Source organism: Hyperoodon ampullatus (assembly GCF_949752795.1).
Source record: "Hyperoodon ampullatus genome assembly, chromosome: 7".
Taxonomy (NCBI): domain Eukaryota; kingdom Metazoa; phylum Chordata; class Mammalia; order Artiodactyla; family Ziphiidae; genus Hyperoodon; species Hyperoodon ampullatus.
The window spans coordinates 11,160,383-11,282,278 of NC_136920.1; the positions used below are offsets into that span (position 1 = coordinate 11,160,383).

General features: G+C 43.8%; 3 protein-coding genes and 1 pseudogene across 11 annotated transcripts in view; 1 reads left to right on the forward strand and 3 right to left on the reverse strand.

The window, feature by feature from the left end:
• SPINDOC (spindlin interactor and repressor of chromatin binding) overlaps nt 1-2,099 on the reverse strand; it is a gene marked incomplete at its 5' end in the record, with an annotated part of 12,146 nt that extends 10,047 nt beyond the window's left edge. Inside the window, 2 exons of the mRNA XM_079707309.1 lie at nt 1,637-1,726; nt 1,973-2,099. Of these exons, the coding sequence (XP_079563435.1) occupies nt 1,637-1,726; nt 1,973-2,099 (217 nt within the window). The remainder of the gene's footprint in view (nt 1-1,636; nt 1,727-1,972) is intronic.
• Nucleotides 2,100-16,829: 14,730 nt separating this feature from the next.
• Nucleotides 16,830-46,549, reverse strand: LOC307055493 (large ribosomal subunit protein mL40-like; annotated as a pseudogene). The gene is made up of 2 exons: nt 46,538-46,549; nt 16,830-17,401 (listed from the first exon to the last, which is right to left on the reverse strand). The product of its transcript is annotated as a large ribosomal subunit protein mL40-like (transcript).
• Nucleotides 46,550-54,292: 7,743 nt separating this feature from the next.
• Nucleotides 54,293-59,647, forward strand: ZFTA (zinc finger translocation associated; the record flags this gene model as incomplete). Of its 2 annotated transcripts, XM_079707298.1 has the most annotated exons (5): nt 54,293-54,431; nt 56,581-57,078; nt 57,620-58,006; nt 58,470-59,021; nt 59,184-59,647. In XM_079707298.1, 5 exons carry the CDS (start codon nt 54,293-54,295, stop codon nt 59,645-59,647), a joined length of 2,040 nt encoding a protein of 679 aa, XP_079563424.1. The 2 variants fall into 2 exon arrangements, with proteins under 2 accessions (XP_079563424.1, XP_079563425.1); XM_079707299.1 differs by lacking the exons at nt 57,620-58,006; nt 58,470-59,021.
• Nucleotides 59,648-65,088: 5,441 nt separating this feature from the next.
• Nucleotides 65,089-121,561, reverse strand: RTN3 (reticulon 3; the record flags this gene model as incomplete). Of its 7 annotated transcripts, XM_079707280.1 has the most annotated exons (9): nt 65,189-65,234; nt 67,086-67,144; nt 68,443-68,489; nt 68,970-69,039; nt 69,477-69,615; nt 71,539-71,746; nt 93,478-95,820; nt 106,320-106,370; nt 121,417-121,561. In XM_079707280.1, 9 exons carry the CDS (start codon nt 121,559-121,561, stop codon nt 65,189-65,191), a joined length of 3,108 nt encoding a protein of 1,035 aa, XP_079563406.1. The 7 variants fall into 7 exon arrangements, with proteins under 7 accessions (XP_079563412.1, XP_079563409.1, XP_079563406.1 ...); XM_079707282.1 differs by lacking the exon at nt 106,320-106,370 and having other exon boundaries at nt 93,478-95,541; XM_079707281.1 differs by lacking the exon at nt 106,320-106,370.
• Nucleotides 121,562-121,896: the final 335 nt, after the last annotated feature.

Below are 121,896 nucleotides of genomic sequence, written 5' to 3' on the forward strand. Positions count from 1 at the left end.
GAGCATTCCACAACCGTCCTGGGACCCCATCTTTATCTACCTCCTTCCTCTGATGGTCTCAGCCCAGTGCCTGCCTGCTGACAACTCCCATGTCTATACCTCTAACCAGACTCTCCCAGGAAATTTAGATTTACATGCCTTACTTACCATCTGACATCTGTGCTTGAATGTGTCATAAACTTCTCAAACTTGCCATGTTCAAACCTTAACTCCCCGTCTCCCGCAGGCCTGCACTCCAGTCTTCCCATCTCGGCATATGGGAAGTCCATCCTTCCAGTCGCTCAAGCCAAAAACCTTGAATTCGTCTGTTTTTCTTTCCCACCCCAAATCTTTCAAGAAGCTTCTGCTTCAGGACCTTTGTACTTGCTATTCTCTCTGCTGAAAATTCTTAACCTCCAATTATCTACAGGGTTCTCTCCCTCGCTTCCTTTGGTCTGTGTTCAAAATTCACCTTATTAGAGAAGGCTTTCCCGACCACTTGATATTCCAAATGAAACACCCTCACTCTTTTCTCCTTACTTTGATTTCCTGTTCTCTGAACCACCTGACATGCTATACATTTATTTATCTTCATTTATCTCTGGTCATTAGTATCTACATATATGTTTCAGAAGAGCAGAGTTTCGACTTTCTTTATAGCGATTAGCATGCCCAGCCTAAAACAGTGCCTGACATATAAGAGGTGCCCCCAAACACTTGTTGAATGAATTCACTTCTCTGGGGAAGGAGGATGCTCTCGCAGGGTTGTTGAGAGGGTTAACTGAGACAGCCTGGCACTGAGCACTCGAGAAATGTTAGCAGAAGTACAGAAAGAACCTCTCTTTTGGATCGAAAGCTCTGAGAAGGGTAGTGGCCTTTATTTCCCTCATTTTATAGCACTCTTGATTCCAAAAAGGAGGGAGACATCACCATGTCCTGCTGAGGCTAAATGAACGGCCTTGCTCTTAACCTTTTGGGTACTGTCCCCCTGAGGGACGGGGTATCTAGGAATGAAAAGATTTTGCATTTTCATGAATAGTGTGTCTTCCACTAAGGTGGCTCTTTGTTTTCTAACGGTTTGCAAGATCCTGAGGACTGTTGAAATCGGTGAGGGAGGAGGGGAAAGCGAGTGCTCCCAGACTGCTCCTCAAACCCCTTCCCGAGGCCAATCCCCTTCTAGAGTGGCTGAGGGCGCCCGTAGCAAGCACTCCTTTTCCAAAACTAGGTGTCCTATGCAACCCCCTTCACCCTTGCAGCGCTAGAATCTGACACCTGTGGCTTATGCAAGTGCAAGGCCCGGGGATGGTGAGGGGGGCGTAGGAAAGCTTTCTGCACGGAGCGCCCTTAAAATCCACCTTTTGGCGGGCTGCAGCGGCGCCTGCCTCCACCCACCGAATAGCTCCGGACACCAAGGTGCGGGGCCGCTAGCTCCGGCGTGAAGGCCCTGCCGCCCCTCGGCCCTCGGCCCTCGGCCGAGAACACGGCCTGGCCCCTGGGCCTGCCTCTGCCTCTGCCTCCGCGGTGGGGGGGGGGGGAGAGAGGGGGGAGGGGAGGGGGAGGGGAGGGAGAGGGGAGGGAGAGGGGGGAGAGAGGGGGGAGGGGGAGAGGGGGGGGAGGGGAGGGAGAGGGGGGAGGGGGTGGGACCCGCCAGCGTCACCTCGAAGCCGTCGTGCTGGGCCCGGGCGAGGGGGCGCTCGGGCACCGGAAGATCCGGAGCTCGCGGGGCGTGGATCGAAGGCTCCAGACCCTGGGCGGGGGAGGGGGAATTCGGGGAGGCCTGAGATTCCAAACCCCGCTGGGGGTGGAACAAGAGGGCGCCAGTACCTCAGACAAGGGGGAAGGGGGCGCCCGGGCACCAGGCCGGAGTGGAGTGGGGGCGCTTGAGCCCCAGACTGGAGGTGCGGGAGGGGGTACCCAGACCCCCGACTGGTGTGAGGGGGAAGCCCGAGCCCCGGACCGTGACGCGGAAGTGGGATTCCCCTCCCATTCTCACCTCTGAGCATCGGCTCGGGCCGCGGGATTACGGCCACCACCATGGCCTCCTCGTCGTCCTCCCCTTCCTCGCATTTGAGGGTCACCTCGAAGCAGTCGAGCGCGGCGCCCTCGGCCTTCAGGGCCATGGCGCGGCCGGGGGGGCTCTGAGTGACCGGACGCCGGAGGACTGGCGCGCAGGCCTGAGCGCAAGCCGGCGGCCGCCTCCCGCCCCGTGCAGCCCCCTCCCCGCCGCCCGCCGCTCGCCGGCCCGGCCTGCGACGGGCGCGTCTGGGCCTCCCCGATACCTAGAGCGTCGGGACCCCGGGGGGGAGGGCTCAATCCTGGTCTCTAGACCCCCGCCGCTCCCTTTTATGGAGGCTCATTGTCGGCGCCCTCCCGGCCGGCCCGCTGCGGGCCCGCCCCCAACTCCGAGCGGCCAATCGCGCGTGGCCCCGCCCCGGGCACGCGGCTCCGTTAGAAACCCCGCGACCCGCAGGGGGCGGGCAGGGCAGCTTGCTTCCGGCTGTCCCCCGGCGCGCAGGTGGGGGTCTTGGGCCCGCGGGAGAGGACCCTGAGCTCCCCCGAGCCGGGAGCGTCCTGAGCCGGCCGGCCGAGCCTGGCGGGTCCGCCCTTCATTGAGACGCCAGTCGGGCACGTTGGCTGGCACGAAGAGCGCTACCAAGTGCCCCAGGATTTTGAGCGGGGCCTCTCTTGCCTTTCCCTGAACAAGCCTTCCTCCGCCAGAGGATGTCTGGGGCGCGAAAAGAACCGGTGGGGGAGCGGAAAGCGCCTTGGCGTGGGAAGAGTAGAGAATGAATTCCTTCCGATTCGCTAGCTCTGTGATCTTGGGTACGTTATCTGTTTTCTTAGACAATTTCATCCTTTATTTCAAAAAACATTGTGGAGCCTTCTGGACAAGGGAATGAAAAGATGAAGAGCCAAGTGGAGTGTTGTGGGCGCGCGTAAACCACCCCGAGGGTTGTGATTTACATTTTTTAAAAGTGAGTCCAGAGATTGTGACCCTCCCCACAGGTCACGCAGAAGTCCTTGAGAGCTCCAGCTCCACGCTGGTCCAGTTGCCATGACGCTGCTGCACCATAATTCTATTGTGGCTGAGCTTTGACCTCTGTGACATAGAATGGGCATCTCCCTCTGCTGTAGAAGCCCTCATGAAATTTCAGTGGAGAACATGCCTGACACTGAAAATCCGTCTTAAAATGCCACGGTATTAGACCAGACACAGTAGTAATCAGAATAATGTAGTAGGTTGGGGTGGGAGGGGAGATGTTAACTAGTTTATGTGGACTACAGTATGGTTTTAAGTGAATGATTTTGTTACTTTCACATGTATCCAGTACTTTAAAGGTTTTACAAATAAAGGTATTACCAAGCCTGTTTAACCTATTTCTATCTAATGGTTGTTCTCTACCCTTTTGCTACAGATCCCTTCCTTGCGCTTCTGCTCTGCTCTGTATTGCCTTGCAGGGTGCAGTTTCTCACGCTTCCAGGACAGCTGCCTTTCAGGCTTGGGTTTGGCCAATGGGAGACAGTGGCAGGAGACTGGAAGTTAGGAGGTATGAAAAAGCCAGGTTACTTCTTCTCTTTCTCTCTCTTCCTCGGGCTCTGGCAGGTCTCCAGCAGCAGGCGAGGCTCCCCTGTGGTACCACCTCCTACTGGATTAGGCTGCTGTGGTTCCAACTTCCGATGGTGGTCCTCCCCGCCAGGCTCCACTAATTCCATCTCCTCTATTTGTCCCTCCAGTTAAGGAGTGTGGGCAGCTTCTGGTTTTTGCTAATCTCTGGGTTGCCTCCTTGTCTGCTGTTGGGTTTCTCAGCCCTTCCATCACCCGTGTCACCAATCCCCTGCATTAAATTCTCTGTTTTTACATTCTTAGAGTGGTTCCTGTTTGTGTGGTTGGACCCTGAGCGATACAGCCAGTATTATACCAGGCACTTTGTAGACATTATTTCTTAGACCTCACAAGTCTTATGTAGTAGACTGTGTTGTTCCCATTTTACAGAGCAGGAAGTTGAGCCTTAAAGGGTTAAATTACTTGCCCAGGGTAATACAGCACGAATCCTATTTCATCAAATCTAGCATGAGCATTTTTCCCTACATGTTAACATCTTTGAAATGGGGATGCTTTTTTCTCTAATGGACATCAATGTGAAGTTTTAAGACTATCAAAAAAGTGTAAGATGGGGACTTCCCTGGAGGTCCAGTGGTTAGGGCTCCGTGCTTCCACTGCAGGGGGCATGGGTTGGATCCCTGGTCCGGAACTAAGAAACTGTAAGATGGCCCTTCTGATATTCAGATAGTGATGATACCAGCAGAACATAAACCATGCTGTTAAAAAAGAAGAAGAAGAAACAACAGGCCCCAGAACAGAGTCATTTGCCCCCATGACAGCAAACCAAGACTTAATTGCATTTTCAACCTCTCCCAGGAATGTGACCTATAAACAGATAATCTGAAATTTCCTGATCAGCACTAGTGAGGTAATCTGCATAAAGACCCCTTCCGTTCCCTTCCCCCAAAAAAGAATATGACCTGGCCTGAAACAGTTCTTTCCTTTTGCTAATAACTTCCCTACCCATCCGTCCTTCCTTCTGTAAAACCCTTCCATTTTGTACAATTCCGCGGAGCACTTTTCTGTTTACTGGATAGGATGCTGAATCATTAAATAAAGCCAATTAAATCTTCAGATTTATTCAGTTGAATTTTGTTATTTATCAGTGCTTAGAATGAGACATGCTTAGATGCTCAGATGGGGCCACTTTGTGACCACAAAAATGACTTGGCCTTTCTCTGAGTGACTGGGTCCTTTTTTTGTGTGTGTGTGTGGTATGTAGGCCTCTCACTGCTGTGGCCTCTCCCGTTGCGGAGCACAGGCTCCGGACGCGCAGGCTCAGCGGCCATGGCTCACGGGCCCAGCCGCTCCGCGGCATGTGGGATCGTCTTGGACCGGGGCACGAACCCGTGTCCCCTGCATCGGCAGGTGGACTCTCAACGACTGCACCACCAGGGAAGCCCGGTCCTTTTTATTTTTTATTTTTTGGCCACACCACGCGGCTTGTGGGATGTTCCCTGACCAGGAATTGAACCTGGGCCCCCCCCCGGAATCCTAACCACTAGGCCACCAGGGAATTCCCGATTGGTCCTTCTTTACCAAAGATACAACTCTAGCCCCCTGTGAATCCTCCTGCCTCCTAGGTAAGCATTATAAAGATACCCAGTCTGAATTGCCTCTTCTTCTTGACACCATTTAATCCAGAACTGGTCCCTACTTCCCTAATCCCTCTGCAGAACCGTGGAACAAAAGCCCAGGAGATACACACAAGGGTGTCCCCAGGATGCACTCTCCTTACTGCTTCAAGTTAAATAAACCTGACTTTTTTTGACTATGAGTGTGTTTCTGGTGGTCTTTGGTCAAGGGCTTTGACAACCTTAGCCAATTTATTTTGCTTACATTTTCTATTTTTAGATATATGAAGAATGATATATGATAAAAATCTACCTCAAGATATCAGTAAGTCTAAAGACCTTTTAATAACTATAAAATACAATTCCAAGAGATAAGAAATCATTGTGTCAGAACTTGGCAGCATTTTTTGTTAGGGTTGCCTAACATAATGGTTCATGTTGCATCTTTCCCTAGATTGAATGAAATCCAATCAGTTGCAAAAGCAGGACTCAACTCTGCTTCTGCCAGTTCCCTGGCCTTGCTCTTTCCACTACAGCACCACCACGCTGCCTCACAGTGAGCTTTAAATAGTTGTTAAATGAATAAAAGAGTAGATATTATTAGTTTTTATACACACACACACACACACATACACACACACACACAAACTGAATCCAAGAGAAGTCATTTGAGATCAAATGACTTGCAAGTCACAGAGCGATTCTGACTGCAGAGCTTCAGCTCTTTTCCATCATGCCTGCTGCTGAGGGAGCCCTCTCTGCACCAAGCATCGGAGGGGAAACTCTGGACCATCTCAGATGGAGTTGTTACCAGTTCCCATCCCAGCTACGTAGTCTGTGCTGAGTCCTTTTTGAAGGAATTGGAATTTTAATTGCTGAGCTAGCCCCGTGTGGAGGAGAGAGGGTAGAGATTTACTAGACAGGTATGTCTGCAACTTGTGAATTTGGCCTTGGATTATGAGATTCCTAAAACATGGGAAGGACAGACTGGAGATAGGAGAGTTGAAAACAATGGCCTCTGTTCCAGTAATAAGCTGCTCCAGCCCATCATCTCCTGGGTTGGAGGCCCAAGCTGGGATGAAGCATTGCCTTTTTTTTTTTTTTTTTTAACATTTAAAAAAAAAATTGTAGTTAATTTACAATGTTGTTAGCTTCAGGTGTCAGCAAAGTGATTCAAACTTTCAAATTTTATTGTTCAGTATATATATATATATTTTCAGTATATATTTTTTAAAATGGGTATTGTTGTGACTTTTATATATTTATTTTTTTAAATAAATTTATTTTATTTTATTTTTGGCTGTGTTGGGTCTTCGTTGCTGCACGTGGGCTTTCTCTAGTTGCGGTGATTGGGGGCTACTCTTCGTTGCCGTGTGCGAACTTCTCTTTGCGGTGGCTTCTCTTGTTGCTGAGCACAGGCTGTAGGTGTGTGGGCTTCAGTAGTTGTGGCGCACGGGCTTAGTTGCTCCGTGGCATGTGGGATCTTCCCAGATCAGGGCTTGAACCCGTGTCCCCTGTGTTGGCATGTGTCACCAGGGAAGCCCCTATATATATACATTTATATACTTTTCCATGATAGGTTGTTACCAGATGTGGAATGGAGGCATTTCCTTTTGATACAGCTCTTACTGTTGGCATTGGGGGCCTTGGTGATGAGACGGGGCGAGGCGGGTGGGCTGCTGTGGGAAATGAAGCTAGATGATGAGAGGGCTGTTTGAAGGCTAAGAGGAGGGGTGTAGCTTCACTCCTAACTTCCTTGGCATTTTGTAGCTGTCTACAAAAGCCATAATAAATATATGTCCATGCTCTTTAGCTCAATAATCCTATTACCATAGGTTACCTTAAAGTCATCTGAAAGCAGAAAAATGATAACCTAACAAAGACGTCATAGTAGCGGTCACTGCTTGAACTATTCATTCCCTAAAACTTAGACTGTCACTCCTTGCTGAAATCTTATTCAGTTCTTGCATGAGGCTCGGGGTCCCCTTCTCTTGGTTCCTGAGTCAGTTTCAACACCTCTACTGTGTAACTCGTGCTATAATCACTTGTCAGCATCTCCCAGTCCCTCAGTCTGTGGGTTCCCAGAGGGCAAGTTTATTTCTCGTGTACCTTTCTAGTTCCAGCACTGTTCCGGGAGCTATGGTGTTAGCACCAGCTCGGTGTCTACACTGCAAAGATCTTGTTCAAACAAAATGGATTTATTGGCTCATGAATTCAGGGAAGGGCTGAATGCCTGAACATGGGGGAGGGCAGGGAGACAGGCAGGATGCAAACGCCACCAGTACGATCTTCCCATCTTAGTCTCTGCCTCTTTCTGTGCATCAGCCTTATTCTCTCCTTGTTAGATGTTTTTTTTTTCCCCATTTAGCAGGAGATTTCCCACCATTTCCCATCCACTAGCTTCTAGCTCAGTACATTTCAAACCTTGTTTCTCCTCCACTGCCCACATGGGCCTCGGGTGCCAGGCGCTGTAGACCACACTCCTATCACCAGATGACTTCTGGCCTTGCACTTTGGTGTCACAAACTGACCTGAGTCAGCTTAGTGGGCACTAGGAGAATTTCTGGAAGCCATCCCTACTCAGGACAGTTATCAGTAACTGTATAGGGAAGTGGCTACGAACGATACACATCTATACCAGTAAGCTCCTGCTACCAAACTACTACACCGCTACTGAACTCAACAGTTGGGAACTGCCAATGGCCATCCCTCCTCCACTTGACACGAGGGGAAGAATGGTGGAAAAGAAGGGAGAAAAAGCCAATCGAATGCAACAGGAATTTTTGGAATGAATTAATATAATAGTAAAATACTAGAAATAACCACAACGCCCAATAATAGGAATTGGCTAATTAAATGATGGTGTGATAGCACCACAAAGAACAAATTTCCAGATTGTCACAACATGGAAGATCATTTATGGAATAATGTTAAGTGTGCAAACCCACAAACGTACACAGATCCTCCTCGATTTACATCCCCATAAACCCATCTTAAGTTTGAAATGGTGCAACTCAGATTTGGACTTGAACCCACGGTCTTTTAATTGAGATCACACAGCTGGCCTTAGGACTTAATGAAGCTCAGGTTTTTTATGTCTCATCACAGAAAGAATTCAGTGAGAGACAAAGCGATTATTAAGAAGTGGACTTATTTAGAGAGATACACATTCCATAGACGAACGCATTCTGTCTCAAAAGGTGAGAAGGGCCTTGGGAGAAACACACTTCACAGACAGAGTGTGGGCCATCTCAGAAGGCGAGAGGCCCCGAAATATTTAGGCTGTGGTTAGTTTTTATGGGCTGGGTAATTTCATAGGCTAACGAGTGGGAGGATTATTCCAACTATTTTGGGGAAGGGGCAGAGATTTCCAGGGATTGGGACACCGCCCACTTTTTGACCTTTTATTGTTAGCCTTAGAACTGCCATGGCACTGGTGGGTGTGTCATTTAGTATATGCTAATGTATTACAATGAGCACATAATGAGGCTCAAGGTCTACTGGAAGTCGAATCTTCTGCCATCTTGGACCTAGTTGGTTCTAACCAGTTTTTGTTATGTCCTTTGGCTATGTCATTCTTTTTTTTTTTTTTTTTTTTTGCGGTACCGGGGCCTCCCACTGTCGCGGCCTCTCTCGTTGCGGAGCACAGGCTCCGGACGCGCAGGCTCAGCGGCCATGGCTCACGGGCCCAGCCGCTCCACGGCATGTGATATCTTCCTGGACCGGGGCACGAACCCCTGTCCCCTGCATCGGCAGGCGGACTCTCAACCACTACGCCTCCAGGGAAGCCCTATGTCATTCTTTTAAAGATCGTGCCCTGCCCCCTTCCTTCCTGTTTCAAGTTGAAAGTATTGTAAGTAGAAAATGCATTTAATACACCTAACCTACTGATCATCGTAGCCTAGCCTAGCCTTTCTTAAACATTAGCCTACAGTTGGGCAAAATCATTTAACACAAAGCCTATTTAATAATAAAATGTTGAATATCTCATGTTTTATTGAATACTCTCCTGAAAGTGAAAAGCAGAATGGTTGTTTACCCTTGTGATTATGTGGCTGACTGGGAGCTGTGGCTACCGCTGCCCAGCATCATGAGAGAGGCTGCATATTGCTAGCCTGGGAAAGGATCAAAATTCAAAATTAAAAGTATGGTTTCTACTGAATGTATATAATTTTCTGCCCATCATAAAGTCGAAAATCATAAATCAAACCATAGTGAGCCAGGGACCACCTGTACACTATGATTATGTTGAAGCAAAAAATTGAATAACATTGCTACAGATTGGAAGTAAACATGAGAAATGGAAATAAGTCTGTTATGATGGCAGAATTATTGGTGAAAAAATACAAACATTAAAAATAGCGATGAGGGCTTCCCTGGTGGTGCAGTGGTTAAGAATCCACCTGCCAATGCAGGAGACACGGGTTTGAGCCCTGGTCCGGGAAGATCCCACATGCTGTGGAGCAACTGAGCCTGTGCGCCACAACTACAGAGCCCGTGTGCCTAGAGCCCATGCTCTGCAACAAGAGAAGCCACTGCAGTGAGAAGCCTGCATGCTGCAACGAAGAATAGCCCCTGCTCGCTGCAACTAGAGAAAGCCCCCACGCAGCAACGAACACCCAATGTAGCCATAAATAAATAAATAAATTTATTTTTTAAATTGCAATGACATATTTTTATATAGAAAGATATTCATAAAATTTTAACTGACAATAGAGATTACAAAACGGTATGTATATCGTAATCCTAATTATGTTAAAAATAACATCAGTGTGATTATATATATGTAAGAAATTGTATAACATTAAACACTAAGCTGTTAACGTTGGTTAGCCCTGAATGGTGGGATTATAGCTTTTACATTTTAAAGTTTTCTGTACTGTCTGATTTTTTTACTTTTACAATCAGAATTTAATATACAGTCGTTTCTATTAAAGAAAAAAGGCTCCCAATGCAGCAGACATTAGACAAATGTCTCATAGTGCAGGAATGGCAAGTATTTGGCCCATTGGCTGCGGTAGGTTGGCTTATTTCCAACTATTCCACTCCCCCCATAATAAGATTACAGGCCCAGCCCCGCTGCCTTGAGACTTTTTAGTGCCTCTCATTAGGCAATGAATATTTATCCATCCCACTGACTTTGGGCTTGGCAGACTTGCCTTGTCCAATGGAGTGTAAGCGGGCATGAGGTAAGCTATACCCTAGCTGAGGCTTCATGAATGTTTGTGTGACATGCCTTGGCCTTTCCTGCTTGTGCCACCCACCGTGAGAAGAGCATGCCCCAGGGAAATGCTTTTTCTTCAGCCTGGGTCCTAGAATGGGAGACACCCAAGTCCAGCTGGCCCAGTAGAGGCACAGTTGACCTACAGACCTGTGAGCAAGAAATAAATGTTTGCTTTTCTTTTTTTTTTTTTGGCTGCACCACGCAGCATGCGGGATCACAGTTCTCCAGCCAGGGATCAAACCCGAGCCCTCTGCAGTGGAAGCGCAGAGTCTTAACCACTGGTCTGCCAGGGAAGTCCCCAGTGTTTGCTTTTCTAAACAACTGCATTTTGGGGTTGTTTGTTACACAGCCTTGACACAGCAAGAAGCTGAATAACACTCCAGACCCTGCATTTTCTCCCCAATCCCCTTGTTCTTTTTTGAAAAAAATTTTATATGGCCGAGGGTGGCATTAGGGGGACAAACCTTGGTTTGCCTGAGTGATTGAGGGGTTTCCTAGGACATGGGACTTGCAGGTTTTTAAAAATAGCTTTATTGGGCTTCCCTGGTGGCACAGTGGTTAAGAATCCGCCTGCCAATGCAGGGGACACGGGTTCGTGCCCCGGGCCGGGAAGATCCCACATGCCGTGGAGTGGCTAGGCCCATGAGCCAGAACTACTGAGCCTGCGCATCTGGAGCCTGTGCTCCACAACGAGAGAGGCTGCGACAGTTAGAGGCCTGTGCACCATGATGAAGAGTGGCCCCTGCTTGCCGCAGCTGGAGAAAGCCCTTGCACAGAAACGAAGACCCAACACAGCCAAAAATAAATATAAAATAAATAAATAAATAAATAAATTTCAAAAAAAAATCAACCGTCAAAATGCATTAAAAAATAGCTTTATTGAGATATAATTTACATTCCATACAATTCACTCATTTACAGTGTACAATTCAATGTTTTTTTAGTATAGTCACAGAGTTGTACAACCGTCACAACAATTTAATCTTAGAACATTTTTGTCCCTCCTAAAAGAAGCTCCAGACTCATCAGCAGTCACTAGCCATTGTCCCCACCCCCCATCCCACAGCAACCACTAATCTACATCCTGTCTATAAATTTGCATATTTTGGACATTTCATATAAATGGAATCATACAGTATGGCCTTTTGTGGCTCATTTCTTTTAATTAGCATGTTTCCTAGGTTCATCCTTGTTGTAACATGTATCAGTGCTCCATTTCTTTTATTGCTGGACAATATTCAGTTGTATATATAGACCACATTTTACTCATCCCTTCATCAGTAGTGGACATTTGGGTTGTTTCCACTTTTGGGCTACTGTGAATAGTGCTGCTATGAACATTTATGTACAAGTCTTTGTTTGCACATCTGTTTTCAGTTCTTTTGGGTGTATGCCTAGGAGTGGAATTGCTGAGTGATACGGTAATTCTATGTTTAACTTATTGAGGAGCTGCCAAACTGTTTCCCACAGCTGCTGCACGGTACATTCCTACCAGCAGTGTAAGAGGAATCCAATTTCTCCACATCCTTGCCAACACTTGTTATTGTCCATCTTTTATATTACAGCCATCCTAGTGGGTGCACAGTGGTATATCATAGTGGTTTTGATTTGCATTTCCCTAATGACTAATTATGTTGAACATCTTTTCATGTACTCTTTCCCCATTTGTGTATCTTCTTTGGAAAAATGTCTATTCAAATTCTTTGCTTGTTTTTAAATTAGGTTATTACTCTTTGTATGGTTGAGTTGTAAGGGTTCATTATACAGTCTGGAACCTAGACCCTTCTCTGATATATGATTTGTAAATATTTTCTATTCTGTGGAGTGTCTTTTTACTCTCTTAATTTGCAGCACAAAGGTTTTAAATTTTGATGTAGTCCAATTTATTTTTCTTTGGTCACTTTTGCTTTTGGTGGTGTGTCTACCAGCCTCCTTGTTCGTGGCCGACATCCCAAAGCAGTTATGGCATTTTTTTCTCACTGAAACTGGATGCCACCTACCTTGAAACTTTCCTCAACACTGTGCTATAGGCATTGTAGTGGTTAAAAGCCCAAGCTCTGGAGACAAACTGTGTAGGTTCAGATCCCCACTAGTGCTACCACTTAATGGTGGTGTTTTCTTCACCTGAGGGTCACTTGCCAGGTAAGCACAATGCTGGGTGTAGGCGAGAGAAATCAAGAATGGGTATAGACCAGTAGGATAATTAATATAGCTTATCTTGTATATGCTCTTGTAATGGATTGGACTTAATGGAGGGCCTGAACAGATCTGAGAGTTCAGGATGTGGACCATACAGGAAACTCTGGTGCATTACTTCACATCTTCTCAGGCACACACCTCTTTACCAGCCACTGTTGCCAACTTCGCACAGGTACAGCCCGACTGCATCTTGCCCATACTTTGCACCTCTCACTTCTTGCTCTGGGGCTTCTCTGACCCCTCAGTGTGGGATGCTTGGAGACCCACTCAGCACTAATATATGCGCACCCTAGAAGAGGGTGGAATGAATGCCCCTGGGGCCATCGTTGCCCAAAAGGGATGGGAGCTCATGAATAAGTGCTTACACATTTGTCCTTCACTTTGTTTCCCCAAGGATACCAAAAGAAGGGGTGAAGGATGCTGAACAGGTATAAACAACAGCTACCCACTTTTTCTACTAAAAAAGAATCTATAGAAGGATCCCAGGAATCTATACGTGTAACAAGCCCTATGGGTGACTCCTATGCACACTAAACAAGTTTGCAAAACACTGAATTAGGGCGTTTTCTGAAGGAATTTACATTATAAGAGGAGCAGAGATTACAGCCCTGGCACACTTGAACATTCCCTTGCATCACACAGAAAAGCACTATATAACTGTCTGTCTCCATCTCCATCTTCATGGATGCTTTTCCTCTTCTGACTTGGCATTCCCGTCCTCAGATGCACCAAGCATGTGTACATGAACTTCCTTCTTAGTCTCTATGTAAGATGACTTCTCTCCTCCTAAGGAAGGCTCCAGCCCTCTTCCACAGGAGGAGGTTTTCCTTCTGGGTTCCTTCCTGCATCCTGTTGTCTAAAGAGAGCAGGGTCCTGGGCTTCAGCCGGAAGGGCACTGATGTTCGCTTCCTGCCAGCCCAGCAAGCTATGGGTGATGAATGGCCTCTAGGACCCAGAGCAAGGATGCCTACAGTGGAGCCACCAATTTTATTAGCTCAGTTGGAAGAGTGAAAGCTGCAGGGCCTGCTGGTTCCCTTATTAGATTTTATTCCTAGGTAAGCACATCTTTCAAAGACCCCCAAAAAGTTTCTGGAAGCAGTAAGGATAAATGTCTAAAAAAATTTTTTCCCCATTTGCATGGCTCTCTCAGAAAGTATTCCTTCCTGTACTGCTTGGGTTTGGGGGCATCATTAATCCATACCCACTTTTATTTATTTGTTTGTTTGTTTATGGCCACTCTGCACAGTCTGTGGGATCTTAGTTCCCTGACCAGGGATCGAACCCACACCCCCTGCAGTGGAAATGTGGCGTCCCAACCACTGGACTGCCAGGGAAGTCTCAATCCATACCCACTTTCAATGGCTGCTTGACTTATGACCCAGGGAGTAGTTTTCATTAAGTTCTTTTGATTTAGAGTCTCCCTCTGATAAAGTTGATAGTGGTGGGGTTGGGGGATTTGGTAATTCTTCCTGATTTAAACAGTATAACATATGGCCGATCTGACTTTGGCTTATTCTAGGGCAGAGGGAAGGACTCCCCAGTTTCCACAATGGGGACCATGTCTCATATATCTGGTCATGTCTTTTCCTTACTTAAAATTCATCCATGGTTCCCAGTTACTCAAGGATAAAGTCCAAAATCATTAGCCTCACTTTCAAGCCTTTGCCCATATATATGAAAAGTCCTGAGCTACACTGGCTTCAGGCACAGCTGGATTCAGAAGCACACATATTTTGGGGAATCTCATTTCTCTCTATCTCCAGGCTCTGTCCTCTGTATTGGCTTCATTTTCAGGGAGAATCCACTATGTGGTGGCAGAGATGAACACATAGGGACTTCAGGTTTATAATCTGGTAGTTTATCAAACTCAGCGGGGAGTGAATGCAACTTGTCTAGTAAATTCTAGGAAAGTTCAGAGGATGCCTATTATTAGTCAGGCTAGGTCATATACCCATCCTTGACCATGCTTTTGGTTTATTGTCCACTTCTGATGCTTTGGGGGTGGGATCACCCCAAATGAACGACTTTTTTGAGAGTGATGTTTGGGTGTTTCCAAAGGGTATTTGAGATGATATTATTTTAAGAGGAGGATGTGGCATACACCATCGCCTAAGAAATAGCTGTGTTCCTCTTTTTTAAAAATTAATTAATTTTTTTAGCTGCATTGGCTCTTCATTGTTGGGTCTTCGTTGCTGCACACGGACTTTCTCTAGTTGTGGAGAGCGGGGGCTACTCTTCCTTGCGGTGCACAGGCTTCTCATTGTGACGGCTTCTCTTGTTTCAGAGCTCGGGCTCTAAGCGTGTGGGCTTCAGTAGTTGTGGTTTGCAGGCTTTAGAGCGCAGGCTCAGTAGTTGTGGCGCACGGGCTTAGTTGCTCCAGGGCATGTGGGATCTTCCCGACGCAGGGCTCGAATCTCCGTCCCCTGCAGTTGCAGGCGGATTCTCAACCACTGTGCCACCAGGGAAGTGGCGGCTGTGTTTCTCTTCTTCCTTGCTAACAGAGTCCAAATTTTTTTAAGGCAGCAAGATGCTAAGGGAAGGAGAGCCCCTCCCTCAGCCTCGGGCTGAATCATAATTGGTTTAACCCAAGGCCTGGAATCCCATTCCTATTACAGTGATTGGTTTGTGGGTCTGCATGTGACCTGGCTCTAGCCAATGAGAATCTAAGGGGCAGGCTGCTGGAGGGCTCCTGGGAAATATTTTCCTCCCTGAGAAAATAAGTGAGGACATCAAGGAGAAGCCTCTGCCTACCTTCTTTGGATATTGTCATGGGAAGATGAGAAGCTTAAAGCTGTGGCAGCCATCTTGAAACCATGAAGAGAAAGTGAGATTCACAGAGAAGCCAATGCATCAATCGGCCTTTGTTGAGAAGCTGAATTATCTAAACTTAGTACCTTCTCTTGACTTAAAAAAAAAATTGTGCTAAAATACACAAAACATCAAATTCACCATATTAACCAATTTATTTTATTTATTTGTTTTTGTTTGTTTGTTTTTACTGTATGATATTCACCCATATGTGGAATCTAAAACAAACAAACTGGTGAACACAAAAAAGAAACAGACTCACAGATATAGAGAACAAACCGATGGCTACCAGTGGGGAAGGGCAACACAGAGGCAGGGGATCAAGAGGTACAAACCATTACGTATAAAATAAGCTACAAGGTTTGTTTTCTATGTTTGTGAGTCTGTTTCTGTTTTGTAAATAAGTTCATTGGTATCATTTTTTTAGATTACACATATAAGTGATATCATATGATATTGGTCTTTGTCAGACTTACTTCACATAGCATGATAATCTTTAGGTCCATCCATGTTGCTGCAAATGACATTATTTCATTCTTTTTTATGGCTGAGTAATATTCCATTATATATATATATATATATATATATATATATATATATATATATATATATCACATTTTCTTTATCCATTCATCTGTCGGTGGACACTTAGGTTGCTTTCATGTCTTGGTTACTAAAGGGGAAAGGGGACAGGAGGGGTAAATTAGGAGTTTGGGATTAGCAGATACACACTACTATATATAAAATAGATTAGAAAACAAGATTCTACTGTATAGCACAGGGAACTATATTCAATATCTTGTAATAAACTATAATGGAAAAGAATCTGAAAAAGAATATGTATATATGTGTGTGTGTGTATATGTATATAATATACGTATATAACTGAATCACTTTGCTGTACACCAGAAACTAAGACAACATTGTAAATCAACTATACTTCAATTTAAAAAAATAGATGAAGGGAATTCTCTGGCAGTCCAGTAGTTAGGATGTAGCTCTTTCACTACCGAGGGCTCGGGTTCAATTCCTGGATGGGGACCTAAGACCCCACAACTCACATGGTGCGGCCAAAAAAAGAAAGCCACAGGATATACTGTACAAGACAGGGAGTATGGCCAGTATTCTACAACTATAAATGGTGCGCAGCCTCTAAAAATTGTGAATCAGTATACTGTACACCTGCAACCCATGCAATATGGTACATCAACTACACCTCAATTAAAAAAACAACAAAAACTGCATGCATCTTACCACGCTTCCAGTGTACTAGACATTTCTTGCTCATCCTGTGCAATCAGAATGACTCCCTCTATAATAGATCAATATGTTCTGAGATGTCCAGGTGGCCCAAGTCAAGCATTGAGCCCTGGTCATTCCGGCTTTCTGGGCCAGTGTGTTCTGTGGACAGCTGCCTGCAGCTCTAACTCTTGAACTCCACCTATGTGTACACCTTGGTGATGTCATGGTACCTGCCTTCCAGGGGCTGGTAGTTGGAGATCGGCGGCGTGTACTCTAGCCCCTGTCTCTCAAAGGGGAACAGACTGGGGTCCCGCTCGGTGGCTGCCTCATGGCGTCCGGGGATGTGAGCCGCAGCTCCTGCAGACTCCATGCCGGGCCTCAAGCATGGACCTGACGGCGTCCTTCTCCAACTCCATGTTGTAGAGCGACCACTTCTTCAGAAGCAGAGCTCTCTGCTTGCTCTCCTCCAAGGGGAGCTGCACTGCAGGCCGGTGTCTCACTTTCTCTGGGAACTTCACAGGCGTGATAAAATCCTTAAGGGGAATTAGCTCGTGGCTGGCCTTTTCCTGTCGTGGCATCCTCTTTTTCAAGCGGTCCTTTGCAGCTTGGCCTTTTGTTTGGATTTTTCTTCTCCTTCTTCCTCCTCTTCCTCTTTCTCCTGCTTCTCCTACTGTTCCTCAGGGGCTCTGCTCTCTTGGGAACAAGTCCCCAGAGGCACAACAATGAAGCTCTGGTGGTGTCTCTCATCTGTGTCTGCCAAGCTCCCAGAAGCTGGTTCGAGGGGCACAGGGGCACTCCAGAAGGGACCTTCTAACCACTTTAAAGTGTATAACTCAGTGGTATTTGGTATGTTCACCATGTATGAAACCATTACCACCATCTAGTTCCAGAATATTTTCATCACTCCAAAAGGAAATCCCAATTCTCCTTGCCCCAGCCTCTGGCCACCCCTGCTCTATTTTCTGCATTTGCCTATTCTGAATATTTCAAATAAATAGAATCATTATACAGTATGTGGCTTTTTGTATCTGGCTTCTTAGCATAATGTTTTCAAGGTTCATCTATGTTGCAACCTGTATCAGTACTTCATTTCTTTTTGAGGCTGAATAATATTCCACTGTATGCATATACCACATTTTATTTACCCATTCATCAGCGATGGACATTTGGGTTGTTTCCACCTTTTGGCTATTGTGGATAATACTGCTATGAACATTCATGTACGAGTTTTCATTTGAACACCTGTTTTCACTTTTGAGTATATGCCTAGGAGTGGAACGATGTGGTACTTCTGTGTTTAACTTACTGAGGAATTGCCGAAGTGTTTTCCACAGTGGCTGCACCATTTTATATCCCCACCAGCAATGTAGAACGGTTTTAATTTCTTTGCATCCTAGCCAACACTTGGCTATTTTCTGCATTTATGATTATAGTCATTCTAGAGGATGTGAAGTGGTATCTTATTGTGGTTTTTTTTTTTTTTTTTTGCGGTACGCGGGCCTCTCACTGTTGTGGCCTCTCCCGTTGCGGAGCACAGGCTCCGGACGCGCAGGCTCAGCGGCCATGGCTCACGGGCCTAGCCGCTCCGCGGCATGTGGGATCTTCCCAGACCGGGGCACGAACCCGTGTCCCCTGCATCGGCAGGCGGACTCTCAACCACTGCGCCACCAGGGAAGCCCTTACTGTGGTTTTGATTTGCATTTACCTACTTACCAATGACAATGAACATTTTGTTCATGTGCTTTTTGGCCATTTGTATATCTTTTTTGGAGAAATGTCTATTCAAGTCCTTTGCCCATTTGTTAATTGAGTATTTTCTTTTTGTTGGTTAGTTGTAAGAATTCTTTAAACAGTATGGATACTAGACCTATCAGAGGTATGATTTGCAAACATTTTCTCCTCTTCTGTGGGTTGTCTTTTCACTGTCTTCATAGTGTTCTTTGATATACAAAAGTTTTAAATTTTGAAGTCCAATTTGTCTATTTTTTTCTTTTGTTTCCTGTGCCTTTGGTTTTATATCTAAGAAACCACTGCCAAATGCAAAGTCATGATGATTTACCCACGGTTTTTTTTGTGTGGTTTTTTTTTTTTTTTTTTGCGGTACGCGGGCCTCTCACTGCTGTGGCCTCTCCCATTGTGGAGCACAGGCTCCGGACGCGCAGGCCCAGCGGCCATGGCTCATGGGCCCAGCCGCTCCGCGGCATGTGGGATCTTCCCGGACCGGGGCACGAACCCATGTCCCCTGCATTGGCAGGCGGACTCTCAACCACTGCGTCACCAGGGAAGCCCTACCCACATGTTTTATTCTGGGTTAAATTTTGCATATGGTGTGAAGTGAGGGTCCAACTTCATTCTTTTGCATGTGGATATATCCAGCTGCCCCAGCACCGTTTCTTGAAGAGACTATTTTTTCCCCTACTGAATGTTCTTGGCACCCTCGTCAAAAATCAGTTGACCATAGATATATGTTATTTTTTAATGGACTCTCAATTCTATTCCATTGATCTGTATGTCTATCTTTATGCCAATACCATGCTGTTTTGATTACTGTGGGTTTATAGTAAGCTTTGAAATTGGGAAGTATAAGTCCTAGAACTTTGGGGTTTTTTTGTTTTTTGCTTTTGTGTGTTTGTTTTTTCAGTATTGTTTAGGCTGGGCTTCCCTGGTGGCACAGTGGTTAAGAATCCGCCCGCCAATGCAGGGGACATGGGTTCGAGCCCTGGTCCAGGAAGATCCCACATGCTGTGGATCAACAAAGCCTGTGCGCCACAACTACTGAGCCCGTGTGCCACAACTACTGAAGCCTGCACGCCTAGAGCCCGTGCTCTGCAACGAAGAGAGTAGCCCCCACTTGCCACAACTAGAGAAAGCCCATGCACAGCAACGAAGACCCAATGCAGCCAAAAATAAATAAATAAATAAATAAAATTTAAAAAATATATTGTTTTGGCTATTTGGAGCTCTTTGAGATTCTATTTGGATTTTAGGATGAGTGTATGTATCCATGATCAGACCCCTGATGTTCAGTGTGAACCTTTCCTTCTCTTCTGCTGGAGGTCACTGACATGGTCATGATAGTAAGTGTGGCAGCAGGCATCCTAGGAGTGGGCCTGGCTGCCATAGGCATCACTGGGATCCAGCTGGACAGAAGCAAGTGGGAAAAGCAATAAAGCCAAGGAATTGCCCTGACAGCAACCAGTTAGTATGGAGAAGTCTTGCTTAGCCAGCAGGCCGTGAAATTTGGTTTACTGATTTCATTCTTTGTGCTCCTTTAGGCTTATTTTAATAGAGCTAAAAAAAGCACAGGAAGAATTTTATTGGGGGAAATGCAGCCTAAGTGAATCTATTAAAGACACAGTTGGGCTCTGTTATGGACTGAATGTGTCCTCACAAAATTCATGTTGAAGCCCTAACCCCTAATATGATGGGATTTGGTGGTGGAGCCTTTGGGAGGTAATCAGGTTTAGATGATGTCATGGGGGTGGAGCCTTCATGATGGGATTAGTGTACTTACTAGAGGAAGAAGAGAGATCAGGTTTCCCTCTCCTCCTTGTGAGGACACAGTGAAAAGGCAGCCATCTGCAAGCCAGGAAGAGGGTTTTCACAGGAACTGAATCTGTGAGCACCTTGATCTTGAACTTCTCAGCTTCCAGAACTGTGAGAAATAATTGTCTGTTGTTTAAGCCACCCAGTCTCTATCATTTTGTTATGGCAGCCTGGGTTGACTAAGACACTCCTGATTTCCAGGCGAATAATTCTAATGTTTTTCTTTTTAGGATGATGCTTTCTGTAAGGTTTTAATTTTTAAAATTGAGGCTAAAATGTGTGCAATAAAGTGCACATTTTTTTTTTTTTTTTTTTTTTTGGCTGTGTAGCATGGCTGACGGGATCTTAATTCTCCCACCAGGGATTGAAACTGGGCCCTGGCAGTGAAAGTGCCGAGTCCTAACCACTGGACCACCAGGGAATTCCCTGGAATGTCCTCTTTTTTGATGAACTTGTTCAAGCCTTTTGCCCATTTTAGTGGGCTGTTTGACTTCTCAGTGAGCATTCACACAGAGCAAAATATCTTCACATTCTGTGCCACTTCAGAGAGGTCCAGTCACCTATTTCTTTCCTAGACCTCCTTGCTACCAATTTTCCAATCACATCTCTCCCAAGTCCCTGGCCATCCAATTAAATCATGGTTATCTCTTCATGAATCAGTGTAGGTCTGTACCTTTAGCTATCTCTCTTTCTAGAAAAAGTGAGCCACAACGTGTGCTTCTCAAGTTTCTGTCTCCCGGGAGTATTTCCCTTCACCAGTGTCTTTCAGGACCAGCCCTCAGTGGGGCTGTAGTGCTGCAGCCGTGTAAGTTCAAACAGTGCCAACATGCTATGCCAAACCGCTTGTAAACCAGGCCCAAAGTTTTTCTTCCTTGGTTAGCTGCTCATAGAAATACCCTATCAGGCTATAGGGAGAGAGAAGAGGCCATGTATTAGAGTAGGCACCATAGCAATCTGGGAAGTCAGGCACATCAGCTGCCAGTCTTGGACCAGAAAGTATAGCTGGTACAGATATCTAGGGAAGGCTGTTGCCTCTGCATCTGGTGCTGGGCTGGATGTTGCTGTTGGGTAGCAGGGCCAGCGGTTGGAAAGAAGGGCTGGACAGTCTGGGATCCACTGGCATCTTTAACCAAAGTGCAAGGGCTGCTTCATTACTTCTGCTTCCTCAGACTCTCACAATTGTCTCTTTGGGCCAACTCTGACCCAGGACCACAAAAGAAAGGGGGGTTTTGGGATATGTATTTCCATCTTAGCCAAAAATACAACATAAAGCTACTATGTCCATCCAATGAGTTCTTAATTTCAGGAATTATATTTGTTCATTGGAATTTTTCTGGTAATAGATTCTCATTCTCTAGGGAAATTCTGCTACATCTCTTCAGCCATTTTCTCTTCTTCTTTTGTATTTTCTTTAACATATTATTGATAAAGTCTGTCTACTTATTGCAATTTCTGAATTATCTGTGACTCTGCTTCTAATTTCTGTTCTTTTTTTTTTCTTTTGAATATTGGTCCTATTTTCCTGCCTCTTTGCATGTCTAGTAAATATTGATTGTGTGTTGGATATTTTGTACAAAAGAACAATTATTTTTAAAAAAATAGACTATAGGGACTTCCCTGGTGGTGCAGTGGATAAGACTCCATGCTCCCAGTGAAGGGGGCCTGGGTTTGATCCCTGGTCAGGGCACTAGATCCCACATGCATGCTGCAACTAAGAGTTCACATGCCACAACTAAGGAGCCCTGGAGCCACAACTAAGGAGCCTGCCTGCTGCAACTAAGGAGCATGCCTGCCACAACTAAGACCCAGTCCAACCAAAAAAAAAAAAAATAGACTTCATTTTTGGGAGCGGTTTTAGGTTCATAGGAAAACTGAGAGAAAGTTACCATGATTTCCCATTTACCTCCTGTCCCCACACATGCATAGCCTTCCTCATTATCAACATCATCCAGCAGAGTGGTACATTTGTTACAACTGATTAACTACATTGACACATCATTATCATCCAAAGACCATAATTTACATTAGAGTTCCCACCTACATGTGCTGTACAAATATATAATAACATGCACCCACCATTATAGTACCATACAGAGTAATTTCACTGTCCTAAAAATCCTCTGTGCTTGACCTACTCATCCCCCTCTCTCTTCTCACTAACCTCTGACAACCATTGATCTTTTTATTGTCTCCATAGTTTTGACTATTCCAGAATGTCATATAGTTAGACTCCTACAGTATGTAACCTTTTTAGATTCACTTAGTAATGTGCATTTCAGGTTCCACCATGTCTTTTCATGGCTTGCTAGCTAATTTCTTTTTAGTGCTAAATAATATTCCATTGTATGGATGCACCACAGTTTTTATCTGTTCATCTGAAGGATATCTTGGTTACTTCTAAGTTTTGGCAATTGTGATACAAGGTACTATAAACATCCCTCTGCAGGTATTTGTCTGGACATATGTTTACAGTTCCTTTGGATAAGTACCAAGGAGTGCAATTACTGGATCATATGGTAAGAGTATATTTAGATCTGTACAAAACTGCCAAAGTGGCTGTACCATTTTGCATTCTCACCAGCAGTGAATAAGAGTTCCTGTTGCTCCACATCCTTGCCAGTATTTGGTGTTATCAGTGTTCTGAATTTTCACCGTTTTAATGGATGTGTAGTGTTATCTAATTGTCGTTTTAATTTACATTTCCCTGATGACAAGTGATGCAGATCATCCTTTACTGTGTTTATTTGCCATCTTTATATCTCCTCTGGTGAGGTGTCTGTTAAAGTCTTTGGCCCTGCTGTAGACCGGATGTTTGCAAACCCTCAAAATTCATATGTTGAAATCCTACCCTCCAATGTGATGGCATTAGGAGGCGGGGGCCTTTGGATACGATTAGGTCATGAGGGCTCTGCCTCCATGAATGGTATTAGTGCCATTATAAAGAAGACCCAGGGCTTCCCTGGTGGCGCAGTGGTTGAGAGTCCGCCTGCTGATGCAGGGAACATGGGTTCGTGCCCCGGTCCGGGAAGATCCCACATGCCGCGGAACGGCTGGGCCCGTGAGCCACGGCCGCTGAGCCTGCGCGTCCGGAGCCTGTGCTCCGCAACGGGAGAGGCCACAGCAGTGAGAGGGCCGCGTACCACTAAATAAATAAATAAATAAAAATAAAGAAGACCCAGAGAGCTCCATCTCCCTTTCCACCATGTGAGGTTCCAGTGAGAAGATGGTTATATATGAACCAGGAATCAGGTCCTTACCAGAACCTGACCATAGTCACATCCTGATCTTGGACTTCCAGCCTCCAGAACTGTGAGAAATAAATTTCTGTTGTTTATAGACCACCCAATATATGATATGCTATAGCAGCCAAAGTGGACTAAGACAGGACTGTATTTTAATCATGTTGTTTGTTTTCTTATTGTTGAATTTTTTAAAAAATAAATTTATTATTTATTTTATTTATTTTATTTTTGGCTGCATTGGGTATTTGTTGCCGCACGTGGGCTTTCTCTAGTTGCGGTGAGGGGGGGTTACTCTTCCTTACGGTGTGTGGGCTTCTCATTGCGGCGGCTTCTCTTGCTGCAGAGCATGGGCTCTAGGCGCGCGGACTTCAGTAGTTGTGGCTTGCGGGCTCTAGAGAGCAGGCTCAGTAGTTGTGGTGCATGGGCTTTGTTGCTCCACGGCATGTGGGATCTTCCTGGACCAGGGCTTGAACCCATGTTCCCTGCAGTGGCCGGTGGATTCTTAACCACTGTGCCACCAGGGAAGTCCGTCATGGTTTTAACTGAGCATTTTATATGATTCCACTTTCTCTCCTTTCTTAGCATATCAGCTATACTTCTTTTTTTAGTTTTTTTAGTAGTTGCCCTAGAGTTTGTAATATACATTTACAAGTAATCCAGATCCACTTTCAAATAACAGTATACTACCTCGTGGGTAATGAGTTTCTTACAATAGCAAAATAATCATAACTCTTCCCTCCTGTCCGTTTGCTCTCAATCATGTCACTTATATATAAATATACATTATATATGTATACATTGTTACTATTATTAATTTGAACAAACTGTTATCTATTAGATCAATTAAGAATAAGAAAACTGGGGGACTTCCTGGTGGTCCAGTGGTAAATAATCCGCCTTCCAATGCAGGGGACGGGGGTTCAATCCCTGGTCAGGGAACTAAGATCCCACATGCCATGGGGCAACTAAGCCCGCGTGCCACAACTACTGAGCCTACGTGCCTCAACTAGAGAGCCCACATGCCACAAACTATAGAGCCCACATGCTCTGGAGCCTGTGTACCACAACTAGAGAGAGAAAACCCACGTTCCGCAACTAGAGAGAAGCCCACGCACCACAACGAATATCCTGAGTGCCACAACTAAGACCCAACACAGCCAAATATAATAAATAAATAAATAAATAGAATAGAATAGAATAGCATTTTTTAAAAAAGAATAAGAAAACTGAAAGTTTTACCTTCACTTATTCTTTCTTCGATATTCTTCCTTTCTTTATGTAGATCCAAGTTTCTGACCTATATTATTTTCCTTTTCTCTGAAGAACTTCTTTTAACATTTTTAAAAAGAAATGGCAGGTGTACTGGCAAAAAGTTCTCTCAGTTTTTGTCTGAGGAAGTCTTTATTTCTCTTACACTATTGAAGGATAATTTTACACAGTACAGAATTCTAAGTTGTTTTTTTTTTTTTTCTCTCAGCACTTTAAATATTTCACTCTACTTTCTTCTATTGCTTGCATGGTTCCTGAGAAGTCAGATATAATTCTTATCTTTGTTTCTCTATAGGTATTTTTTTCCTTTCTGGCTTAGGATCTCTAGTATTTTTCTTTATCTTTAATTTTCTGTAGTATGAAAATGATATGCCTGTGTATAGTTTTATTTTATTTATTTATTTTTTTGGATTTATCCTGCTTGATGTTCTCTGAAATTCCTGGATCTGTGGTTTGGTATCTGACATTCATTTGGGAAAAGTCATTATAGTTTCAAATATTTCTTCTGTTCCTTTCTCTTTCTCCTTTTCCTGTTATTCCCATTATGTGTATGTTATACCTTTTGTGGTTGTCCAATGGTCCTTGGATAATTTGTTTTGTTATTTTCCATCTTTGTTCTTTTTGCTTTTTCAGTTTTGGAGGTCTCCTTGATGTCTCCTGAACCCCAGAGATTCTTTCCTCAGCTGTGTCATGTCTACTAATAAGCCTGTTCATTTACATTACAGTGTTTTTGAGCTCTAACATTTCTTTTGCTTCTTTCTTAGGATTTCCTTCTCTCTGATTATTGCCCATCTGTTCTTTTTTTTTTTTTTTTCTTTGGCTGTACGCGGGCCTCTCACTGTTGTGGCCTCTCCCGTTGTGGAGCACAGGCTCTGGACGCGCAGGCTCAGCGGCCATGGGTCACGGGCCTAGCCGCTCCGCGGCATGTGGGATCTTCCCGGACCGGGTCACGAACCCGTGTCCCCTGCATTGGCAGGTGGACTCTCAACCACTGCACCAGGGAAGCCCTGCCCATCTGTTCTTGCATGCTGTCTACTTTATCCCTTAGAGCCCTTTTGGACATCATATTAGCTTATTAATCATAGTTGTTTCAAATTCCTGGTCTGATCTTTCCAACATCCCTGCCAAGGTTGGTTCTGAAGCTTGCTCTGTCTCTTCAAACTGTAGTGGGGTTTTTTCGTTTGTTTTGTTTTTGTTTTTTCCTTTTAGCATGTCTTGTCATTTTTTCTTGATAGGCAGGCATAATGTACTAGGTAAAAGGAACTGCTGTAAATCAGCCTTTAGTAATGTGGTGATAAAGTGTGGGAGGCGGGGAAGCATTCTATAGTCCCATGATTAGGTCTCACTCTTTTAGTGAGCCTGTGCCTCTGGACTGTGAACTCACATGTGTTTCTTCATTTTTTACCCCTCTAGGGTGTGACAGGATGACTAGAATTGTCTGGAGTTGGGTACTTCCCTTCCTCAAGGTCAGTTAGGTTCTGATAAAACCCCAGCAGGTTAGGCTCTGGTTCAACATTTTCTCCTGAAGGCAGACCTTGTTAAGAACAGAATATTTGGCATATTTCAGAATGGTTCCTTTTCCCCTCCCCTTGACAGAGCATGAGGGTTTCTTCTCTGATATTCACTGTGAGAACCAGGTAGAGCCCTTGGAAGTAAATCTCCCATAAGTGGATCCTCCTATGACAGGGTCCCCCTAGAGATTTTAACTCGGAGTGTCCACTCTGAGCTGCAAGCAATTCATCAACTATAATTCAGGTTTCCCTACCCAGCACTGGTGCCCATGGACGTTTCAGCTTGTGGGTTTCTGCTTGAGTAGATCTGAATCTCCGTATTTGCCTGTCTCTCCAATTTGGGGCATGGCAGTTTGCTGCCCTCACTTCTGTGACCTCACTGTCACAGGTCCCTGGCTCTCTGTGACTTCTGTCACTTGGGACCTCACTTCTCTTACACATTGAGAAGAGTTGCTGATTTTTCAGTTTGTTCACCTTTTTATTTGCTGTTAGGACAGACTAGCAACTTCCAAGCTTCTTATGTGCTGCACCCAAAGGACCATTATCTTTTATCCAGATGACTTTAATCTTTCACCAGAGGATGTTCTACATTTGGGCTCCTGCACTAAGAAATTGATCACGTCAAGTTAGGGATTGAGCTGGATTGGGGATAAGTTCCAGTTTTATGAATACGCTATCTACCTTTGTTTCATCCTCATTTCTCAGGCATGAGCCTTCTGGGCTTTTGAATGAGAGCCTAGACATTCTCTGTCTCAGCCTGTGGGCTGTGGGAGGTTTTATTCTGTCTTTTGGAGGTTTTGAGTTTAACTCTCCCACCTCCCGCCCCACATATCTTCAAAATCTGGCCCCTTTGTTTCATGCAGGCCCTCTTTCTGTAATTGGACTTTGTCTCCTAAACACCACGCGACTGCAGATTTTGCTCCCTCCACCTTTTAGGGGCCTCCAGGAGCCTCCAGCTCCTCATGACCACCAAAATCTTTGCTGGTTTCTCTTTCTCCCAGTAATGTTCCTTTGCCTGAGCTAAGCTTTTGTGTCCAGAATTGGCAAATGCCTCCAGAGAAAAATATTTGACCAGTGATCCTCAGCTTATTCAGGAATGAAGGCTCTTCTCTCTGGAATTTTAGTTCCTCTCATTCAGTCATAACTCTCTGCTGACTTTAAAAAGACAATTCTTGCAATTTTTTGTTTTTCTTCTAACTTCTGCAGTGGGAGCATTGGTCTGCTGAAAACCTCTATATCCTGGTTGGAAACAGAAGTCTTTTGATCTTTTCTTAAATTCTGTATAATTTACTTTCATTATTTCTTCAAATATTTTCTCCTCTCCAACTTTTTTTCTCTTTCTGAAGTCTTATTATCTGGATATTTTTACTTCTACTTTAATACTCTGTAACTTATATTATTTCTTTTATATTTTCTAATTTTTTTTGAATCTTCCTTCTGGGAAAGTTATTCAATTTGGTCTTCCAGTTCACTAATATTTTCTTCAGCTGTATTCATTTTATTTATCCCATCTACCTGGACTGATCAGCACTTCTGGTTCTGAAGGGCTGCTAAGAATTTATCAGACTGTTATATTCATTCATTCACGTATTCATCAAATATTCATTGAATGCCTAACTTATGCCAGACTGGGTTCTAGGCATGGGAAATTCAATCACCAACTATACAAAGGTGGCTTACTAATTTAAACCTCTAGCTCAAATTCACACATGCAACAGCCTACTTGACATCAGAGGCATCTCAAACTCAACGTGTCCAAAATTGAACCAGGGATCTTCCCCTAATCAGTATTCCCTTGGTGGCAAGTGGCAGAACTCCAAGTCAAACTGGTTTAAGCCGTAAAGCAAAATTATTGGCTTAGTTAACTGAAAAGTCCAGGGGTAGGATGACTTCAGGCCTGGCTGATTGATATTAGAGGCTCAATGATATTGACAAGACACAGTATCTGTTTTTCCATCTCTTGCTTCTGCTTTTTTCTCTGTGGACTTACCTTGTGGGATCTTGTTTCCCCCGCCAGGGATTAAACCCAGGCCCTCGGCAGTGAAAGCATGGAGTCCTAACCATGGGACTGGCAGGGAATTCCCTCTGCTGACTTAACTTCTAGGCTTACGCTCCTCACATTAGGGTGAGATGGTCACCAGCACCAACAGGCTTACATGCTTCCAGCTCAGTGACTCCAGCAGACAGAGATTCTGTTTTCCCAATAATTCCATCATCAGCTCCAGGCTCAAGTCTTGCTGACTTTGCTTGGGTTTTATGCCTTGCTATGAACCAATCATTGTAATCTGGAGAAGGAATCTTTGGATGAGCCAGATCTAGGTCTTAGGCTGACTCCTGCAGCTGAAGTTATGTTCTGCTAGATTTGCAACCCAGTGAAATAAAAAAGCCTCTTTCCTGAGCGCTCCATCAAATGTTTGAAGGGGGTTCTCATCTGCCTGGCTTAGGACTCATGGCCTTTTCCAAACCAATGTCTGTGTCCTATTGGTAGGCCTGGATCTGGAGTTGCCAGATTTCATAAATAAAAATATGAGACATTCAGGGCTTCCCTGGTGGCGCAGTGGTTGAGAGTCCGCCTGCCGATGCAGGGGACATGGGTTCGTGCACCGGTCCGGGAAGATCCCACATGCCGCGGAGCGGCTGGGCCCATGAGCCATGGCCGCTGGGCCTGCGCGTCCGGAGCCTGTGCTCTGCAATGGGAGAGGCCACAACGGTGAGAGGCCCGTGTACCACAAAAAAAAAAAAAAAAAAAAAAAAAAAAAGAGACATTCAGTTACATCTGAATTTCAGATAAATAATGAATAAAATGTGAAGATCCATATGTCCCAAGTAGGCATCCTGTACTTTATCTGGCAACATTACCTGGGTCATACACCAGTCCCACAATGTGGGGGATGAGATCAGCCACACCCAAACCACTTGATTTAAGTGTGAGAAGCACAATTCCAAAAGGAAAAATGGAGTTGCTGTTTCCAGAAAGAAGCATGGATGTGGACTGCACAAATGATAGTTGACCTTGATACTCTCTGTGCACACCCAGTTCATTGCAACCCATTAGCCCTTCCCCATCTCCTTTATCCCTGCTGAGAGATCCCCATTTGGTACAGGAAGTAGATAGCACTCCCTTGATTTTAGGAATATAGGCTCTGCCCTCAGCCTCGGGGGATAAATTATGATTACTCTAAACTACCAGTGATAATCCTTTTCTTTTTTGCCAAATGACTGGTGTTAAAGAGAAAATTATTCAGGACAATTGTTGACGATGATCAGGTAGACTTTACAATGAGGGTTTGTATTAGGGGAGGGAGATCTGGATCAACTTCGAACACAATAAGGAAAAGTGGGGATTTATAGCCAAGGAGCAGGGTGGGGGTCAGTGGATGGAAAATTACTAAATGGAAACCTCAGGGGTGAGGGCGGGATTGTGGCTAAACCGACCTAACAGAGTCTTGCTAAAACTGAATGATGCAGAGATGAATACAGAAGCCCAAAAGTCAGGGCATAGTTGAGAATAGAGTTCAAAGGAGCCTGACTGGAGTTTGTCAAGGAAGAATCTTTGTCACTGATACAAATCTGCCTAGCTTCCTTTGTGTCCAGGTATGGTCATGCAGCCAGTTCTGGCCCATGAGAGGCAAGGGGAAATTTGCTGGGGAGTTTCTGGAGAGGATTTTGCTTCCCAGATAAAAAGACAGAGCCCCTGAAGGGAAGGACCTTGTGCCCCTGCACCCTACTTTTTACTTGGAATGCTGGTGTGAGCACATGATATATGGAGCTATATCTGTCATGAGACAACAAACATAGGAGTAAAAAGCCATCATGCAAAAAATGACGGGGCCGAAGAGTGGAAAGAGTCTGAGAAAACTCTGGAAACTCCAACCTCCGGGCTTCATCTGTAAACAATAAACAGCCTTATAGTTTAGCCTCTGCCTTCTGGTACTTGCAGCCACATGCTCCCCAGCTCATCTGCCCCCTCCCCTGAGCCTGCTTTTCTCCCAATGTCGCACAGCTCAATAAATAGCACCATCAACATAGGCAGAACACTCTATGACATACATCACAGCAAGATCCTTTTGGACCCACCTCCTAGAGAAATGGAAATAAAAACAAAAATAAACACATGGGACCTAATGAAACTTCAAAGCTTTTGCACAGCAAAGGAAACCATAAACAAGACCAAAAGACAACCCTCAGAATGGGAGAAAATGTTTGCAGATGAAGCAACTGACAAAGGATTAATCTCCAAAATTTATAAGCAGCTCATGCAGCTCAATAACAAAAAAACAAACAATGCAATCCAAAAATGGGCAGAAGACCTAAATAGACATTTCTCCAAAGAAGATATACAGATTGCCAACAAACACATGAAAGAATGCTCAACATCATTAATCATTAGAGAAATGCAAATCAAAACTACAATGAGATACCATCTCACACCAGTCAGAATGGCTATCATCAAAAAATCTAGAAACAATAAATGCTGGAGAGGGTGTGGAGGAAAAGGAACACTCTTGCACTGCTGGTGGGAATGTGAATTGGTACAGCCACTATGGAGAACAGTATGGAGGTTCCTTAAAAAACTACAAGTAGAACTACCATATGACCCAGCAATCCCACTACTGGGCATATACCCTGAGAAAACCATAATTCAAAGAGAGTCATGTACCAAAATGTTCATTGCAGCTCTATTTACAATAGCCCAGAGATAGAAACAACCTAAGTGTCCATCATCGGATGAATGGATAAAGAAGATGTGGCACATATATACAATGGAATATTACTCAGCCATAAAAAGAAACGAAATTGAGCTATTTGTAATGAGGTGGATAGACCTAGAGTCTGTCATACAGAGTGAAGTAAGTCAGAAAGAGAAATTTAAGAATTTAAGGAATTTAAGAATAAACTTTTTAAGGATAAAATTTAAGAATAAAATTTTTAATTTAAGAATAAAATAATTTAAGGAATTTAAGAATTAAAAAAAATGTCATGAAGAACCTAGGGGTAAGACAGGAATAAAGACACAGACGTAGAGAATGGACTTGAGGATAAAGGGAGGGGGAAGGGTAAGATGGGGCAAAGTGAGAGAGTGGCTTGGACATATATACACTACCAAATGTAAGGTAGATAGCTAGTGGGAAGCAGCCGCATAGCACAGGGAGATCAGCTCGGTGCTTTGTGACCGCCTGGAAGGGTGGGATAGGGAGGGTGGGAGGGAGGGAGATGCAAGAGGGAAGAGATATGGGAACATATGTATATGTATAACTGATTCACTTTGTTATAAAGCAGAAAGTAACACACCATTGTAAAGCAATTATACTCCAATAAAGATGTAAAAAAATAAAATAACACCATCACCTTTCCTTTCATGCAAATCAAAACTTCAACGTCATCACTGGAGCCTCCCTCTCCTCCCACTGTCCCTCACCCATTTCTGTTGAACTTCCTCAGTGACTCTGGAATCTGCCTGCATTCTACATTTCCACGTCCACTGTCATATTCCTAGCAGCTCCTCTTTTTTCTCCTGGTCCAGTTCAAAGGCTTTCTATCCATCTCCTGCCTCTACTCTTTGTTCCCCTGCAATATCTTTCCACAGTTATCTTTTCAAAATATAAATCTGATAATGTCAACCTCCCTCACAATGTTTAAACACCCTTCGGTTACCTCCTCTTACTCTTAGAAAAAAGACCAAAATCCTTAACAAAGCCTTTAAAATCCTGCATGCTTGGCTCTGCCTCAAGCCATATCTCATCCATGCCACTTTCCTCTTTATATGAGTCTGTTTCCTTCCACCACAGGACCTTTGCACATGCTGGAATGCCTAGAATAATCTTCCCCACCTCCACTCCCCTGACACACTCTTGCTCTGCCTTCAGATCTTTCCTTTACCCTGGCTTTCTCAGGTGAGCCTTTTCCTGTCCACAGAGACCCTCTCCATTGCTCTCAAGACCTAGGAGATGTCCACAGGTATCTCTTCCCTGCCTCCCCTGGAATCCTGCCAGGATTACCTTCAATTGCTGAGATCCTTCCCCTCTGGAACAATCCAGCTGCTTTGCTTCTGTGAACCCAGGCTTTCAGATCAACGACCTGCTAATTCTTCCACAGCAGTGAGAACAGAAGACTAATTAACATTTCAGTACATTATTTTGACATACAAATAAGAAGGTAATTACATTCTTGTGTTTTCCTGACTGGGTTTTGCAGCAGACCACCATAGGTCCTTGAAATGCCTACAGGAAACCTAAAGTATGAGGACAATTGAACCAGGAGCAGGGGGAGAAATGCATTCCAGGTGCGGTATGTGTACAGCCTCCTCCTTGAGGGGTCCTGGAGTGCTAGTAGTTAGAGATGAGGATAAGGGGTAATCTGGGCTGTGAAGGAATGGATTCTGATTCTGAGGGCAATGAGAAGCCAGAGGGCTTTAAGCAAGGGAGGTACTGCACCAGATTTGCTTTAGAAAGATCATTCTAGTGCTGTGTGGAGAATGGATTGCAGGGGACAAGACTGGGGCAGGGAGATAGAGGAGAAGGCTGATGCAGTGGTGCAGGAGACATGATGGTGTGAAATTAATTAAGCAAGGAGGCCATTAGCCTGAGGGGGCTCTAATGCTACATCACCTATGGAAGCAAACCAAAATCTAAGCCTGCGAATATCTCAAGGTTATGAAAGCAAAACCTAAAGACAAACAACCACAAAGAGCCAACTAGGATTTAAGTTATAGCCAATCAATACTTTCCTTACTTCCAGTTTTTCCATATAAAAGTTTTCTTCAGCTCCCATCAACAGAGCACTTCTAACCACTTTCAGTTTGGCACTGCCTTATTTGAATTGATTTTTGCTCAAATAAATTCCCTAAAAATTTAGTATGCCTCAGTTTATCTTTTAACTGTTCTGGTGTCAGAAGTGGGATCCAAAGGAGATGCCAAATGGCCCACAGGAGCAACAAGCAACCAGGCAGAAGTACCCGCTGAGCCCATTGAGCTCACTGCTTTCTTGCTACATCTGAAAGATGGGTAAGTTCCTTTCATGTCTGAGGTTTGCAGGTTTTGTGTTTGAAAAAGCTCCCTGAATTTATTCAAGCATTTCTTTCTCTGGTCTGGGTCTGGGGGACAGCTGACTTAAAAGAAACTGGACTGGGTCCAGGGTCAGATTAGGTCTGACTTAAGCTGGACTGGGTCTGTTAGGGGAAATACTGACTGAAACTGCCAGCCCTGGCCAGGCAACATAGTAACCACTTACATGAGTTATTTTAAACAGGAGGTCCTGGTAAGGAACACAGAACTAACAAGCTACCACCAACTGGAAGAATTCAGGAAAGGTCAAAAGGAGAGAGGACATGCCAGTCCATTTCTCCTTCCAACCTCCCAGAATCCTTCTCACTGGAATCCATCTTGGCTGAGTGATGCACGTACCACCAGGAAGGACCCTGAGTCAGAACAATTGGCCAGAGACAACCCGGAAACTAACCCCATTCCCATAAAACCCGAGACTGCAAGCCACGTGGCAAAGCTGTCCTCCTGGATTCCCTTACCCTCCTGCTGTCCACCCGGGTACCCCTTCCCAATAAAGTCTCCTGCTTTGTCAGCACGTGATTAAATTTTTTTTTTTTGCAGTACACGGGCCTCACTGTTGTGGCCTCTCCCGTTGCGGAGCACAGGCTCTGGGTGCGCAGGCTCAGCAGCCATGGCTCACAGGCCTAGCCGCTCCACGGCATGAGGGATCTTCTCGGACCAGGGCACGAACCCGCGTCCCCTTCATCGGCAGGCGGACTCTCAACCACTGCGCCACCAGGGAAGCCCTCAATTGCCTTTTAAAGTGAGGCCCTCTGCTGAGCCTTGAATACTAAATGTAACCATCTTTTCTCATGGTCAAAGGCTGAATTAGGGCCATCATAAAAGGTTCTCCAAATCCTCAAGAGAATCCTCAAAATTTTTATGAGGAATTTAGAATTCTAATTGCAGCCTATGATATGGGCTCCCAGATCGCTGCCAGTTTATTCATATGACATTAGGACCTAGCAATACCCAAAAATAAATGACTGAAGCCCAGTGGGAAGACCCTAAGAGTGATATTAAAGACCCACATGCAAACTGCTCTGCCAGGGATGGCCCAAAAGGCTCCAGAAAAATAGCCCTAGACCTAAGTGAAAAAAATTTTTTTTAATTAATTAATTTATTTGTGGCTGTGTTGGGTCTTTGCTGCTGCGCGCAGGCTTTTTCTAGTTGCGGCGACAGCAGGAGCTACTCTTTGTTGAGGTGCGCAGGCTTCTCATTGCGGTGGCGTCTCACGTTGCAGAGCATGGGCTCTAGGTATGCAGGCTCAGTAGTTGTGGCTCACAGGATCTAGAGCGCAGGCTCAGTAGTTGTGACACACAGGCTTAGTTGCTCCACGGCATGTGGGATCTTTCCGGACCAGGGCTCGAACCTGTGTCCACTGCATTGGCAGGCGGATTCTTAACCACTGAGCCACCAGATAAGTGCCTATTTGAAAGAATTGATAAGGTATTTCCTCAAAAGACTGACTGGTCTATCAGTCAATCTTGCAAACAACAAAAAAAGAATAAATCAGTCTCAGATCATAAGACAAAATTGGAAACCCTGTTTGTGAAATTCCGGGCTTTCTTTATTAAACGAAGGCTCAGAAAACACCTTCACTTCCTTATTCATTAGCAAGCTCTGGCTGAACTAAGTAGCCTAATAAAGAGACACAAGCTGTGCTGGGAAGCCACCTTTCCTGCTGAATTAATAGCCCTAGCTAAGCATTTTGAAAAAACCCTGGAGCAAGCTGAAATTCAAAAGCCAACCAATTTACGACCCTGAAGTTACAATAGTTCCAAGGGCCAAGGGGACCTCCATGAGCACATTAAAAGCCAGAACCTAGAGGTTCTTCACTCAGGAATACTGTGCCCTGAAGTGTGTGCCTTTGCTGTAAACGAGTCAGGCACTGAAAAAAGCAATGCCCCCTGCTGAACCCATCGTTTAAGAGACCTCCACCTATTAGTCTAGACTGCCTTTCCATTGGGGGAAGTCAAAAAATTTGATTACTGAAATAATAAGCATTGATGGGGCTTTGAGGGATCCTTTGGTAAGTTGCTCCCCAGGATTCCTCTAAATGAGAAAAGGGAAACTAAGATAAACAGTGCAGAATACGGCACAGTATGGGGGTTTACCATTGCCACTTTATCTGTATTAAAACCCACTTTCACAAAACAGCAAATCCCTTGGAGTAAAGTATTCCCATACTGAGGGTTTCTAGCCAAAGGCAAAGGGTATTTGTGTCTAAACTAAACTAGCCCAGGTGACACTAGGGCCATTTTTGGGAAACCATAGTTGCCTTCTGTGTGACGTGGCCCCAGTAAGCCTGTTAGGATGAGATTTGCATTCTAAAATAAAGAGTTACATAAAATTTAACTCAGAAGGAATTTCCTGACCCTCCTGAACCTGAGGTGTTCTGCTCTCCGCAAGCAGGAATTGATGAAATTGAGACTCTAAAGTATGAAAGCCCTTAACTCTCAGAAGTGCGTGAATGCTGGACTTCCCTGGTGGCGCAGTGGATGAGAATTCACCTGCCAGTGCAAGGGACATGGGTTCAAGCCCTGGTCCAGGAAGATCCCACGTGCCGCAGAGCATCTAAGCCCATGTGCCACAACTACTGAACCTGCACTCCAGAGCCCGCGAACCACAACTACTGAAGCCCGCGTGCCTAGAGCCTGTGCTCCACAACAAGAGAAGCCACTGCAATGAGAAGCCTGTGCACTTCAACGAAGAGTAGGCCCCAACTCGCCACAACTAGAGAAAGCCCACGCACAGCAACAAAGACCCAACGCAGCCAAAAAAAAAAAAAAAAAATTGCTTTGACCATTCGGGGTCTTTTGTGTTTCCGTACAAATCGTAAAATTTTTTGTTCTAATTCTGTGAAAAATGCCATTGGTAATATGCTAGGGATTGCATTGAATCTGTAGATTGCTTTGGGTAGTATAGTCATTTTCACAATACTGATTCTTTTTTTAAAAAATATTTATTTATTTATTTATTTGGTTGCACCAGGTCTTAGTTGCAGTAGGTGGGCTCCTTAGTTGCGGCTCCAGGGCTCCTTAGTTGCAGCTCATTGACTCCTTAGTTGCAGCATGTGGGCTCCTTAGTTGTGGCAGGAGGGCTCCATAGTTGTGGCATGCAAACTCTTAGTTGCAGCACGCAAGTGGGATCTAGTTCCATCACCAGGGATCAAACCTGGCCCCCCTGCATTGGGAGCGTGGAGTCTTATCCACTGGACCACCTGGGAAGTCCCACAGAATACTGATTCTTCCAATCCAAGAACATGGTATATCTCTCCAACTGTTTGTGTCATTTTTGATTTCTTTCATCAGTATCTTATAGTTTTCTGAGTACAGGTCTTTTGCCTCCTTAGGTAGGTTTATTCCTAGGTATTTTATTCTTTTTGTTGCAATGGTAAATGGGACTATTTCCTTAATTTCTCTTGCTGATTTTTCATTGTTAGTGTATAGGAATGCAAGAGATTTCTGTGCATTAATCTTACATCCTCCAACTTTACCAAATTCATTGACTAGCTCTAGTAGTTTTCTGGTGGCATCTTTAGGATTCTCTATGTATAGTATCATGTCATCTGCAAGCAGTGACAGTTTTACTTCTTCTTTTCCAATTTGGATTCCTTCTATTTCTTTTTCTTCTCTAATTGCCATGGCTAGGACTTCCAAAACTATGCTGAATAATAGTGGCAAGAGCAGACATCCTTGTCTTGTTCCGATCTTAGAGGAAATGCTCTCAGTTTTTCACCATTGAGAATGATGTTTGCTGTGAGTTTGTTGTATATGGCCTTTATTATGTTGAGGTTAGTTCCCTCTATGTCCACTTTCTGCAGTTTTTTTTTTTAAATCATATATGGGTGTTGAATTTTGTCAAAAGCTTTTTCTACATCTATTGAGATGATCATATGGTTTTTATTCTTCAGTTTGTTAATATGGTGTATCACATTGATTGATTTGCGTATATTGAAGAATCCTTGCATCCCTGGGATAAACCCCACTTGATCATGGTGTATGACCCTTTTAATGTGTTGTTGGATTGTTTGCTAGTATTTTGTTGAGGATTTTTGCTTCTATGTTCATCAGTGATATTGGTCTGTAATTTTCTTTTTTTGTGATATCTTTGTCTGGTTTTGGTATCAGGGTGATGGTGGCCTCATAGACTGAGCTTGGGAGTGTTCCTCCCTTTGTAATTTTTTGGAACAGTTTGAGAAGGATGGGTGTTAGCTCTTGTCTAAATGTTTGCTAGAATTTGCCTGTGAAGCCATCTGGTTCTGAACTTTTGTTTGTTGGAAGGTTTTTTTTTTTTTTTTTTTTTGTGGTACGCGGGCCTCTCACTGTTGTGGCCTCTCCCGTTGCGGAGCACAGGCTCCGGATGCGCAGGCTCAGCAGCCATGGCTCACGGGCCCAGCCGCTCCGCGGCATATGGGATCCTCCCAGACCGGGGCACGAACCCGTATCCCCTGCATCGGCAGGCGGACTCTCAACCACTGCGCCACCAGGGAGGCCCGGAAGGTTTTTTTTTTTTTTTTTTTTTTTTTTTTTTTTTTTTGGCTGCGTTGGGTCTTCATTGCTGCACAAGGGCTTTCTCTGGTTGCAGCGAGTGGGGGCTACTCTTCTTTGTGGTTCATGGGCTTCTCATTGTGGTGGCTTCTCTTGTTGCAAAGCACAGGCTCTAGGCGCATGGGCTTTAGTAGTTGTAGCACGTGGGTTCAGTAGCTGTGGTGCATGGGCTTAGTTGCTCCACGGCATGTGGGATCTTTCTGGACCAGGGCTCAAACCTGTGTCCACTGCATTGGCAGGTGGATTCCTAACTGCTGTGCCACCAGGGAAGTCCTTGTTGGAAGACTTTTAATCACAGTTTCAATTGCGTTACTTGTGATTAGTCTGTTCATATTTTCTATTTCTTCCTGGTTCGGTCTTGGAAGGTTGTACTTTTCTAAGAATTTGTCCATTTCATATTAGGATATGACTTATACTTATACCTCATGCTGTTGAGAGTCTATTAAACTCCCATCATACTCAACATTTTTCAGCAAGCCGACTAACATGAGATCCTTCTCCTTTCACTTTTTTTTTTTTTTTTGGCCTAGCTGCGCGGCATGTGGGATTTTAGTTCCCTGACCAGGGATCAAACCCATCCCCTCTGAAGTGGAAGCGCAGAGTCTTAAGCACTGGGTCGCCAGGGAAGTCCCTCCTTTCACTTTCTAACCTCCATCTTTTTTTTTTTTCATTTTATAGTTTTATTTCATTCCCATATATGTGTGTGTATATATATATACATATTTTTTAACATCTTTATTGGAGTATAATTGCTTTACAATGTTGTGTTAGTTTCCACTGTACAACAAAGTGAATCAGCTGTATGTATACATATATCCCCATATCCCCTCCCTCTTTTGTCTCCCTCCCACCCTCCCTATCCCACCCCTCTATATCGTCACAAAGCATCAAGCTGTTCTCCCTGTGCTATATACATCTAAGCTTCTTCTTGAGCGCTGCAACTTTCTCAACACTGCTGCCCTTGCAGACAATGGTACAGATCACTGTAACTGTGTAGACATGGTGTCATGGTTATTGACCCCTTGCATTGACTTACAGGACACATCGTTAGAAAACCAAGATTTGATACTCTTTGTCGCTGGGTCCTATGCTAAGAATGCGGAAGGGAAAAATCAATCAGGATATGCTATGACAGCTCAATAGGAATTATTGGAAAGGTGAAGCCTTCCCCAATTTAACTTTGCTCAACCAGCAGAACAATAAAATATGCTCTCACTCGGAGTTGTCAGCTATTCAAAGGAAAATCAGTAAACCTTTATACAGATAGTAAATATGCGTTTGGGGTGGTCCATGACTTTGGTATATTATGGAAACAGAGAGGTTCCTCACTGCTGGTGGAAGGCTGATCAAAAATGGGCCCCAGGGCTTTGCTGGTGGTGCAGTGGTTAAGAATCCGCCTGCCGGGCTTCCCTGGTGGCGCAGTGGTTGGGAGTCTGCCTGCCGATGCAGGGGACACGGGTTCGTTCCCCGGTCCGGGAAGATCCCACATGCCACGGAGCGGCTGGGCCTGTGAGCCATGGCCGCTGAGCCTGCGCATCCGGAGCCTGTGCTCCGCAACGGGAGAGGCCACAACAGTGAGAGGCCCACGTACCGCAAAAAAAACAAAAAAACCAAAAAAACCAAGAATCCGCCTGCCAATTCAGGGGACACAGGTTCGAGCCCTGGTCCGGGAAGATCCCACATGCCACGGAGCAACTAAGCCCGTGTGCCACAACTACTGAGCCTGCGCTCTAGAGCCCGTGAGCCACAACTACTGAGCCTGTGTGCCACAATTACTGAAGCCTGCACGCCTAGAGCCCGTGCTCTGCAACAAGAGAAGCCACAGCAGTAAGAAGCCCGTGCACTGCAACGAATAGCAGCCCCCGCTCGCCGCAACTAGAGAAAGCCCGCGCGCAGCAACAAAGACCCAACCCCGCCAAAAATAAATAAATAAAATAAAAATCTTAAAAAAAAAAAATGGGCCCCATGTAGCACTCCCCCAGTGGTCCAGTAGTTAGGGCTCTGTGCTTCCATTGCAGGGGGTGCAGGTTCTATCCCTGGTCGGGGAATTTCCACATGCTGCTCAGGGTGGCCAAAAAAAAAGAGAAAAAAACAAACCACGGCCCCAAGTAAATGAACAGCTCTCTGTCATTCTATTGTCTAACTGAATTGCAGTTATTAAAACTGAAGCTCATACTAGAAAGACAGAACCTGAGTATCAGGGAAATGCTCTAGCAGACTTCCATGCTAAATCAGCCATCACTAAAATTGTATCAATATGCAACTTGAATGAACTCCATAAGATTGATTCTAACCAAATTATTTATGATAATTTATATAAAAGACAAAATCAGGCATCTGAGCTGGAGCAACAATGTTGGGACCAACAAGGGTGCAAATTTCATATTAAACAATTCACTGAGGGCCAGGATAGTCGCCTGGTTCTTCCTGAATCCTTGAAAATGCCATTAGTAAAAGCTCTACATTCTGCAACTCATCATGGCACAGATAAAATGATCCAAATTATGAAGAAGTATTGGTGGAATGACTACTCCAAGGTCACAAATTTGGTTTACCACCAATACCTGATTTGTCAAACCCATAACCCTGGAAAGACTATTAAGGTATTAGATGGAGCATTCTCACCACCTACTGGGCAGGCCGTTTGAACACTTACAGATGGATTTCATTCACTTGCCTCCCTCAGTGGGTTACTGATATGTTCTTGTAATTGCTTGTATGTTCTCAGGATTGATTGAAGCCTTCCTATGCAGAAAGGCTGATGCCGCAACTGTGGCTGAGAAACTTTTAGAAAATATATTTCCTTCCTGGTGCTTCCCCAGAGAAATCTTCAATGATAGGGGAACTCATTTCACCAGACAAAAAATTAAACAAGTAAAGCACTGCTGACTCAATGGCATTATCGTTGTCCTTAGTCAGCTGGTGAAGTAGAACAGACAAATGGTAACTTAAAACTAAAGCTAGCTAAATTAACAGAATCAACTGGACTGCCCTGGCCTAAAGTTCTACTATTCATTTTAATGGTGATTAGATCAACACCTATGGGAAAGGATAAAGTAATACCTTATGAAATAGTGACAGGAAAACCTGTGCCCTTGGTGATAGAAGCACATCTGTCTCCTGTACTCAAATTCTGATATGATTCAATATTGTAAAGCTTTAACGTATTATGCTAAAATGTATTTCCACCAGGTAAAAGAAGCTTTTCATGACCCTCCTACAGATTGTCGAGGTTTCTACAGCTTAGAACCTGGGGAGTGGGTCTTCTTCTCAGGAAACGACACCTGAGAAAGACTGCCCTTGAACCTCGTTAGAAGGGACCATTCAGGTTCTCCTCACTGCCCAGATGGCAGCCAAACTTCAGAGACTTGAACCTTGGGTCCACATCTCCCAGTTGTAAAGGGCTCCTCCAAACTCTTGGAACTGCATACTAGCCGGAAATCTAAAGTTAAAATTGGGAGATTCCTCCCCAGAAACAAATGACATCTTGAGGTGGACAGCTCGCTGGAGATCACAGATCAAGATCTTTATCTCCAATATGAAATCTTTATCCCTTTCACCTACTTGCTCTCTGCTTTTTCTCTTCATTAATGCATGGAAAGATAACACTATAATTAGGATTTCACAAACAATAGCTACTGCAGGAAACTTAACTAACTGCTGGATTTGTCATGCTAAACCAAAATCAGTACATGAAGGGAGAGACCCTTTAGTTTACCCTACAAGTAATTTCACTGAAATCCCAAATGCCACTGTGTGCCTAAATTGTTCGGCAGCTCCCTTTTATAAAGGTAAAAATACTAAATCTACATATCCCCATTCCTCGCTTCAATTTAATCCAACCCTGGGATGGGAAAATGAGATTCACTCTATATATATATATATATATATATATATATATATATATATAAAACACTGCAGAGCAGCCAATGTAAATCAGACCATTTATAGGCTTGCTGACAGGCCCATATATTTAGGTGGTCTTTCAGTATGTTGGGTCTTGGTAGGATGATGCTAACACCTCTGTACCAACCAATGAGCCTACAGATGCTAATACTTATGAGGGAGCCCTATGTGCACTTCCTGGCTATGGCTTTATATGTGGAAGTTTTGGTATTGGCCTCTATGCTTGAGCAACTCATTGTCTTGACAGCTGGAGGATGAAAGGGCACTGTGCTCTTTTTTTTATTTATTTTTATTTTTGGCTGCGTCAGGTCTTAGTTGCAGCATGCGGGATCTTTTGTTGGGGCGCACAGGCTTCTCTCTAGTTGTGGCATGTGGGTTTTCTAGTTGTGGCGCATGGGCTTAGCTGCCCCGCGGCATGTGGGATCTTAGTTCCCTGACCAGGGATCAAACCTGTGTCCCCTGCATTAGAAGGCGTATTCTTTACCAATGGACCATCAGGGAAGTCCCAGGGCACTGTGCTCTTGCTGCATTTAGTGTTCCATTGTCCCTTCATAATACCTCAGAAACTCAACGTTGGCCACTCCCTTGAATTTATACTATGGAGCAAAAAGAAGTTTGTCAGCAGATGTTAACACCTCTGGATGGGCATCATTTGGATGGTCCCTACTTCCTTGGCTTGGAGTTAGTATAAACAAACATATGTTTAGAAACTTTTTCTTAACTCTGGCAACCATAGCTGAGTCTACTGCTAAGGCCTTGGCTGCACAACAAAAGTACCTAGGCTCTCTAGCTAAGGTGGTTTTAGATAGTAAAATTGCTTTAGATTATTTGTTGGTTGAACAAGGGGTCTGTGCCATAGCTAACACCTCCTGCTGTACCTGAATTAGCACCTCTGGTGTTGTAAAAACTCAAATACAAGAAATTAACAAACAAGCTACTTGGCTAAAACAGATTGGTACCACATCAGGTACATTCTTTGATTTACTTGATACCAACTGTTTTGGTTTATGGGGGCCCTGCCTGGCTAAGGAGTGTACTTCAGTCTTTTGGTATTATCCCCCAGGAGTCATCATTGCAGTCTCCCTGGTGGGCTGTGTTGCCTCAAAGATCTCAAATGCATGTTTGCAGCCATCAGCAGCAAATCAGATGGTCTCACTGTGCTTGGAGAAACAGAAACAAGATGTACAATGGGATAAACAGCAAAAGCAATTCTTCTATGGATCTGACATCATAACCTGATAAGAGCAATTTAACTCTCATAGTGACTGAGAATGGGGCTAATACTAAACTTTTGTTCATCCTCCAGATGATCAAAAGGGAGAATTGTTAAATTAAACAAAGAGACCATTAGACTGAGGTGGCTCTAGTGCCTCCGCACCTACGTAAGCAAACCAAAATGTTAACCTGTAAATACCTCGAGGTTATGAAAGCAAAACCTAACAACCAATCATTAACAGCCAAATAGCGTTGAAGCTATAGTCAATCAGTAATTTCCTTACTTTGCTTCCACATTTTCTCTATAAAAGATTTTCCTCAGCTCCCATCTGCGGAGTGCTAACCACTTCCCATTTGATGATGACCAATTTGGATGGATTCTTTTTTTTTTTTTTTTTTGCGGTACGCGGGCCTCTCACTGTTGTGGCCTCTCCCGTTGCGGAGCACAGGCTCCGGACGCGCAGGCTCAGCGGCCATGGCTCACGGGCCCAGCTGCTCCGCGGCATGTGGGATCTTCCCGGACCGGGGCACGAACCCGTATTCCCTGCATCGGCAGGCGGACTCTCAACTACCGTGCCACCAGGGAAGCCCTGGATGGATTCTTTCTCAAATAAATTCCTAAAATTTTAATGTGCCTCAGTATCTTTTTTTTTTAAATTTTTATTCATTCATTTATTTATTTTTGGCTGCATTGGGTCTTCGTTGCCGCGTGTGGGCTTTCTCTAGTCACGGCGAGCGAGGGCTACTCTTCGTTGCTGTGCGGGGGCTTCTCTTGTTGCAGAGCACGGGCTCTAGGTGTGTGGCTTCAGTAGTTGTGGCACGTGGGCTCAGTAGTTGTGATTCGTGGGCTCTAGAGTGCAGGCTCAGTAGTTGTGGCGCATGGGCTTAGCTGCTCCACAGCATGTGGGTTCTTACCGGACCAGGGCTCAAACCCGTGTCCCCTGCACTGGCAGGCAGATTCTTAACCGCTGCGCCACGAGGGAAGTCCGCCTCAATACCTTTTAACAACAGGCTCTGAAAGTTCGGTCAGCAGGGGAGAGACACTCAGGAGTTAGAATATAAAGGCATTTGTGTGATTGGACATGGAATGTTGGGGACCATTCACATTCCCCAACATTATAAAACCGATAGGACCCCCCAAAGGATGTAAATGTCCCAATAGTTCAGGCAGCAGCTTCTATTATCCCTGCACTGCTGCCAGCTTTGCACACTGGGCAAGTCCTTGATTATAGAGAACATGACATTTCAGGGCTGCTGTTTCATAGAACTTCCTGAAGGCCACATACAAGAAATAGTAATTGTGTATATATTGCGTGAATAAGTGGGAAGATAATCAAAAAAGTGCTTGTCTTTCCCTAAGAATTGGGCAAATATAACCTAATGAAATACAATGACTGTTTTTAGTGAACAGTTAAGGGGAAGAAAGAAGACAGAGAAACAGGAAGGAGGAGACATGTCCAAGGGGCAGTGGGCACCAAGTGGCCAACGGGGCAGAGGTGTCCACCCACCTGAAAGCCCCAGCAGCCTCCAAGCTGCTCCATCACCCCGCAACTCTTCCTCTTTTTCTCATGATAGTATTTTATTGAATAACTTAAATCCTTCTGCATCTTACTTTCATCACTTTAATACACATAGCTCTACCTCATTCTTTTTTACTGCCATATAGTATTTATAGCATGAACATTCTCTGGCTTATTCAGCTCTTTTCCTACTGAAGGACAGTTAGGTAATTCCTGGATTGTCATTACCTGACATGCAAGGAACACCCTTTATCCATATCTTCTTGTACATGTACGTTTCTCCAGTGTAGAATCGCTGGATCAGAGGGTATGTGCATTTTGCAAATAAACTTTTTAAAATTTTGGAATAAACTTAGATTTATAGAAAAGTTGCAAAGAGTACTGAGAGCTCCCATATTTCCCTCATCCAGTTTCCTCTAACGTTATCATCTTACATTATCACGGTACATTTGTCAAGACTAAGAAACCAACTTTTGCATATTACTGTGAACTAAACTCTAGACTTTATTTGGATTTCATTAGTTGTATTAGTCTTCTCAGGCTGCTATAATAGAATATCACAGACTGGGTGACTTAAACAACATAAATTTATTTTCTCACAGTTCTGAAGGCTCGAAGTTCAAGATCAAGGTGCCAACAGGGTTGTCTTATGAGGCCTCTCTCTTTGGCTTGCAGATGGTCACCTTCTCCCTGTGTCCTCACATGGCTTTTCTTCTGTGCATACCTGCATGGAGAGAGAGAGAGAGGTCTTTGGTGTCTCCTCCTCTTAGAAGGACACTAGTGTTATGGAATTAGGACCCCGTCCTTATGATCTCATTTAACCTAATTACCACTCTAAAGGCCGTCTCCAAATACAGTCACATTGGGGGTTAAGTCTTCAACATATGAATTTAGGAGGGGACACAATTCAGTCCATAACACTAGCTTTTCCACTAATGTCCTTTATCTGTTTCAGGATCCAATCCAGGATACCACATTGCCTTTAGGAGTCTGTGCATTTTTAGATTTCAATAGATTTGGTTAAATTGCTTTCCGAAGTGGCCCTAGTGGGGCTTCCCTGGTGGCACAGTGGTTAAGAATCCGCTTGCCAGTGCAGGTGACGTGGGTTCGAGCCCTGGTCCGGGAAGATCCCACATGCCGCGGAGCAACTAAGCCGGTGCACCACAGCTACTGAGCCTGCCCTCTAGAGCATGCGAGCCACAACTATTGACCCGCGTGCCACAACTGAAGCCCGCACGCCTAGAGCCTGTGCTCTGCAACAGAGTAGCCCCCGCTTGCCACAACTAGAGAAATCCCACACCCGCGCGCAGCAGTGAAGACCCAGTGCAGCCATAAATAAATAAATAAATAAATAAATTTAAAAAACAAAAACAAATTGGCCCTAGTAGTTGACACATTCTCAGCTGTGTGTCCCCCTTTCCTCATGCCCTCCCCATTCCTGATAGTTTCAAACTTTAAAATCTTTGCCAATCAATTGGGTGACTAACAATATCTTGCTGTTTAATCAGCACTTTCCTGAATACAAGTAAAGTTGAGCTACTTTGCTGGCCACCTGTCGTTCCTGGACTGTGAACTGCCTATTTTTAGCCTTTGACCTTTTTTTTTTTTTTTTAAGTGTATGATGAGTTTTTCTTTTTTTTTTTCCTTTTTTTTTTTTTTTTTTTTGCGGTATGTGGGCCTCTCACTGTTGTGGCCTCTCCCGTTGCGGAGCACAGGCGCCGGACACGCAGGCTTAACGGCCATGGCTCATGGGCCAAGCCGCTCCGCGGCATGTGGGATCCTTCCAGACCGGGGCACGAACCCGTGTCCCCGGCATCGGCAGGCGGACTCTGAACCACTGCGCCACCAGGGAAGCCCGATGAGTTTTTCTTATTGAATTATAAGACCCTGTAACTTTGTGAGGGGAAGGGCTATGTCTTATAGTCACTGCTGGCTCATAGTAGGAGCTTTTTGTTGCAAGAATCAGAGATTAATTTAAGGAAATGAAAAAGGGGATGTATCCCAGGGGACCCAGGTATGCGTGTAATGAGGCCTCTTCAGGGCTTGGAAGCAGGAAGGGCAGGCAGCACCTTTTCCCCTTTCCACAGTCTGGGTCTCCTCACTCTGTTCCGCATAGTGCGAGAGGCCTGGTCCTGATCGATGCAGCTTCAGCCACCCACCCTCAGACATCATCTAGCTGTCTGTGAAATCCCGAAAAGTGTCAGGAGAGAGGATCTGATTGGCTTTGCATGGATCAGGGTGACACTTCCACTGGACAGTCACCTCTAGGCCCTTAAGCTGGAATGTATGGAGGAAAGATGGCTGCTGGGGGCTCCCACTCTGGGTGGGGAGGGGTGAGCTGGGCAGAGAGCCAGAGGACAGCCAGCTCCTGCAGGATTGTGACGGATAGAATAGGAGAGATGACCCCCCAAATGTGCCTTGCCCCTGTATTACTAGTGTTTTGTTAGTAGCTGGAATGACAATATATTCTCAACATGAGTGACTAGACATCTTGTTTCTGCCATTCAGCATCCCTTCTTTTGTTAACTTCATATGGTTTTTCCTTATACCATCCACCCTTCTCAGTCCACATGCTGACTCCTCCCGGAAAGGGCATCTGACCCCAGGTACAGGGAGGTGGCACATCCCATGTGTTTGGTCACAGTGATGGGTTGAGGGATAAACATGTGATTAAGCATGTGATCCAATTCAGGCCAATGAGAGTTAGACCTGGGATTTTGTTCACGTTGCTGGAGAAAGGAAGATGTTTCTTTTCTGAGGGCCTTGAAATGGCGAAGTAACAGGTCTGGAACTGCTAGGGGCCATCATTTGAAAGACTTGTCCGAAAGGGAACCAGGGAAGCAGGGTAAAAACAAAGAGAGAGGGACTTCTCTGGTGGTCCAGTGGTTAAGACTCTGTGCTCCCAATGCAGGGGGCCCAGGTTCAATCCCTGGTCAGGGAACTAGATTCCACATGCCACAACTAAGAACTCGCATGCCGCAATGAAGATCCTGCATGCTGCAACTAAGACCCGGTGCAGCCAAATAAATAAATAAATGTTTAAAAAAAAATAAAAAAATAAAAACAAAGAGAGGGAGAGACAGAGAGACACTAAGATCATGGTGACTCTACTGAGCCTTGGGTCAAGTCACGTCTGAAGACAGCTCTTCTGTAGTTTTCAGTCCCATGAACAAATACACCCTCTCCCCACCTTAAAAAAAATACTGAACCAATTTAAGTTGTGTTTTCCATCATTTACCAATAAAAGTGTGCTGACTCATACTGAGACAGGATTAATGAAACATTAAGTAACCACTGGAATGTTCTGTGTTGGATGACAGGTTATAGAAAAGGGACAAAGAAATCCCACATGTCTGATGTTTGTTTTTTATAAAGAAGCATTTTATAAAGCAAATATTTATTTATTTTTGGCTGCGTCGGGTCTTAGTTGCGGCACATGGGATCTTTCATTGTGGTGAGGGGGGCTCTTCACTGTAACGCGCAGGCTTCTCTCTAGTCGTGGCACGTGGGCTCAGTAGTTGTGGCGGGCTTAGTTGCCCTGCGGCATGTGGGATCTTAGTTCCCTGACCAGGGATCGAACCTGCATCCCCTGTATTGGAAGGCAGATTCTTAGCCACTGGACCACCAGGGAAGTTTCCCACATGTCTGGTTTTGACACATTTAAAGAGGGACAGGGATGAAGGCCTTGCTGGTCAGTTACTTCTTTTTTTTTTTTTTTTTTTTTTTAGTTTTTGGCTGCGTCCGGTCTTCGTTGCTGCACGTGGACTTTCTTCAGTTGCGGCGAGCAGGGGCTACTCCTTGTGGCAGCGTGTGGGCTTCCCATTGCTGTGGCTTCTCTTTGTTGCGGGGCACAGGCTCTAGGCACGTGGGCTGCCGTACTTGTGGCTCGCGGTCTCTAGAGCTCAGGCTCAGTAGTTATGGTGCACGGGCTTAGTTGCTCTGCGGCATGTGGGATCTTCCCCGACCCGGGCTTGAACCCGTGTCCCCTGCCTTGGCAGGCGGATTCTTAACCACTGTGCCACCAGAGAAGTCCCTCAGTTACTTCTTGTTCCCTGTTTCTGCTCAGGGCCGGGTCAGGGAGTTGGACCATTATGAGACTTGTCTCTCCTTAGTGGGGTGAAGTAGAGGGAAGGCTAACATCCTCAAATGTTTATAAGCCAGATCAGGAGGGTAGGACACTGAGACCATCTTGAAGACATCCCCACAATGAGGAGCTGGGGACCCAGCAGCAGGCCAGCATCTGAGGCTGGTTCTGAGGACCTTCTGAGGCATCTATGGTTTTCTGCACTAGTGGTAACTCAAGCCACTTGAGCCATGGTCCTTAGAGTTATTCTTCCTTCGGCACCAACAGGTAAGAACACGAATGCTATCCTGTATTTTCTGAGTGATCACGTCACCCCAATAAATAATTATACAGCCTGGGCATTAAGAATGTTTCACTGGGGGTGGGGGGAGTGGGAGGTACAAACTATTGGGTGTAAGACAGGCTCAAGGATGTATTGTATAACACAGGGAACATAGCCAATATTTTGTAATAACTATACATGGAAAGTAACCTTTAAACACTGTATAAAAATAAGAAATTTTTAAACTTAAAAACAAACAAATAAAAGAATGTTTCGTTGGACCAGCTCCTCCAGAATCAGAATCAGAAATCAGAATGTGAGACCTAGGGTTTTCATCTGTGAGTCAACCTCAGTGGTGAGATCTGTAACAAACATTCAATAAACAAGAGTTGAAAGAAAGAATGAATGAATAAATGAATGTGTTTGAGAATAAACTGTGTAGTGTGGGTAAGTGCAAGAAACTTTGAAAGTTCCAGAATGATAGGTATGGAGTAATTCTACTTAGTTAAAGCTTAAAAACATGTAAGTCATTGATTTATACTGTTTATGAATACGTGGGCAGTGAAAGTACTGCAACTTGTATGGGAGGGACAAGCACCAGCTTCAGGAAGGGTGAACTTGGGCAGGGAGGAAGGAGGTGGAGCAGGAAGGCTTGCCTCGGAGCTTCAACTGTCTCTGTGATATTTTCTTTCTTAAAAAATGCTATGTAGCAGATACATCAAAATGTTTACAGTTGTTAAAGCTGGGAGGTATGAGAATATGTACATAGGTACTTATATATTTTTTTCTGTATGTTTGAAATATTTTATAATTTAAAAAAGTGTTTTTAAGTGTCAGGGCTTTAGAGACCGGGAGGCTGGAGTTTAAGTCTTCTTTTCACCAATTACTAGCTGTGTTTTGGACAAGTTACTTCCTTTCTCACCTGTGACCCTCCCTCTTGGGATATGTCACATCCTCTTCACCTGCAATGAACACTCGACTAAGCAACATTGGGAAACAGCTTTTGCCAGTTTTCTCTTCTCTAAAAACAGAGACATCATTGGCTGTTTTATTTGCAAATTTGAGTGCCTGGGGTTGAAATTCCTTCCCCCCTCTCCCCTCAACACGCACATATAAAGTCTGCAGTTTACCTTACACCTGGAGATAATCTTTAGGCTTGAAATTCCTTTGGAGTTTTACAAGGGATGATTTAATGTACAGTCTACGTGGAAAGTCCCTTTGACATTCATAGGCTGTATGACCCATTGACTTTTGTTCTTTGAAAGGGTTTAGGTCTGCCCTCTAGAGAACACTGAAAACCCACTTTTCTGAACCCGTTTTATAGTTCTGAGACATTTCGAAAAGTAGAATCTAGAATTTGTGGCAAATTTGGGTCTAGTGAGGTGGATGTTATTTACGGCCTGAAAAACTTCCTTTAGGAACGCTCTTCACAGTACCCCCTTCTAGTCACTAGGGAGGCCCTTCCTTCAACGGGACTCCAGAGGAGCCACTGAGGCCCTGGAAAGACAGTCCGATTCTGCCCCGAGAGACTGTGGCTCTTGCAGGCTGGGACCAGCCACCCTAAGGAGCCTGCGGTGCTGCCGGCTGAGGACCACAGATGGTGGCCTAAGCATGTGTGTCAGAGAATGGAGGGGAAGTGGCCTGGTGCAAAAACGAGGAGTTCTGGCTTCCATACAGGCTCCAAGGTCTCCACCTGTGACCTCATTCTGTCTCCGCCCCCAAATCTGTCTTTCTTTTTCTATCCCTGCCCTTCCAGTGCAGACGCTGGGCGCTGGGCGTTAGCTAGGCTTTTCTCTTGCCATCACATTCCATCAGTCACCACGTCCTGTAGGTTCTACCCTCGTAATATAGCTCAATCTAGGACCACTGCTGGCACCTACAGGGCCTTTGTTAGAAATTAGTTAAAAGGGCCCTCTCTGGGGACTTCCCTGGTGGTCCAGTGGGTAAGACTCCACGCTCCCAATGCAGGGGGCTCGGGTTCCATCCCTGGTCGGGGAACTAGATCCCGCACGCATGCTGCAACTAAGAAGCCCACATGCCACAACTAAAGATCCCACATGCCGCCACGAAGGATCCTTCATGCCACAACGAAGATCCCGCGTGCCGCGACTAAGACCCAGCGCAGCCAAAATAAATAATACAATAAATAAATATTTTTTAAAATCACATTCATTTTAAAAAGGGTGGGGTGCTTCTCTGTGCTAGTGAAATAGGAAAAGATGCTCGCTCTAGGTGGAGGCAGCTTTCAGGTACACGCTTGGCTAACAAATAGCTTGTGGGTGAGAAGAGGTGCACCTTCCTTCTGGCACAGCTGGGGGCACAGGTGGCATTTCACACCCCCCTCCAGTGTCTCTGTGTGCAGTGAAGATGGCACCACAATGTGCTGGGACCCTGCTCAAATCTTTGGCTTCCTCTCCATCCACCCTGTAGCTGCTGCCTTACAGCCTTTCTGTGGCTGGCGTGGATGGCTCCAACTGTGTTCAGTCTTTCTCTCTCTTCTCGCCCTCCTCCCTTGTGTTCTCAGGGCTGCCTGCTGACTGCCCTGCACACTGGCTCCAGGCACTCCCCGGGCCTCTGGGACAAACATGGACTCTCAGCAAAGGCACCCGAGACTCTTGTCCCTGCTCTTTCCATTTCCTTTTCTGCCTCTCCCACCGGAAATCTTCCTTCACCCCAGAGCTTCCCTGCCTCTATTTCTCATCCTGGTAATACCTCCTGGCCTTTGAAGACTTGGCTCAAGCCATACCTTCCCTAAGAAGTCTTCCCCAGTTGGTTGGGTAGCCTCTCCCCTGGCACTTGTCACCCTGTATTGCAATCAAGGCTGGCTAGACATTGGGCCCCGGGAGCACAGTGCCTAGAGCCCTTGATAATCTTAGGGGCTCATGAAAATATTTTAACTTATTTAAAAATCAGAAGAAAAAAAGAACTTTAAGGGTCAAAGAAAATGTGTTATTTTTTCTCACATCAGAAAAAAAAATTGTAGGGCCCAAAAAAATCCATTAAATCATTTTTCTTTTCCTTTTTCCTTTTTCTTTCTTTTTTTTTTAGAGGAAGATGCCCATGGAGGCAAAAGTACCTAGGACCCATGAAAAGTCTTAATGTGACCCTGGCTGCCATTGTCCACCCAGCAGACTGAGAGTTCCTAGGAAGTGGGGAATGGGACCTCCCAGGGCTGTGCTATATAATCTTTAAACCTCTGTATCCCCAGCCCAGTGCTACATACTCAGGACTGGCTCAGTCAATGCTTTCTGAATAAGTGGATAAGTAAATGAATGAATGGACTTGAGTGAGACTCTTGACTCTGAGTCTCCGTTTCTTCATCTGCAAAGCAAAGCTTCATCTTTGTAGGGTGGCTGTGAGGATCAGATGATGAGTGGAAGATGCCTTGGACCTGTGGAGCTTGGAGCGGGTCCTGAATCTACGCAGGATGTGAGCAAGGAGAGGAGCCAGAGGTTGTTAAAAATGGCTCTAGGTGGTGTCGATACCTTTTTGTTGGTAACAAGCAAAATTATCCTATTTATACACAGAGAAAAAGAACCAGAAGGACATTTACCAAAAGTGTCTCAGTGGCCAGCTCTGAACATGGGTTGTCTTTGTAATTGTTTAAAAAACATACTTAGGAACATGTGAAGGCCAGGTCTGTGTCTTATTTTCCTTTTGTGTCCCTGGCCGGGCATAGGTGAAGGACATATGAATAAGGGAATCCCCCATCTCATGGTCCCATCTGGCACCACATCAGCACCAGGGCCCCTGGTGGGCACCCAAGTGGGTGGAGTGCAGCAAGGCCAGTAGTGGAGACAGCAGAGCTGTATGACGGAGACTCTGTTTACCCAGGGTGATGTCTCTCGCAGGCCCTCATGGGGACTGAGGAAGTGATGGGACAACATCTCCAATGGGACAGACACCTTTAGACACTTCAAAAACTTTAGTTCCTGGTCCCTCTTCACGAACACTTAGGAAGCAGGCTTCCTGTGTCCCAAGTAATTTAATATTTCCCATGGCTCCCCAAGGACTGGAATCGTTTCCTTTTTATAAGCTGTGGGTGCTAAGTCAGAAACAGTATCAGACTTGCGCATCTTGCTCACTGCTGTCTGCCCAGCGCCTGGGAGCATGCTGGCACACAATAGGTGTAGAGTGAGCAAATGAATGTGTCAAGAGTGACTTCTTTAACGGGTTGCTGGGCACCTCCCCGAAGAAGAGAATAAAACCCACCTCTAAATAATGAGACCCTGTATGGCCTCCCGCACCCTGTAATTTGGATCTCTAGGAATCGCCTTTGTTGTGGGTGACCAACCACAGGCACAGAAAGCACCTGCTTCTCCAGCCGGTCCTCGAGGAAGGACCCCAGGCTGCCGTGCCCCTAGCTGCTTCTCCAGGTTCCTTCTCTCCGCTTCTTGGGACCTGGGGCTTCCGAGGCATCCCGGGGCTCACAACCAGGGTCCGCCCCAGAGCTTCCCAGCCGTGGTGGCGCGGGTCCCCAGGTGCCCGACTCCCCGCCCGGGGACAGCGTTCTTCCCTTCCTCGTGCGGGGCAGAGGGTCCAGGACCGCGTCTAGGACCTCGTGTCGCACCCCCAGGCCTGCGGGGGCAGAAGCCTGAGTCACGGCGGCGCACGCCCTCCTCTCTCGGCTTCCATCCTGGGGCCACCTCCGCCCGGCAGCGTCGGGCCCCGGCGCAGCCCGCTCTCCGCGGTCTACTGCGCGCCCCCTCTCCTCGGCCTGAGTCTCCGCGGCCGCGGTCCCCGCCCCGGCCAGCTCCGGGGGAGCTTGGCCCGTCCGCCCTCCAATGCTGAAGCCCGAGCTCCCAGCGCTCCCGGGCGGCTCCCGCGGGAGGGGGCGCGGCCGCCCCCGCGGCTCCACCCTCTCTGCGGGGACGCGGCCATCTGGGGCCCCTGCCAGTCGTGTCCGCTCTGGGGCCCGCGCCTAGCTCGCGCGGGAGGAGGCAGTCCCTGGCAGGGACCGGGGCCTCCCCACCGGGCGACCCCCTTGCCAACGCCGGTGCGGGGAGCCGGGCGCTTAGATGCCCCGAGGGGGCAGTGGCTGCGAGCCGAGCTTGGGTGGAAGCGCGTCGCAACGGACGCGGCGCCCCTGGCCGCCTCGGTGACCCTTCAGGAGCCGGGACCCGAGCCCCGGAGGCGGCGGCGCGGGCCCGCGAGGACGGCGAGGTCCGTGCTCCTAACGTCCGCGGCAGGCGAAGGTTGCGGAGCCTTGGTCGGGCTGGTCGCCTCATGCCTCTCCCCCCAGCCCCCCGCGAGCTGGCAGGAGGAAATAGCGCGCGGCCCCTTTAAATTTACCCAGGAGCCCTTAAAGGAGCCCCAGGGGCCCCAGACAGGAATCCCCACCCCGGTCCAGCCCGCGCCGCCGAGCTAGCAGTCAGCCGTCCGTGCGGCCGGCCGCCCAGTGCATGCGCCCCGCGCTCCGGGGCCCCGCGCACCGAGCGCCGCGCGCGGGCCGCCGCCGGCCCCGCGGCCCCGCGCCCTGCCGCCCCGGGGCCCCGCTCCGCAGCGCAGCGCATGGAGCCTGGCGGGGACCACCGGAGCCGGAGCGGCGGCGGCAGGGGCGGCCCCGGGCCAGCAGCGGCCTCGGCACGGGGCCGACGGCTGCCGCCCGCCGGATCGAGCGGCGGCGCGGAGCCCGAGGAGGACGACGGCGGTAAGAGTTGGCTGGGGCCGGCGGCTCGGGCGGGGGCCCCGGCATGGGGGAGGGGAGGGCTGCGGCTCCGGGCTCCGGGCCCCTCTCCTCCGCCGAACAAAGGGGGGGACGCGGGCAGGGCGGCCGGGGGCGCCACCTGGCGGGCGCGGATGGCGACTGCAGGGCCAGCGGAGGAGCCCCCCGCCCAGCTCCCGGGGTTGGCCCGCGGGGCTCGGGCGGATCCCCTCCCCCTTAAAGGGCCCCGCGGCCCCCGCCTTGGAGGCCAAGCTGGAGGGGCCCCAGAGGGCCTGGCCAGGCGCCGCGGGGCTCGCGCTCTAGGCTCTTGGACTTGCGGCCCCCGCCCCTTTCTCTTTCAGACTCCCAGGTGGTCTCCCTTATCCGGCTGTCTCTTAAAAGTCTGCCCAGACCTTTGGTCCCTTTCCGGGCTTCCCACCAGAGGAACTGAGCTGGGACTCCGCTGCTTTAAGTTGGGCTGCCCTCTCCTCTGTGGCCTTGCCTAGAGAAAGGAACCCTTTTTCTTTTTCCCTACGTTCTCCCTGGGAAAGAGCACGGCTTGCGCCTCTTGGGGACCTACCAGTACCTTCCCCACGGCGGGCAGTTCTTAAAGGGATGGGCTCGCCCACAAAGGCATACACCCACTCCTGTCCGCGCGTTACCCCCTCCCTTCTTTTCAGAAATTTTGCCACAATTTGTCAGCTATGGGGGACCAGCCAGTCCTCTTCGTTTGCTCTCAGAAGAGACTGTTCTTCTTCATCCCTCTGCTTCAGGGTCAACGCCTTAAGACCCATGAAGCTACTGTCCAGGCTAGGGAGACTCAGCCCTAATCCCCGAGCTCCCCTCCCAGAAATTCCCCATCCCCTTTTGTTTTTAAAGAATCCCAGCTCCTCCCCTTTTTTCGGCTCTTAAAGCGCCAGTCCACCTTAGACTAACATCCAGCGCTGGAAGGATGCTCAGAGACCAGCTAGCTATCCAGTGCCTTTGCAGACAAAGACGCTTAGGCCCAGAGAGCGGACATGACCTGTCAGAGGTCACAGAGCAAGTTACCAGTGAAGCCAGGAGTCGAACCCAGGTTTCTGACTCTGAAACTAGTGTTTTCTTTTTCTTTGGATCTACTTACACCAAAACCAAACAAAAACAGTGATGACAGGAGCCCTCTCTGATCCTGCCTTTTGTTTCCCAGACCGGGGGATTCTCCACTGGGAGAATGACCACACCTGTCTATTCAGCCTACTTGTCCAGGGGACCCTTTTCTAAATAAAATAAGGTCCAAACTGTAGGGAAGGTGGGGGACTGCTCAGTGTCTCTATTTGGCAAAAGGGAACACCACTGGGTTGGTGGCCTCTCCACTGACTGCCCTCTGATTGCTGGGCAGTGGCCGGCTCCCGGCCAGAGCAAAAAATAAATCCCCAGAAAGACTTAATGGACTCCAGTGGGTGGTGGCCACTCCCTGCTGCAGAGTCTTCAGTAGCCACTCTGGTGGCCCTCCTGCCGTCATTCCCTTTCAGTCATCGGCTCTCCCAGACTCTAGGAAAGTCAGAGTCCTAAAAACTCCTTTCTCTGGAGGTGCTGACAGCTTTGTCATGGGGATCCCTCCTGTGGGTCTCTAAATTTGGGGAACTGACAATGCTTTGTGCCCTTTAAAATAGGATTCTCAGGAGGGTGTATTTGAGGCATTATTGGAAAGAGGGAGAAGATCATCTTTGGGTGGGGCCCTCCTGGCTGGGGCCTTGGGCAGTGGGTCCTGTGTGCAGCCCTGGATGCAGACAGATGCCCCCTTTGTTCTTCTCACCCTGCTGCGGCTGTAACCGCCAGGGCATGCTGCTCTCCTGGCTGTACCCCTACAGCTCTCATCCAAAAAGGGTGCCTTGCAGAGCCTGCTGCCTCCTTGGCCTTCACCTTATTTTTTAAAAAGTCAGAGCTGTGCCCTGCATTCTTTTGTTCTTGATCCTCTCTTAAAGGGGTCTTGCTCTTTGTAAAGGACCAATGTTTTGACGCCCTGCTCTACCACCTCCCTTTTATTGCTGTTGCCATCCCTTTCCTGCCCCTGAATGACCTCTCTCCCACCTCCCTTCTCTTGCAAAATCGAAGCCCTAGGTTCTTTCCCTGGAAATCGGAGATTGAAAAACTGTCTCCCTTTCCCCCTCTTCAGGGCAAGATCTTCAGCTGGAAGGGGGTGCCTTGGGGACCTGGGGGAGTGCCCCCCTGCCCTCCTCCAGGGCCAGGGGACCAGCATCCTCAGGCAGGAAATACTCAGACCACTGTGAGGCCCGGGCCTCGAGGCCTGGAAAGAGCCGCATCCCTGGCCGTGACCACCGGCGCTACTACCACGACCACTGGCGGCTGGAGTACCTAATGGACTTCAACCCTGCCCGTCACGGCATGGTGTGCATGGTGTGCGGCAGCTCCCTGGCCACTCTCAAGCTCAGCACCATCAAGCGACACATCCGCCAAAAGCACCCCTACTCCCTGCATTGGAGTCCCCGGGAGAAGGAAGTCATCAGCAACAGCTGGGATGCCCACTTGGGGCTGGGGGCCTGTGGAGAGGCTGAGGGCCTAGGGGCCCAGGGGGCTGAGGAGGAGGAGGAGGAGGAGGAGGAAGAGGAGGAGGAAGGGGCCGGCCTCCAGGCTTGCCCTCCCAAGGGCCCAGGTAATGTAGGACATGGGGAAGCAAGGGCCTGGGTGGTGGACGGGGCCAGGTGGGGACAGCCTGGGCTTCTTAGCCAACTAGCTGGTTTTCTGGAGCAAGTTATTGCTCCTTTTTGGGGTGAGGTCTGTTTATTGGACAATAGTGGGGGAGAGACAGTGGGGTTAGGGGGTCTCCAGCGTCCCTGACAGCTTTGACATTCTGTGGTTTTAGAAGGATCCAGGGAGTGGAGGCTGGGGAGAGAGGCTGGGGAAGGTCTGGGAGCAGAGGGCATTGGAAAGGTATGACTGACAGTGAAGTCTAGGGAAGGGGCTAGAATGTGGGTCTGGGGGAGGAGTCGGGTGGGCTGAGGGTTTGTGTTCAGGAGGATTAGGAGATGGAGGAGTGAAGACCTGAGGGGAGAGGAAGGGAAGGGTAAAGCTTAGGCAGAGGGCTCAGAGTCGGAGTGAGGGAGAGGCTTATGGATGGAGGACCTGGCTGTGGTGGCGGGGGCTCCCCCGGAGGGCCAGCATCTCAGTTCCTTCCCTTCCTCCAACCCTTTCAGGCAAAGCCCCAGCTGGTGGGGGCGGCCGGCGCCAGCGGCGAGGGGGCTCAGGGGCACCCCGGGCTCGGCGTCGGCGCCTGTCTGCCTCCCGGAGGGCTGGGGGCAGCAGGGGGCTGGGTGCCCGGCGCCTGGAGCGGAGGCTGAAGGAGTCCCTGCAGAACTGGTTCCGGGCAGAGTGTCTCATGGACTATGACCCGCGGGGGAACCGGCTGGTGTGCATGGCCTGTGGCCGGGCACTACCCAGCTTGCACCTGGATGACATCCGTGCCCACGTGCTGGAGGTGCACCCCAGCTCCCTGGGGCTCAGCGGCCCCCAGCGCAGCGCCCTGCTGCAAGCCTGGGGTGGCCAGCCCGAGGCACTGTCTGAGCTCACCCAGTCCCCACCAGGTGCGAGGCCCATCCCAGGGCCAGGACCCCTTCATATAAGGGCTGCAAAGTGAGGTCTGTGGCCAGAACCGGGAGGGACTCATCCCCCCCTACACACACACACACACACACACCCGGGAGGACTCATCCCCCCCCCTACACACACACACACACACACACCCCGGGAGGACTCATTCCCCCCCTACACACACACACACACACACACACACACACACACACGAGGACTCATTCCCCCCCCTACACACACACACACACACACACACACACACACACGAGGACTCATTCCCCCCCCTACACACACACACACTCCCGCTCCCTCTCTCTCTCTCTCTCTCTCTCTCTCTCTCTCTCTGGTTGGGCCCTCTAGCTTAGGGCTGGGGAGAGGAGCAAGGGACCCCTCTGTGTGGGTAAGGGCAACCCAGCCAGCAGGCTGAGCCCCTCTCCCTCACCCCTTCCCCAACAGACGATGACCTCGTCCCCCAGGACCTGACCAGAAAGAGCCGGGACTCGGCCCCCGCTGCTGGAGCCCCCTCCTCTCAGGATCTCAGCCCCCCAGACGTAAAGGAAGAGGCTGGCTGGGTCCCTGAGAGGCCCGGGCCGGCAGAGGAGGAGGAGCTGGAGGAGGGCGAGAGGGTGGGGATCCCGGGCCGGTCTCCGCGGGGCCGCGACCACCGCCGCCACTACCAGGAGCGCTGGCGGCTGGAGTACCTCATGGAGTTGGACGGCGGCCGGCGCGGCCTGGTGTGCATGGTGTGCGGGGGCGCGCTGGCCTCGCTCAAGATGAGCACCATCAAGCGGCACATCCGCCAGCGCCACCCGGGCTCCACGCGCCTCAGCGGGCCAGTCAGGGCCCTCATCGCCCAGGAGTGGAGCGAGAAGGCCGCCCACCTGCTGGCCTTGGGGCTGCCCTGCCCCGAGTCCCCCAGGGACCCTGCCACCCCCAGCACAGCCGCAGCCTCCGAGGAGGGGGGAGGGGAAGAGGAGGAGGAGCCAGAGGAGGAGGAGGAGTGGTGGGGTGAGCTGGCGGAGGGCCAGAGCAGGTGGAGAGGGAGAGGGGCCAGGGTAGAAGGGGGTGGGGAGAGTGGAAGGTCGAAGGGGAGAGGGGAGGGTGGGACAGGGCAAAGGTGGGGGGTTACGAAGCCCAGACGCTCCAGTGCGGTCCTTTGTTCCGCCCTAGGCGACGTCCCGCATTCCCCTGGAGAACCGTCGGAGCGGCCCGCCGAGGAAGAGGAGGACGATGAAGACGGCCCAGAACCCGGGGGACTCGCTTTCCCACCACTGCCGCCGCCGCCACCGCCGCCTCCCCCGCCGCCTCCCCCCCGCAGCCGAGAGCAGCGGCGGAACTACCAGCCGCGCTGGCGGGGCGAGTACCTGATGGACTACGACGGCAGCCGGCGCGGCCTGGTGTGCATGGTGTGCGGGGGCGCGCTGGCCACGCTCAAGGTCAGCACCATCAAACGGCACATTCTGCAGGTGCACCCCTTCTCCATGGACTTCACGCCCGAGGAGCGCCAGACCATCCTGGAGGCCTACGAGGAGGCGGCACTACGCTGCTACGGCCACGAGGGCTTTGGACCGCCCGCCCCGGCGCCGCGCGACGGCGGCGCGGACCTCAAGGCGGGCGCCGTGTGTCGGGCGTAGAGGACTCGCACTCGAGGGGCTGTGCCCGGCTGGCTGTCCGGCTGGGAGCCCCAGCTTCCCGCGGCCCTGGCTGCTGCCGCTGCCCCCCGCTGGCCGGGCCGGGCGGAGATTCGGGATTGGGTGGCGGTCTCCGGCTTGCGCTCGGTTCCAGAGAGTTCCCCAGGCTAGTCGGGGCGCCGCAGGAATCGCGCTCTCTTCTCGGACCCGGAGCCCAGGCCCTCGTCGCTCAGGGCCTCACGTTCCTGAGAAGCCACAGCGTTTGCACGGAGAGCTTCCGGGCCCCGGCCGCACCCGCGAGGCGATCCTGTGCCAGGCCGGGACGGGGGCACTGACAGTCAGTATTAGGGCCCCAAGTAGGTGGGGGAGGCAGAAAGGACGCACCGGCCCCTTTTCACGGCCGGGGCGTCGGCAGGCACGGCTCCCCGGTCGGGGCGGCTGCTGCCCAGTCGTTACTGGCTTGCTCGACCGCTCCGGGGCCTGGACTGCGGACGAGGGCCTTCCTCGGGAGGAGAGGCAACGGGGTTGGGGAGCCAGCCCGCGGTGAAGGCGCGTAGTACCGCGGGTGGTCGGGCGGGGCGGTTGCCCGGGGCGGGGGTGGAGCTGGGCCGGGGCCCGCCTGCTGTGCCTGCCTCAGGGGCGGGCTCTCCGAGGACCGCCCCACCCGCCCCCTACCACGGCCGCCCGCACCGAGATCTTGTAAAGGGATTAGCACTTTTTTCCTTTGCTCCTCTCCTGCTCCGAAGGCCTCCGTTTACCCTGAGCTCAGTCAGGCGCTCCCGCTTCAGCGCCCGTCAGTCCGAGCCCGGGGCACTGGAGGTCCCGGCAGTTGGCGTTCTGTTCCTGTCCCCTTTTGTACGCGGTGGACGCGCCACCCGTTCTCAGCCCCCAGGGCCTGGGGCCGGGCCTCGGCCTTCGTTTCTCTTCCCCGCGGCAGCGCCAGGTCCTGAGGGGCCGGGAGTGGGCCCCACGATCTCCCAGGCAGGTCCGAGAGGGATGTGTAGATTCATTCTCCTGTGGAGAACAGGTGGCCCCAAGATCAGGCCCTTTTTGCTCTTTGTATTTTATTTTGAAACTGTATTTAATGCTTTTATATGAGAGGGGGAGGGGCGGGAAGAGAGCTGTCCGTCACCCTTATGTGCAAATGTCTTATTTATTATGCGTGTATCAGAGATAAGCTGTGAGGTGGTGGAGGAAGGACCTAAAGGGAGGAGGTGCGAGGAGGCGCGGATGGGAGGACCCCAAACATCATAGACGAATGTGTGTCTCATCGGGGCCCCTCCTCGGAGTCTCTGGCACCCACTGTCTGCTCTTCACATAGGCCAGTTCCTTTGGTCTTAAAGCCTGAGAGTGGGGAGGTCAGCGGGTTGGGACTTCAGGGCTGGGTCTGGAGGGGAAGGGGCCCTGGCACCCGGGGCCAGGAGCTGCCTCTGTGGGGTGGGAAAGCAGACAGCAAAGAAGCCTTTCCTCTCATCCCAGTGCCCCCAGGCCAGAGCCCAAGGTTCAAGTGCCTCAGGCCCAGTCCCCTTGACTCTTCCTGATTGGGAATTGAATTTTATACCACGGATTTTATAGCATTTTTATATAATTCAAGATTGTCTGAGTTGGAAGGACCTTGGAGATCTAGTACCTGCCCCCACCCCTTTCACAGATAGGTAAAATGAAGCCCGGAAACTGAAATTATCGCACACCAGGTAGGAATAGTACTAGGACTAGAATAAAAATCTCAACTCCCAATTCAGTGTTCTTTGCACTACACTACACGGCCTCCCAATCTCTGGTAAGTTAAAATTTCTTTTACCGTTAGGCCTGCCGAAGGATGACCTGTGCTGGGTGCTGCAGGCCCTCAGTGCAGTTGTGGCCTCCTGGGGATGGCAAAGAACAGCACACTTCCTTGTAACGAATGAATATTCTATAGGGCAGTCTTGCCACCACTGGCTTCAGCTGGAGGGCACCAGCAGCAGCCTTCTCCATCAGAACTCCCGAAGTAGGGCTGACTGCCGCCTGGCCCAAGGTCTCTCTACTGGGCAAGGCTCTGGTGGTGTGTTGTTGATGCCACCAGGGGTTCAGGAAATAACTGCATGGGCTGTCAGTTGACTGAAAAGTGAATTCCTAGAGTGTCTGAACCTCCAGGTTTTTTGAGACAGTATTAAAAGCTTCAGAACAGGGATTATGGATGGCACCAGGTTGGATACTACCATTTTTTAATTTTCCTTCATGCATGTTGTTTTCAGATCCAGAAGGAGTGTTGTGCCACTTTTGCTACTCTGCCTATTCAAAAACAATAGGCAAACTGGGGCAATTATTATAGTCATCCAAGCCCTCTGCCGAAGTTCAGGTAAGCCAGGGCAGAGAGCAGGGTGGGAATGGTTTTTCCCTTGATAGGGAGAGGACTTAGGAGGGCAGGAGTGGATGTCTTTATTAAGCAGCAGCCCCAAGCACTCCACTGGTTCTCAAAAGTGGCCACCAGAACAGCATCATCCCGTTAGGAACTTAGTAGAAAGGCAAATTCTTGGGCCCCAACTTGTAGATCAGAAACTGGGGTGGAGCCCAGCAGTCCGTTTTGAAAAGCCCTCCAGTGATCATGAGGCATGCTGAAGTTCTGAGCACCAATGACCTAGAAAGTGCCACTGCAGTGATTACTACTTTGCAGCTATGGCCTCATGAGTTAGGAGATTAGGTGGTCCCCATCTCTAGGTGCCTCCTCCTTGCCTTGGGAGTCTGATATGAACAGGTGAAGTTTCTTCATGAATATTTTTGTTAATGGTATGCTTGCTATTATGGCCAATATGTAAATGTTACTCTGAATACATATTTATATACCATGTTAGTGATATTATTTGAACATTTGTATGCGTATTTGTGAAGTTGTTTGCATCAGTTATTTTTTTAAAATTTCAGCCTAAGTTTTCTAAGAGGTATGTTGAATAAAATTTTAAAATCCAGCTTAAGGGTCATGGCAGCCTTCGTCTTGGGAAAGAGCTAATCTGAGGCAAGTTCTTTCAGCAAAAACCCGATGGAAAAGTTTCCATTTGCCATGGTGATTGACTCTCATTTTAAGTACATTGTGACTGAGTTATAGGCTGCTTCATGTTGCAGGTGGGGGAACCTTCCTAGGTTGGTGTAAACTGGGACAACAGACCCCTCTGGCCCCCTTCCACTCATCATCTTTTTCCTAAGGTCATCTCTTAGAGGGTCTCTTATTTTCTGTCAGAAACCAAATGCACAGTTTTGCTCTACTATGGAAATTCTACAGTCTTGGAAATCATTACCAGTATCAACTATTAGTCTCTCTTTTTAAAGCCTCAAAAGTGGAGTGGGGATGGGGGCCAGTGGAAGCCTTGTTTGGTTCTTACTTCACCCAAACTGTGTATAAAGAATAAAGTTAGCAGAATGACATCACAGTCACTGTGTTTTTTTATTATTATTTTTATTAATACCACATCAATTTGCAGTTTTACAGGAACCAAGATTCAAGCTCCTTAGGCGCTACTGTACTTTTATGTTGCACGCACATACACGCACACACAGTTTCATTAGTAATTTTTCACCTATAGATTTTTCTTAAAAAAACAAAAAATTCTTGTGTGGCACAAAGATCTGTCCAAATTAATCTAAACACAGCACTAACAAAGAGCTAGGTGTGGAGGCTTCCACTGCAGAAAAAGGTCCTTTGGAGGGGAAGCCCAAAAAGATGATCAGTATACTTACTTCCTGGGAGGGCAAAGGATGGGGATGGAGAATGCGTTCCCTACTATGACATGAAATCAGTTAAACATTTCAAAAGGAAAGGGGGCTAAGAAAATAAGAGAGTGGAGTAAGGCAAGGGTACCTTTTACCCATCTAAATTCCTAAGTAATTTCCTCAACAAAGTAGAAGGAAAACTTCCTTCCACTACCTTCTACAGAGCTGCACTACTTTGGGACTGTCAAACACTGTAGCCTTTAAAGTCACCGGTGCTTATTCCCTCTGGATTATCACAACTATGAGTTACAACCTGAAGGAACTCACAGATGATTTTCTTTCAAATTTACTGAATTTTCATGTTGGAAAGGGAGGAAGACATAAGTCTCAAATGGGAATCAAAGATTCCCAAACGCCCTCCATCTGATGTCAACGTGAACTGTTTTGTTGTCTTTTAATTGTGCACGGAGCCTGTCAACACAATCTGGCCCTGCCTGATCACCCTTACCTAAAGCTTCTTGGACAACACTCTCAAAAGGTACCCTGTACCACAGTAGAGGTGCCAAGACATTTTATGTGCCTGAAAATGAAAGGAACCCTCAAACAACACACACCCAATAAGCTAGCCTCCAAGTTAAAACTCCATATGAATCACAAAATGCACTTCCTTACACAAATCTGTGATCTCTTAACCACAGACACAATCTCCTCTCAAGCCAGCTCAGCTTTGGTCCTTAGGGGAAAACGATGAGCACAGGTTAAAGATGTAACATGTGCAGGAGGAAAAGATAAAAGAGAAAAAAGGCCTTTGTGTTTCTGTAGTTCACCTCTTGAGAATGTCTCCCCACCATGGACTGAGACAGGATTACAATAACTCAGTAACTGAGGAGCCCACATGCAGATTAATTTTTTTCTCTAACAAGTTTACAGCAGTGTACAGCAGTTACAGACATTTATTTTATAATAAGAAAAGTACAACCATATTTATTAAACTTGAGGGTAGGAAAGAGGGAGGAAAGCCCATTCAGGAATAAGTTCTCAAACTAAAGCTCAGAACTGGTGTCCGAAAGAGATGACACAGACCCCACAGTCCCACATGGCGGAGCCTTTCCTCTCCTAAGGGTAAGCGGGAGTCGCAGCAGCACCCCTGTGCACTCCTTCTCATCCTACTTTCCATCTGCATTCTTGGTTATCGGATGGCATTCTGAGAATCAGGAATTATCACTATCGACTATAAGTTATTCATAGAGTTGAAAGTTATGTCGTTAAATGAAGAAGAATAATATTAGGGGTAGCTGCTCACATTGTGGGGCAGGAAGATGGGATCACAGGGCTGCAAAAAACAAAACAACAACAACAACAACAACAAAAAAGAGGGAAAGAATCCCATTCTTGTCCCCAGATAATTTCTTTATAAGTTAATCATTATTTCTTAACTTAAAAATAAGGGCAAAACTATGATGGAAAGCTATGTAAGACTGACTAGTCCTTGAAATTTGAATAGAAGAACCCAAGAGATGTGTTTTATTTTCCATTTTCTCCTTTACCTCCAATCTTTCCCCTCCTTTCTAGCTACAGGTAAAGCTCCACCATCATTAAGGTATTGATTTATCCTATTAATTTGATTCTTTCTTTATCCTTTTGGGTTCTAAGGTATCAGTTCTTTTTTAAGTCCAACAATTCTTGTGCTTGATACTGAGGGTAAAGGGAAAGGAGGGGAGAAAACACCAAATTAAAAAAAAAAAGCTTGGAATGCAGGCTCAAGCTGACACTGAGCACGGTTCCTTCATAGTACAAGTAACAACATTATAACTATTAAATGGTGTTTTAGTGACTGTTGCATTTCTGGTTTCCATGTACTTATTCTGCCTTTTTTTTTGCAACTCCAGGGAGTTTTGCTTGAATCCTATTAAGGAAAAGGAAAAAAAAAAAGGGTGAAAATACAGACATTAGTTCTAGGTTTTTATTTTAACACTGATGCTAGAAGACACTCCTGGATTTACCGGAGCCATGTGAAAAACACTCCCATTTCCACAGGGCTTCCTCTGGATGAAAAGTGGCAGGGGCTGAGTCTGGCCTGGGATGAGCTGAGGAGTGTACCAGGACCCATCCCCCTCCCTGCTGCTGTGCCTGCTGCCTGTCCTCTTTCACTGCCTGAACCTCCTGGCTCCTTCACTGGGGGTTCCAGAGAAGAATGAGATGTATCTAGGCATAATGCCTGCTGACTGTGCTCTACATGATGGCAGTGCAAGAGCCCATTTCTCTTGGAATGCCAGGTTACCCATTAGTGTCACAGAAGGAACCAGGAGTCAAGGGTCAAGGTCACATATAAAAAAACTACAGGAGCTGGCAATAGTTCCCCGCCCCGCACAGGACACTAAAGCTGTCCTTTATTTTGTGCACTGAGGTTACCCATCACCAAGGGTACCAAGGGACATTCACATCCCTCAGCTAATGTCAAAGCTACTCCCCACAGAGTGGGCCAATCAGCTCACACTGCTAATCAAGACTTTAGGTTTAAAGCTAAGTTATGATCATCTTTTACACTAAGGAGTAAACAGCAACCATATACAAATTTGTCCTAACTGCCCTTGTCTGGCTTGAGCTCCAATGTCTACCTAAGAAAGCAAAAGAGTAGGTAAAGATCCTGGCATCAAGCCAGAGCTGTCTGGATATAGTTAAGATTTCCTCTTATCAAAGCTGGAAAAAGCACTAAAATTTGGGGTGTGAAAGGTGGGAGTGGACACAAAGAGGATTTAAATGCTTGTGATGTTTTGTCTCTTGAAGAAAATCTGAAGAAAATATGGAAAACATGGAAAAATATTAACATTTTAATTCAAAGTGCTGGGTTCCATAGTGTTTGTTACAAATAATTGAAAATAAAAAAGAGAAACAGTTCTGTGATATAGGGAATCATAAAAATGTCTACCAACAATTTATTACTTGATTTAAATATTAAATTGGTTAAAACAGAAGGATTTGGTAGTCTTAGAAAAAAGAGGTAGCTTTGAACTTTAATACATTGATTTACTAAAATTTTTATTTCTGAAAAGGGAGGGAAGAGTTTGGCTTAAAATTGATATTTGTGAAAATTGGGGACTTCCCTCTTGGTCCAGTGGCTAAGACTCCACGCTTCCACTGCAGCGGGCGTGGGTTCGATCCCTGGTCGGGGAACTAAGATACCACATGCCGTGTGGCGTGGCCAAAAATAAAAAAAATAAAATAAAATAAAACTGATATTTGTGAAAATAAATGAAGGTGGGTAGACAACCACGAACATTTAAAAACCGGTTCAAGGGCTTCCCTGGTGGCGCAGTGGTTGAGAGTCCGCCTGCCGATGCAGGGGACCCGGGTTCGTGCCCCGGTCTGGGAAGATCCCACATGCCGCGGAGCGGCTGGGCCCGTGAGCCATGGCCGCTGAGCCTGCGTGTCTGGAGCCTGTGCTCCGCAACGGGAGAGGCCACAGCAGTGAGAGGCCCGCGTACCACCAGGAAAAAAAAAAAAGCAAAAAAAAAACCGGTTCAAAAAGGCAGAGTGATCCTAACTCCATTGATCCTTCTTAGTCTAAGATACAAGGCATGCTTTACAAAGAAACAGATGAAATAATTTTTAGTAAAATCAAACTATTAACCAAGGTTTTCTTTTTCCCCAGGGTAAAAATTACTTTCTTTGGCATTAGCATTTTACACAGGAGACTAAAAATAATTGGGGAAAAAAAAACACATCATGATGAAATGTGGGACCTAAGCATACTCACTTTTCAACAATTGACTTGGTCTGATCGCGGGCGATGCCAACATAGTGATCAATCTGGATCTTTAACGAAGAAAAGCAACTCAGTTGTGGCAACACACAGATTAACAATTTTCCTGAAGGTAATTTTTTTTGTCTAGTTTAACCATTTTTAAAAAACACTATGGAATATTCTGGAAAATGAAAATAGTGCTCAGTTTTAAAAAGTACTTGCTAGGTATTTCCTTCAGAGACACTGGAGTATATAGCATTTTCTGAATACTAGAAACTGTGTGTCTAATCTATATTCTGTAATCAGAAATGTGTTTTGACTCCTGGGTGAGACTAATTCATTTAATATCAAAAAGCCATGAATAGGGCTTCCCTGGTGGCGCAGTGGTTAAGAATCCACCTGCCAATGCAGGGGACACGGGTTCGAGCCCTGGTCTGGGAAGATCCCACATGCTGCGGAGCAACTAAGCCCGTGTGCCACAGCTACTGAGCCTGCCCTCTAGAGCCTGCGAGCCACAACTACTGAGCCCGTGTGCCTCAACTACTGAAGCTTGTGTGCCTAGAGCCCATGCTCCACAACAAGAGAAGCCACCACAATGAGAAGACTGCGCACCGCAACGAAGAGTAGCCCTCACTCGCCGCAACTAGAGAAAGCCCGGGTGCAGCAACAAAGACCCAACGCAGTCAAAAATAAATAAAATAATAAATAATTTTTAAAAAGCCATGAATAAAAGTCTGCTGATGCATGACTTAATCTATCAAGAACAACCTCATAGCATCTAGTATACTCTGTATACACCACTGTACGATGCAAACATCTGTTCATACTGATGGATCCCCACAATAGCCTTAACAGTTTAAGTTTCTTTTTAGACACCAGCTTTTATTTAAGCATTTTTTCAGCTTATTTTTTTGGAACAGATCCATGTGATAAAAACTCAAAAGGTGGGGACTTCCCTGGTGGCGCAGTGGATAAGACTCTGTGCTCCCAATGCAGGGGGCCTGGGTTCAATCCCTGGGTCCGGGAACTAGATCCCACATGCATGCCGCAACTAAGAGTTCGCATGCCACAACTAAGGAGGCCTCCTGCTGCAACCAAGACCCAGCGAACCAAATAAAAACAACAACAACAAAACCCTCAAAAGGCACACAGCAAGGTATAAGTTCCCTTCCTACCCTTAACTCTCCTAGACATTCAGCTTCTCTCCTTAAAGGAAACCACTATTACCAGTTTCTTACAGGCACCTGACCTATAAAATTAGATTGTAAAAATGGTTAGAAAAGGATTGCTCTGAACTTTCAATGCCTAAAAAATGAACTAAAATTAGTCGTACACCAACATATCTGATTAGAAACAGACAAATGCTTACCTTGTACTTCTCATAGACAACTGGAACACTGAAAATGAGCAGTTCAGCTGTAAGACAGAATCATGAGACATGGCAAGTGTAAATGTGAGATGGTCACAAAGTCTCAAGACATAAGTAACAGGAACATTTTTCCTCATAAAATATAGGGAAACACAGATCTTCTTCAATATGAGAAATCCTGGCCAGAGCTCTCAATTAAGGACAGTTAGATACAGGTACACAGGCTTCCTTCTTTGTACTACAAATAATTTCCAAATTATGAAAATGATTTCTACAAATAAGATCCCCATATTTAAACCAAATCTAGACAACTCTCCTTTATTTCTAGCTGTCTGGATATTTCTTTATAGGTAGGACCATTTAGTAAACCTGTGGCCATAAACACAGATTCCTCTGAGGTCAAGGTCTCTATGGATGTTAAAGGCTGGGCCAATGTGGAAGGATTGGAGCAATGCTGACAACTCTCTTTGCTCTTACTCTTAGCAATTACTTCATAGAGCCTGGAGACATTTTCCTTGCCATCTTACCAAGAATCAGAAGGGTGATCCCATTGAAAACGGCACCAACATAGGTCATCAGCCACATGAAGACAGCCAGCTGTGAAGGCCAACATCAGAGGGTTAAGCAGGAATAATCGTAATGCAAAATTCAGGTTAACTGATGCCATTCTTCTCTAGCTAACTGAGTCTGCATAAATTTAGTGATGTATGCCATAAATAATTTCAAAATGAAGGTTACCTCATTTGTACTATACATTTGAGGGTGCGTAAGAGAACTCTATAGTTCTCTCAGGCCCCCAAACAGACTGTAACTGCATTTCTGTCAATTAATACATTAGCCTTGTTCTGATGTTAGTTCTCCAGGCGCAGAGGTACCTCCTTTACTAACTCCTGTCCCCATTTTTACAGGTTGATGGAGAAAAGCATACATTTGCTTTTGTCTGATAAAACCCTATTAACTGCTTTTCCTCTGAATTATAACCTCGTCCCTGATCTTCCTCAGCCTCACCACCAAAAGCTGTAGAGGCAACTAACCTTCAAGGAGTCAACTAGATCTTCCACCAGAAAGAGACGAATAATGAGCTTCAGGGCCCTGTTGACGTGCACCATGGCAGCGTTCACGTAATTATGGAAAGCTTCTGAGGACAGAGTGATGTCTACGTCCAGGTAGGCTCTTCCAGAAGAAGAAACAATAGTCACACATTTGACATGGCAGGAGAAGATCTCTTTCTGTTAGCACAGAAGTTCTTTAGAGTATGAAATTCCCCAATCTGCAAAGGCATTTTTTTGCTGCCATGGGGTGGGGTGGGGGCACCACTGTCATTTAGTGGGCAGAGACAAAGCTGCCAGATGTCCGCAGGGTGGGAGTGTCACGCACGAAAAAGAACTGCCCTATGTCCTGCATAACTTTTACTGCCTCATAGGATATTCATGAAGGCGAACCTATTTATAATTATCAAGAGCCCAGAACATATAAGAGCAAAGTATTTTTTCCCATAGTTTTAACATATCCTGAATTGTCTAAAACTGTGTTTTGTTTATGCTAAAACCTTATTAAGATTTTTTTCCCATCATTTTAGAAAATCACACCTATAAGGGAGATTATACATGTATGTGCAAGTCTTTATTATGGGTTTTTTTTGGTGTAGTTATGTCCAAGCAATTAAATATTGACTGGAATACATATTATTTTATTGTCAATGGCTTTCTATTTATCACTCTTTATAATAATGATCAATTTTTAAAATGTTGTTATATATGTTATATAATATACCATACAATGGTATATTATATAACATTATATTATATGGTATATTATCTATGAATTGCATTTCAAAATGATAAAGGAGGCATTATAAAATATTTGTTAAGAAAACAAAAAGACCTAGGTCCTGTCCCCAGACACATTACAGAATTGCGATACAACCATCTGCTCATAAACTGTTCATTCGCTCAGTACGTGCTGAGCACCTACTGAGTACCAGACCCTCTGCTAGGTGTAGAGATATCAGGAAAGATAAAACTGCTTTTGCCTTAAAGAGCCTATAGTCTTGTGAGAAAAACAGAAGAGGAACAGACATGTTTTTCTTTCCTATTTATTAAGAAAATATTTACCAAATACAAAAGTTATAAAAATTAGATGCTGTAATTAATGCAACTTAGCAAAACACATTTTATAAATCCACAACAGTGTCACACAAAAGGGAAAAAAACCCTGCTAACACATTGGAACTTGTGGCAAAGCAGTAAAATTTATCCACTCAACCAACCAACAACTATTGATTTGTTAAAACTAATTTGCAAATAACTTTTTAAATGTCATATATAGTTTAAATTACTGCTTCTATTCTCACCAGGAGAAAATACAAGGACCAGAGCTGCAGCCAGACACCTATTCTGTCATAGTTCTGAGAGATCATAGAAGTGTTTCTTTTTCCATGAGAAGAGGTTTTAAAAAACTGTCATTTTGAAAGTAAATTAAAAACTAACAAACAAACAAAAAAAACCCTGTCATTTGCTGATGTTAAAGTTTTTATGGCCTAAGACTTTCAAGAGGAAAAGCGTGAAGAAAACATCTGTTAAAGTCATAGCACAGTAGGAAAGGTTAGCAACTGGATTCTAGAAATGCATGACCTACTGACTTAATCAAGACCTGCCCCTGGTATTAAGGAAACTAAAGGAGAGACAGGAAGGAAATCAGTAATAAAACCAAGAGTAAACACACCGAGTTCTGGTATCGCCAAGAGGGCAGCCTCAACACCAAAATTTCAAGGCTGTTTTAAGAGTTAACTATGTGGCGGCTTACACATGTACTTGGGACCCCATCTGAGTGCTGTCCTAGATGCTCTGCTTTCCCTACTGACCCTGCTCAGGAATTTAGACAGTCCTTTTTGGTGAGCCTCTAGTTTGTTAAAAAGTTCCTAGCTCCCAACTTGTTCACCTCATAAGGTGGTCTCAAGTTGATGTTTCATGCCACTGATCAGCTGCATTAGGCCCTATAATTCTTGATTTTTAATCAGGTCTGATTTAGATCTGACCAGCCTCAGTGAATCCCTTCCCTAAACTGTAGAGTGTTACTTGTGATACTTCAACTCACTTGAATGGATGGCCTTCTTCTGACTTCTGTACAGCTTGGATGACAGACTTGTAGACCCTGAAGCTGATGGTGACAGACAGAAGAGCCAGGATGAGGTAAGAAATCACACTGATGACACTGAAAGCTGCCAGGGAGAGCAGCACGATCAGTGTGGTGCCAAAGACAAACCCAGTCTTCTTCACATCTCGCCAGAAAATTAAGTCGTGCACTGCCAAAAGAAAAAAGAACATAAGTTATATGAACACCCATGAGCCACAAGGCTAGGACTGTTCTCCCTGGCTGTGTCCTGCACACTGGAGAAGCATTACACTAGCATGCAATTACAGGTGCACCCCCTCCTTAAGACAATGATAAATGAAAATCAAATTACATCAGGGATGATGATTCACACTGCCAAAGGTACCTCTGTTTCTGGATAGGTTTACAGAAACTTAGAAACTGATTTTTTAGTCATGGCTACTGAAGTACGATGGGATAAAATATCATTTACTTTAAATGTTTCAGTAGAGCAACTGTGGGAAAATCTTGCTAACTGTTGACTAAATTAAGCAAACCATGCTTATAAAAACATACCAAGTTATGTTAGTGTTGGTTACAATGAAACACCAGTCTCTATGTTGATCTGAAGAGAACTCAAGGAAGGATTTTGGGTAGGGGACCATATAATTACTAAACGATGATACTTTTGAAAATGAATGGGGACACTATTAATAACTGTTAGGAAATAGGTATAAACCAAGACTGCCTCAGGCAAATGGGTCTTATGGTTGGGAAATCCAAACTGGAAAAATCTAGGTTCTTCTCCTTAAAGACACCTCAAAAACTCCGAGTGTGAGGGCTAGCAATTACTTCCAATCTAGCAATGACACAACATTTGAATTCCAATCCGTGAAGTCTAGCTTCAACACTAATAGCACTGTGCAAGTTTCTTCTGTGCTACTCTTTCCTTTTAAAGAAGAGTAAGGACTTTGGAATTGGAGAGACAGGAGTTTGAGTTCTGGTAATTTTTAGCCATGTTACCTTAATTAACCCTTCTAAACCTTTGTTTTCTCATTTATAAAACGAAGAAAGTGACATCTATTTCTTAGAGTTGTTTTAAGGAACATATAATGTTCCTTAAAGCTAATGTATGCAGAATGCTTATTAGCACTGTACACAACACATGGTAAACACTCAAATTTTAACTATAATCCATGTATGTATGTCACAGTTCATATGACTACAAGAACAGTTTCAACACAGAATGCTTAGTAATGGAACAAACAGATACCATGTGCCTCTTGATGTAATGCACTGAGAACAGCACATCACTTCAATGGTATTCTTGCCAAATCATATAACCTGAATCTAATGAGAAAGCACCAGATAAAACCAGTTTGAGAAAAGTCTACAGAACAATTGACCAGTATTCTTCAAAAATATCAATGGTATGAAAGACAAGAAAAAGCTGAAGAACTTTTTCAGATTAAAGGAGAGTAAAGAGACTTGACAACACATAAATGCAAACTGTGATCACAGACTGGATAAGGGGGTAAAAACAGCTATAAAGAACATCGCTGGGACAAGTGAAAAAAAATTGAATGTACACTATATAATTGATAAAAGTACTGTATCAATGTTGAATTTCCTAAATTCAATAAATATACTGTGGCTATGCAAAACAATTCCAAACAATTTCTGTTTGAAGGAAACATACTCCAAAATATTTAGGGGTAAAGGGGAAGGACGTTTGCAAGCAGTTCTTAAACGGTTCAGGAAAAAACATGTTCTATAGAGAGAGGGAGGGAGTGATAAAGCAAAAGTGGTCAAATGTTAACAATTGGTGAACTAGAGCAAAGGTTATATGGGAGTTTTTCATACTATGCTTACAATTCTTTAAGTTTGAAATATTTGAAAGAAGGAAAGAAAGAGAAAAGCTTAGAGGATAAGGCTGGGCCTACAGAGAAAAAAACCTTAATGTATTGGAGAAGGAAAAAGGCATAAAAACATTAGCCTAAATGCAAATCTACCTTTGTGCAAATCAGAAAAAGCCACCCTTCCTCGTGAACTTTACTGCCATCTGCTGGAAAACAGTGACGAAATAGTCAAACCTACAATGATAACACATGTGACTGGTGCCCCCTATAGGTGTGCAGTATACAAACTGCATAACAGTATGGAAGGCCCTGGGCTCGCCCTTAAAAACAACGGTAGAATTATGGTCTGGGCTAGAAGCAGGAACATACTGATTAGAAGGGGGATAACAGAGGGAAAGCTAGGAAAAGATGGTTCAATACCACAAACCTCTGGGATGCTCTTTGTCCACAACTTCCCACAATTTGCTCCTTTACCCCATTCAGGTCCTGGTGCATGGGATACCGCCTCAGAGACTGCCCACCCTATCTCACATCCTCTCCTTCTCCTCATTCTCTATCTATCACTCATCTATCTCCTCATTCTGCCTTATGTTTCGTCAGAGCACCTGTCACTTTATTTATCCATAGCAGGCTCTTCATAGCTGTTGCTGAATACTTAAACATGAGCTAAACTAAGCTAATGACCAAGAGGTGGCATAATCACAACTTTCATTTGTTTTCTGATAATCCCTCTCAATCTAGTCAAGTTTCTGCACCTAACTCCTATCAAGTACAGTGGACCAAGGATTCTGAGTACACAATATCAAACAAAGGAAACAGGCATAGTCTGCAAACATTTTCCTCTCTGATCCTTGAGGGAGAGTTAGGAGGATGAAACACACGTAGGAAAAGCAAGAAAGGAGACAGATGCCAAAAGTTTAAAATGTGAAGCCACTAGACTTAGGTTTAGTGTTTATTTCATAACCAGGAAACCAGCAAGAAGCTGCAATGGTTCGATTCCATGAAATGTTCTTTTGCTCTTCTACTTTTATTCATCTGCTCTTACTATGTCAGTGTAAGACTTTTTAAAACAGGAAATTCCCTATTTTTAATGTGTTTTCTTTCCTTCCTTTCCCATCCTTCTCTCTTTCAGTAAGCTTTAATTTAGTGGCTACCACGGGCCGGGCAAGTGCTAGGAACTGGGAATACAACACAACAGTAAACAAAGCAAACAAGGTCCTTACTCACATTCCAGTGGATAACAAACAAGATACATGTCACTTGTAACCGAGGCCGGTAAGAATATAAACCCATTGTGGTATGATGAGAGTAATGTGTGTGCACACATGCACTACTGTAGGTACGGTGGTCAGGAAAAGCCTCTCTGAGGAGTTGACACTAAAGGTGAGACATGAAGGATAAGAAGCAGGCCATGCAAAAAAGCCAGGGGAAGGGTATTCTAGGCTAGAAGATTCATGTGCACAGGCTCTTGGGGATGGTGGTGGAGGGCTTTGGCATTCCTTAGGGGAGGGCAGAAGGCCAGTGTAGACAGTGTGTAGTGAGTGAAGGGGAGAGCGGTGTGAAATGAGGCTGGAGAGCCTGGCAGGGACTAGATCATGGAGTATTTTCACAGAGCCAAGTAAGGAGCTTGGACTTTACCTCAGGTGAAATGGGAAGTCACTAAAGAAGGCCAAGCAGGGGAATAACATGATATATATAGATATATAGATATATAGATATTTTTTATGTTATTTATTTATTTTTGGCTGCATTGGGTCTTCGTTGCTGTGCATGGACTTTCTCTAGTTGAGGCGAGCAGGGGCTACTCTTCCTTGTGGTGCGTGGGCTTCTCATTGTGGTGGCTTCTCTTGTTGTGGAGCACAGGCTCGGGCTCTAGGCATGTGGGCTCAGCAGCTGTGGCTCGAGGGCTCTAGAGCACAGGCTCAGTAGTTGTGGCACAGGGGCTTAGTTGTTCCACGGCATGTGGGATCTTCCCAGACCAGGGCTTGAACCCGTGTCCCTTGCATTGGCAGGCGGATTCTTTTTTTTTTTTTTTTTTGCGGTACGCGGGCCTCTCACTGTTGTGGCCTCTTCCGTTGTGGAGCACAGGCTCCGGACACGCAGGCTCAGCGGCCATGGCTCACGGGCCCAGCTGCTCCGCGGAATGTGGGATCTTCCCAGACTGGGGCATGAACCCATGTCCCCTGCATCGGCAGGTGGATTCTTAACCACTGCGCCACCAGGGAAGTCCCAACATGATATATTTTAAAAAGAGGAACACTTTTACTGCTGTATAGAAAATGGATTGGGATGGGGCAAGAGTACAGGCAGAGACTCCCTAGGAGGCTAACACGGGGCTTCAAATAAGAAATGCTTGTCATTTAGATTAGGTCAGGATGGAGCAGAGTGGACAGGCTATATTTTGGAGGCAGAACAGACAGAACTTGGTGATGAACTGGATATGGGAGGTGATGGGGGAAAGAAATATGGATGAGACCTAGTTTTGGGGCCTGAGCAAATGGATGGATGTGGTGTCGTTTACTGAGATGAGAAAGGGCCATGTTAGTTTGGGGATGGATGTCTAGAGACATCCATAAAGAAGGTGGTTAGATCTACCAGTGGGAAGCAAACAGGACAAGTCTGAGCTGGAGATACACATTGGGAAATCATCAGCACACAAATAATATTAAGAGTCATGGACTGCCAACTACGCCAAAAAAAAAAAGGAAGTCACAGTAATGGAAGAGGTTACGTAGTATTGATAGGGAAGAAGGCCCAGTCTTAATTCTGAGGTACTCCGATACTTAGTAGCTGAGTAAAAGTAGAGGAACTAGAGAAAGGAAACAGAGGAAATAACCAAGGAAGCAGGGGGTAACTAGGAGAGTATGTATGGCATCACAGAAGCTGAAAAAGGAGTGCTTTGTGGAGAAGGATGTGGAAACGGGCCAATTCTGCTGAGGTTGAATACCAATTCTGCTGAGGTTGAATAAGGAAAAAAGTGATCCTGGACTTAGTAATATGGAGACAGTTGGTGATCTGATCAAAGCTGTTCAGTGAACAGCTGGCGGGGGCTGAAGAGGAATCAGTGGTGAGACATGGAGGCAGTGTGAGAGAAAATGCCTAAGAAGTTTGGCTGTGAAGGGGAGTAGAGACATTCAGAGCCAAGGGATGGTTTAACAGATGGGAAACACTAAAGCACGCTTCTATGCAGTCACAAGCAAAGGGAGACTGAAGATAGGGAGCAGAAGCAGTGACGCCCAGGAGAAAGAAGGGATGGAGATCCAGAGGCCAGGTGAAGGGACTGATCCTTGTTAGAGTAACATAGTGAAGAGGATGAAGAGAGATAGACACAGGCCCATTCACGGATCTGAAGAATGGAAGAGGAGGGACTCCTGTCTGAATGTTTTTATTTTCTCAACAAAAGGGAGCTGAGGTCATCAGCTGGAAGAGGGCAGGGGAGTGAAGACGGTTTATGGAGAGAGAAAAAGATATGAAATGGTTGTTTCAGAAAACTGAGAAAGTGTCTTAAAACTCTTAGAAGAAAACACAGGAGTGCATCTTTCTGATCTTGGATTAGGCAATGGTTCCTCAGACATGATACCAAAAGCACAAATGACAAAAGAAAAAATAGATAAATTGGGCTATATCAAAACTAAAAACCTCTGTGCTATAAGTAGTACCAAGAAAATGACAAGAAACCTCATAGAATGAGAGAATATATTTGCAAATTACTTATCTGATAAGGTATTTGTGTCCAATATATATATAAGAATAAAGAATTATAACTCAATAATAAAAAGAACAGCCTAAATGAAAAAAATAAAAAACATAATAAAAATGAGAAGACACAAGAGGGAGAGGATGTGGGGATATAAGTATACGTATAGCTGATTCACTTTGTTATACAGCAGAAACCAAAACAACAATGTAAAGCAATTATACTCCAATAAAGATGTTAAAAAAAAAAAAAGACAGAAAGGATCCAAATAGACATTTCTCCAAAGATATACAAATGGCCAATAAGTACATAAAAAGAGGCTTAACATCATTAGTCATTAAGGAAATGCAAATTAAAACCACAATGAGAGCCTACTATGTACCTGGCACAATGTCTAGTGTTAAAAGACTGACCATACCAAGTATTGGTGAGGACATGGAAGAACCGCAACTCTCATACATGGCTGGCTGGAATATAAAATAATGCAAACCACTTTGGAAAAAAAAATTCGGCAGTTTCTTACAAAGTTAACTACGACTATCCTATGATCCAGCCATTTCACTTGTATTTACCCGAGAAAAGAATACATTGTGTCCATATAAAGACATGAATGTTCATAGCAGCTTTATTTGTAAAATAAATAAGCAAAACTGAAAATCAAAAATTCAGCAAAAATTGAAAATAACCCAAACGTCTGTCAACCAATGGTACATCCATACAATGGAAAACTACTCAGTAATACACTCATCAACATGGATGAATCTCAAAAAAATTAGGTTGAGTTAAAGAAGCCAGATAAAAAAAAATAGTACACATATTTTATGATTCCATATATATAAAATTCTAGAAAATGCAAACCAATCTAGTGACAGCAGACAAATCAGTGGTTGTCTGACAGGAGAGAGAGGTTAAAAAAGGGAGCAATGAGGGCTTCCCTGGTGGCGTAGTGGTTGAGAGTCCGCCTGCCGATGCAGGGGACACGGGTTCGTGCCCCGGTCCGGGAAGATCCCACATGCCGCAGAGCGGCTGGGCCCGTGAGCCATGGCCACTGAGCCTGCGCATCCGGAGCCTGTGCTCCGCAACGGGAGAGGCCACAACAGTGAGAGGCTTGCGTACTGCAAAAAAAAAAAAAAAAAAAAAAAAGGGAGCAATGAAATTTTTGTGTGATGGAGATGTTCATCATCTTGATTGTGATAGTTTCATGAGTGTATACATATGTCAAAACTTATCAAACTGTATATGTTAAATATATGCAATTTATTGCATAGCAATTATACCTCAATAAAGTTGTTTTTTTTTTGTTGTTGTTGCGGTACACGGGCCTCTCACTGTTGTGGCCTCTCCCGTTGCGGAGCACAGGCTCCGGACGCGCAGGCTCAGCGGCCATGGCTCACGGGCCCAGCCACTCCGCAGCATGTGGGATCTTCCCGGACCGGGGCACGAACCCGCGTCCCCTGCATCGGCAGGCGGACTCTCAACCACTGCGCCACCAGGGAAGCCCTAATAAAGTTGTTTTTTTAAAAAAACTTAAATGACCAGGAGGTAATATATATCATTTTTGGTCTTCAAGTGGTTAATCTAACAAATTAAAAACTTAACAATTATGCATGAGACAGAATCAGAGGAAAAGGAAGAATAATGTACAGTAAAACCTTTTTAATTTGAAGTCTTTTACTATGAATTCAGACTTCATAATAATCTAACCAGCCCAAGCTTACCTCCGTATCGTCTATAAATGCCTAATAAATAACAGAACAGTTTCCCAACCCCTTAAACGACTCAGAAGTACTATTTATAAACAACAAATGTACACATACTTACAAAGATTAAATCTTATTTAAAAATTACCAACAAAGAAAACTTTGCTCTAGAAATCTGGGTACTGTGTCAGAGATGAGCAACCTATGGTCCTGGATGCTAAGGCAACATCAGAGATGATTATGAAAGGGATTAGTTAGATCCAGCTTTAGGTACAATTGTGAATTAAGCAATGTTTATTTTAGGGATTATTCCAGTTTTCCCTTTGGAGCCCCTTCATGCCTCCTGGCTTCCACTTGGCCCCAGATCCCTACTTGGTGACCCGCTTTATCCCCAGCTTCAGAATCAGTACAGCAAACAACAAACTCTGCTCCAGACTGCCTGGGTTTGCATCCTCTTCTATTTACTAGCTGTGTGATTCTGAGCAAGACACTTAACCTCTCTGTGCCTTGGGTTCCTCATTTGCAAAATGGAATCATACAGTATCTGGTTTTTAGGGATGTTGCCTGCATTAAATGGGTTAATCTGTAGAAGTGCTCAGAACACTATTGATTAGGTAGTAATACAAATGTTAGCTATTATTATTATTATTCATTTGACTGCTAATTCCTGCTACAATTAAAATGGAAAATTGAAGAACTAAAGTTAAAATCTGCTACAGAGAATTAAAGTTTTTTTCCTTTCCTCTTTGTTGCTATGATACTAAGAAATTAAGATTGGGGGATTACTAGGGACGCTTTCAACCAAATCAGCTCCTTTGATCTATTTTACATACCAAGCGTCCACATAAAATTTCCAATGAAAAAGAGGTTGCACTGTCAGCACTATGATTAAATAAAGAGAATGGCCTGTAAAAGGTTAGAGGGAGGCAGAGGGCCAGGAGGTAAATGAATACGACAGGTGGGCCTACAGGTTAGGCTGGACTAGCATAGATTCAGGAGATTTTGACATAGAGGTGGAAACCTAAAGCCACGGCAACAGAAGAGATCACTTAGAGGCACCTCATAACACCTCAAACCCCATTTATTCTACCCTCCATGCAGTAACCCAAGACAGAGTTACAGAAACAGGGCTCACCACTCCTTCTCCCTCACCCTCCACATTCAAACACCGTGGCCTGACAAAGTCTACCTCCTTGAAACTATCCACAGGAAAAGAAGATCTTAATTGAGAGCCAGTGGGCTAACAAACTGCCACTCTAGTACACTACCTGACAGAGACAGAATTAAGCTTTGGCTACCCTCTTCCAAAGTCCTGAATACTGACCCAAGCTAGTTCAATGGGTACTAGAAAAAAAAATGAAAGCCAAAAGTTCTCAGAAGTGCAAAGTCAGTGTTTTCCTTACTTTTCAATTATGACTTTATTATTATTATTATCACGTGACCTAAAATTTATTTTCATTTGAAAGACCCTTGTTTCTAGTTATGTTTCAATATGTTTAAAGTCTTGTGCTGCACTAAGTATTTCTTAGAATCCATTTCAATATATAATACACCTTCTCTGTATAAATTTATGTAAGTAAAGTCAATAATTTCTCAGTTACCTTAATTATTTTGCTAATGGCAGATGAAGCATCTGACAATGAATGTATGTATTCACCAAGAGTGTTTATATTGCTGGTAGAATGACTGATTCATTCCTCCCTTTTATTTTCCAAATCTTCTATAATGTGAGCATACTCTTTATTTTAAAAACTTTTAAGGATATCTATCTCTTGCCCGTATTATTTAAGGATGCAGTACTGTTCTTACACCAAAAGAGGGCACTAACACATCCAAAGGTAATCTCAAGGCAGAGGGAAAAAAATTGGTTCCTGCTAATTCAAAGAACAGCAGCACCATTGATTTTCATTCCTAAGTTTGGGGAAATCTCTTGGTTTCATGACAACTTCAACCATTCCCAAAGCCTTTCAAACTTTACTCTCCCAAGTATACACCTCGAAGAAAAGAAAGGCTGCTCAAATGCTTATTCTGAAAAGGAATAAATGTGCAAGAAATTTCAAGGTTTAGTAGTCTGTCATCTTTTTCATTTTCAAGAATAAATCACCAACTAAGGATCCATACAACATGTTCTATCTTCTGTGCACTAATTTTACAAAATTTGTAAATACACATCTCCAAGATTTAAATGTAACTGAAAGAGCTAAAAGAAAAAAAAAAAAAAAGGATTTATGACCACAAAAGGGAAACTGTTCAGTAATAAAAGGGGAAACGGAAATGGGCAGTTCAGTTTTTTATATGAATAATTACTTATGTAAAGAAAAGTATGCAGACATTTTCACATTGATTAGTTCTTTTCTTTGGTTACTTTTGCATTAATAGTTCATAATAAGTGAAGCCACTTTTTGAGTTGCAAAAGACATTGTGGATAATGTGTTTATAAACTCAGATCCAAATTTTGTGGCTGCTGAAATGGGTTAATAGTCTGCTCTACTACAGATTTATGCTTACCAAAGACACTCTGCTCAAAATGGCACAGAAGGATCAATGACAAAATACAAAACTGTCAAAGACAAACATACATACTTTTGGCCACGGATGCACCTGGCAGCAGGCCAAAGAAATTTGTAGGAACCCCTTTCAAGCTAGCGGTCTTCTCAAAGATGGTCAAGAAAAAAGTTTTTCATTCATTAAAATAACCTAACAACCCCACTTGCTTTCAATTTCAGATTTTAAAAGCACAGAAGACAAAATGGCCTTGACTACCCTTGCCCAACAGAATAACTAGGTGGATCTGAAAATGTGAACTTTTGAACTAAGTTATCTAAAGAATATAATTAAAGATAATAAATGCAGTGCTGAATCACGATGGAAAGGATAAAGGCGCAAAACTCTGGCTTTAGTTTTCTATCCTTTTTTTTTTTCCAAGTACAGTTGGTTATTTGCACATGTTTGACAACTTCTTTATTCTCCAACTAAGAAAGTCTAGACTTAAGTCTGCAGAAGATAACCAGATCCAATCTAAAATTAAACAAAACACTAGTTAATTGCTAATAACTGTGAAAGCCCAAACTTAAAAAGTGATTTTATGCCCGTTGCACACATTTATTTCTAATTCAATCTTCCGATGCTAGTCTTGTTATTGGTAACATGACACTTCTCCTATGGTTACAACACACTTGGACTTGGATGCTTCTTTGACAGTCTGTTAAGTAAGGCAGATAAATGACATGGTTTCAGACTATTGTAATAAGTGATAAAATTATTTTCTTTTAAAAAACAGCTCATAGTCTCTAAAATCTTTACCAGTAATAAGCAAAAGAAATGTTAAAAATGAAGTATTAGGTAATATACATACCCTTGACTTCTGAGATCTCATTCTATTTTCCTGGGAGCTCTACTGAGTGTTTCCCTCATGGAAAAAATGGGTATCTGCTCGGTAACTGGGACAGCTTTTCCCCACTCTGCCTTATTCCCCCCAACATTTAACTTCCTCCCAACATATAGCACATTAGAAATCGTTTAGAGTGAACACCCATATAATCACTACCTAGATTTTTATTCAATACTAGCCATGTCTTACTTTAATTTTTTTTACTGTGGTAAATATACGTAACATAAAATTTAGCATCTTAACCATTTTTAAGTATGTAGTTCAGTGACGTTAAGTATATTCATTGTTGTGTAACCATCACCATGATCATTAATGTTTTACTATACTTACTTATCTGTTCTTCTTATCCACTAGCCCAATTTTTAAAAATATATTTCAGGGCTTCCCTGGTGGCGCAGTGGTTGGGGGTCCGCCTGCCGATGCAGGGGACACGGGTTCGTGCCCCGGTCCGGGAAGATCCCACATGCCGCGGAGCGGCTACGCCCGTGAGCCATGGCCACTGAGCCTGCGCGTCCGGAGCCTGTGCTCCACAACGGGAGAGGCCACAACGGTGAGAGGCCCGCATACCGCAAAAAAAAAAAAAAAAAAAAAAAAAAAATATATATATATATATATATATATTTCAAAGTAAATAACAAATATCAGGAAATGATCTTCAGCTTGCATATCATTAACAAAGTTCAATATTTACTGTTATTCTTTTGATATAAGATTTCCATACGATGAAATATACAATACATCCGCTGAGTCGGGACACACGCACACACCTGTGTAACCCTATCAATCTACAGAACATTATCGTCACCCCAAAAAGTTTTCTCATGTTATCTCCCAGACAACATGCCAAGAAGTAGCCACTGCTGTGCTCTGGTTCTTTCCCCTACATAGAATAGTTTGCTTGTTCTACGATTTCATATAAATGGAATCATGCAGTATGAATCCCTTCTGTACTGCTTCTCCCACTATTCATAATTTCTGAGATTCATCTGTATTTGCTGCAAGTATCAAAAGATAACTAGCTATACCACAGGTTATCTACTCCTTAATCGATGAATAGCTTTGAGCTGTGATGAATAAAACTGCTATGAACATATACGAGTGTTTGTATGAATGTTTTCATTTCTCTGCAGTGGAGTTGCCAGGTCATGGGACACATGCATGTTTAGTTCTCTTAAGAAACTGGCCAACCTTTCTCCAAAATATCTGTACTATTTTACATTCTTACCAATAGTTTGAGAGTTGGTTGTTGTCAGTCTTTAATTTTAGCCGTTCAGGTGGATGTGTAGTGATAACTTATTTTAATTACGTGAAGACTTGTGAAGTTGAACACATTTTCACTGGATTACTGGTTATTTGTATATCTTTTGTAAGTGCCAGAATCTTTTCTGCCCAATTTCTTTTATTGTGTTGTTTGCACTTTTATTGTAGAAATGTAGTTTTAAATATTTCCTGGATACTAGTCCCTCATCAAGACACATGTTTTGTAAATACTTTCTCCTAGTCAATGGCTTGCCTATTAGTGGTGTCTTTTAATGAGCAAGTTTTACTTCTGATTAAGTCTAACTCATCGATCCTTTATTTTATGGCTAGTGCATTCTGTGACTTAAAAAACCTTTGTCTACTTCCAAGTCATGAAGATATTCTCCTATGCTTTCTTCTAAAAGTTTCATGATTTTAGTTTTTAATGTTCCATTTTAAGTTCATTTCTGCATATCATATGATGTAGGGATTGTGGTAGGCCGAATGCTAAGATGGCCCCAAGACTCTTACTCCTTGGTGTACATGCCTTATTTAATACTTCCTCCTACCCCCAAATGTGAGCAGACCCTGTGAATATGATGGGATAGTCACTCTCGTGTTTAAGTTTCAGTTATATAAGATACTGCAGCAGACTAGAGAGAAATTCTCCTAACAGCTTTTTTTTTTTTTTTTTTTGGCCGTACACGGGCCTCTCACTATTGTGGCCTCTCCCATTGCGGAGCACAGGCTCTGGATGCGCAGGCTCAGCGGCCGTGGCTCACAGGCCCAGCCGCTCCGCGGCATGTGGGATCTTGCCGGACCGGGGCACGAACCCGTGTCCCCCGCATCGGCAGGCGGACTCTCAACCACTGCACCACCAGGGAAGCCCCTCCTGACAGCTTTGAAGAAGCAAGCTACCATGTTGTGAGAGGGCCACAAGACCAGGATCTGAGTGCAGCCTCCTGGTGGTGGGCACGATCCCCGCCCCACCACCAGCAAGCTAGAAAAGAGGGATCCGGTCCTTCAACCTCCAGTGAATCCTACCAACAATCAGTGAGCTTGGAAGAGAACCCTGAGCCTCAGATGAGATCCCAACCCTGGTTCACACCTGGTGATTTCAGAATCACACTTTATTTCAGCCTGGTGAGATCCTGAGCAGAGGATCCAGCTAACCTGTGCCTGGACTCCTGACCCTTGAAAACTGTGAGATAATAAAGTTGTGCTTAAGTTGCCAAATTTTTGGCAATGTGTTATTTCTGGATTCTCTGTTTCTTTGACCTACTTGTTGACTCTTTTGCAAGTTCCACAGTCTTTATTACTGGAGTTTCATAATGTCTTGGACTATTCCAAGCCCTCAATTTTGTCCTTTTTCAAGACTGCTTTGGATTTGCTAGGTCTGTGTACTTCCAAAGAAATTTTAGAATGAGCTTGTCAATTTCTATTGAAAAATTCTTCTAGGACTTTGAACTGTACTGAATCCATAGGTGAATCTGGCTAGGACTGACTTCTTTACGATATCCAGGTTTCCAATCCATGAACACAGCATGGTTCTCTTCTTAAGACAATTCTTGAGCTTCTCTCTGCAGTTTTGTAATTTTCAGTATAGAAGTCTTACACATTTTTTTCTTTTGGTTAAATTTATCCCTATTTTATGCTTTGGTGCTATTGTAAATGGAACTTTAAAACTTTTTAATTTTCTGATTATTTGTTGCTAGTATATAACAAACGAAACTGAGTTTTGTGTATTAACCTAAAATCCTGTAAACTTGCTAAATTAAATTCACTTATTAGTCTTAGTAGTTGCTTTGTATCAATAGATTCCTTAGGATTTTCTGTGTACACAATCATGTAATTTGCATATTAAGACAGCTTAACAACTTCTTTTCCAATAGTCATTCCTTTTATTTCTATTTCTTGTCTTAATTCAAAGGGGAGGACCTCCAGTATAATGCTGAATACAAATGGTGAGGGTGAGCATCTTTGCCTTGTATCCAATGTTAGAGGAAAGTGTCCAATATTTTGGCATTAAGCATAATGTCAGCTATAGTTTTCAAAAGATATTATTTATTAGACTGAGGAGATTACCTTCTATTCCTAGTTTGCTGAAAATTTTTGTCAGAAAAGGATGTTGAGCTTTTTCAAACACCTTTTCTGTATCTGACAGAGTGCTGGATTTGATTTGCTAACTTTGTTTTTGATTTGCTAACTTTTTTTTTGATTTGCTAATATTTTGTGAAGGAAGTTTCATCTTATTATGTTCCATAGGGATACTAGTCTATAATTTTCTTTGTAGTGTCTTTCTCCAGTTTTGGTATTACTATACATATACTAGTCTATGAGTTGGAAAGTGTTCTCTCCTCCTTTTTTCTTAAGTGCTTGAAAAAACTTCCCAGTAAAACCACTGGGCCTCGACTTTTTTTGGTGAGATTTTTAATAATGGATTTAATAGAAATTGTGTTAGCTTTGGTAAATTATATTTTTCAAGGAATTTGTTTCATCTAAGTTGGCATAAAGTTGTTCATAATATTCTATTGTCCTTTTAATATCTGTAGGATCTGAAATAACCCTTTTCATGCTTAATATTGGTAATCTGTATTTGCTTTTTTTTTGATCAGTCAAGAAATCAATTTTGTTAATCTTTTTCAGGAACCAAATTTTGGCTTTGTTAATGTTTTTTATTCCTTTAATTTCTGCTCTTATCTTTATTCTTTCTTTCCTTCTACTTCCTTTGGATGTGCTTTGCTTTTTCCAGTTTAAGTTGAAACCTTAGATCACTGAATTTAGATATTTTTCTTTTCTAATACATGCACTTAGAACCATAAGTTTCCCTTTCAGCACTACATTCCACAAGTTTGATATATTGTATTTTCACTGTCATTCAGTTTAAAACATTTAAATTTTTTTCTCATGATTTCTTCTTTGAGCTATAGATTATATAAAAGTGATTTGCTTAATTTCCAAATATTTGGGAATTTTCCTAGATATCTTCATTGTTTAAAGTTTTTATTTCATTATGGTCTGAGAACATTTTTATTTATTTATTTTTTGCGGTACGCGGGCCTCTCACTGTTGTGGCCTCTCCCGTTGCGGAGCACAGGCTCTGGACGCGCAGGCTCAGCGGCCATGGCTCATGGGCCCAGCCACTCCATGGCATGTGGGATCTTCCCGGACCGGGGCACGAACCCGTGTCCCCTGCATCGGCAGGTGGACTCTCAACCACTGCACCACCAGGGAGGCCCTGTGTCTTTACATTTAATGCATATCTTTTATAGTCAGCATATAAATAGGTCTTGCATTTTTATGCAGTCTGTCACTCTGATTGTAGTCTTCAGTCCACTAACATAGTGATCGTACCAAGTCTCCCACCTCTTAGGAGACATACACCCTTGACTTTTCAATCTACTTAAAATATTGTACCACTTCATAAAAAATGTAGGAACCCCTGCTATAGTATAGATTCACATACTCTTGTCTTTTGTTATAAATTGTCATATGAAATAAACATTATAATCTCCGAACACATTATAATTTCTCCTTTAAACACTCTTACATATTTTATTTTATTATTATTATTATTATTTTTGTGTGGTACGCGGGCCTCTCTCTGTTGTGGCCTCTCCCGTTGCGGAGCACAGGCTCCGGACGTGCAGGCTCAGCGGCCATGGCTCACGGGCCCAGCCGCTCCGTGGCATGTGGGATCCTCCCGAACCGGGGTACAAACCCGCGTCCCCTGCATCGGCAGGCGGACTCTCAACCGCTGCGCCACCAGGGAAGCCCAAACAGTCTTACATATTTTAAAGAAGAGGAAAAAAAATAAGTCTTTTATTTTTACTCAACTATTTACCATTTTCAATGCTCTTCATTCTTTCCTGAAGGTCTAAGTTTCTATCTGGTATCAATTCCCTTCAATCTGAAGAACTTCTTTTTTCTATTTCTTGTAGTACAGGTCTTCTAGTGATAGATTCTCTTAGTTTTCTTTTATCTAAAAATGTCTTTATTTTGCCTTCATTCTTGCAAGGTATTTTTGCTGAACAGAGATCCTGGTTGACTTTTTTCCCCATTTGGCACTTTAAAAGATGTTATTTCACTGTCTTCTGGCATCTGTGGTTAGTGGTAAGAAGTAAGCTCTAATTATAATTGTCATTCCTTTTTATATGTCAGTTTTCTCCTTATCTTTCGTTTCAGCAATTTGACTAAGATATAATACTGGGAAGGAAAGGATTAACTTGGCAGTTCTGGAATGCTCAAACCCTGAACATGCCAAAGAAAAGGTCTGTCTTCAGGACTGGCCTTTGCCTGGCTCCTGGGAGATGAACTCTGAGCCCCTGGCATATTCTGGCTGATAAGTGTTTTTGCATACCTGGGGCCTTGGGCCATGCTGTACCAGCATGACCACTTAAGTCTACCTGAACAATATGATTTATGGCAAACACCTGTTCTTGCTCTAGGTGGCTGGGGTCTGAGTAGCTGAGGTAAGTCATGGGGATACTGCGTGCCACCCTGAACACCCAGGACTGGGTGAGCTTCCCTAGTTGGCAGCACTTTGCACATGTTGTCACGTGTCCTTGATGGGAGAATTAAGGACAGCTCTGTGTGACTCTACTGGACACCTGGAGCTTGCACCTGGTTCCTCCTGGACTTTATCCCATGTGTCTTTCCCCTTTGTCAATTCTAATGTGTCCTTCTGCTGTATACAGTGAGTACAACAGCTTCTGAATCCTGTGAGTCCTTCTAGCAAATCACTGAGCCTGACAGTGGTCTTGGGAACCTCTGACACATGTACCAAGGTATGGTTTTCTTCATCCTTATCCTAGTAGGTGTTTGCTAAGCTTCTTTAATCAGTAAATATGTTTTTCATAAAATTTGAAGGGTTTTTTTCTGCCATTTTATCTTCAAATATGTTCTTCTCCAGCCTCTCACTTTCTTCTCTTCTGGGATTCCAACTATACATGTTAGCTCTTATAACATTGTCCCAAAAGTCCCTGACGCTTGGTAATATTTTTTTCTTTCTATTCTTCAGGTTGGGTAGTTTTCTGTTCATCTATCATCGAGTTCACTGACTCTTCTATCATCTCTGTTTTACTGTTAAGGCTACTCAGTGAATTTTAATTTTAGCTGCTGTATTATAGAATTCCACTTTGCTCTTTTTTGTTTCTATTTCTCAGTTGAGGTTTCCTTTGTTTTCATTCAGTGCAAGAATATTTTCCCTTACTTCAACTGATCAGTTATAGTAGCTGCCTTAAAACCTGTTTGTCAATTCTAACATATGAAGTTAGTTTCTGTTGGTTGTCTTTTTTCTTCAGACTAAGTTATATTTTCCTGGTTTTTAAAATGTTGTGTAGTTATAGATAATATCTTGGACATTGTGAAAATTATGCTGTATAGCCTCTGGACTCTGTTATATTCCTCTGGAGAGTACCGATATTTCTGTTTTAGTATGCAATTAAATTTGGCTTAGACCCAAACTGCAAACTCTCTGGGCAATCAATACCTCAAATCTTAGTTCAGTTCTTTTATCTTTGTGGTTCAGGGATTAAACAGAAGCTTAGATACAGAGCTTATACTCAGAATTTTAGGCTGTCACTCTCTAGATCTCTCCTTTCTAGGATTCCTCCTCCCCTCACTTTTCAGTGGTTGAACAGCTGTGGCTGACCTGAATTCTGTCCTCTGATAAGTTTTCTATTAAGTTTTAAACCAAGCTGCCAGGTGCCAACTTCAGCCTTCCTCTGGCTAAAAGCAGTAAAAATGGAAAATTAATTTCATGCTCTCTCTTCCTGAAAGTGTCAGCCCTTTTTCAGAATCTGTCTGCTTTTGCTCATTTTCCAGTGTTTCCAGGGCTCCCTCGCTGCCCCCACAATTTTGTCCAGAGACATAGTTACATGCAGAAAGATCAGGTCCAGTGAAAGCCTACTTGGCCACATTGCAAGAAAAGTCATCGTGATCTTGTTTTTAAAAATTTACTTCAGAATCACTGTGTGTAGGTATACAGATTCACTTTTAATGATACCAACGTAGGTATTATTCTGAAAACCTTGTTTTCTAACTTGTTTTTTTCTACTTTAAGCATTCATCATGTAATAAAAACTCTGCTATATTCAATAATATAGTTTTTATTAATTAATTATGAACATTTTCACATAACAGAAGAAACTTCAACTTTGACAGCAAATTGACAGTAACTAGAAAAATAATGCACACACCCAGAAGTGAAACTGATAAGCAGTGGCACAACGACCCTAGAGAAATATGTGCATATGTGTAAAAACAGGCAAGTACAAGGATGTTAACTTCAGCACTGTCTATAATAGTAAAAAAATGGAAAATAATCCAAATCTTAATTAAAAGAGAAATAACATAGTAATAAAATTGATTACTACACAGCTGTTAAATAGAATTATACACATTTCAACATGAAGAGTTAAAAAAAAACCTAATGTTGAATGAAACAAGTTGCATAACAAAAATAATATTAGTAAAGCTTTAAAAATACAAAACAATACCACACATGCACCAATTTAAAATGTAGTGGAAGGATGTTATCAGCTCCACTGACGGTAGTTACCCTCTGGGCAAGGGGAAGGAGTGGGTCAGGTGGTAATCAAAGGGTCCTTTAGTTTGGAAGCAAATATGATCACTAATTAACAATTAATAGAGTTAATTCTAATATATAGAAATACAAGTGTATGTCTTTTTGTACTTTTCTATATTTTTCAATTTCTTTAAAAGAAAAATGGGGGCTTCCCTGGTGGCGCAGTGGTTGAGAGTCCACCTGCCGATGCAGGGGACACAGGTTCGTGCCCCGATCTGGGAGAATCCCACATGCCACGGAGCGGCTGGGCCCGTGAGCCATGGCCGCTGAGGCTGCGCGTCCGGAGCCTGTGCTCCGCAACGGGAGAGGCCACAGCAGTGAGAGGCCCACGTACCGCAAAAAAAAAAAAAAAAAGAAAAAAAGAAACACCAACCTATAACAATTTCAATGGCTATATAGTATTCGACTGCACAGGTATATTAAAAGATACTCAAACAATCTCTAATTGTTAAGATACTGAGATGTATGCCACTATCATAAACAGCCCTACAAAGAACATCTTTGTAGTTGTTTTTGCACATTTGCTTTTTTTTTAAACTTAGAATTCATACCTAGAAACAAAATTGCTAGGTCATTTCTAGTTCTTTGTTATATACTGTCATATATACCATAGAATAGCAAAAGAAAAATAAAATACCATTAATTTTTTCATTGTTTCTTTTGCCTCTTTTCCCCCACAACTTTAGGCAGGACGTAATTACAGAACTGGTTTTACTTTAGAAAGGAAGACTACTCAGATATACTACTTAGAACTAGACTCTGGTAAATTTTGCTATAGTTTATATTTTAAAAGATTTATTCATGAAGACAATTTTAAAAGGTTTTCAATTCTGAAACCTTAAGGAAGGCCTTTTAGCTTCTTGGTCTAATTATACTAGTCTTCTTTAATTATCATCTAAAAATATCTACTAATCACAGAATTTGGTCAGTGACAAATATCCTAAACTTCCATACTCCTTTTTACCTCTCACACTAGATTAAACAACTCAGTTGAGATTTACTGATAATTACTACACAGTACTTTATTTACTACAACACTGTGAAGCAGGGCAAAATAACTACGAGAATATTAACAAAGGAAGATGCCAAACCAATCTGGCCAGCTGTCTAAGGTCACACTAAAGCAGGTATTTGCCAGAATTAGACTCTGGATTGTTGCCTTACTTCTATATGCCTCATCACTCACAAGAATTACCTTTAAGAATTTTGACAACTAATGAAGAAAGCTAGAATATACCAGAGTCAGAGAATCATATTATTGAAATGATATCGATGAACACCTACTTCAACGTCCTCACTTTACAACGGAGGCCCCAAAAGGTGATGTAATGTAACTGTTTAAAGTCACAATTCTAGACACTGTAAAGCAACAATAATTCAACTCTCTTTAATCCAAGTTCAACAATCTTCAATTACTAGAGTATAACAGCTATCCTTAACTGCCATTTCAAATTTTTGAGTTTATAAAAAAGCCTCGATGTTTTCACTGATAATTATTAACAATTCATTCACTAACAAATAATTATCCAGTACCTACTATATGCCAGGTCCTGTACTTGGTGCTAAATGAATATTCACTATATTCTAGGCCCTGCATTACCTGTATTTTCACATGTAACCCTCTCACTATTATAAAGTAAGCACCATTAATATCTCTATTTTAAGGATTAAAATTTAGTAAGATTAAATAATCTGCCCATGGTCTTCAGCAAGGAAATGTCTTTATAAAAAGTAAACAGTGCCTTTCTGCTGCAGGCACTAAGGGCAGCAACCGTGGCTCTGCAGCAGCCCATGACTATGGGCTTCAAGGTGACCCAGCACGTGAGCAAGGAAGGTGACGCACAGATACCAGCAGGGCACCTTACCAAGCAAAGCAAGTTAGTGAGGGACAAGCTCTGAGAGGCATGGGGCTTCACTCCTTGCAAGGAGTGCCCCTGCAGGAGGAGCTGAGCAGTGTTCTGGATACTGTGAGGAGAGGAAAGTGGCTGCTAAGGACTGAGCCCCCCTCCTTACTCTGCATAATTAAACCTTTACAGAAAAAAAAAAAAGTAAATGGTATAATCTCACTTATAAATTTATCCTAATGAAAATATTTTTTGTTTTAAATATTATAACTCTGCATATGATTTCATTTGAAAGAAGGGATCTATTGTTTAAAAAGTTTGGAAGGGCTTCCCTGGTGGCACAGTGGTTGAGAGTCCGCCTGCCGATGCAGGGGACACGGGTTCGTGCCCCGGTCCGGGAGGATCCCGCGTGCCGCGGAGCGGCTGGGCCCGTGAGCCATGGCCACTGAGACTGCGCGTCCGGAGCCTGTGCTCCGCAGCGGGAGGGGCCACAGCAGTGAGAGGCCCGCGTACCGCAAAAAAAAAAAGTTTGGAAAACCACAGAGTCCTACATAGCACCTAACACTGACCATACAGTAAGTGCAGAACTTGGTATCAGATTAGAGGTTGCGGGTCACTTTTGGAGGGTTTTATATATCCTTTTTTCATTATACTTTCTAAGACACCAGAACAGAGAGCATTTGAAATAATTTAACTGAAGGCCAACCGCTAGCAAAGTAATCACTCACTCAAATAAACAGAAGACAAGGGGAAGGGCTTCTAGTACCATACATTGGGTTTTGGCCTGAAGCATGATAAACAAGGTCCAAAGTAGAAGAATGCATGAGTTCTCTTAAGTATTACTCACAAAGCTGTACTACAATATTGGTTACCTACTTTCAGAGCATAAAATCTCTGCGGTGTAAGATCAAATTAATTAAAAGTTTCATTTACTATCTTCCCAGCAGGGATTCCTTTATCTTTGATTGCTAAATAGATTTTCCAAGCCCCATAGCAAAAAACCCAAGTGCCAAGCAGTGCTACTATTATGGAGATTTAAAAATAAGCTTTGTAAATAAATAAGAGCCTAGGATATTCTTTTTTTTTTTTTTTTTTTTTTTTTTTTTTTTTTTTTTTGCGGTAGGCGGGCCTCTCACTGTTGTGGCCTCTCCCCTTGCGGAGCACAGGCTCCGGAGCACAGGCTCAGTGGCCATGGCTCACGGGCCCAGCCGCTCCGCGGCATGTGGGATCTTCCCAGACCGGGGCACGAACCCGTGTCCCCTGCATCGGCAGGCGGACTCTCAACCACTGCGCCACCAGGGAAGCCCTAGGATATTCTTAAAAGCAGCAATCTCCCCTAGGGGCAACGTACAAGAAAAGGAGAACCTTGAAAAAACTGGACCATAAAATTCTTTCTTTAGGAGAATATTAATTTTAACAGGTTGTCTATTGCTTTGGAAAATATTTGTACAAGAAAAACAAATCAAGCAACCATTAAAAAAATCTACGTTTTCCTGTTTTACTGTATATTTTTATTCTAGATATAATTTTGGTGATATAAATCAGAGACTAAAAAAATAACACTCTAAATAATCAATCATAGCAGAATTAACCACATGCAGTATTTCTAATGTAAACAGTTACCTGAGAATTCTGTCTGAAGTCTTGCTAGGACATCCTTGTCTACCAGTTCAGTCTTGCTAAGGCTGGAAGTGATATCTACCCTAGTAGCTTCTTTGGTAATAGTGGGCTTCTTGGAAATCCCGAGATCAGATCCAGTCTTGACATCTTTGTGTTCTAGGACATCATAGGATCTCTCTGGCCAAGATTCTGGAGCAAATGTTAAAGTCTGCTTGAGTATTCCTTCGGGAGATTCTACTTTATCCTGTACAGAAGCTGACTTCTCAACCTTCCTTTCACTCAGTTCTTTCAGTGCTTTGATTGTGAGCTGTTCCTGGTCTAAGTCAAGAGATGCTACTGGAGTACCTTGGGTAGGGAAAACACCCAGAAGCTCACTCCCATCTGTTTCTTTGCTTTGTTCACTGTATTTGCCTTCTATGTTTTTAATTTCAGAACCACCTGACTCACTTTCATGTAAAACATCTACAGGAAGAGCTGTTTTAAAGTCCTTAGTTTTCTCTGATGTTGCCTCGAAGGTATTTCCTTCACCTTTACCTACTATTCCTTTCTCTCTGGTTTCTGTAAAGGCTGCTATCAGGTCCTCTGGGGAAGAATCATCTATATCTTTAACACTTTTTTCATGCAATGACTCCAAATAGGAAGAGGCTGTCACATTTCGTGAGAATTCTGTCTTACCATTAAAAACCTTTGGAGATGCTTCTGAAGGAAGTTTGGGGTTCTCAGCTGCAACAAGCTTTTCAGGAGCAACTGCACTCATACTACCTGACTGCTTCATATCTTCTGACATGACATTCGCATTAGGTACTTGTGAACATGCTGCCTCACCAGCTGGACTCCTTCCAAGAATATCAGGCTGAACTTGTCGTGGCCCAGAGTCACTGATGGACCCGTCAAAGTTTCCAGATGTTTTGTCTTCCCTATTACAATTAAGAATCTCTTTGATTGCTCTTTCATCTGTTTTTACAACAGCACTTGGGATGGAAACAGGTTTTTCAGCCTGAATTTTGTTGCTCTCAAATGAAGTATCTGCTGTGATGTCCTCTATCACCGTGTCATCAGACTCACCAGAACTATCAGCCTCTGTCACTTCTCCCAACACAGAGGTCTGCCAGTTCATTTCACCTTTCAGGTGGCCATCAGGTAAAACCACTTTCACTGTGGCCACTCCAGAACCAAGAGAGACACATTTCTCAAATGGAGATCCGGGTAACTCTGTAAGTGTGTCATCTCTTTTTTGCACACTGCCTCGCACACCTTTGATATTGATTTCCTGTGTGGAGGTGAGACAGTCTGGCATAGCATTTTCCTGTGGGAGAGATGTTTCTGCCCAATCACCTGTTGATTTAGGGATAGTAGTGCTCCCATTGATAGAACATACAGGAATTTTCTGATGAGTGTTACTTTTAAGATTTACAACTGGAATTTCTGAAATATATTCACCCATGTCAGGTCCTGTAGCTTTTGTGATGTAGTCAGATTTATCACTCTGCTGTTTTACTTGGGGAACCAAATCCCAAGTCAATATTTCATTAGTAAAGTTATGCATATCATTTACACATCTAGATACCTCCTCCAATGCTGCAGTTGTGTGTGAAAACTGCCTAGTGAGCAACGCAGAGGCTGGGGAACGCCCTGTTTCTTTATTTCTCAGTGGAAATACTTTGTCATTCGACTCAGAAATGTCTGCAGGTGATTCTCTATCAGTGTGCACTGCCCAGCTACCAAAATCATTTATGTTTTCCTTATATGCGTCTTTAAATTCTCTGTCAAATGCTGCTTTGTCAATAATTACTTCAAATGGTGATTCAGGGGAATCCTTTTCCATAATACCAACTCCTGAAACTTCAGAGGGGGACAAGGAATATGTACAAATACCTTCCGCTTTATACTGCTCGGTGGGTGGCTTCTGGGCTGTTAGCAAAGTGAATTTGTCATCTGCATCCAAGGCAGTTCTATCGTCCCTACTTGGTACCTCATTTGGGTTCTTGGACTCTTGATCTTTATTTATCTGCTGTTGCATTTGACCAACTTCCTTTGAGAGAAAAGCAGGATGATCTGGGAAACTGTCTGGAATGGAAGGACGGTTACAGTGAACTCCTTCTGAAACAGAAACTGGGGAGTCTGCTATGTCTTTACTGGTCCCCTGAGGCTTTTCCATCTTTTTCACATCTAGAAGAGCCAAGCAGTCTTTTCTTTCTTTGGTTAAAATAGGCTGGCTGCCTAACACTTTACTTTTTTCTCCATGTAGTACTGTAAGGTCAGTGCTATATATTTCAGAAGGTGAACAAAAGAAGGAAGTCATAGTTTCTGAAGGTGGCTCATCAGAGCAAAGAGAGCTCAATCCCTCTATGGTCAGAATTTGAAAGAAAAAAAAATTGTTTACCAGGTACAATTACACATTAGCTAGTCAGGCCAAGCAGCATGCTTTTTATTTTAAAATTCGTATATATACACATAGGATGTACATATACACACACATAAATTTATAACAAAACAATGATCAACAGCTATCCTATAAGACATGCATAAAAATGTCAGCAGTGAAACAGAAAAGGCTTATCATGCTACAAATTGCAAAAGACAAAAAATTTTCACGACAAAATACTTTTCAATTTACTTTTTCCCTTTAATGGTAAAGCATAAAGAAGGGTATAATAAGATGGATAATCTGGGGAAGTGTTTTTCCTTTGGTATTTGATATAGCTATTCAACAGAAACAATGTAATCCATATAAAACAAACAACTTGATATTATGAAGTACTGATATGCTCTCATCTGTAGGGGGAACAATTCAGGACACACACCTTCTATAAAACCACTGTTAAGAGTCTGACAGTCTGAAAAGGAAAAAAAGAAGTGACCAGAGTTCCCCTCCCACCCCCAGAGATAGAGCGGACCCTTCCTAAGTCTAAAAATCAGACTAGAAGTAGTCTATTCCATCCATAGGGAAGATGGGCCCCAGGAACAGATGGCCTCAATGTCTTAAACTAAAGGGCACTGAAAAGGTCTTAAACTAAAGGGCACTGAAAAGACTGGTCTGTTCCAAAATCTCTTGCACCACCTTGCCAATTCAAACAAAACTGAACTGTGTAAATTGGTTTCCTTTATTAAGAAGAGTAAACTTCAGAAATCCTTTTAAAAACAGAAAATATCCCCCTAAAAGTAATACATTAATTAAGTCTTAACAGTTTTTAATATCACAGTAGCCACTGATTTACCACACTGTTTTCCAACTAACCAATCTAGGAAGCTTTTACTGGGGAAAAGATCAAAACAACTGTCCCAAGGGCAGGCACTATCTTTCTTACACACTATTGTATCTCTGGAGTTGGAACAAAGTAGGTCTTAAATAAATAGTTCCAAATGAATGAATCAAACATTCAGCTTGGTCAGATGAGACCTAAGTAGGCTCAGGACAGCAATGCCTTCCTTGAGTGTGAATGAGTAATTAGGAAGATGTGAAAGAGAAAAAGCTTAGGGATTACTTTTACTCAGCTTATGTTCTTTTTCAGTGAGAAGCTGAATTAACCAGACAAAAGCAAAATTATGATTTATTCAAAACCATTTTATAAAGATGAAAAGAAATATCTTATTGCAAGAAATAAAATTCCACTGTAATAAAAATGTTTCCAAATGCCAGATAAAGTTCCCCTATTTTAACACATCACTGAAATCTGATGTAATAGGATCTCTGACTTTTAGAACAGTGTAACTGTAATCATCGGGGGTGGGGCGGGGGCAGGGAAAGTCTTTGTAAATTGAGGAAAAATAAAGTTTGGTGGTACAAACTGTACCAGTGAGACAGAAGTAAGCTGTAATTCATATTTAGTTCTAATGCAGTAAACATGGCTTGCATCTCTCACTGTATAGTATGGATACTCGGCAAGATTGGATTAAGGATAAATGAAGCTCACCACTGTAGATTAAAATGTTTTAAAAAACCTGAAATTTAAAGAACTATGGCCTACATTTAAATCAGAAATATTCCACAGGGCTTCCCTGGTGGCACGGGGGTTAAGAATCTGCCTGCCAATGCAGGGGACATGGGTTCGAGCCCTGGTCCAGGAAGGTCCCACATGCCACGGAGCAACTAAGCCCGTGCACCACAACTACTGAAGCCATGTGCCACAACTACTGAAGCCCGCGCACCTAGAGCCCATGCTCCACAAGAAGAAGCGACCGCAATGAGACGTCTGCGCACCACAACAAAGAGTAGCCCCCGCTCAAGGCAACTAGAGAAAGCCCGTGCACAGCAACGAAGACCCAACGTAGCCAAAAATAAATAAATATATTTTTAAAAAAAGAAAAAAGAAAAGAAATATTCCACAATCTGAGCTATGTATTATTACTGAATTTACTGGTGACTGTTCCTACCAGGAAACATTCAATGGACTAAATCTGGAATAAGGTAAAACTGGGACCGCCCCCCTCCCTTCAAACAGGAATGGAGGACTTCCCTGGTGGCGCAATGGTTAAGAATCTGCCTGCCAGTGCAGGGGACATGGGTTCGAGCCCTGGTCTGGGAAGATCCCACATGCCATGGAGCAACTAAGCCCGTGTGCCACACTGCTGAGCCTGTGCTCTAGAGCCCGCGAGCCACAACTACTGAGCCTGCGTGCCACAGTACTGAAGCCTGCACGCCTAGGGCCCATGCTCCGCAACAAGAGAAGCCACCACAATGAGAAGCCTGTGGACCACAACTAACAGTAGCCCCAGCTCACTGCAACTAGAGAAAGCCTGCGCGTAGCAACAAAGACCCAACGCGGCCAAAATTAAATAACTTAAAAAACAAACAAACAGGAATGGAATCTTAAGGTGAACAAAACTGACTCCACCTCAGAGGGAAGGCTCAGCTTATATGTTTTATAAAGACTGAGATTTCAGAAGATTTAGACCTGTCATTTTACAGAAACAAGTGGACAAAATGAATTAGTAATAATTCATTAGTAATTACTGAGTGCCATTATCACGTGCCTAACACTGTTTTAGAAACTAGATTAAAAGCAGTGAACAACACAGAAAAAATCCTTGCCTTTGTGGAGTTTACAATACAGAGTGGGAGACAGAAAATAAGCAAAGTCAATAAGTAAAATGATGATGATGTGGAGGTGGACTGGATGAAATGAAAAAGAAAGCAACCTACATTGAATGCTAATGAAAGAATGCACACAGTACTACAAACAAAAAAAGCACGGTAGGGCGGTTCCCTGGCGGTCCAGTGGTTAGGACTTGGTGCTTTCACTGCCGTGGGCCCTGGTCAGGCAACTAAGATCCCGCAAGCCACACAGTGAGGACAAAAAAAAAAAAAGCATGGTAGAAATGTTTTGCTTTGTCAGGACACAAACTTTTCAGTTTTCTAAGCCTTGTTTCTTTTCTAACTTCCTTGAACTCTTTTTTTTTTTTTAAGATTTTTTTTGATGTGGACCATTTAAAAAATCTTTATTGAATTTGCTACAATATTGTTTCTGTTTTATGTTTTGGTTTTTTGGCTGAGAGGTATGTGGGATCTCAGCTCCCCGACAAGGGAATGAATCCGCACCCCCTGCATTGAAAGGTGAAGTCTTAACCAATGGACCGCCAGGGAAGTCCCTCCTTGAACTCTTAATACTCCAAAAGTTTCGGGTTAGGTATATAATAATCTGAGGTAAAGCTAGAAGATTAGGTTAGCAATCGTATTCTCAGAATAACAACAAGTTCTGTACTGAATGCCATGGCTGCTTGACAGACTTCAAGCATTTTACTGAAGATCTGTCAATATGATGTAACTATTATATATACAAAAGAACTTTAATCATGTTCCCTAACAATAATTTTGTGACTTAATACTTGGAGTGGATAGTGTTTTCAGGGCACAGGTTTAGGGGGTAAACAGAGTATGATGTTGCATTCATTCCTCAGTGATCATGAGATGCAGATATTAGCTCTCGTGACTGTCAATCAAGGTTTCCCACATGTAGCAAAATAAGTTAGCATCCTCATCTTTGTTTTAATTTTAATAATTATCTTGTTTAGAATTTCAGCAAATGGAAAGAAGTTTATTTGGCTAGTTGAAACCCTCACAAAGTTGAACAGAGCTGACTTGTACCAAGACAATGAAAAAACTGGTCTGGAAGTAAAGAACTTATAATGGCATGAAAACATTAAATAAAACAAAGACCAGAATCTAATAAGCCTTTAGAAACTAAGCTCCCATAAGTAAAGATTCTTCCAATTAGTCAGTATGACACAATAGTCATTAGTGTTGTCAAAGTCTGTACCTGGCAAAACAGCAGAAAACTCCAGGGAGTTTGAAGGGTGTTAGTTTTTAAAAATACTATACGCTGGAAAACTGCCTGATGGAATAACTCTGGATTATCTTACATCTCAGAAAATGTCCACTACCTTTCCTTTTTCAAAAGATCCAGCCCTTCACATGCACTACAAGATATTTTCAACATTACTCAAAACACATGTCTGTCAAAAATCTCATTATATTTTCTAGATTAGTTATTTGCTATAATGCAACTTAATGTGCACATTCATTTTCAAAAAGTATAGTTACTCAAAAATATAGCATTATTCTAGTTATTAACAAGCAAGAGTTACACATCTAATAGACTTGTCAAAAAGGGAATCAATATATGGTAAGAGGTGAAAAATGTCATAACCCCGCAATGATCACGAGAATGTTCCCAAATGTATTTCAGTACTGAGCTCCTTGCTTACTCAATTTCTTCTTAAACTCTAAATATTCAGAAGTCTCCATTTAAGTATATTATTTTAAATAAGACTAGGAATTTAAGTTGGCAGTCATATTCTAAATTTCTAGACCACTCCCAAACCAAAAATTCCTATTAAAAGATGCAAACTCCGGTCTTCTCTGGTGGCGCAGTGGTTAAGAATCCGCCTGCCAATGAAGGGGACATGGGTTCGAGCGCTGGTCCGGGAAGATCCCACATGCCACCGAGCAACTAAGCCCGTGTGCCACAACTACTGAGCCTGTGCTCTAGAGCCTGCGAGCCACAACTACTGAGCCTGCATGCCACAACTACTGAAGCCCGCACACCTAGAGCCCATGCTCCGCAACAAGAGAAGCCACTGCAACGAGAAGCCCACGCACCACAACAAAGAGCACCCCCCGCAACTAGAGAGCCCACGCGCAGCAACGAAGATGCAACACAGCCAAAAAATAAAAAACCACACAAACCAAAAAGGTGCAAAATCCTTTCATCACACTTACTAATCGTGTGGCCTTAATCTCAGTTCCTTAATCTCATCTGAAAATTGAAAATTGGGATACTAAAGCACCTAACTTGAGAACTGCTGTGAGGATTAAATGAGTTAATGATACATGTGAAGTGCTTAGAACAGGATCTGGCACTTAATAAATCTTCCATAAATGTCCCCAAACACCATATTCTCAAAAAAGTATCTCCTGACATAGAGACTCCAGACCATATGCCTTTTTGTTTGGGGAGAGAAAAAAGGCATAGTGCCAAATCACAACCACCTTCATGTGGTATGTAATAAAGAAAATCCTCATTTAGAGTTTTAGACACTTTCCCTCCAACCAGCCATAAATAAAAGGAAGTAATTTTTTTTTTTTGCGATACACGGGCCTCTCACTGTTGTGGCCTCTCCCGCTGCGGAGCACAGGCTCCAGACGCGCAGGCTCAGCGGCCGTGGCTCACGGGCCCAGCCGCTCCGCGGCACGTGGGATCTTCCTGTACCGGGGCACGAACCCGTGTCCCCTGCATCGGCAAGCAGACTCTCAACCACTGCGCCACCAGGGAAGCCCTAAAGGGAAGTAATTTAAAGAGCTTTTATCTACTTCAAAATTTTGGGTGATGCAACTTCTGAATCATCTAATACAAACAAAATGCCTATGACATTCCAAGAATTGTGCAAAGTACTATGTGGATAAAGACATTTAATATAACCCAACATATAAAAAATTCTAAGTCAATGCTGAAAGATAAAAGAACTTTTCCTTAACAAAATGTTTCAGCAAATGATCTTTACCATCATCAAAGTATATTTTAGTTCAACGTACAACTAGCTGAACAGTTTAACAACCTAGTAAAAAAACAGCCCTTGGCACCATCTTTTATAGTCCTTTTCAAACTTTAGAACAACTACTAGTACTTCATGGGCTCTATCTCTCTGACTTACTGACTCAGAATTTCCTGAGTAGGATGGAGCTTAAGGATCTGCACTACAAGTTTGCCAGTAATGAACCGTTTGGGAACCACAGCTTTACAGCGTTTTATTAGTTTTCAAGGGGTAGAAAAGCCGAGCAGTACTGCAGAACTTTAGCCCTGTAAAAATTCCACAGGCGTAGAAATTGGCACTCTTCACTCTCACTCACCACAGATTCTTTGTCCAGGAGCACAACTTACAGGTTAGTAGGGCATGGGGCAGGGGTGATCCTTTTGTGCCTGCTTTAAATACTTCCATATACTAATTTTAAAGTACATATACTAATTTTAAACTTGAGGGAATTCCCTGGCAGTCCAGTGGTTAAGACTTGGCACTTTCACTGCCGTGGGCCTGGGTTCCATCCCTGGTCGGAGAACTAAAATCCCACAAGTGGCGAGTGGCATGGCAAAAAACAAACAAACAAAACAAAACAAACAAAAAACACCCTTCTCTTTACTTTGTTTCTTAGTCCCCAAACTGTCTTTTAGGGAAAGGTTTAGTACTTTTTTATTTAAGTGTTTTATAACTTAATAATGAAAACACAATGTGATCTAGAGACAAGTAAGCAATAATGAATGTTATACGAGACTTCTTCCTTAAAAGAGTGAATAACTTAGAATTATGCTATACTGGAGTTACCATTTGGTTACTACCCCCCTCAGGAAATTCATTACTTTTAACTCAAAGGATACCTGTAACAAGGAAAAAGCATACACATCAGTGAAGAAAGGGTGCCAGCCTATAGTAAACCACTAAGTTACTTTTTCACATACATACTATGCATAGTCATACAAGGGAGGCTTGAAATATTCAGGTATAGGTTTTTCTACACTTGAATTTTCTCATGTTCACAAAACAAGAGGGAAAGACAAATTATCGTGCAAAACAGTATAAGCAACTTTCAGCCAAAGCATCAAAATAGGAAGTTAGCCAGCAGACACTTTGCAGCCAAGCTAGATCCTAAACAAAAAGTCTCTTTTGTACAAAGAAAAATGTTTTGCTTTTGTTTAAAAAAAGGCTGTAACTGGCATATTTTTTCTCCTCAACGCTTGCCCCAAAGTTCAGTGCTTAACTTCCTATTCCAGATGCCTACTGCATTACTCAAACTGAACGCAAATATTCATTACTGCAAATGTACTTCCAATTCTACATGGTGGGTAGATCCTCTCTAATCTTATTTTCACCCACTTTTCTTCCAATGTTTTCTAATGAAAATTGTAGTATTTTCCAGCCTCCACTTTTTATCAAAGATTTCAAAAGTAGAAACCAAATTTCAGTTTGATTTTGTGTCTGATGGAGTACATCCCCCAGATGATACTAAATTACATCACTAATAGCAATAATATGGTTAAAATAGTAATTTCTGCCTCTTCTGCTCTCATGATTTTAACATTAACCTCAAAATGACATCTCTAAAAATACCTGTAAACCCTAAAATACAACTAATATATCATCTTTACTGTAGGTAGTGGTTATGTGCATGGACGGTGGAGTCCTAGGTGTGTCACTTACTGCGTGACCTTGAGCAAGTTATTTCACCATTTTAAACCCCAGTTTCCTCAATTAGTAAAAGAGGCAGTACCTTTCCTCCATAAAATTGGCTGTGAGGATTAAATGCGATGATTCACATAAAGTACTGAGCACAGTAAAAGCTCGGAAAAAAAAAAATTGGCCACATACCACAACTATACCTCTGTTAATATTCTTATTTAACAGTACAGGAAAACATCATTAAAATTTACTCCCCTATTTTGAGATGCTTGGGGATTAAGCTGAAATTAAACTCTGCTTGATGAGAAAAAAGGACTCAATAAGCAAAAGACTGCAAAGCACCTACTCAGGAGTACAACTTATTTAAGAAGGAACTGATTATTCCACTGATATTCTCATCACAAATCTATTCGTTAGTTTTCAAAAAGCTTAATTTACTAGCTTAAGTAGCTGTATACTTCAAGGTAGTACAATTTAATAAAGATTACATAATTTCCTTTTGAAAGATTTAACTGCCCTTTCTTCTCAGTCCAAATTAATGACAACTGTGGGAATTCCCTGGCAGTCCAGTAGTTAGGACTCAGCACTTTCACTGCAGTGGGCCTGGGTTCGATCCCTGGTTGGGGAATTTAAGATTCCACAAGCCGCAAGGCGTGGCCAAAAAAAGGGCAACTTTTAATACATGCATCTCCTTAAAGTTCAATAATGATAAGTATATTATATTTCAGGATTAAAAATGTCATTCTTAAATATGAAAATGTCTTATTTAATTACTGCTACATATTACTTGATATGGTTTAGATATATAAAAGTAAGGCACAATCCTTCAAGGCTAAATGGCTAAGGGATATGGAAGCCAGAGACAGATTAGTTGGGTTACTGCCAATGATGGACTCAAGGTACCTGCTGGTGACAGTCACTCTGAAAGGCCTGCGGTTGGGTGGAACTGGTCCTAGCTATTCTCTCCAGGGGTTTTAATCCAGTTAACCAAGTACACCAACAACTTCCTTTCCCTTAGTTTTATTAAGGCAGACTAGAAGCTACTAGACTTGGCTACCCTAGAACACACCTAATCACTTGCCAAGGAGTGCCCTCAAAAAACTGAATAGGCTGATCTCTAGACCTGCCAATGAAGTAGAGCATCAACTGGGTTGCTTTTCCATTATGTTTTTTTGCAGGAGAAAATGTTAGTAATAGAGGCTACACTGGAACACCTTCAGGGATATGAGATTTTTAAATGCTTCTTTACAATACCCTTTTAACAATAACACTATGCTGAATCTGCACTGGTCAAAATAACTATAAGAAAAAGGAAGAATGACAAATCTATTTTCTTTAACAAACTCTCATACTCACTGAAACTGAAGCCTACTTAAACATTTTTAATTATAAAAATCCTCTTTATTTACCTCCATTTTACCTGAGTGTATATGTAATTTCTCCTAACAGGGATTAAAGTAATTTTTTAAACTATGACACTTATCTTTCTCAACATTCTATACATTAGGTATGTTGTGCTTAGGTTGTATTGTTACACTATTTAGGATATTAATTATTCCCTTTCTGTATGAAAAAAGTGACTATGAAGAATGCATTTTAGAAGATCTGAAATACAACAGAGAAAATACAATTATTTGTTCTATTTACACTATATTTTTACTGATTTATCTTCCAGAGTAGAATAAATGTAATACCTATCTGCCTAAATTATTGAATTTCTCATGAGGAAAAAAAAGAACCCTTAGAAATATAAATATGGTTGGGTTCCAGATGTCAAGGATCAATTTGTATGTCTGAGTTACTTTCTAACATTCACAAAATATCTTTTAATGTAAACAATTTTTTTAAATTTCAAAGGTCATGATTTGACCCAGAAGATATCCAAATTCACACAATGAGGCACATTATAAAAATGTTGGGGACTCTGAATGTTATCAGTCTGAATTAAAAACAACAAATTATCTATCATGTTTCCTAAGAAGCAGAAACTCTGAAAAACATTTACTATGTTCATTTTATCCCTTTTTTTTTTTTTTTTTTGGCTGTGTTGGGTCTTCGTTTCTGTGCGTGGGCTTTCTCTAGTTGTGGCGAACGGGAGCCACTCTTCATCGCGGTACGCGGGCCTCTCACTGTCGCGGCCCCTCTTGCTGTGGAGCGCAGGCTCAGTAGTTGTGGCTCACGGGCCTAGTTGCTCCGTGGCATGTGGGATCCTCCCAGACCAGGGCTCGAACCCGTGTCCCCTGCATTGGCAGGCAGATTCTCAACCACTGTGCCACCAGGGAAGCCCCCATTATGTTTTTATTCCTATAAGGTCAAAGTCTTCCTAACAAACCAGCACCCAGACTTCGCATTCCAGCTAGGACAATAAACTCTTTGCACAAGGCTTCTTAGACCTATCTAGTGAGTTTAATTACCTTTTTTCAAATAATGTTTTTCCGTTGACCTATACTCGAGGAGGAGCACAACATCACAAATGAAACAGCACTTTATTATTAGCGCAAATCAAAGCACACTCTCTCTTCCAGGTTCTTGGCAGTGCTTCCCCTACAAACATATAGTTAACAACTCTGATTCCCTTCCTCACTGGTTGACATTAAAACAAACAACCCCCCCAAAACACCACAACTTAATCTCTAGGAAAACAAGCCCTGCTTGCCAAAAATTCAACCGACACATTCAATGTTCCTAGGCAATTTGGAATTGGCCTACCTCTTGGGACAAATCTCAGATAAGTTCACACTAAAGTATTCTAGCTAGGACACTGTTATTAGTTCAGTGGAAGCACACTTTAAAAGTTTTTCCAAATCTACTACCTATCCAAACCAGTTACATAACCACAAATCTATAGGTCAAATGCATTCTGGAGGTGGTGTGTTTTCTGACCCACAATTCTATCTACTCCAAGTTCTGTGGGCAAGTTTTTAATTTTTAAGAAATACTCAAAACTACACCTAAAGCTTATGCTATGTTAAAGGGTCCACCTAGCCTCATTCTATTTTATTAAGCTTTACGAGAAATCCATTAGAAACTGCTAAATAGAAAGCACTGGCTTGGATTTGGTTTTTATTTTAGGGGATTTGGGGGCAAAAGAAAACCTGTGCCTCGTATCCCCAGTTACAGCCTCTTTCTCAACATTTTTCTTTTATTAATGCACACACAAAAAATGACAGACTTGCCTTGTGAGGTCGAAAATAGAGATACAGGCTGAGAGGAAGAAACAAAGGAATCTGAAAGAAAATATACAGCGTGAGAATTTGACAACCTCACACAGGAATTTGAACTTTAACTTTCCTTTTTTTTTTTTTTGGCCAAGCATCTTAATTTCACTGGGTTTAAGCAAGATGAGAAAACCCAAATCTATACTTCCAATTACTGTTTTCACTCACCTGGCAGCAAAACCTTATTTCATTTTCAAGATGCATTTCTAAAAGTTAATCAATTCAATTTTTTGGTCAAATATTCTCACCTGCAAAGGAAGAAAAGAGGAACCCCTAGCATTTTTAAACAAGTATAACCTCAAGAAAGATAATGCTCGCCTGCAACTTCATGTGGGAAAGGAAAAACAGGGATCTGAGTACTAACTGATTTTGCTTGTAACCATTTTCAACTTCATTTTGAGGAGTCACTCACAAATATGAGTACTAAACATTGTAGTTGGCAAATATATAAAATTGACCCTGAATACTTTTTTTTTTTTTTTTTTTTTTTTTGCGGTACGCAGGCCTCTCACTGTTGTGGCCTCTCCCGTCGCGGAGCACAGGCTCCGGACACGCAGGCTCAGCGGCCATGGCTCATGGGCCCAGCCGCTCCCCGGCATGTGGGATCTTCCCGGACCGGGGCACGAACCCGCGTCCCCCTCATCGGCAGGCGGACTCTCAACCACTGCGCCACCAGGGAAGCCTGACACTGAATACTTTTTTTTTTTTTTCTTTTGCCATATGTGGGCTTCTCACTGTTGTGGCCTCTCCCGTCGCGGAGCACAGGCTCCGGACGCGCAAGCCCAGCTGCCATGGCCCACAGGCCCAGCCGCTCCGCAGCACGTGGGATCCTCCCAGACCAGGGCACGAACCCGCGTCCCCTGCATCGGCAGGTGGACTCTCAACCACTGCGCCACCAAGGAAGCCCGACACTGAATACTTTTAATGATTAAATACTTTTTTTTTGATTAAATACTTTTAATCACTATTAATCCACTGGGAAAACAGCACCAACATGAGAAATCTTCCATCTCTAAAATTATACTTCTCTAAATTTGGCAACATATATCAAAATTTTAAATGCATAGACTTTCTCCGCCACCTCCTGCACATATTCTTTGACTTGGCAGATATATTTGCATACATGTACAAAGACATGTATATAAGGATATTCATAAGAGCACTGGTTATAAATACTAGGAATAATCTAAATGACCATCAATAGACGTCTACTTAGTTACATCCAAATAATGGAATACTTGCTGCTATGAAAAAGAATGAGGTACAGCTATATATGTTGATATATTAAATTAAAAACCAAAGTACTGAAGTGCATACAGTGTGCCTCCATTTGTTAACTGGCAACAAAAGGGACTTTGAGGTCTGGGGCAGGAGGGAGATTTGCTTTTCACTACAACCTTTGACCTTAAAAGAAAAATCATCAAACAGAATATAAATTGCCATTGGTAAAAATGGAAAAAAATTAATAAAAACAGCATGTGAAAAACAAAACCCTCCAAAAGTGCCCCTAAATATACTGATCTTCACTTAACGCCTTTTTTCTTGTAATTATAAAAATGTTTTCACAAATATTAGAGATACACTTAAATTGAGGAGATTGCTTTAAAGGACTGGGCCATCAGTATATCTGTAAGTACTAATCTAAATACAACACAGGGAATATAGCCTATATTTTATAGTAACTATAAATGGAGTATAACCCGCAAAAATTGTGAATCACTGCATTGTGCATCTGTAATGTACATAATATTGAACATCAACTATACTTCAGTTAAAAAAAAGCAAACTATTGGGGCTTCCCTGGTGGCGCAGTGGTTGAGAGTCCGCCTGCCGATGCAGGGGACACGGGTTTGTGCCCCGGTCCGGGAAGATCCCACATGCCGCGGAGCGGCTGGGCCCGTGAGCCATGGCCGCTGAGTCTGCGCGTCCAGAGCCTGTGCTCCACAACGGGAGAGGCCACAACAGTGAGAGGCCCGCGTACCGCAAAAAAAAAAAAAGAAAAAAAAGAAAACTATTTAGTCAACAGACATGGAGCATGTTAACACCAAGGCAGAATTTAGTGGACAAGAGGCAGTAATTCAGTAACTCTAGACCAGAATTTAAAAATTCACTACTTTTTAATTATCTTAAAATGAAGCATCACATTTACTCCTACAAATCAAAAACAATTCACCTTTCCTTGTTAAAGCAAGCATTTCTATCTATTTCGTTCATGTTTCCAGATGGGTTCATTTCTTTTCTTTTAAATTTATTTATTTATTTATTTATGGCTGCATTGGGTCTTCGCTGCTGTGCGAGGGCTTTCTCTAGCTGCAGCGAGAGGGGGCTACTCTTTGTTGTGGTGCGCAGGCTTCTCACTGCAGTGGCTTCTCTTGTTGAAGAGCACAGGCCCTAGGCGCTTGGGCTTCAGTAATTGTGGCACGTGGGCTCTAGAGCGCAGGCTCCGTAGCTGTGGCGCATGGGGCTTAGTTGCTCCTTGCACCGCAGCATGTGGGAATCTTCCCGGACCAGGGTTTGAACCCGTCTCCCCTGCATTGGTAGGCAGATTCTTAACCACTGCGCCACCAGGAAGGCCCCCAGATGGGTTCACTTCTGTATGCAATTATCTGCAACATTAAATCTCTGCCAACTGAACAAATCTGAAAATCCAAATGCTAAATAAGCCTGATGACAAAAAAGATCCTATGAACTTTTCATCTCCACCTGACACCCCTCCTAATGGAAAATTTCGACATACAAAGTTTTATGCAATAGCATCTATTTTGATACAGAACACAGATAACCAGTAGTAGTTTGCAACAATATTGCATGAGGTCTTCTAACTTACAAAACCATGTTGTACTCATATGCCATATTTATGCTACAGGCAACTGAACCCAAAAAAGGCAACCTTAATGCTCAAATACTATTAATTAAATCAAACATTATCTTCAAGTAGCTACGTCTAGGCACTGTATTAGCACAGAGATGATGGTTGTGCACAAGCAACTGAAAAAGACAAACCAGCAAAACTGTATGCATTATGGGAATGCAGCAGAGGCAGAAGAGACGTTTGTCAGGTGAACAAGACAGGGGAAGGCATTCTAGGGAGAAGGAACAACTAATCAGATTCCAAATGGCTTTAAATGTCATGTAATGAAATTTGGATATTATGTATAATGAGGCATCACTGAAGGTAAGGGATTCACAATATCACATGTATTTTAGAGAGAACTCTAGCAGCAGGGTAGAGTATGGACTTAAATGAAAAGCTACTACATAATCTTGGCAAGACATGAGGGCTTAACTAAGGCAATGAGGATGGGAATAAGGGGATAGATACGACAGGACAGAATGGCCTGGACTTGGTCATTGGATGTTGGAGACTGGAGAAGCAAAAATCAAAGGACTGAAGGACTACATGAAATGCCACTTGGTTGGGGAATGAAACAGAGGAAAAGGAATTCTTTATATTAATTTCCACTAAAAATAAGTTGTCTAAGGCATATCAAAGAGGAAACTGTTTACCAATATGAATAAGCTCAGGAGACAGGTAAGGGCTATAGATAAACATCTGGGAGTTAACATTTGGGTGAGAACTGACACCACTGGAGTGAATGAATTTGTCCAGGGAGAATCAGAGAGCTGTTAACAATGGAATCTTGAGATACACTACCAATATTTAAAGAGGAGCAAGAAAGAACTACCAGTGAAGGAGACAGAAAGGAGTCAGTGTGGGGGAAAATGGTGTCACTTGGAGAAAGCTTTAGAGAAAGATTAACAGAGTCAAAATCCAATGAGTGGGGCTTCCCCGGCGGACAGTGGTTAAGAATCCACCTCCCAATTCAGGGGACATGGGTTCAAGCCCTGGTCCGGGAAGACCCCACATGCCGTGGAGCAACTAAGCCCGTGCGCCACAACACTGAGCCTGCGCTCTAGAGCCCGTGCTCTGCAACAAGAGAAGCCACGACAATGAGAAGCCTGCGTACCGTAACAGAGTAGCCCCTGCTTGCTGCAACTAGAGAAAGCTCACGCACAGCAACGAAGACTCAACACAGACAAAAATAAATACAAATAAATAAATGAATATATTAAAAAAAAAAAAGCCAATGAGTGGTTAAGGCTTTCAAATGGGTCACTGAAATTAAGTAATCAAGTAATTTAGCATTGATGACTCTATAGAGAGAGGGGTGGGGAGTGGGCCAGGCACTGAAGACTGAGGAGTGAATGGAAGTTTCAAGTGTACGAAGTATGATGATAAAGGGAAGGACTAAAAACTGGGCAGCAGCTAGAGGGAGAGGCAGAGTCAAGGGAAAGATTTTTAGGAACGGAAGTGACAAGCATATTTATATAGAGAAAGGAGCAAGCAGAAGGAAAAAGACTGAACATGAAAAAGAAGCAATATTTGCAGGAACAAAGTCCAGGAAGTTGCTAGAAGGTAAGGGATAAAAAAGTACGAGTCGACCTGATGAAATCTAATTCCAATAAATAATTAGATTTATTTATAAATAAAATAATAAATCTGTGCATATATGTTTTATTTGTTTATTTATTTGGCTGTGTCAGGTCTTAGTTGCGGCATGCAGACTCTTCCATTGCAGTGCATGGGTGTGGGCTTAGTTGCCCCGCGGCACGTGGGATCTTAGTTCCCCAACCAAGGTTCGAACCTGCATCCCCTGCATTGGCAGGCAGATTCTTAACCACTGGACCACAAAGGGAAGTCCCATAAATCTGTGCAAATATGAAGTTATAAGATTGTTCATCACAAATATTAAGGAAATTTAATAAAAATCTATTAGGGACTGGTTAAATAGGTTTTGGTATATCCACACGATGGGATACTATTCATTAAAAACTGTATTGTAGGGCTTCCCTGGTGGCGCAGTGGTTGAGAGTCCACCTGCCAATGCAGGGGACACGGGTTCGTGCCCCGGTCCGGGAAGATCCCACATGCCGTGGAGCGGCTGGGCCCGTGAGCCATGGCCGCTGAGCCTGTACGTCCGGAGCCTGTGCTCCGCAACGGGAGAGGCCACAACAGTGAGAGGCCCGCGTACCGCAAAAAAAAAAAAAAAAAGATTGTTACAAAATGAAAGGATACAGTACCCACTGATTTTTAATTTTCTTTACATTTTTGTTTCCTAAATTTTCTATTATGAACATACATTTTTCTTATACTTCCTAACACATACCTATGCTCCCCACCTACATGGAACGGGTTAGTTACCTTAAAGGGAGAAAAAGGACACCTAAAATGGGATCTCTAACAGGTCTTTCAATAAAACCATTTAGTGAATAATCTTACTAGTCTTCACACCACTGGATTTTCAATATTGATAATACTTTAAGCTGCAACAAACTGTCAAAACTAAAACTAAAACTAAAAAAAAAAAAAAATCATCCTCTTTGAAAACAGCTTCATTTCCCTTACTGAGTCCCAAGTATCTGTGATAGACACTGAATTAAGTATTTATATACATTATAAATCAAATCCTTACAAAAACTGAAGCTTATAAGTGTCAGAATCAAGATTTAAACTTGAACTTTTCCTGAAAGCCTGTGCTTCTTCTCTATCACTCTGTCTACCAGTCAGATCACCTGGGGAAAATACACTAAATAAATCTGACTGTTTGAATTTTCTAAACTGCAGTAAAAACAGCTTCAGTGAATTGTTTATTTTGGTGATATCTGTCCTTCAACACCAGCAGAATACAGACGATTTTTTAGAGAAGTAAGTTACTCTAGGAACAACTTTGTATAATGACTTCTACAATTTAACGCCAAAGCTTTTTCCTTTGTGTTAGTTTCTATAGATTATTAAAGCATTTTCTAATACATAAGGAAAAATAAAGTATTTGAAATTTTATCTAAAACTAATATAATGAAAATGAGAAATTCATCGGCTCTTTTAAACATCTTTTCTAATATTAATATTCTCTCTAGGGACTTCCCTGGTGGTCCAGTGGCTAAGACTCCGCTCTCCCAATGCAGCAGGCCCGCGCTTGATCCCTGGTCAGGGAACTAGAGCCCACATGCCGCAACTAAGAGTTCGCGTGCTGCAACTAAAGATCCCACATGCTGCAACTTAAAGATCCCGCGTGTCGCCAACTAAGACCCGGTGCAGCCAAATAAATAAATTAATTAATTTAAAAAATTATCTCTAATATCAAAACAAATGATTTTTATCATGTAGTTTTCCTTTTTGCTTTATAGCTGGGCCACAAAAAAATGTCAATCTTTCCACTCTCTCTCATGACCACCATTCTTGATGGCAACTCATGATCTCAGTAAAAACTGCTAAAGGGAGCCAATTACTGCCCTCTCCCCCATCAGAGCTCCAGGAATAGGCAGACTGATTTTTCTCCCAAAACTTAATGCCATTTTTTTCTTTTTCTTACCTTTTTGTGCTGGCTAGGACCTCCACTGCATTACTTGGACCTGCTTGCCTCTTCCAAAATAATTTATTTCATGATTAAGTCTTTCTCTCTCTTTTTGAAAAAAAAATTTTTTAGAATAATTTTAGATTTACAGAAAAGGCAAAAAGATTGTAGAGTGTTGCTTTATATCCAGCACTGTTTCCGCCATTAACATGTTACATTAGTACTGTGGTACATTTGTCAGAGTTAATGAACTAATATTGATAGATTACTAATAACTAAAGCCCACACTTCGTTGTGATTTCATTAATTTTTCCCTATTGCCCCCTTCCTGTTCTAAGATCCCATCCAGGATACCACGTCACGTTTTGTCATCATGTCTCTTGAGCCTCCTGTGGACTATGACAATTTCTCAGACTTTCCTTACTTTGATGATCTTGACAGTTTTGAGCAGTACTGCTCAGATATTTTGCAGAATGTCCCTCAATTTGGATTTGTCTGATGTTTTTCTCATGGTTAGACTGGAGTTATGAGTTTTAGGGAGGACTACCACTGAGGTGGTAACCCTTCACTGAGATGAAGGGCCATCCTTGTCCCACCATATCAAGGGTTCATACTATTAATATGACTTACCACTGATGATATTAACCTTGATCCCCTGGCTGAGGTAGAGTTTGCCAAGTTTCTCCACGGTAGTACTTCTCCCCACCCTTCTACACTGTACCCTTTGGAAGCAAGTTACTAAGCACTTTCCAAACTTAAGGCATGGGGAGAATCTACATAAACTGGCAGGCTAATTTTTAATTTACTAGAGCTAACATAACTATGGTAAATAGACCAATTAGTAATGTTTTGGTCCTCTGGAACCAATAAACCTAGATAAGATCTAATATCTAGTTAAATACATTCAATTTATTTGCTATTGGAAATAAATTCCAACCTGACTGGAAGCACCTTACGGCTACGGGCCACCTTACATGTTCCTGTATCTTTCATAGGCACAGAATATGATGGTCAGCATATAGTAGAAGGCACAGAATATGGAGGCCTGAACATTACAGAGCCTTAATAAATGTTTGGTGAAAACTAAATAGTAAAAGTTTAAATTGTTATTTCAAAAACAGACTTTGAGTAGCTACTGGATATTAGTCCTACTAATGTAGTAATGTAGTTCCCTCTAGTATAAGTCAAGATGCTCACTCTGTTACAACACTAAAAAGAGTTGGAAAGCTTTCTTTGTACGTTTGTGGAGTAAATGCATATGCAATCTAAAAGGAAAAATAAGCAGAACTCTTGTTGCAAAAGAAACAACATTAGAAAGCCTGACAGAAAGAAATTGGACTGTATAAACAGTAAATTGGTTACAAATATTTTAATAACCCAACTTCTAAAGTAGTGCTACATTTACTGTTGTTAGGAATATCTTACCCTTCTCCAAATAATGTTTGAAACGTATCAAATCAAAATCTCAGATTCTGTTAGGAGTAAGATGGGAATCAAACTTATTCTAACGTATTTTAAAATTCTGACACATCAGACTAGCCTACCATTGAGTCCTTATTGGAAGTGAGTCTCTTTCTAATACACCAAAATGTGGCATTCAAGTGGTTATAATTTTCTGGATTAAGGCCATCAGTGGACTTAATACCTAGAGTCCAGAAGTAAGGACAGTAACGTACGATATATTTGGATATAGTTTTATGCGCTTACATGAAAATTCTCTCCTCAGCACCTAAATGAATATATAAATTTCCATATGTGTAAGTTTTTGCAACGCTTATAATTTGACTTTTAAAAACTAAATTTTCTTTACCTGAGGTTTATGAGTAGATTTCATAGTAGTTCACGAATCTGTGAAAGTTCATGCAATACTTCATTTATATGCATATTTTTCTGGGAATAAGGTTTCTCCAACTATCTATCCATTCCATAAATTTACTGAATATCTATTATGAGCCCAGGATTAGTTTTAGTTGCTGAACAAAAACAATAAGGTCTCTGCTCTCTTTCAAAAACATCCGAGGGTCTGCTTTGTGCCAGGTTCTGTTCAGGCATTAGAGATAGAGCAGTGAATAAAGCAGCAAAAATCTCCACTCTGATTGAACTTATATTCTACCGTGGCAGACAGACAATATACAAAATAAGTAAGTCAAATACTGTAAGATAGATTATGACAAGTGGTAAGAAAGATAAAGCAGGAAAGGCCTATAAGGTGTTTTTTCTCTTGTGCAAGTTAGATCAGGTGGCCAGGAAAAGACCTAAAGGAGGTGAGAAAGTGAAGGGCTGCGAGAATGTATGAGGGAAGAGCATTCTAGGCACAGTGAACAGCAAAGACGGCGGTAGAGAGCTATTCCTGGTGTGAAGAACAGCAAGATCAGTGTGGCTAAAGCTGGATAAGCAAGGGGGAGGCTGGGACCAGATATTATAGGGCTTCATAAGCCTTCTAAGGACTTCAGCATTTAATCTGAGTGGGATCAGAAGCTACTGGAGCATTTGCCAATGAGCGAAATAATCTGACTTACATTTTTCACAGGCTTCCACCAGCTGCTGTGCAGAGAAAAGACTGAAGAGAGCCAAGGGAGAAAGTCTGGAGACCACTTAGGAGGCAACTGCAGTGATCCAGGAGAGCTATGATAACAGCCTGGACCAGGGTGGTAGCAATGGAACTTGAGAAAACTAGTAGTCACTGAATATATTCTGAAGGTAGAATCAATAGGATTTGCTGATTGTTGTATGAAGGAAAGAGAGGAATCAAGGGCATTTAAAATGAGGAAGAGGGCTTCCCTGGTGGCGCAGTGGTTAAGAATCTGCCTGCCAATGTAGGCAACACGGGTTCGAGCCCTGGTCCGGGAAGATCCCACATGCCGCGGAGCAACTAAGTCTGTGCGCCACAACTACTGAGCCTGCGCTCTAGAGCCTGCGAGCCACAACTACTGAGCCCGTGTGCCACAACTACTGAAGCCCACGTGCCTAGAGCCTGTGCTCCGCAATGAGAGAACCCACTGCAATGAGAAGCCCGCACACCGCAACGAAGAGTAGCCCCTGCTCACCACAGTTAGAGAAAGCCCGCACACAGCAACAAAGACCCAACGCAGCCAAAAATAAATAAATAAATTGATTAATTAAAATAAAATAAAATGAGGAAGAGAAGTAACCACTGGATTTAACAATGTGGAAAATAACTGGTGAACTTGACAAGAGATGTTTCTGTAGAACGGTGGAGCAAAAAGGCACCTGGCTTAGGAACCATGGGACCAGAAGTGACGGTTTCTAAGTTAACTGGACTCAGTTAACCAATAACTGAATTCAAGAGGATGACTGAACCGTTTTTATCACATGCTGTTTCAAATTTCAAAGAGAGGCAGTGTACATATTTGAAAGAACTGAGTTGGTCCTCAATCCCTGTTTTATCCTATCTTCAACTTCACAGACACAAACCTTTAGGCATATCACTTAATTTCTCTGATTCCTCATCTGTAAAGTGAGATTTATTTCACTACCCACCTCACAGATAAAAAATATGTCTTTCTCCTATCGAATACAGCCTCTAAGAGAGATGTTGTACGCACAGCAACTAACAAAGAGCTTTAATGTATACTCAAACATTTGTTGAATTAAGTTAATGTATGGGCACAAATTAAACCAGAAAGCAATATACAAAGGTAAGATATAAAAAATCAAATATTTCCAACTTTATGTAAAAAGAAGACAATGCTCACTGCTGAAATGCCTTCAGGTGGCTCTGTATTAGTTTTGCTAAAAATGTTTTTCAGAATACCCTTCAATATACCCTCAAGGGCAAATTGCCAGTGAGGAACAAGTCAAACAGCTCCTTCTGCCACCCCCCCACCCGCCTCCCCACTAGGTATGATGATGTGCTTACAGGCAAAACTCAACCAGTAGATTGGAAAAAACAGATACAAATATTTCTTTGAAATTTAAAGAGACCATCACAAGAGGAGGCTAACTGGTAACAATTACCACCACCCCCAAAACGTAAAACAGAAATGCAAATCCTATACAGTATTTAAAGGGATTCTCTCTGGGAGTTCCCTGGCCGTCCAGTGGTTAGGACTCGGCGCTTTCACTGCCGTGGCCCGGGTTCAGTCCCTTGTCGGGGAACTAAGATCCCACAAGCCATGCAGTGCAGCCTCTCCCCATCCCGTCAAAAGAAAAAAGAAATAAACGGATTCTCTCTGAAATTGCAGTATTACAGAGTAACATGTCATACTCTAATAACAGATGTTACTAGTCAGATATGCAGTAAAAGACTTCAATGATGTAATCACAAGCAATACTGATTACAGCTAAACTTATGTAGCATACGTACTTTTTCAAAACACCTATAACATACCCGATGATCCAAATTAATTCTAGAATAGCTGTTATGAATAAACAGAATAAAAGCTGTCAGTCTCCTGCACAACTCCTGAATGACTTAAATGATATGAACATAATATCGACTTGGTAATTTTTATTTTAAAAGTTTTACTATGAAATGTACATATTTTTCACAAGTCTGTACAGTTTAGGAGGCAGTTATAAATTCATCATTAACAATAAAGTTGAACACAAACTATAAGCTAGGTACACGCAACAAATAATGCATAGCTAACCATTTATTTGGAGCTTTTGTTAATTCTGCTCAGAATTACAAAAGTGGTAAATTCTAGGTTTATGGCTAGTCTAAAGAGAAGTGCCCTTCTAAAGAACAAACAACCTCTTGGCTCACACAAAACTGGAAACCTTAACTTTCCCCTGGCCCTTCAATGGCACATCACCAATTCCTTCACTACCAAGCTTTGTTTACAAATGCTTGTAACCTGCACAGGATTAAACAGGTGCCTCCTGTATCAGGACCAGTATATAATTTCCTCACGACAGAATACAATAAAAGCAATAATATTTTATTTTGTTTTCAGACCATCACTAAAATAATAAAAATAAAAACACTGATGCTCTTACCAGCTACTACATGAACAATTCCCAAGAGATTTCAATTTAAGAAAGGTGTAAGTGTTAAATATACATAGACTGGTTTGTTTGATCATAGTCGTTAAACTATTTGTGAATTGACTCTAAAAGAAAACAGCATTAAAAGAAATCTTCTATTCCTGGGGAATAAAAACCACCTTAGTCAATAGGCATTTGTGAACCATACTGACATGACCATTCTTGCTGTCTCCTGTACTCTTGCTTCCACTGATAGGAGTTTCACAATGTATCATAACTATACTTATGGTCAGAATGCTGCAGAAAGTATTTAAGCATACTGATACCAAGCGATCTATGAAACATCCTGGCTCCCCCTCAACTTCTTTAACAGATCAGGTGAGTGAAAGGAGTGGCAGCTCTTATTAATATGAGGGGTCAGAAGCTGAAACAACTGCCTCGCTTTTAGAAAGCAGAAAAGGATATAAGAGTATCCTTTACTGGGAGGAAGATTAAATGATTTCTCACTTGTAATTCAACTGTTTTTTGTATCTATGTGCTTCAAACCTGCAAATAGATGTATCAAGTACTAGGTATTGTTATTCAATCAAAGTTAGGATCTAAGGGCAGCAAAGCAAATTTGTCTAGGTCACGTTCCTGAGGCTTAGGATGTGCACAAGGTCATACAATTAATGAGAGAGACAGGATTGAAATCTAGGTGTCTCTGGGGCTCAAGTCTGTGTGTTTATCACCATGTTATACTGTCACTGCTAATCTGAGATGAATACAATACAGATGTCAGTGTTGAACAGGTGGTCAGAGTCCTTTTTTACTCAAGAGTTAAGACTGAAAATACAAGTTACATAATCATATGATTGATTGACGTGTTAGAACAAAGCATAAAAATGATGCCTTAAAAAGTACACAGAACAACTCAGTTTCATGAGTGAAAAAGAAGTATTTAAAGCATTAAAATATTTTTTAGTTGTCCAAGATGTTTTTGCTTTAAGCTAACTTCCACAAACAGACACAAGAAATGTAGCTTTATTTTGGCACCATGATTTTCAGAGCAGTAATAAAGAATAGTCTCTAGCAAGTTATAGAATTTCAAAGGCTACAGACAACAAGCTATTAAAGCACTTTTAAACATCAGACAATAGACAGGTATCTATACTTGATGTCTAATAAGGCAACCCTCATCCTGAAAAGAGCACTAATTATTTACGTATTTTCTACCTCAACCTCAAATTTCTGCCTTTGAAATCCTCACTTTCCTTCAAAGGCAGAAATCCGGGAAGCCAATCCTGGCCCCGACCTTCTCCAAGCGTACATCATTGCCAGCTGCACTAATACCCGATGCACTGGAAGAGAGAGTGCTATTGCTGATCACCTTTAGGTAGGAACTAAATTTCTAAAATTTGGACAGGTCAGTCAAGACACAATTGTCTCCTGCAGGCACCAAGTGACCACTTCCTCTTCTTTTTTTATTTTTTGAAAGTCTCTAAAACCAAGAGGAGCTTGGTGAATGAAAGTGAAGCTAAAGGTTGACATCAACACAGATTTTTATTTTTTTAATTTTTTTTTTTTTGCAGCACGCGGGCCTCTCACTGCTGTGGCCTCTCTCGTTGCAGAGCCTGTGCTCCGGACGCGCAGGCTCAGTGGCCATGGCTCACGGGCCCAGCCGCTCTGCGGCATGTGGGATCTTCCCGGACCGGGGCACAAACCCGTGTCCCCTGCATCGGCAGGCAGACTCTCAACCACTGCACCACCAGGAAAACCCAACACTTACAGATTTTTAAAACAAGGTAAATTTTTTAAGAATCCATTTTAAATTAGTCAAATTTTGGAATAACAGACTTCATCTTATTTTCATGGTGCAAAAGCTTGAGACATTTCCTCTTAGAGTTGCGGAAAGCATTCTGTAAGGAGGAAGAGCTTCTGCAATGAAATGATGACTATACACTGCAGTGTCTTAAGCTAAACTTTTCCAGTAGTGACCTGACAAATGAGGATCTTGCACTGAACCCACTAAAACTGTATTAATGATTTTTACACAATATTAATACATATTTGCAATGGGTAAGACTTTAAGGTGGAGAGAGTATCTAATTTATTTTTCAACTGTATCAAAAATTTAAAACCAAGAGAAATCAAAAGGTATGCACAAAACGGCCAACAACCAAAGAGTAACCAATGACAAGTGATTAGAGCCAAAACACCAAGTTGCTAAATATATAAGGAAGCTGCTGTTCATCTGGACCTTTGCCCAGAACACAGAAATTTGGAGGAGAAACAGTGGTAGTTTAAAGGGGACAAGGGTTCTAAATTTGCTGCTTCATTCCTTTATGTGGACATGTAATCTTGACCTTGCAGAAGCTTCCTCTGATACTGTTTCTACTGAAATGGCCATAACCACACTGGAAAATCCAAATGAGTACCAAAGCTCTTACGTGGAAATCCACTGTTCGAAAAACACGTAGAGAATATACTTAGAGCTAAGATCAATTTTGTTCTTTAGAACAATCAACCCAAGATTCTGGCAAAGGAGACGATGAAGCATTTTAAAACGTCTCAAAATCCTTTAAGGTAACTGAATAAACAGCAAAATTATCTGTACTCTGCCAAGCTTATGGCCCTTCTTTTGACAAAAAGCTTTTTTTTTCTTCTTCTTCTTGGAAGACTGAGTTCCTTTAAGAACCACCACCTGCTCATGGTGCTTTTTTTTTCCCCCCCTCAAGAAGGCATCTGCACTGCAGATCTCTGCACGAGGGGAGCTTGCCAGCCAGCTCCCACCACCAGGCAGACGCGTTATACAATGGAAACTGAAAGCGGCTTGCAGCTTCCCTCCTAGTCTTTCACAGAGATGGGAGGAGAAGGGGGTTCAACCAGCCCCTGCTTTGTCTGACTCTTCTCCCCCTCCCCCCTGTCTGCGGGAAACACTCCCTTTTGTTATACTTCGATCAATAATAGCCGACAAAAAGCATGAAATTAAAATATGTTGATGGCTTGGCATGACTCTACCTATTATCTTCTAGAATACAAGCAGCTACCCTCGTGCCCCCACCCCGACGCCGCGCCAGTGAAGAGCAGGCTGTGTTGCAGATGCAGCCACGGATCCATCTTGGACCATCAGCAGCTCCCTCCCAAATCTTCCCTGAGCTATTCTCATCACGCCTCCTTCTACCTCGGAGCCTCAGAAAAATCGGGCATTCGGTGTCTGGCCACAAAAAATTAAAGGCAGATGAAAACAGTATAGAAAACGGCCTCAGTGTTTCCATTAAACTTCCTCATCTTTCCCACGGGCAACCAAAAAAAACCATGTTTTTTGGAGGACTACGAATGGCTGATTATGTCAACACCTGTTTGCAAAACCTGCAATGCAGCCCAACCCTTTCACCACCATCCCCTCAAAATCGTAAGGAGTCATTTCTCCTACCACCAACCTGCCCCAATCCGCTCAATCTCTCTAATCCTCCACTAAATCACCCCGGTTCAGAGGACGGCTCCCCCCGAACCCGTGTCTTTCTCCACCTGCCCAGTCTCGGCGTTAACGCCCACTCTCCAGAGTATCTCCCCTCCCCCAACCTGTTTTCCTCACACCCCGTTATTTCCTCACCGCCTGCAAGACCTGACGCTCCCCTCCCCCTTACCCCATTTTCCAGACGCTCCTTCCCGAGGGCCGAAGCCTTCCAGTACGCGAGAGTGATTTGCAGTCCCCGACCCCGAAGGTAACCCCCCTCCCGAGGTCGGGGTCCCCCGGCGCGCCTCACCAGCACAGGAGGAGCCGCAGCTCTTCGCCCCCAGGGCGGGGCAGGCTCCCGGGCTCCCGCCGCCGCCACCGGGCGCAGAGGACTCGGCCACGGAGGATGACGAGGAGACGGATGGGGACTGAGTGGCCGCCGACGGCTCCGCCATGGCTGCGCGAGCAAAGGCGGGAGAGGGGTGAATAGCGATGTGGGACGGGAGAGAGGAAGGGAAAAGAAAATAATCGGGCGGCTGGCTCTCCAAAGTCGCCTCGCCTCTCCTTGCTCGGAGGACAGAGTCCGACAGACAGACTGCCTTAGCCGAGCGCCGCGAGAGGGCGGAAGCGCGAGCGCGCAGGCGCACAAAGGGCCCTCGGGCTGGTGGCGCGGGCGGGAGGCGGTCGAGTTGAGGCGGCCAGCGACGCAGGGCGCAGGCGCAAGAACTGTCCCTCCGCGCTCTAGCAGGGAAGGAGGGGCAAAACCAGCTTCGCCCAGCGCCCGGGCCAG